This window comes from Solea solea, chromosome 14, assembly GCF_958295425.1.
Source record: "Solea solea chromosome 14, fSolSol10.1, whole genome shotgun sequence".
Lineage (NCBI taxonomy): Eukaryota > Metazoa > Chordata > Actinopteri > Pleuronectiformes > Soleidae > Solea > Solea solea.
This window is the reverse complement of record NC_081147.1, coordinates 6,918,830-7,051,333: the sequence shown is the minus strand read 5'-3', so window position 1 is coordinate 7,051,333 and position 132,504 is coordinate 6,918,830. Positions and strand designations below refer to the sequence as shown.

The 132,504-nt window shown below is 40.5% G+C and overlaps 5 protein-coding genes and 1 long non-coding RNA gene across 7 annotated transcripts; 4 read left to right on the top strand and 2 right to left on the bottom strand.

Annotated features, from left to right (window-relative positions):
- Nucleotides 1-3,525: 3,525 nt before the first annotated feature.
- slbp (stem-loop binding protein) lies at nt 3,526-10,266 on the bottom strand. Its single transcript, XM_058649304.1, has 8 exons — nt 10,088-10,266; nt 8,495-8,617; nt 7,219-7,332; nt 7,054-7,125; nt 6,039-6,161; nt 5,646-5,801; nt 5,464-5,572; nt 3,526-4,239 (listed from the first exon to the last, which is right to left on the bottom strand). The coding sequence occupies exons 1-8, from the start codon at nt 10,144-10,146 to the stop codon at nt 4,168-4,170; spliced, it is 828 nt and encodes a 275-aa protein (XP_058505287.1). The 5' UTR covers nt 10,147-10,266; the 3' UTR covers nt 3,526-4,167.
- Nucleotides 10,267-18,005: 7,739 nt separating this feature from the next.
- On the top strand, nt 18,006-52,253 carry ccdc142 (coiled-coil domain containing 142). Its single transcript, XM_058650549.1, has 17 exons — nt 18,006-18,467; nt 18,535-18,723; nt 29,787-29,823; nt 33,580-33,824; nt 34,935-35,129; nt 35,532-36,703; nt 37,164-37,465; nt 39,042-39,128; nt 39,979-40,173; nt 40,968-41,134; nt 42,405-42,557; nt 44,781-44,895; nt 45,881-46,058; nt 46,157-46,267; nt 50,483-50,583; nt 50,836-51,004; nt 51,422-52,253. The coding sequence occupies exons 1-17, from the start codon at nt 18,006-18,008 to the stop codon at nt 51,528-51,530; spliced, it is 3,987 nt and encodes a 1,328-aa protein (XP_058506532.1). The 3' UTR covers nt 51,531-52,253.
- A 3,824-nt stretch (nt 52,254-56,077) lies between these two features.
- igbp1 (immunoglobulin (CD79A) binding protein 1) lies at nt 56,078-60,857 on the top strand. The gene is made up of 3 exons (XM_058650679.1): nt 56,078-56,586; nt 58,130-58,462; nt 60,326-60,857. Exons 1-3 carry the CDS (start codon nt 56,104-56,106, stop codon nt 60,596-60,598), a joined length of 1,089 nt encoding a protein of 362 aa, XP_058506662.1. The 5' UTR covers nt 56,078-56,103; the 3' UTR covers nt 60,599-60,857.
- A 3,474-nt stretch (nt 60,858-64,331) lies between these two features.
- On the bottom strand, nt 64,332-66,016 carry LOC131472116 (uncharacterized). Its single transcript, XR_009242062.1, has 3 exons — nt 65,889-66,016; nt 64,856-65,010; nt 64,332-64,657 (listed from the first exon to the last, which is right to left on the bottom strand). It is a non-coding gene; the product is annotated as an uncharacterized LOC131472116 (long non-coding RNA).
- Nucleotides 65,914-71,200, top strand: si:dkey-187a12.4 (uncharacterized). 2 transcript variants are annotated; one of them, XM_058648982.1, is made up of 7 exons: nt 65,914-66,035; nt 69,011-69,458; nt 69,570-69,590; nt 69,828-70,027; nt 70,241-70,400; nt 70,490-70,580; nt 70,710-71,200. In XM_058648982.1, exons 2-7 carry the CDS (start codon nt 69,020-69,022, stop codon nt 70,726-70,728), a joined length of 930 nt encoding a protein of 309 aa, XP_058504965.1. In that variant the 5' UTR covers nt 65,914-66,035; nt 69,011-69,019; the 3' UTR covers nt 70,729-71,200. The 2 variants fall into 2 exon arrangements, with proteins under 2 accessions (XP_058504965.1, XP_058504966.1); XM_058648983.1 differs by lacking the exon at nt 69,570-69,590 and having other exon boundaries at nt 65,915-66,035.
- Nucleotides 71,201-71,877: 677 nt separating this feature from the next.
- Nucleotides 71,878-105,109, top strand: abhd18 (abhydrolase domain containing 18). Its single transcript, XM_058648954.1, has 14 exons — nt 71,878-72,165; nt 73,308-73,416; nt 73,620-73,704; nt 73,778-73,878; nt 74,537-74,612; nt 76,002-76,088; nt 77,099-77,124; nt 77,323-77,461; nt 77,855-77,944; nt 98,111-98,212; nt 98,422-98,606; nt 100,040-100,173; nt 100,342-100,504; nt 100,579-105,109. The coding sequence occupies exons 2-14, from the start codon at nt 73,325-73,327 to the stop codon at nt 100,634-100,636; spliced, it is 1,338 nt and encodes a 445-aa protein (XP_058504937.1). The 5' UTR covers nt 71,878-72,165; nt 73,308-73,324; the 3' UTR covers nt 100,637-105,109.
- Nucleotides 105,110-132,504: the final 27,395 nt, after the last annotated feature.

The following is a 132,504-nucleotide window of genomic DNA, read 5'->3' as shown; positions in this document are numbered from 1 at the left end:
GCCTTGAGTCAGGCGTACTGTTTGCCTCGCCAAGTGACTTTTTACTGCAGTTTCATAACTAATCTGCAAGCCTAAACACGTTGGAGAAATATATCTCATACATAATCCAGATTTTGGAAAGTCAGAGCACATCATCAGAGTGTTTTATTTTGGATATACAAAGGGACAGTGACACATTGTTTGCATCGCATACAGGCACTGTTTGTGAGGTACCATAGGATATTATACTATTCACTGAGCGGCACAGCAAGATGCTGCTTTAGCCAGCAGTTTCAGACCATACAAGTTATTACATTTGCCCAAACAATAATGCAAGAGAAAGTTTACATACCAGTTTTATGATACTCCTGATGTGCAGATCAGGGCAGTCTTCTATAACAACAGTTGCCATTTCAGGGTCCCCATTGAACAGCACATGAATTACAGCAGGACTAAATCCTGTGACATGCAACCTGGAAGAGGTTGCTTTCAATAAGCACCTCTGATGCTGCTGGAACAAGATGGTCAGGTTCACCCTCAAATAGCAGTGTTCGGCCCATTCCTCCTGTAAAGTACCAAGAGAGTTCAGGATCAAGTCACAACAATTAACCACTTAAATACTTATATATATTTAAAAAATGACATCATATTAACCTTCAAAATAGTAAGAGACTTACCAAGATCTAGACTGAATCCAAACTGGAGTTTGGATATTATTGTTGTCATAAAGTACCACATCACTCCCTCTCCGACAGCAAAACCGCCTGAAATAACACAGTGGAAAAACAGTGGCTGACTAATACAGGCAACTGGATTAGGTAACTGTGGCAGTGGGGTATGGTTAGAGTGGGCTCAGCCGGTGATCAGACAGCTGGACAGAATCAGGTAATCAGTCAGCTATATAAGCACACTTGTAACCTGGTTCTGATCTCTTGCAGTAGGCTGGGTCCACAGAGAGAAGCGAGGCAGACACAGGCACGCGCTCAGCTGACGGAGTGACGGCGGTGACTTGTGTCAGATTGCTTGGGTGGACGTTTGTGCGACAATGAAGTCTTGTTTTCCACCACCAGCGAACTCTTCCTTCCTTCTCTGAACACGCTGTGGGTGCTGAAGCTCACAGTAACATTTAACAAGCAAGTGAAAAAATAGTCACTATTGTATTGACATATTGTATTGATAGCATCCTTAATATTGACTTCCAGATAACAGGAGAATATTGTGCACTTACATTTTCTGCAATAATGTCTAGTTTTATATGTAGCTCTGGCTGTGAGGGAGTGAGATATACCACCAAAGTGACATATTTATGTTAAGTAAATCCAACTTTCCTATGCAGAGTTATTGGAATGCCTACTACCCCACTCATGGGAGATCATGAAGTAGTGATAATGAAGTCGGTGGCAATATTTGTCTATTTTGTAGTGATGGTGAGATGAAGCCTCATGAGGCATTGAACCACTTGAGCCAACTGGTTCGAGAAAGGGTTCATTTCTCGAAGCTTCATGTGCACACGAAATAATAATAATTTTAATAAATGATCTAATTTCTGACAATTGTATTGATTTATTCTGTGTAACTGAAACTTGGTTACATGCAGGAGATTACGTTAGTATAAATGAGTCAACTCCGCCCACTCATGCTAATACCCATATTCCTAGAAGTCTTAGCTGTGCATTTAACTCGCTGTTGGAATCAATAGGTTTTATTCAACATGTTAATAAACCAACTAATCGCCTTAATCACACCCTTGATCTTGTTTTAACTTATGGTATTGATATTGATAACTTAAACATAGTTCCTCAAAACCCTCTCCTTACTGATCATTATTTACTCACATTTAATTGTATAATCATGAACTACAATAACATAAATAAGAAATACAGCTACAGCCAGTGCCTGTCTGATAATAATATTAATACATTCAAAGAGACAGTGCAACCTTTATTTGACTCGGTGCCATATATCAGTACATCTGAAGGTACCTTTTGGGATTTTACTCCCGCCCTCATAGATAACCTTGTTGATAGTACAGCAGCCTCACTGCGTACTACATTAGATTGCGTTGCCCCTCTGAAAAACAAAGTGGTGAATCAAATGAGACGAGCACCATGGTTTAACTCCAATACTCGTGCTCTTAAACAGGCGTTACGTAGATTAGAAAGAAAATGGCGTTCCAATAACCTAGAGGAATTTTATATAGCCTGGAAAGATGGTTTTGTAGCTTACAAAAAAGCCCTACACAAAGCTAGAGCTGCCTATTATTCTTCTTTAATTGAAGAAAATAAGAATAATCATAGATTTCTTTTCAGCACTGTAGCCAGGCTGACACAGAGCCACAGCTCCACTGAACCATCTATTCCTTTAACACTGAGCAGTGATGACTTTATGAACTTTTTTGTGAATAAAATAACATCAATTAGAGAAAAAATGGATCATCTCCTCCCTCATATTGGGACTGACTCATCTTTCAGCACAAGAGCTTTAGAAGCACCAGGTGCACAGTTAGACAGTTTCTCCCCTATAGATCTCCCTGAGTTAACATCATTAGTTTCATCATCCAAGCCATCAACCTGTCAGTTAGATCCTATCCCCACCAAACTGTTTAAAGATGTGTTTCCTTTAATTAACAGCTCTATATTGACTCAAATTAATCTATCCTTATTAATCTACTTCAAAGAGACATGAACATGCACTTACCAGGATAAATTGCCTGACTTGACCAAGCCGCGCCTTCTTATCCTGGTTTGGCGCTAATGCAACGGACTAAGCCAAGATGAACTTCATAGCATAGGTCAAGACTTGCTGTTCCAGAAATCCTGGATATATTAATTCTACTTTTGTGCAACAGGCCCCAGTTGTTATAATACATCCATGAGTGGAAAACTACTGCTAAACACTTTTCCTTTTCCTCCTCATCTTCTTCTTCCTCTTACAGCAGTCTGAAATAAAAATAAAATAACCTATGGCAGAAGTTTACCAATCATCATTAAATCTCTAAAGGTGTTAAGTTTGTTCATTTAAATTTTGTCAATGATATGGACAAATTAATTCTATCAATATAGTTGACATTCTCAGGTGCTGATTTGGTAGTTCTTAAAACAAATGTTTTACTGTAATTCATAAAGTACATATCATTCTACACACTGTTGTCATATCTATTTGTCATCCACCTGTGAAGCATGTTGAACTGCACTAACCTCAATGACCTAGGGCTGAACAATTTGGTGATAAGTTTTACCATTTTGCTTGATATTGGGATTGGGATTTATTTTGAAAAGGTGATGGCATATTAACAAATGACATGAAAACAGAAGACAGAACAAACTGTAACAATTACAAGTCCAGTCATACTATGAATGCTGCTACACGAAAAAGTATCTGGGATTTGGACTGCTGGTCAGACATGGTGACAAGTGATATTTGCTCCTGGCAAAGTTCTGTGAAAGTGATGAGATCCCAGAGTGCTTCTGTGTCAACCCTTGTTAGTAACAACCTGAACAAACAAGCCACAGTTCTGCTGAAAAAAAACAACAAAAAACTACTCAATCGACTTTGGGTTTTTTATTTTACGTCTTCACCATGAAGGAAACAACAATAAGAAACATACTAACATTGGTATAAAACACAACCTATGTAAAAACAAATACAGCCCAGACCTAATAATGCTTTTTTACAATTTAAAAATTGGACATGAAAGAAAAAGTCTTATGAATCCCTAAAAGAAAAACATTTTTCCTTTGGTGTGCCCATCTTTGAAGTCCTCGGAGAGATCTTTGAGTTCAGTCCATTTCGAATGCTTTCTTGTTTTCTTAGCACCAAGTCCAAGCAGTGTGTTTTGTGCAATTTGACCAGATCAGTGCTAGAAGTGTCTTTTTGTGAAGAACCCTAAACCAGTGACATCGACTCAACATTGAATTGGAAGGTTGAGCTGTGATAGAATGCTCCCTGAGAGCAGGTGAATAACCTGTGAAAGATCCCATGAGTTAACAAGCGCTGGTACAAATGGAAGATGAATACTTAATAAAAATGTTACAGGGCTGGACTAAGAACCAGCTGAGACACAGAAGATTGAGAGGCTTTTCAGATGTGGCATCGCCTTGTTTAGATCAAGAAGCTGGTAAAGCTAGGACAAACTAGAACACTTGAGATGAGTGTGTGCACATGGGTTTGAAGAAGAGCAATGAAGAGCTACACTGAGTCCGGCTGCGCTGAGATTTCAGTCTTCTGAATTTTAACTGGAGTACCCATACAGTCTTCATCCTGTAAGAGAGGAAGCACAAGAAATACAAAGCCTCATTATTTTCCAGCTTTCAATAAAGATCCCAACTTCACCCAATCAAATGAAATGCTAAGACGATGGCAGCATCTTGAATTGATACATGCTCACAGGGAAACTGGAGAACACGTTCTGCAACTCACTTTAAAACGATGACATGATCTCTACCAATCAATCATCTCTGTACCCCAGGAGTCAATTGAATGAACTGAAAACATAATCTAAGGCTGCACCAATTCATTGATCAAATTGAATTTATTCATCAACTACTAATTAAATTGCAAACTATTTATTTACCCAGTGTTTTATTTTTGAATAATAACAAATTCTGTGATTTCAGTTTCTAAAATTATAATTTTCTATTTATATAAAATATGTTTGTATTTAGGGCCACACGGTGGTGTAGTGGTTAGCACTCTCGCCTTGCAGCGAGAAGACCCGGGTTCGAGCCCCAGTTGGAACAAGGGCCTTTCTGCATGGAGTTTGCATGTTCTCCCCGTGTGTGCGTGGGTTCTCTCCGGGTTCTCCGGCTTCCTCCCACAGTCCAAAAACATGCAATGTGGGGATAGGTAAATTGGACACTCCAAATTGACCATAGGAGTGAGTGTGAGAGTGAATGGTTGTTTGTCTCTATCTGTGTGTGGCCCTGCGATGGACTGGCGAACTGTCCAGGGTGTACCCCGCCTATCGCCCGATGTAGCTGAGATTGGCACAGCACCCCCCGCGACCCTCTGGCAGAGGATAAAAAGCGGTAGATGATGACTGATGATGTTTGTATTTATTGCCTAAAATATCATCCTCTTCAATGAACTCAGATATTTAAAAAAAGAACAAGCCAAAGGAAAAATGGGTAAAAAAAGCTGGTCGACTGTGAGGTTGATGCCCAAGTGCAAGACAAGCTTCACAACGAATGCTCGTGTGACGCATGTCTCTGGGGAGTGAACTTTTTGGTAACAAAACTTTCACCTATATTTTTTGTGAGCTGTGCATGTCTCACAGGAAAATCCCCTACATGTCACATATGTCACAAGCACAACACAAAATCATAGCAAAAGCCCTACAGCAGGTGAGCAGGAGACAAACAGTGTGACTATACAAATGCACATGTCAATATCAAATAATGCAATCCTGTATGTATTGTTCCTCTTGTAGTCATGTTTGATGTGCTATGACAGATCTGAATGAACAGGAAACGCTGTCAAACTCACCTCCAGTAAAATGCCGTGTGTGTTGAGAGAAGCTGAGGCACTGTGAGAGTCAGAGAGGGTTGGGAAGTCCAGCTCAATGTCCATTACATCATCGAGGCCCAGCTCTTCACTAAAAGGAAAACATGGACAAGTGTGATCTTATGATCTTATGATGTGATGTACTTGTGTGTTAATCTTCTTACATGTTGTCGAGGACTTTATCTTGGCCATTGTCTGTTGGTGGGTCCCAGGCATGGAGCTTGACCTTCCACAGTTTGATCTGCTGATCCCACGAGCGACGACTGTATTTTTTAAACTTATTGGGAGTCTTTGGATGAACACCGGGCTGACGAAGGTGTCTGGAAAGACAATAGAAACTCGAGGGTTAAAGTTTTAACATGTGAATGATAAAACACATTCATGGTCCCATTTATGTGATTCCATTACATGTACAGAACATGCCTGGGTCAAAAACAGATCCGTCTTTACTGCAACTGCACAATGGAACTATTTGCTGAATTGTATGACATTTTCGTAGCATTATATGCATTTATGGTGGTTTTAGTTCTGCATATATTACACTAGCGTGAACTTACTTTGGAACTTCCTTGGTGTACCGATCGTAGGCCAGCGTATTTTTGCCATAGTTGATCTGTTTCTGTCGCCTTAGCAATACAGCCTCGTCGGTCTCCATGTTGTCTCCCTCTCTGGAGTCGCAGCTGCAGCAGAGACAAATTCAGCCACCATTAACACAGTCACAAAAAATAAACGACAGAACTTTTACAAGATACTGGGACCTAAACGCGTGTAAACATTGCCAAACTATATTTTTTAACCTGGGCAGGGGCAAAAAAAGATATATGCAAAACAAACAAACAAGTACACCCAGTAAGTGCTCATTTTAATTGCCATAAAAAGATAAAAATGACAATTTTTACAGTGATGATTGTTGATTGATGATGCTGATGATTGATACACTGATTAATAGGGATGCAACAATATGCGGTATTTTACCAAACTGTTCAATAAGCCCTGTTCGGTTCAATACACAGCAGCAAACAGTATTTCGCTCCTTTTCGTCACAAAACTTCGTACAGCCGCACAGATCCACTCAGGAGCAGCGCTGCTCAGTGTCATGCTCTGCTCATGCTGCCTTCAGAGACAATCTGAACGTCGCTGAATTTCCCCGGAGCCAATCAACACTCCGCATGCAAATGCTGAGCGCCGTCTTCGTTTAAGTCCACTGTGTGGGATCATTTTGGATTCAGCATAGACTACAATGAGAAATACCCTCTGGTACCTCAGCCATATCTACCAGGAATATGGCTGATGGTAAATCAGCCATATTCCTGGGCAGAGCAGTGCCACTGACTAACAATCAATTAGACGCTCCAACACACACACTTACATACGAGGACGTTGACAGCCTTGTCATGTTCACATTTGATTGTATTTGTAGTTGTAACCGTACCGTTACTGTGTCCCAAAACCGTGATGCATACCAAACCATGGAAAAACTGTACCGTTGCATCCCTACTGATTATACTTCTTTTTTTTTTTTTTTTCAACAAATGGGTTTTAAATGGTGAGAAAGAGAACGGGAGAACATACCTCCCAGAAGAGCCCGAGGAAGTCTTTCTCTCCCTCTGGGAACCTTCTGCAGCCAGTATCCTCCTCCTGTAACTGAACAAAATCCACACACACACACACACACACACTCAGTAAAGACTTAATGACTCATGGAAAAACCTACTGAAACAGAAGCATGTTAGTTACCGCTGCATGTCTTTCTGTACATCCCTCCTCATCTCATCATCCTCCACCTGGCTACCCCAGTCAGTCCGCCTGCCACAACGAGACACTGGCCCTGAGCTCTCTGGAGTGGTGAAGCTGAGCAGGAAACACAAGGGACACATTAAGTAGTCAACTAATAAGAGATGATGTTATATTGCTGAAATCAACTGTGTCCACTATGAGTAAACAGACTGCTTTATCAACAGTCTGTCACTTTTTATCCAAAATTTAGAAGTCTGTTCAAACTTCAGGGAAAAAAGCTTGTCTCGAATAGTTAAGATCAGACCACATGTTCCTTGAATCCACTTTGCAATTATCAGAAAAATTAGATGATGTTTTGTTAGTTTGATGAGAATATGGACGACAATGTATTTTAGGCTCTACGTGTATACAGTACAGAAAAGATGGACGTACTCTTTAGGTTTGATGGAGGAAGCCAACTAGGAAAGGAAGTCTATGGGAAAATGAGTGTTCTTCTTTGATTAACTGGGTTTTGTTCAAGGAGTTAATGGTCTCAATCGCTAGTTTCAATAGTAACGTTCAATAGAAAGTCTGTCCGTTTGGTGTCCGGGTCGATTTGATGTCATGACAACAAATGGTGATATTTTGATGTGTCAGAGTCTTTTAATTAATAATTAATTACTCGGCAATACAAAGAATTATTGCCGATTTCCTTTAGTGACTCATTTTCTAAACAACTACTAAACATCAAAGCTTAATTTTAATCCTATGATATAAAAATGTGACATCATAGATGAAAGGAGCGCAATATCACCTGTCTATTAATTCAAGGAACGTCTGTTAATCATAAAACAGTACCAACGGTTCACTTGACAGGTGAGTTACTCATGGCGCCAGTGTGTGCAGAGTGGTAGAAATGTGACAGGTGGAGGAGCCACTAGAGAGATTACGTAAGGCAATGTGCCATGCACGCGATGCTGAGTCAGTTGAAGTCTGAAATGTGGGTGGTGCCCTAGTAATGTCAGTTCTGTTCCCATGTGCAGGTAAACAGACAAAGCACAGCAATATACGCGTGAAACCACTGTGCATCCAACAGGAGACTTGTCGCAGGTGATGTCTGAACTTCAAACTGAACGAGTCAAATCACAAAACTTGAGGATTCAAAACGGGAGTTCCAATTATTATGGGTGATCACTGTTGGTTGCCATTGGCTTAGTTGTAGACTCCACCCAAGTAAGATGGCTGGGCCGGAGTGTGTGGGAGGGGAGCATCCAAATACTTTCAAAAAATGTTTTACCTGGAATGTCTGCAATCAGAGTGTCTGTACTTTTCCTTCTCAGTTCCCTCTGCATCTCTGTTGGTCCGCAGGCTTCCATCAACCCCCCTCTTCCTGCAGTGGGACCACCGAGATGGGACAGTGCTGCAACAGGAAAAGGCAAGCGAGGGCTGGATTAGAGCAAACCACTGTATACAAGCACATCCCAAGAGAGCCTTACAACTTAAGTCGCTTCAGCTAATAATTTAAGAACTGGTTTGCAAAGAGTATATGGATGTGGCTCAGGAGGTGAGGCCTATTCAATCCCCGGCTCCAATGGACATGGTCAACATGCCAAAACATCCTTTGGCAAGAAACTGGACTCCAAATTCCTGCTGACAGCTGTAAGATAGAAAGTGCTGCACACACACACAGTAGATGGGCTGTTTTGTTTCAGCTGTTGTGCTTTATAAATACATTTAGATTGGACTGTATAAATGGGTGTTAAAACACAACTGTAGAGTGAGTCAGTTTGAGCTGTTAGCAGGCTGACACCAAGGCTTGCAACTAACAGATATCACAATCTATTCATTTGTCCAGTTTAGACCAATTAATTAACTGATGTATGTAAATTGTTGATCAAAGTTTCCCAAACTGCAAAACAGCAACTTCCTTGTCATTTGTCCACAAACCAGGTGGTCCCTTCACTGTCAAAGAGGGGTAAAGATAAAGTTCAGCCCCACAGTTTCTGAATAAAAACAAAGATGGACAATCGTCCAAGAAATCAATAACATAAAAAAAATACATTTAAAAAAATAATGACCTGTGTTTTTTACTAAGAAGGTTTGAAGTTGATGACTAAAGTGCCGTTGAGGTTCGTGGACATATTCAAGACTGGACAAACGGCAGAGAACCCCGTAGTTCTTTACTGAATTACTTATAGAGTCAAAATAACTGTAATACGATTGGCCTTTGAAATGTCAGGCTATTTTATGTGAGTTAGTGTTTTATTACCAATCTGCATTTCAATGCTTTTTTCATTCATGTACAGTTAACTTAGTCATTGATTACGTACAGACAGAGACTCCCGCCATCTGAACACAGTCTACTTCCGATTGTTCCGACCCCGCGTACCAGTGTGTTTCTGGTCTGTGTTTCTTTGGGATGAAGACCATCTGGTGCATATCTGACCTGATCACCAGCGTTGGCCACACAGGTTCACTTGTAACCTGAATAATAAGTACAGCCAGTGAAAGTTGCTTAATAGCTGTGGCCTCTATGTCGTTCTACACACTATCGACTATCTGCGCACATTAAACTACAACACAACGCGTCCTGCCCGACAACGTACCGCTTGTCACAGTTTATTGCCTCCTCTGAACAAAAAAACGATCCTTGTTTCGCCCCTTATCACACACAACAGAGCCTGGTATCTGCTACATGGCTACGAGCTAACCCAGTGTTAGCTTAGGAAGCTAAACGCGCCATTTATCGCGATAGAGTGAAGAAGCAGTGAACAGTCTCTTAAACCCAAAAATGACCTGTATTAAACCAAGCGATAGTGCGGAACCAAACAAAGCCACTGTCCAGTGGAGGGACAGAGAGTGTTTGTCGCGGCTATACATTCAAACGTACCATTCGTCGTGTCGGCTGCTCTGAGCACCACGGCGTCTCTCTTCGGCCCACGCGGACATTTTCTGAAATATTACAGAAAAGTAAGTGTTTCTTAGTACTAGCTTAAGAAGCTTTTTTTGACCCTGTCTTAAACGTCCCTCCGCTCACAAACACCCGCCAACACTGAAAAGCCCCGTATGCCCAGAACTCTCCAGTGGGTCATGTGACCGGAAAAGGCGGATACACATGCAAATTGAATAGAGTCGAGCCGCCGAGGCGGGTTATTTTTTCCCACCTTTTTAAACAGGCTCCTGCCCGATGAATGAACAATAAGACCCATACTTATTGTGCCTCTTTCAGTTTCTTTAACCAATCGCTGTGTATGCCTGAATCCAACCAACCAACCAAGGGACTGGTAATCGACTGGTAGGAATGAAAGAAGTTAAAGGCGGGCAAATTTCTCTTTCAAATTCAAGAGGGCTCATAGGGTGGAACTTAAAAGTTCCCCTGCTTTTAGAATCACCCCCCCCCCCCCCCCCCCCCCATGCAGTCTACTATTGTCAAAACCAGCGGATCACTGTAGTGTACAAAATGAACTACAACCTGCTTTTCAGTAAAAAAAAAGTTTCACAATTTTTACCCAAATTTAAATTTTTTATTTTGTAAAAATTAGAAATTATTTAATTTCTGTGTGACTTCTGTCCAGTGCTGTTAAAGGACCAGTCAAGGTGTTTACATGTATGTTAAAAGTCCGATTTTAGATTTAGACAATAATTTGGTTTTCTTAATGTCATGATAACACATTAGTCCGACCAAAAATTGAGCTAGTCTTAGTCGGGCTGACATACCTGGATAATGCGATTCATAGTCTGATTACTCCTGCATGTATATGTATATGTATATGTCTTTGATCCGAAAGTAGGAGTAGTATAAACTACAGTACTGTCGCTGGAAATCATATGGCAGAGCTATGCTCAAGCTAATTTGTATCACAATTAACATGTACAGCAGGTAAGAAACAAACACAGCATGATCCATCTCACCGTCCATCTGGTCATTGGCTGTTTGTTTTTTCTGTGATGCAAAGGTCAACAGAAAAACTGATTCAATACCCACTAGCTTATAGAGCGATAGAGCACCACCTATGGAGGCAATGTCAGACATACACGTCCAATAAATAGATTATCTCCTCCACATGTATACTCAGACTGTCTGTCAGACAACTTGCGAATTTAAGAGTTAAAATTCTTAAATTCTTAATATTTAGGCAGGTTTATAGGCAGAAAAACATATGTGTTGTGTATAGTCACTTTGAAATATGATAAATAAAAAATGTGCACTATTAAATGGCAATATAAGTTATATTGCCATTTAATAGTGAACATTTTTTCTGAAATCAAGAACATGTCACAAAACACAAGGTGGTTATATAACCCACCTTGTGTTTTGTGACATATTCTTGATTTCAGATTATACTGCGAAGTCATAAAATCACTTATTGTACTAGATGTGTTGTAGAAGTAGACTAATTTTCCCATAGACTTCCATTCAAATTATTATTATTTTTTTTTTAAAGTTATAAAAGTTAGTACTTCGTTCATTTTCATGCAGTACCTTCCTTCGCCACACGATGGCAGGCAGTTGCATAAGCTCAGTCAGCAGAAAAGGAAACAGAAATGATTAGTTCAGGATTCACTCAACTGAGTGTCCGTCCTCAGGTCACGTGACAGCTACCTAGTCACCGTCGTGCCGTTAAACAACAATGGCAGGGAGGATACAGGACACAAGTCATTTTATTGAGGTGTGTATTTGCTTTCCTAGGGTTTCATATGGGTTGAATAGCTTGTGGCATTTTGTTTATTATACTTTACTGTCAGCTGAAGCAAACGATGTTGCGTGTTTGAGAACCGCTGTCTTTTTTACAACGCCCACAAGAGGGTTACAGCGCCACCCGCGGTAAAAATGAACGAAATGAACGAAATGACTCAAAAAAAGATAAGTTCAATTTACTGTCCGAGAGTAAAAGATCAGAGTCAGTAAAAAGAACTTCCCATCACTAGTTCAGAGGCTACTGGGAGGACAAGATAAGCATAACAGTGAGCCGTTTAACCAGCCGATGCAATAGATTTTAACAAGCTAAGCTTAATCAATTACTGTCTATATTAGTATATTTTTGGACTGTAATACCTGTTTTGCCCATGTGGGGTCCTCAGTATGCATGTTTGCCACTCACATGTATGATTTACCATTGTCACTGATTGATTAATTGTGTTCACCTGAGCCTCGTTAACTTACCCTTTAAAAGCCACCTGATTTATGTGCCTTTGCTCAGTCTTGATTTGAAACTAGGTTGTGACAGTATGCGTATGTTGTTTTTCTTGTATACCTGGCTAGTGAGCCTAAGTCTACTTTTATTCCTGTTTAGTTTCAAGTTTGACTCTTTGGATTTCTACGTTTGGATGTACTTTGACCTGGATGTTTGTGAACTATCTTTGATTGCTTCAAGTAAAGAAAGTGACTGAACCTTACTGGATTGTGCCTGTCTCTATCTGCACTGAAGTCCTCCAACTCTCCTGTAGCCTAGGGTTAAGGCTCTTGACTTTCACTCAGGACACCTGAGTTCAAATCCCAGAAATTCTTACGGTTAGCTTTTCATTTAGTTAGCTATATAGCCATAACATAAAACTACACACTAATATCTTAAATTAGCGTTACATGGATCCCAGCTCAAGCACATATTACGCTGCAGTAAGGTTAACTTAAACAAACATACTGTACAACACGTAAACTTACCTGTTGAAATCTCCTGACACAGTGCCGTCAGTACTCTGTACTCGTCATGGATGAAGCGGAGTCTGGTGGTGGTGATTTTACATTTTTAAATTGTGGCTCTGTAACATCCACAGTAGAGCTGTGGTTGAGAGGAGGTGGATGGCTGCGCTCCACTCTTCTCACATCAAACACTAAGCATATTTCTGCTCTGAGGTTGATGCTGTGTGCGTTCGGGTGCTTTGTTAAATTTGTCGTGTTGCCGACCTTAGTGGTGATATCTATTTTACAAATATTGTGCACTATATTAGTATTACTTTTGTTGAAATGGAACCACATTTTCAACCTCGGGAGCGTTTTTAATCCCTTCGTCACGAGTCGCAACACACGTGTAGTTAACAACACAGATACACGTGAACCCGGTCTGTGGGCGCAACTGCATTGTGTTCTTCCTGCACGTCGTTAACACGTGTAACGTTACAGCCAATCGCCGGCAGCATTACCAGATCTTGACCATGTGATTAACTCCATAGGTGCTGAAACTTAGGACCGAAAAACAAGGCATGTTTTGATACCGGGTACTATTGAAGCATTTCGGTTGGTACCATAAAAGAACCAAAGTTCGGTACCCAGCCCTAGAACTGCCTGGATTAAAACCAACAGAAGATGAGAAAAGAAAGATAGAAAAGAAGGCGCTGGTCACTTTCATAGCAGGTGTGATTAATTGCACATATGGGGTCACATCAAAGACGGCTAAGATTCAGCTAGTGGTTAAGACAGCTGTGAGTCATCTGGGAGTAGAGGGGCTGTCTTGGGAGGAGATACAGAGGGACCTACAGGCTGCCTGGGACTCTTGAGGTTATAATGGTGGTTCTCTTACAGTGGAATGCTCGTAGCCTACTGGCTAACGGTCAGGAGTTCAAGCATTTTCTCAGAGAACTGGTTGGAAAACCGGATGTTATTTGTATTCAGGAAACATGGCTGAAGCCTTCACTGAATTTTGTTCTATTTTATAAGGCTCAGTGAATAGTGTTATCCTATGGTAATACCTCACAAACAGTGCCTGTATGTGATGCAAATAATGTGTCACTGTCCCTCTGTATATCCAAAATAAAACACTCTGACGATGTGCTCTGACTTTCCAAAATCTTGATTATGTATGAGATATATTTCTCTAACGTGTTTAGGCTTGCAGATTAGTTATAAAACAGCAGTAAAAAGTCCTGACTCAAGGCCACAAAAAGAAGGAAGAGTTGCATGACACTTCAAAACGAGTCAGAAAAGCCTCCACAAGCGGCAATGTGGGCAGCTGCAGCGGTCATGTTGATGGTCAAAACCGGGTGCGGAAGGAGGCTTGCACCACAACAGCTAGCCGGGTTAACCGACAGCTAGCCAAGCCGGGGCAGGAGGCTGGCACCGTGGCAGCAGCTGGTCAGGTTCACCGCCAGCCGGAGCAGGAGCCAGCTCCAGCGCTAGCAGTCAGCCAGGTGGACCACTAACAGCCGGAGCAACAGGTGGGTACCCTGGCATCAGCTAGTACAACAGCCGGAGCAAGAGGCGGGAACCGCAACATCAAATGGCTTACCACAGGAAGATTCAAAAGGAGAGGAGAGCGCATTGAGCGGACAGGAGTGTGGGATGTCCAGCTACAGGTCAGGGATGGGATGCACAACTGTTTGGACAGCAGCTCAGTTAAAAGTGAAGCAGACTTACTACCCCTGGCTTCTTATGGAAAATTCAGGTTTTGGCTGCACAACGTGTAAGGCGGTGGGGACTTTGGGGGCAGAGAAGACAAGGGGGATGAAACTCTCAAAAGAGTGGGTTTCATGCACAGTAACCTCATCTGCTCCAGATATAAAAAAACAGCAACGCGCACTCAGAAAAAAAGTATTTGAACATGCCCGTACCAAGGCTCACCTAGCAGCAGCAAGCATTCTTGAGAAGGCAAAAGTGGACACTTTAGGACAGTCTATAATTAATAGTCAGTCTGAACAGATGGCCACTACAGCTCGCGTACAAGGAGGCTAAACGCCACCGTCCCGCATATGGCTTCGAACATGAGATTGATTGCCAAGAATTAAATGGACTTGATATGGGGAGAATTTTACATTCCAATGTTGCGTGTGTAAACATACAGAAACATATTTCTGAAGAAATGAAAAGAAAACTGTTTGAAAAAATAGTACAGTGCACTCCCAAACTCAGTTTAATGCTGGATTAGTCGACCAGTTTAAGCAAAAAGAGCTGCTTGATAATATACCTTAGGGCTCAGTTGCCTGATATGGACAAGCCTACAAACATTTTTACTGAACTCGTAGAGCTAGATGATCTAACTGCCCAAGGTATTGTCCACAAATTGTTGTCTGCTCTGGAGCGCCTACATTTGACACAGGATTTTCTCTCTTAAACCCTCATTGGAGTGATGGTGCTTCTGTTATGTTAGGGCGTAAAAGTGGAGTGGCGAGTCGGCTCCAGGTCATTTTCCCCAACATTACTGTGTGGCACTGCTCAGCCCACAGGCTTGAGCTTGCAGTCGCAGACGTAGTGAAAGAGATGGGCGCTATAAATCACTTTAAAATATTGATGGACAAGTTATACGCACTGTATAGCACATCTATCAAAAAACGAATGGAGCTGAGAGAGTCTGCTGAGAGCTTGGATGTCCAGCTATGTAAAATAGGTCGTATTTTAGACACTAGATGGGTGGCATCAAGTTTTAGAACCGTTGAAGCAGTGTGGAAGAACTACCCAGCACTTCACCAGCATTTCAAAACGGCATCAGAAGATCCCTCCCGTGATAGTGTCACAAAGCAAACATACAGTGGGCTAGCTATGCGCATATCTTCGCATGCGTTTGTGAACAACTTAGGCATAATGTGCGATGCATTGCAAGAATTATCCGAGCTCTCAGTCGAGCTTCAAAAACGAGACATTACCATCATTTCAGCACACAAGACAATTTGTCGGGAAATCAGGGTACTTGAGGCCATGTCGGATCGGCCAGGGCGCTTCACTGAACTGAACCAAAGGGAAATTGAGGAAAACTCTTTCCATGGCATCAAGCTGAATGGAGGAAAATCAAGCAACAGAACACTCGACCCCAAGCAGTTTTTCCTAACTGTGGCCAAAAACTTGGAGGATCGTATGTTGTCTCAAGGAGGCTGGGTGCCAGATAAAACTGGATATAATAAGCTCATTGACGAGTTGAAGTTGCTTTAGGCACAGTACTGGCCTATTAACTTGATTTGTACTCCCAACCGTGCCTCTTTGCTTACATCCACCATATCAGCGCTACTCTTCCTAAATCTTGTTGGACCCCACCTGGCTAAATTTAATCCAGTCCTGTACGTGAGGTCGTGGGTGGCCAAAGGACACAGAACTGCCACAGACACACGCAGTAAAAGCCGGAAAAAAGAGGAGGAGGAGAATCCGGACATGCTCGTGATGTGGGGTGTTTTGGACAACTAAATGGTGAGCATACTGTCTATTAATAGGCCGCTGTGCCAATCTTTGAATAATAATAATCGAAGATATGTGTGATTTATTAAAAGCCCATTTTTTTTTTACACATTAGACCTCTTGAGAAATGAATTGCTGACTGTATACTCAGTCCCACTTGTGGTGATGTGGGCATTTGTGTATAGCCTAAAATAATTGTAAATTATCGTCATAACATTTATACCATGGATATTATTTGAAATTGAGGCTTGTAAGTCCCACAGTGTGGCAAGTGGGCATTTTCATGTTGTTTTCAGCACGTTTTCTGTATACGTTCTGGGACCTGTGCCCGTCACGTCATCTCTGAGCTATCATATGTACTTTGCGTTCCGGCACCTTATGATTTACAAATTAAGCACTGGGTATTAGGGTTTGGGGTAGCTGTTCTGGGGAGGGGTGTGGCAGTCAACAGGAGGAGACGCCTGAGACTGTGATTTTTGTTTGTTATTTATGCGACTTTCATCTTTTCTCTTGTGTTAACGTCTCCCGCAACGATAGTCTATGACCGCAGTTTACTTCTGAGTGTTGCAGGGACATCTCCACTCACGATTGCCCAGGGAACTCACGTCGGTCACCATTGTTGCCGTTTACATCCCACCACATGCGGATATGGACACTGCTTTGGCTTCACTTCACGACACAATAAACAAACACCACAACAAGCACCCAGACACTGCCCTCATCGTGATAGGTGATTTCAACAAAGTCAATCTCACAAAAGTTATGCCGAACCTTTTCCAACATGTGACATTCCCGACCAGAGGAGGTAACACGCTGGACCTCTGCTATACCCTTCTCAAGGACAGCTACAAAGCCACAGCACTGCCGGCTTTCGGTAAGGCAGACCACGCTGTCATATTCCTCATGCCGGAGTATAAACAGAAGCTAAGGGCGGTTGCCCCGGCAACGAGGCAGGTCAGACGATGGTCTGCCCAATTAGAGGCCACGCTGCAGCACGCACTGTGCGACGTGGACTGGGACATGTTCCAGGAGTCCTGCGGCGATGACGTCAGTCCGTTTACGGAAGTGGTGACAGACTTCATAAGCTTATAGATGATATCGTCCCCGTGGTAACTGTGCAGGTTTTCCCAAACCAGAAACCGTGGGTCGATGGAACTATTCACGAGGCTCTGAAGGCCCGAACAACGTCCTACAACTACGGACTAATCACCGGTGACATGGTCCCTTACAGAGCGGCGTCCTATGAGCTCCGGAGGAAGGTGAGGGCTGCCAAACGGCAGGGACTTCGGAATATCACGGACTATAGAGGACGTAAAGAATCATCGGGTGCTGTGGATCCTTCGCTAGCAGAGGAATTGAACTCCTTTTTCACACGCTTCGAGACCTCTAGCGTCGCAGCTAGCGCTAACGCGGAGGAGCCCAGCTTAAACACCGGTGATTACCATCCACTGTCCTTCTCAGAGCATGACGTGAGGAGAGCTCTGAGGCGTGTGAACAGCAGGAAGGCTGCCAGCCCTGACAGCATTCCCGGCTGGGTGCTGAAATCATCTGCTGGGCAGAGAGCCCCTGTCTTCACCTCTATTTTTAACCTGTCCCTGGCTCACTCCGTTGTCCCTGCCTGCTTCAAGCGGTCCACCATCATCCCTGTTCCAAAGAAGCCCCGTCCTGCCTGCAACAATGATTACCGCCCAGTAGCACTCACCTCCTAGTGATGAAGTGCTTTGAAAGACTGATCAAGGACTTCATCTGCGCTTCACTGCCCAGCTCACTTGACCCTCTTCAGTTCGCCTATCGCCTTAATAGGAGCACTGATGATGCCATCACCCACGTCCTCCACTCCACCCTCTACCACCTGGACAGCGGAAAGGGGAACTATGTGCGGCTGCTGTTCATTGACTACAGCTCCACATTCAACACCATAGTTCCCCACAGACTGGTGTCAAAGCTCAAGGACCTGGGGCTGAACTCACTCTGCTTCTGGGTCCAGAGCTTCCTGACGGACAGACCACAGGTGGTGAGGATAGAGAACCACACCTCCAGCCCACGCACCCTCAACATCGGAGCCCCCCAAGGCTGCGTCCTGAGCCCTCTGCTCTACTCTCTCTACACCCATGACTGCAGAGCCACTCACCCCTCCAACATCATCGTGAAATTTGCAGACGACACGGTGGTGGTTGGCCTGATCTTGAACAACAGAGGCCTATCTGGAGGAGGTGGATACACTGTCGACATGGTGCCAGAAAAACAACCTGGACCTGAACGTCTCTAAGACCAAGGAGATAGTTGTCGATTTCAGGGGTGAGAAGCAGAGGAGCCATCACACCCCCCTCAGGATCTACGGGACCCCGGTGGAGAGAGTTAGCAGCTACAGGTACCTCGGTGTCCACATCCCCGAGGACCTAACCTGGACCACACACATCTCCACCCTGGTAAAGAGAGCAAGGCAGCACCTGTACCACCTCAGACGAGAAAGAAAATTATTAGAACTATATAATAAAGTCTGGGAGCTGGAAGGAAGCTGTTATAATTCCGATACCTAAACCAGGAAAGAACAAAACTAACCCTGAAAACTATAGGCCCTAACATCCAACATCTGTAAAATAATGGAAATAATGATAAATGAAAGACTAACTTATTATATAGAAAGTAAAGGCTATATAACTAAATACCAGAGTGGCTTTAGGAAAGGAAGATGTATTATGGACCCAGTAATCTGCTTAGAACATGAAATTAGAAAAGCACAGATAAACAAAGAGAGTGTAGTGGCTGTTTTTTTTTTACATAGAGAAGGCATATGATATGATGTGGGGAGAGGGACTTTTAATTAAACTGTCTAAATTAGGGGTCAATGGAAGAATGTATAAATGGATTAAGGATTTTTTGAGAGGAAGAACAATACAGGTTAGAGTAGGGAAAACATTTTCAAGGAAGTATGTGGTAAAAATCGGAGCACCTCAGGGAAGCATAATAAGTCTGTTATTGTTCTCCATCATGATAAATGACATTTATAATGAAATAGAAAAGGATTCTGGATGTTCTTTATTTGCATGGGCAATGATGGGCCAATTTGGAAGAGGGATTAGAAACATAGATTTCATTGTAAAAAAAAAGTCCAAGGGGATATTATGAAAATAGAAGAATGGGCATATAAATGGGGATTCAAATTCTCAGTTAATAAAACAAAGACGATGATATTTACAAATAAAAGAATAGAAGATAGAGTAAAACTGAAACTATACAATCAGGAGTTGCAGAGAGGGAAATTCTTTAAACTATTAGGGATATGGTTTGATGAGAAAGTTACATGGAAGTTACATATTCAAAAATGAATGGACAAATGTAAGAAAATATTGAATATAATGAGATGTTTAGTTGGGCAGATAGGAATGCTTTAAGGCAGGGGTGGGCAATTATTTTTTTAGATTTTAGATTATGGTTGTGTGGTGTATGGATCTGCAGCAAGCACACATCTCAAAAAACTGGATACACTACAGTATCAGGCACTAAGGTTATGCACAGGAGCTTTTAAAACAACCCCGACATCAGCACTCCAAGTAGAAATGGGGGAAATGCCACTAGAATTAAGAAGGATACAGAACTCATTGAACTACTGGACCAGACTAGAAAGAAAACAAAAAAGCTTTGGCTGGACAATCAATCAGACGGCATCAGAGCTTACAGTAGACCAATACAGCGTTAGCCCAACAGTACCACTGTCGACAATAGCACCATGGATTCTTCCAGATGCCACCATAGATCTTACATGGTTAGAGAAGGAAAACAAAGCTATCCAGAGCCAGAACCCACAGTTAATACAAGATTATATAGACAGTTATCATGGATACATCCAAGTATACACAGATGCATCAAAAAACCTATCCCAAAAAACAGGAATAGGAGTCTTCATACCAGAATTTCAAATTAAACAACAGAAATGATTAAGTGATAATGTATCAGTGTACACAGGAGAACTTACTGCTATTATATTAGCAGAAATATAACCACTGAAAACAATCATCTGTTCAGACTCAAGTTCATCACTCATAAGCTTACAATCCAGCCATTCTGAAAGCAGACAAGACCTCATTATAGAAATACAACAAACATTATATAGAATTCAGATGATGGGACTATATGTTTATGGATACCAGCACACATTACACGGGTTAAAGGCAACGAAATAGCAGACAAGGTGGCAAAAGCAGCAACAGGACATAATAATATAGATCTAGCAATAAAATTAAGCAAAACAGAAATAAACAGCATCATTAAACAAAAACTAAAGGAGAGATGGCAAAAACAATAGGAGGAGAGGAAAGGAAGATGGTTTTACAGTATCCAAAGAAAAGTGGGAGTGGCTAGGCGCACAGAAAGAAGCAGGAAAGAGGAAAATATAATATCGAGGATCAGATTTGGCCATATGGAATTAAACAACACATGATTTCTTATCAATAAACACAATACAGACAGATGTGATCACTGTGGGCAGGAGGAATCCATTCATCATATTATTACACAATGTCAAAAATATCAAAGGGAGAGAGAAGTGATGATTAGAAAGCTGAGAGACATTGATGAGGAATGGGAGTTGGTAGAGGTTGTTAGCGAGAACCAAAGTGAGTGCTACAAAATATTACTGCAGTTTGTATATGTATACATACATACTTTATATATATTATTATTATATATTTTTTTCACTTTTAAGTAATAGTTCAGTTGGATTAACATTTCGATCCACACTCCATACCAGATGGTGGCGGTAATGCACTAAATCGTTGTTTGCCAACCGCCATTAAACCTCAGAAAAGAAGATGAAGTAGAAGAAGTAGAAGAAGAAGAAGCCCGGGACGCTGTCTCCTGATTGGCCGCTGCTACATCCTGTGTTTTTGTTTTCAGGTGCTATTTTCAACCTCTCTTTCCAGGAGAGCAGTGGATTGACATGTCAGTCTTGACAAAGTCCTAAGTCAGTGAACACAGTGTGGAGCAGACCTGGGTAACAACAGCAACAAGAACCAGCGCTGCTGATCCGGTTCTTCCGCTCACTCGGACACTGGCCCGGCGCAGCCCGGCACAGCCCGGCACAGCCCGGCCCACGCACACACACTGTGCCCGATGCTGCGGGGATGGACTTGAAGGCTCCATGTCTGATGTTGAGAGAGAGCGAGAGAGAGAGAGGTGTGTTAAAGTGTTAAAGTGTTGCTGCTTCATGAAATGAATGAACGCCGTCATCAGGGGCCTGTTGCACGAAACTGGGATAAGGGATCAAGCCGGGCTATGTTACTTATCCTGGCTGAATTTAGCCTCAGGTCGGTTGCACGAAAGCATGGCGGATAAATTACCATGGCGATTTATTCTTTGCGGTTGGCCTGGGCTAAGCAACAGGATGTGTTAATCCTGGTGCTCAATCCGTCCAGCGAGCTATTAATCTGATTCGAAATAAACGTGTTTTACACGTTATTCACGATCTTTTTGGAGTTGTATTAACCTGCATTACAATATTACAGTGATTACATGTGGTTCAATGTGATTATAATTCCGATTAGTCTTGAATGATTGCATAAAGATCGATGTTCGCGATTAAAACGTTTTTATCGTGATATATGTGTGCAGTTGTTGAGATGATTAGAAACAGCTGAGGTTGTTAAAGTGGTTTCATTCAAGTCAGTGACGAGAGCAATTATATAAAATACTCATTCATTCATCTGTGTTTGTGACACAATGATATTTTAGATGATGAAGCGCTGATACTTACAGGTTTTACAAACGTTCTGACGGGACACGGTTGTTTCAGGACAATTACGTGCATGAGATTATTAGACTGATTAATTATCAGGTGATGGTGTTCAAAATGAATCATCACACAGCACAGAGCCATGACTCACCACCGACATCTGACAGGGATGACATTATTATTATGTTCTTATATTCATATGGACAAGTGGAACATTTAAATAAAGACATGATTTACTATCAGAACTGTATGTGATAAAGTCAGTGATCATGTATTTGTGATTTCTCTGCATATCAATACATGAAACTTTATCTTTCATTTAGCTGGTTTTAATGCAGGTAACGTCTCTTCAGTGACTGTATGCAGAATACCCTATAGCACCTCCTACTGGCCATAAACTGCTATAACACAAATGTCACTATAAGAATATTAATCGGTATTTTCAGAATACATGTTCTTTAAAGTACAGTAGAAAAACTCACGTATTACAGTTTTCTTTCATGTTATTGGTCACTGGGCTGAACACAGATCCACATCAAACGTCCCTCAGGACAAACAAGAAGGACATTTTACACTGCAAAGTGAACAACTTTCTTTTTCTTTTTATTTAATCAAACAGCAAGGTCAACTATTTAAATTGCAAGTATGATGATGACATTTTTATTTACCTCTGCTTTTTTCTTACATGAAATCCTGATGTATCCAACCTCAGTCTACAGTATAGAACCGAATTAAAACGGTTAATTTGCTCAAATAAGCTTTCTAAGTAGTTATATTGGGTTACTTATGCATTCAGTCCATCCACCATTCAGACTTGTCCACTGATCTTATTAAAAGCGACTATCGCATTTTTTACACATCAAGTGTTTCATCTTTGTGTTTATATTAAAAGCTGTTTTTCGCTTGGTGACACACGTCTTCTCCATTTCTGCATCAGTAAATCTGTGATCGGTCTACTTCAAAGAGACTTGAACACACACTTACCAGGATAAATTACACCTGACTTGACCAAGCTGCACCTCCTCATCCTGTTTTGGATGGCCAGGATTTAGCATAGGTTAAGACTTTCTCAGATATCCTGGATATCTTAATTCTACTTTTGTGCAACAGGCCCCATGTTCCTGCTCATCCTCACACATTTTACACATTTATTGTTATTGACTTGCAGCCAATGATCCCCTTCAAGATGAGACTGATTGGATTTATCAAGCAACTTTCTTCAATAGTTGGTTCAAGTCACTGTAAAGAGACATTAAAAAAACAAACACAGATATAATGGAAACAATGCAAAGTTGAGTGGTCATATCTTTTACATTCATTTATCCTGTTAAATTTGCTTTTGTTTGGTCTAATTTATGATGCTGCCTACAAACGTGTTTGTTTTCCATAATGCATACAATACAATGAAATTGTGATTCAGTTATTAAACATACAGTATACAAATACTGTACAAATGTGATTGTAATAATTTGTATTATGGACTTGGTTTGTCAGCCCTAAAAGTAGGTCATTCATATAAAGCCTCTGAAAATCACAGGGCCAACATACAGAGACAAACAAACATTTACAGTCACTCCTGTGGTCAGTTAGAGTCTAAAACTAACCTTAACCCAACATGTGTGTCTTTTGTAATTTCCTCGTTTTGAGAGCCACTGCACTCACGGAAGTATTAAAGCCCTTGTATTTGTCTGTGCTGCCTGTTCACAGCTGAGTTACACTGTATGGGATGGATCACACCAAGCCACATATTTTGAAGCTTCCTGATGAAGAGCCTGGTCTGACGAGGTGATGTTACACACACGCACACACACACACAGAGTATTTCATTCCAGTTAGAAAGAAAGTAAAAAAAATAAAATAATTTTAATAATATTTTGTATTAAATATTTTGAAAACTGTTAAATGTTAATTAAGTTTAGATCAGGGCACCACCCTGAAAACAGGGAAAAGACAATCAATCTATGCCTTTTTAAAATCAGGCTAAATAATCACTGTAAATTGAGTATAATATCAAAGATATCCCAATTGAACAGTATTGAAGGTATGAATCCGAGCACAGACCCTCTTAACCTCCATTTGTCACAGTATTCGTGTACAAAAGACACAGAGCGTTCCTTCAAGTGAATAAAAGTAATAATTTATTAAATCAAATAACAAGAATCAATTAAACAATCAAATTCACTGAAAGTGAAAATTAATGCATAATGAAAATCTATGCAACTATGAGGAAACTCATTCATGAATGAAAGAAAGAGAGAGGGTCGCATTTGAATATAAAGATGTGTTTGAAAGCACAGCATGTTCTGTGAATGAAACAAAAGGATCGCATGCGTGAGAGTTGATGGCAATCTAAACCACACAAACTCGACACAGGCAGAGCCAGGCCAGTCTGTGAATGTTACCGTTTATACAGACATTTTCCCACCACAGGACCTGTCTATGCGCTCACAGCGGGGCGAGACAAGTCGCCACAGTGACTGCATGAGGTGCGCTCCACACTCAGCAGCGGAACAACAAAAATCGAAATTAGAATTAATTTGTTTGGACGATGTTTAAAAAATGAAAATCGATTTTTCCTTAACTTGGGTGAAAACGGTTGTCTACTGCTCTCTCAGCTCCTGTCCCCTCTGCTCCATTCCCCTCCCCCACTTGTTATCAGACAATATCAACATGGCAGCTTGGAAGGAAAACAGCGAGAGTGCTGTCATAGGAAGAGACGTCCAACACCTAAAACGTGGGTTAGTCTCCAACAACTACCAGTGAAATGTCTAAAATCTGAATATTTACCAGAGGAGTCTGGTGTGTCTAGGGACAGCACCGCTGATTGCGAGTGGCGAGGTACCGCTGTATGTGACTAGATCAGACTGAGTCTGTGCTCCGGAGACCTCCGACACAAGGATCAAGCCGAACAGTGCCGAACTGTAGATCATTTGCAGTATGACATTGCACTCCATTATGCTACTCCTTCATTATTGCACTATTTTTTCCCACTGTTGCACATTTTACGTTTTATGTTTATAATATTTGTTGCATTGCTGCTATGTTAAAACAATTTCCCCTTGGGGATGAATAAAGTATTTCTATTCTATTCTATTCTATTCTATTCTATTTAAAAATATTTAACAATCCCAAAAACGTGGGTGAACCAAAGAACAGTCTGTTGTAGTCCTTTGTGACCACATTTTCTACTACTACTACTACTTTTCTACTAATACTTTCTATCATACAGTACCAGTCAAATATTTGGGTTAGTTACAACAATATTCTTCATCTTGCTTGCTAGATGTAAATGATGTTAAAGATGTTGCTGCTAATCATTGGCATATCCCTGACTGTGGTAATTGAAAATTAATAAGGAAAAAAAATCAAACTTTACTTAAGTATATAATGTGTGATATATGTATATATGATATAATATACATAATTACTTTTTGTCATTTATAATGGGAGTTTTGATGTTTAGTAAAAGTGAATCAGTGGTGTGTTCCTCCACCAGAGGGTCGCGGGGGGTGCTGTGCCAATCTCCGCGGACATCGGGCGATAGGTGGGGTACACCCTGGACAGTAAACCAGTCCATCGCAGGGCCACACACACACACACACACACACACACATAGAGACAAACCATTCACTCTCACATTCACGGTCAATTTAGGGTGTCCAATTTACCTAATCCCCATATCACATGTTTTTTGGACTGTGGGAGGAAGCCGGAGAACCCAGAGAAAACCCACGCACACATGGGGAGAACATGCAAACTCCATGCAGAAAGGCCCTTGTTCCAACCGGGGCTCGAACCCGGTTCTTCTTGCTGCTTCTTGCTGCACATTTGGTGTAGCAACAGCTATACCAGCTGTGCAGCTCTTACGGGCATACACTCCTGATCAAAATTTTAAGACCAATTGAAAAATTGCAAGAATTAACATTTTGCACTGTTGGATCTTAAGAAGGTTCTAAGTAGTGCTTCTAAGTAGAGTAAGCAATTTCTTGCAAACAACCATTAAACTGAAATAGGCTGTTCATCAGCTGATCAAAAGTTTAAGACCACAGCCTTTAAAAGCCTAAATCTTTGCAAAAATGTGGATTCATTGCCATTTTCTGTCAGGTATCCACACTGTCATGATCTCCTGATAGATGATGACATGTGACACTTATAGATTGTTGAAATGATCTGTAAATTCAGCTCACACGGATAAGTCATGTGTAAACATACATGTTACACCAGAAAGAAACATGCACAGGATCAATGTTAAGCATCAATATTAATATTAATATGAGAGCAGTCGCTGTGACTATTATTATTATATTTATCACTAATTCCAAAAAAAACAAAACAAAGAAAGTAATATATTTTTACAGATTTATACATCATAAATTTATAATTTCATAATTTATACAGCACTTTCCTCCTTTTTCTTTTATTTCCCTCTTTCTTTGCTGCCTCATTTGTCCTTTTTCTTCAGGAAGAAGGTGTCAGAGATGGCGTTTTAGAGTCATTTGTATATTAATTTGTGGGTGGAACAGGGGCGTGGTGTGTTACTCATTCACCCCTTCAGGTTCACGTTTGATGGGATGTATAAAGAAAAAGTGCGCAGGACTTGGCGTACACACGGTTTTATAAATCTGAGATTTTCTTTGTGTACTTACTTTTCAAATTTTGTGCGTACGCCGTCTTTTAGTATGAAAGCTCCACACTCCTTTATACATGAGGCCCCAGGTCTGTTGTTTTGGGTGTATCAGTAAATGTAATGTGCAACAGGAGCCGTGATGGCCCATCAGCTAAGGAGAAGGTCAAGGGCAGTAAGCTAGATTGTCTCTAGAACAGGCCTGTTCAGGTAATCAAGCCACTGGGTTCAGTACCTTTGGGACTGAACTTCACCATTTAGTTCCCTCAAGCTCAACCTCAGGTTGGTGTTTACTGTGATGTGACAGTTAAAAGGGCATCCATGATTGTGGTCTCCCAGTCTTGTTGATTGGAATCAAGGCGAGTGGAGGCCTAGGTCATCAGCATGCACAGTGGTTCCTGGAGGAACCATTTAAAAAAAACAATCTATTCTGGCAGGTGCACCTTAATAGCTGTGTCATGCCGGTCACGTCATCAGGACACCATCCACTTTACCTGAGTCCTCATGTCTGGTTTCTTGAACAGACATGCTGCCCTGGCACATTTACTCAGATGCAAAAAGTCTGAGACTACACAGATATTTGGTTATTGGGACAAACCCAATGACTATCTTTGGTTTAGGTGCACGGGTTCAGAGTCAGGTATAGTGAGGGATCCTCGTGAAATGCGAGGAGGTGTTTCAGTTCAACAATCAACGTAGAGTACGGATTTCAAGTGACACATGTACTCTAGGTCGATGATTGGAAGGTTCAGTAAAAATCCTATCTCTAACCTGTGGGTTCCGTAGATAGGGATTGCACTGCCAAGACTGTGTGTGCGTTCATATTAGGTATTTTGGCTAGAAAAGTCGAGTCAATTGTTCACCTCCACAACCAAAGTGGTGGTGGAGGTAAGGATCTATTTGACCAGCTCAAGCGGGACTAAATAAGGAGGGTTTTACCGCTACTTTAAGTCACTGACGGGCGAGCTGACTTCTCTTATGAAGTCCTGCACAAGAGTCCTAACTGCACACACAAAAGTTTGTCTTCCAGACCCTCTGACAGAGTCCTTATGACATGCAAAGATATTGAGTGGCGGTTACTCCTGAACAATCAAATAGAATTATTGACCTGGTTTTTGTAAATGGTTAGTGCGTGCTGAAATGGTGGAGGCACACAACCTTGTTAGTGGAAAACGGCTTATGGGCTCAAAAGAAAAAGGAATGGTTGACAAACAAACAATTCACAAACAAACACTTCAGGGCCAGGAATAGAGCAAGAAGATTGAATCGGTGAGGAGCGGCTGGTTTCTTGGCAGCAGCCACTTTGTTATTTGCAACTTAACAAAATGCTGCACTTACTTGTGCCCATAGCAAGACTTGTGAAATTTGAAATCAGTTGGACCATCGGTTCGATAGATATGTGAGTCACAGACAGACAGACAGGAATTTATAGATAGATAAGCAGCTCCACAAATCTCTGGATCGAACATTTGGTTTTGATGTTTCTGTCAAATCGATATGATTTAGAGTAGGCTGGGTGATATCTCGATATTTTAATATATATCGATATATAACGAGATATAACACGGGACAATAGTGCTTGGATTAATATAATTAATTTTGCGTTAAAATAACAATACATGAGCCGCAAGTTCACACCTATTTCTCCTCTCCCTGCGTCACTACACACACACACACACCGGGGCGTCACACCCATTGGTAGGGTTGCCAACTGTCCCGTATTAGCCGGGACGTCCCTTATATTGGGCCTTATTTATTTGTCCTGTACGTGCCCTCTCTTCTCCTGTTTATTGACTGCTACACTGATCTAACCACTGAATGATACAACAACGACAGCAGCAGTGCTGATCCCGACACTTGAGATTCATCGACGACACCTGACGATGTGGGGCTATGAGTCCTGCATCAGTCGCACATGATCAGTATACTGTAAGTAAATGTGCAAATTCATCCAAATTAAACTACAAAGGATAAACCTGCAAACAAGAAGAGACTGTGCAGCTACAACAAATTATGGGAAGTTAAAAAGACGTGGGGTAAGCCCGTCTGTGGTGATTCAACGAAAGCCTTCTGCACTTTATGTCAGGGAATTTTCAGTTGGCCACACACAGATGGTGCACATTCTGAGTCACTGCTATTTTATTCCTCTGCAAAACTGCGTCTATACTGGGTACGTAAATAAACAATCGAAGGACACGAATGGCCGGTGTTGACGCCAACAGCGTCTCACTTTTATTCCACTTCCTTTTTTTTTTCATGTAAAATGACCCTTCTTCCCGGCAACAACAACCGCGCCACTTCCAGTCTACCCTTCACAATAAAACTACACATCAGTTATGAAAAACAATACCTGACAAACTCTAAGAGCTGCCATAATAAAAAAATATCTTACACACTGTATATTCACACAAAACCATACTCGTCACCCTTTGTCCGTTATTTCATAGTGACAAAGTTGGCAACCCTACCCGTGGGGGAGGTGGGTGTTTTAAAACCCACACTTTTCCCGCTGAGAGGGTTCAACGCCCACACTTTTTCTGCAGTTTTTCCTCAGTTTTGCACAAACGCCTCACTACATTTGCCGCTACATCTCAGGCCGCTTCGTTTCTGCGCTCGCTGCAGCTGCCTCCTCTCCCCCCCCTCTCCTGTCGTTGCCTTGTCAGTGTGTGGTTAGTGTTGCATACAATCCTATTTTTCTATGTTTCTGTATTTCTTAATGTGTAGTTTTGTTGTTCTCACCTGACAAGAGTAGATATATATAAGCGTTTTGCCTATAATGTTCAGTATGTCATAAATCTACACTTGTTCATCCTTCTTTATTGTCTCCAAAAGCATGGTTGATTTCAGCTACACCAAATACCCCACTGCACAAACATGCATTTGTGCAAGCAAGAGTGCATATTATATTAGTATTGTTGTTATTGTTATGTCTGTATATTTTGCTTATGACACAACAGTATTTCTGCTATGAGGAAAGGTACCTGTGTCCTTACCCCAAACCCTTCATATTTAGAGTTTGTCACAGCCTTAAATAAAAAAAAAGTTTTACCTACACTACAGTTTTTTCTTACATTACAACTTGACTCTAAAATTATATTTTTTGTAATGTTGTTGTTTTTTTCTCCTTTGTCTTTCAGAGGAGATACCTGGTGACTCAGGGTGTGACTGCGAATGGTAGGCCCCTGCTTTTAACAATACTGATAATAACATATTACATACTCATTACTACAGAATGTACTGATCATCATAACACATAATTGGCAGATGATTCATCACATGTTTGTCTTGTGACTGAGAACTTCACAATGACACAGCCAAATGGATCAAGGATCACCATGCACAATTAGATAGATAGATAGATAGATAGATAGATAGATAGATAGATAGATAGATAGATAGATAGATAGATAGATAGATAGATAGATAGATAGATAGATAGATAGATAGATACTTTATTCATCTCACAGAGAAATTCACAGTTCAGCAGCTCCAGAATATGTTACACGATAGAAACATAAGAGGCATGCAAGTCTATGTACAGTCTAAATATAAACTGAAACATATGTATAAAAAGGAGAAAAGAAAAAATATATAAAAAATATAAAGGCGTTAAAAAGAATGAGATGTACATGTATGTGTCATGTATGATGCAGGTTGAAGAGTCTGATGGCATGGGGGAGGAATGATCTCCTCAGTCTTTCTGTGGAGCAGGACATTGACAGCAGTCTGTCACTGAAGCTGCTCCTCTGTCTGTGTATGGTGCTGTGTAGTGGATGGTGTGGATTGTCTATGATGGACAGGAGCCTGTTGAGTGTACGTCGCTCAGCTATGGATGTCAGACTGTCCAGTTCTGTGCCTACAACAGAGCCTGCCTTCCTTATTAGTTTGTCCAGGCGTGAAGCGTCCTTCTTCTTTAGGCTGCCCCCCCAGCACACCACTGTGTACAGGAGGGCACTCGCTACCACAGACTGGTAGAAGGTCTGTAGCAGCTTCCTGCAGACGTTGAAGGATGCCAGCCTTCTAAGGATGTACAGACGACTCTGTCCTTTCCTGCACAGAGCATCTGTGTTGGTGGTCCAGTCCAGCCTGTCATCCAGCTGTACTCCCAGGTATTTGTAGGTGTGCACCACCACACAGTCCCCCTTGATGAGAACTGGTTCTGGGTGCACCCTGGATCTCCGGAAATCCACAACCATCTCCCTGGTCTTGGTGGTGTTTAGGAGCAGATGATTGTTGTCACACCATTTGACGAAGTCCTGGATGAGCTCCCTGTACTCATCCTCCTTTCCGCTCCTGATACAGCCAACAATGGCTGTGTCGTCCGCAAATTTCTGCACATGGCAGAGCTCTGAGTTGTGCTGAAAGTCAGATGTGTACAGGGTAAACAAGACAGGAGAGAGCACAGTCCCCTGCGGCGCCCCCGTGTTGCTGACCACCGTGTCAGACCTGCATTCCCCCAGTCTCACATACTGGGGTCGGCCGGTCAGGTAGTCACTTATCCAGGCAACTAGGTGTGAACCCACTCCTATCCCAGACAGCTTGTCCCTCAGGAGCAGAGGCTGGATGGTGTTGAAGGCGCTGGAGAAATCCAAGAATGTAATTCTCACAGCACCGCTGCCTCTGTCCAGGTGAGAGAGAGATCGGTGTTGCAGGAAGATGATGGCATCTTCCACTCCCACCTTTTCCCAGAAAGCAAACTGTAGGGGGTCAAGGGCATGGCAGGTCTGTGGCCTGAGGTGATGAAGCACCAGTCGTTCCATGGTCTTCATCACGTGCGACGTCAGGGCCACAGGTCTGAAGTCGTTCATCTCTCCAGGATGGGGTTTCTTTGGGACTGGGATGATGCACGATGTCTTCCACTGCTGGGGAACCTTCCCCAGTCCCAGGCTCAGGTTGAAGATGTGCTGAAGGGGGTGACCCAGTTCCCGCGCGCAGGCCTTCAGTAGTCGAGGTGACACTCCATCTGGACCTGCAGCTTTGTTAGGGCGCAGCCTCCTCAGCTCTCCATAAACCTGAGCTGCTGTGATCGTGGGTGGTGTGGTGGGGGGTTGGGAGTTGTCCTCATCTGTGTTTGTGGAGGTTTGTGTGAGTTGGGGGGTGAGGTGAGGGGTGAGGGCATCAGCATTCAGATGTGTGAATGGGATGGGGTGATCAAACCTGTTAAAGAACTGGTTTAATTGGTTTGCCCTTCCCACATCGCTCTCCATGGGGGGTTTTCTCTTGGAGCTGCAGCCAGTGATTGTCTTCATGCCCTCCCACACCTCCCTCATGTTGTTTTCCTGCATCTTTTGTTCTATCTTCCTCCTGTACTGCTCCTTCGCCTCTCTGAGCTGGACTCTGAGTTCCTTCTGTATCCGCTTGAGCTCCTGGGTGTCACCATCCTTGAAGGCCATCTTTTTCTGGTTCAGAAGACCCTTGATGTTGCTTGTAATCCAGGGCTTGTTGTTGGCAAAGCAGCGTACAGTTCTTACTGGAACAACAACGTCCATACAGAAGTTGATATACTCAGTTGTGCAGTCAACCACCGCCTCAATGTTCTCATTGTGGGATCCATGCAAAGTATCCCAGTCTGTGGTCTCAAAGCAGTCCTGTAGGGCCAGTTCAGCCTCAGGAGACCACTTCCTGAATGAGCGTGTGACTGTAGGCAGCCTCCTCACTCTTTGGATGTAGTGAGGTTTTAACAGGACCAGATTGTGATCAGCTTTCCCCAGTGCAGGCAGAGGGGTGGCTGTGTATGCATCCTTCACGTTTGCATACATCAGATCTAAAGTCCTATTCCCCCTGGTGTTACAGTCCACGTACTGGTGGAAAGCAGTCAGTGTTTTGTCCAGAGTAACATGATTAAAGGTCCAGTGTGTAAAATGTAGCTGAAATTAATTTAATTTGGCTGTAACTGAAGATACAATAAGTGTACAATTACCTGATTGTATGAATTGTTGTTTTTCAGTATCCCAGAATAATAGGCATTTTATATTTATATCAAGAGCTGGGTCAGCTTTACAGAGTCTGCCATTTTGGACCAGCATGTTTTTACAATAGCACACAATCGACAAATTAAATATCTTTTGAGCTTTGATGCTAACTGAAGGCTACATAGGTCCTCCAACACACTTGGAAGGGAAGGGTGAGTTAAATGGGGGGATATTCAGCTGGAACATGCAACTTCACCAATAAATATTCATACATTGTACACACACACTGAACCTTTTAATAAATTTTTCGGTGACTTTTAGTGAGTCCATTATGTCCTTTGGGAGAATATCATCCACCAGTATCACAATCTATAAGTGAATTTCCTCATGCAGTCTGGTTTCAGAACATTTGGTCTCACTGCTTAGAATCAGAATGTAGTGTGGAATCAACTGCATCAAAATATCTTTGACCTTTTTATTACTCTTATATTTCTCATACACCAGTTCAGCTCTATACAGTGGGAGAAAAAGACACCACTTTATTCAGTTGTATAGTATCCATTCACATTTAAAGAAAGTCACTTTTTTCCCCTGCAGGTGCTTCATTAAAAATGCCTAGTCTCATAATCTGACATTTTGTCTCCCTCAGACATGAGGATGTGCATACAAGTGGGAGTGTAGATATATGCAACTGGACTTGCTTAAATGTTCATGACGATGTTTCTCACTTCTCAAACTTAAAGTGAGAGCTGAACAATTTGTCAGTTTCAATTCAAAACCATCATTTGAAACATGCAATAGTATACAGAGTAGTTTTGTTTTGACGGTGATGTGTAGTTACTTTGTAATACATCACATTTTAAATCTATAACACGGCACATTTAGATATTTTCCCCAAAACGTTCTTCCCTAGAACTCCGCTGATATTTAAAACCATTCATTTAACCCTTCTTCCTCTGGCTTGTGTCTCCATTATTTGTCACATGTCTTCATCAGAAAATGTTGGCTGTGTCTTCAGGTTCCTGGTCACAGAGGTTGCAGCGAGCTGAAATTTTACTCAGAAGTACCTTTAATCCCAGTCTGAAGTGGCTGTTCCATGGTCGCAGTCAAGAGGAGGACAATGACACGGAAGACGGAAACTCTGTAATTGCACACAACCTCATGTCCTGGTCCTCTGCACGTCTCCTGCGTCTGCAACAAGCTCTTCTGACTGTGGCACCGCAGTGGCAGATGGTCAGCCAGACGCAGCCGGGCTCTCCACTGGTGAGTTTCAGGGACACGTGTCACTTACTCAGTCAATCAGATTGTCTCATACTATAGGACTTTACATGGCACAACACCTTCTGTCTTTAAAGGGATAGTGCACTTTTCCATTGTTTCATGAAGTACTGGCCACATCTCGTTCATAAAAAATGTCCTCTGGTTTCCTCGGAGAAGTCAGTCAGGAAGGTAAGAGTAATTTTTTGAGAAAGCTACCTGGGCAGTTCTTCTAGGCCACAGGTGTCAAACATACGGCCCAAGGGCCAGAACTGGCCCACCAGAGGGTACAATCTGGCCTGCAAGGTGAATTTGTTATGAATAAGAATCTAATTGTAATGCGAAATGCTATATTTTTCACTTCCAGGTACGTGTGACTAAATGTTTGTGCCTTTATAGATCCACTGTGATCTGTAGGTTGTAATGCACATGTGTAAATGGTAAATTTAGGCATAATATTTATGAAATTTCACTATTTATTTTTCTTAAGAAATGCCATGTTTTGTAAAAAAGATACTTTGTTAAATGTTGTTTTTATTGGTTGTTTGATTGTTGTTTATTGGTTATTATGCGATTATTTTACTGGTCCGGCCCCCTTGAGTTCAAATTGTGCTCTATGTGGCCCCTGAACTGTAATGAGTTTGACACCACTGTTCTAGGCTATTGGTATATGAGAAAATTGCCCTACTTCTCACTTAACTAGTTTTATCAGAACCCACACCACAAATTAGTAAGTGGATTCAACTCATTTGAATTGGTGACACATAAGCTTGTCTCACAAGGCACTGTTGGGATTCAAACCCAGGTTCTTCTGTTTTTTAGATAGGCGCTTTAACTAAGTAAGCCACCATGCCGTTTGAGTCAGTCAAGAGTACAGCATGAAATCAGTAAGTCAGTATGTTTGACAGCTGGTTTGCATGTGGCATTTGTGAACTTCTGGTTGAGCATCAATTTCAACACAGCACCTGTCAGATCACAAATCCTGAGACATCAAAAGTGGAGTTCAGACCCTTATGAGTGATGTCACGACTGGTGCTGACATCCAGACGGACCAGTGTCTGTGTTTGTGATTTGGTATCTTTATAACCACTATCTCCTGTCTCCCTCTCTGGTCAGGTATGTGTGAAAGGGCTGCCAGCAGAGAGTGATGTTCTCCTCCACTCCTCCTGTTCCTTCCTACAGGGACACTACAGAACTCTGTGGAGACTCCTGGAGCAGCGATCTCTGCTGCTCTTCATACACGAGTACACGAGGAGGGCTCGTCTCACAGCAGCGTTCCTATCCAGAGTGAGGCACCTGCTGGAGGAGCAGGTGAAGAAATCCCACCTGTGTCAGGTGGATTTAGGAAGTTTAAGAATTAGAATTAGGTTTTTCTTCACATACACTAATTAGTGACAGTGAATTCAACCCATCTTTATTACATACGAGTAGTGAACACACACAAAAGCCGGACACAGAAGCAGTGAGCAGCACTTCTCTGCCTGGGGAACCAGTTGTCCTCCAGTTACAAGCTCATTGCCTTTCCCCTTGGCCATGGGCTGGTTTTAAAATCCGTTTTTCAGTTAAAAAAAAGCAGTAACGGAATTTGAATTCTGCCAAATCAAATATGTGGAACATCATCTGTGGCAACCCCCAGAGAGGAAGAAGCTGAAAGAAAAAAAAAGACTCTGAAGCACCTTTTACAACCTGATTTACTTATCCTCTCCTTTACAGATCCCATCCACCTGGTCTTCATTCAGGGTCAGTCTTGGGTCACTCAGTCAGGAGCTTCGGGTCCATCTCAACCACTGGCCTTGTCTGTTGTCCAAAATTTATTCTGACCATTATCTGAAATGTGCTTTGGTTCAGCACACCAGGATGCTGCTGGAAATCAAACAGACTATGGACTTACTTGGTCTACAGATACTGGTCTTGATGGAACGTGTTATTTATGTCCTTCTGTCTGCCATAGCCCAAACTGAACTTCATTCTGTACCAAGAGATGTTCTGGAGGATATTTTAGCTGGAACAGATATGTATAATCAGGCAGTGGAGGAACATAGGATGCAACACAGCTCCACCCAGCTGAGAACTGCAGTATTACATCAAGCAGAGCATTCCATACTGCACTCTAGTCTTCCAAACAGCAAGAAGCATCACCCTGCTGCCTTCTCTGTCAAAGAACTGGCAAGGACTTTAGCAGTGCATCATGCAGAAAAGGCAGCAAAGCAGCTGTGCTGGGCCTCAGCTCAGAGCTGTCAGGTCTGTTTGCTCCACAACAACCATGAGAGCCACTTTACACTGAGGTCTGAACAGACCCTGGAACATCTGCAGCACACCAACCTGATGTCATCTCCTCACTTTTCTGTTGATCAAATCCTTTATCTGAAGTCATCAACGCACTGTGCCTGCCATGAAACTCCCCTTTATGTCCCTGATCTTAATCCGGACCACCATCTTTTGTTATCTGAGTTCCCTTCTGTCCAACATAAAACAGCCTGCTCTAACAGAGACCAAACCAGCCAACGCCAAACCCACCTAACCCAGATTGGTAGAGTCCAGACCAGCATGGAAGGTTTAGACTTCATTCAGCCAAAAGCAGGAAGATGGGGGAGCTTAGAGAACAAATCAAACACGACCAATCAGCTGTCGGGCCTGCCTCTGTCTGCTGTGGGTCAATCCTCAGTTGAGTTACTGTTTCAGCTACTGGTTTCCTCACACATGTCTTCACCAGAGGCACCACCTGAACAACTGCTGCCAAACACAAGAACTGATGAGTCATCCCCAAATAGAAAAACTGAGATGAAAAGACTGAGTGCAGAACCAAACAAGGACCAAAACATGGAGAGAAATCCACTGGAATGGACTGAAGTGGAAACTAGAACCAGGCTAGAAGTCAGTGTCAGGTAAGGTCAAAACTAATTTCTTTGTTTTTCAAGTTGAGTTGGTAAAATTAAAGGTTATTTCTATATTTGTAATTTAAACCAAAGCCCTCACGATGCTTTAAATCAGCCATTTCCAAATTTAAGACTGTTTTAAAGTTCCAGTGTAGCCTTGGTCTTTGGAGCTTTAGAACAGGGGTGTCAAACTGAAATGACCTGTGGACCAATGAGCATCTAGTCTGGTCAAGAGGGGGCCAGTTTAGAGAAAACCTAGCCTAACCCTAGAACATTATATTCTATCTTGATATCGCAATAAAGACATTCATCATGATATTGCACAGAATTGCTAAATAAATGTATTAATATCAAAAACGGCCAGAAATAAATCTAAAGTTAAGGAAATGATAATGTGGATAACTGTAATTAAAACACTAAGCAAACCAATATAATTTAATGTTGTACCTGGGCCTTGTGTGTCCTTCAGCTCAGGTGGTGAAATGTCTGTAGACCCAGAGAAAGCAGAGACTTTGCGAGTGGACACAACAACACAGGAGTCGGACAATGTTCTCTGTCCGCACACGGTGCAGTGGTTGGACCATGGTCAGTCACTGGTGTTTGCTGATGTGATTGGACAGTATCGCACGATGCTGTGGGCTCTGTGCTGCAAAGCCTTGTGGCTGCAGATGCATGCTCCACAAGCAGGAAACATGGCAGGAAGCCTCAACCTCCAAGACAAGCACAGGAGTTTGCAGATGCTGCATCTGATCAGCCGAACCTCAGAGACGGGTAAGAGTTCAGTGTGGTAGAGGTTTATGGAATTAGATTTGTGTCAGTATTTTCAAACAAATCATTCCCCAAGTTTTACCCATCAACCTCACAACATCGACAAAAAAAGTGTAAATATATAACGTTTGTCAGATTATAAACATTAGATACTTTATTATTTTTTACTTTATCGGATGTTGACAGGGAACAAGTTCCAGCAGACAGCAACTCCAAGTCCGTGATGAATTTTGGTCCATTGAGCTATCACTCCAAAACTCAGTAGCCAATCAGCATGCACCTTCCTAAGGCCTGCCTGCTGACAAACAAAAAACCACGGTGCAGAGAACAAACCAGGGAGCAAAAACAAATCACAGAGCACAAAGAACAAGTGTATTTTTTTTCAATAAAATACAATATTTTTGATTTGATTTTTTTGCTTCTCAAAAAGTGTTGTTTGAAAATATTGACACAAATCTAATTCCATAGAGGTTACTCTCCGTTAAAGCTTGAGTTGGTAATTTGTCCGTGAAACCCTTTTTTTTAATTATTGTTATTGTTGAAATCCTTTTCACCTTAGAGTTTTGTTTCAAGTTTTCTTTAATTGGCAGTTATTCAGTTAAATAAAAAAATATATTATATTAATTATTATTATTATTATTATTATTATTACAGCATTTGCTGTCATAGACCAAATATCAAGCATATACTTGTTACGACTGGCTCTCAACAAAACATGGGTACAGGCACGTGTGATGTGAAAATAACAAATGTATTTAACAAAATACAAAGTAAAGGTACAATGAAGTGTGGAAGTGAGTGTCAGTGGTGTATGAGGGTGCTTGGGTGCAATGTCCAATATGTGGAGCACGTTTGCAAGTGCAAAACAAAATCACAAGCGGCAGGTTGACGATCCCAGGGGAAAAGAGAGAGTTTGACAATCCAAGCCAGCAGGCTTTTATCAGGTGGGAAGCTGGGCACAGGTACTCCCAATCAGCAATCACCACAGCAACCTGCAACACACACCAACACAGACACAGACAGGACACAGGAAGGGCTGAGGGCCGTAACAATACTTACTTTGGGTTATTCTACATGCCAGTGTGTCCCAATTTGCTCCTGTTGGCCAGCAGCGAGCAGACATGTATGATGTGGGATAGAAAAAATAATGCTGCATATAGATACAATGATAAATGGACATGTGAAAGGGTTTAAATGAATGGGTGAATGGTAAAAACTGTAGTATAAGTGCTTTGAATGGGCAAAAGTGCTGTATAAATAAGAACATTGTTTTTTTTCCCCCTTTTTTGTGGAAATAAATAAATAATCCCTCAACATTATATTTTATGAAAACTTTAACTACATTATGTACATTATGTATTCTCGCACACTAGCACAGAACTATATTGTTTTTTGGGATATTATGTATTTCATTGTGATGATAAAACTTTGCTATTAAAGTGTTTGTTTACATGTTAACTGCTGATGTTCGAGGAGTTGTTTATCACAGGGAGATGAAATGATTCCTTTACTGTATATACAGACACTGTATACGTATACATATACTGTTTACATGTTAACCCTGTTCTGTATGTTGCAGATGTGATTCCAAAGGAGAGCAGAGCCCTTCAGGAAGATTTTAACCTGAATCTCATTGCCAGTACAACATATGCTCACTGGGACTATGGTTAGCACACACACACACACACACACACACACACTTCTACACATCTATACATCCATCCATCTTCTATGGATGGATTTTATCCTCCACCAGAGAGTCACAAGGGGCTCTGTGCCAATCTCAGCTGACATAGTGTGATAGGCGGGGTTCACCCTGGACAGTTTGCCAGTCCATCGCAGGGCCACATATAGAGACAAACAACCACTCAGCCTCACATTCACACCTATGGCCAATTTAGTCCTCACTCCCTATGGCTTATAGGTTTTTTTGATAAACATACAAGAGTGTGTGTAGGTTTCAGAATCAGAATCAGCTTTATTGGCCAAGTATGTGAACACATACAAGGAATTTGACTCCGGTTTTATCAAACACACGCTGTACATGAAACGTAAACATCAACATAACTTAACACATTCACATTCAACAAAAGTGAATAAATAAGGTGTCCAGAGGTCCGGTCTATTTTTAAATGTATATATTTAAGTATATAAACGATAAGGTTCAAAATAGTGTATAAATAAATAAACTGGTCAAGTGTTCAGTAGTGTGACGGCCTGGGGGAAAAAACTGTTCTTGTGTCTAGCAGGGTTCTGTAACGCCTGCCAGAGGGAAGAAGATCAAACAGGTTATTTCCGGGATGTTTGCGTCTTATCTGATGGCAAATCCCAGATAAGAAAAGACTGGTGAATCGGATCCAGTGTTTAACTATGTGGGATCATTGGATTTCATTGGAGTATGAAGTCACTATGACTCAACCTTGATATCATCACAACATTTAACTGTAGGTTTTTTCATTACAGGCATTGTCTCACGCACTGACTGTCTGTCTGTCTGTCTCTCTCTCTGTCGTCAGTGTTTTGCAGAGGTTTAGGGTCGTCTCTGAAAGATAAGTGTCTCACAAATGCAAATCAAGTCAGGTGTTCTGAGACATCGGAATCTAAGCAGGATGGAAGTGTGATGATGTCAGCAACCATGACGCACTTCCTGCTGCTGCTACGCCTGCTGCTCTCCTCTCAGTGCTGCCATTGTTCTGATAGAGAGGTGTCAGGTAAAGAGGCAGGAGCAAGACATACATACCTCCATACCATCTCAAATACATGCCTAACCCTAAGCAAAATGAAACTGTAAACCTCATCCTAAAACCATTTTCTTTATGAAGGGTTTGAACAAATGTTTGTCTTTGCATACTACTGCAGACATCACACACACACACACATGCACGCATGCACACATATACACACACACACGCACACACACACACATTCATGACTTGAGGGGACATTGCATTGACTTACATTCATTTCCTGGAGACTTGCTCTAACCTTAACCACAATTACTACTGGCCTAATCCTAACCCTGACCCTAACCTTAAAACATATGTTCATCTTAAAATGTAATCATTTATGTTGTGGACTTGATTTTTGTCCCCACAAGGAAGACAAGTCCCCATAATGTGACTGTGTAAACATTTTAGGTCCCCACAACATTAGTAATACCCACACACACACACACACACACACACACACACACACACACACACACACACACACAGACACAGACACAGACACAGACACTCACTTGTCGCAGCACAACATTCTGGATTTGTTTTTTCGTTGTTGTCTTTACAAATGCCCCATAGTCCAGGTGTGTGGCTCATGATGAAATATTGAAACAGGTTTCATAGAAAACCATTTGGTCAGGTCACCTCAAACTAGCTCCCTCTCACCTTCACAATCTGTATTTGTCTTTCTTATGCTCTTTGGCAGTTGTGGTGTGTGATCTTGGAAGCTGTTAAGTCAGTGTGGCTGTTCAGCCTGACTCTCTGTCCCTCTCTTTCCCCAGGCTCTTTCACTCTCTTCCCTTCCAGCCTTAGTCTCCAGAGACAGGCTGTTAACCTGGCGTTGGCCACAGTGCAGTTGGCTACAGTCTGGGTCACGTACAAGGCTCAGCACTTCCTCTCCTCGTGGAGCCTCAACAAGTTTCTGCTCATTATACAGGGAGACCTCAAAGTGAGTCACTCAGTTTTAGCAGCCTGTAAACCCCTAATTGGATTTAATGGCGGATAATGTATGGCAATTTCAATTAATGTTTTTATTATTAGTGGCATAACCATTAAATCCTATAATGACCATCTTTGAAGCTTTGTTCTTGTCCATCAGTCCACGATTTACTTGCCTCTTAGCGCACAAATCAGCATCTGTTTCAAAGGGATGTTCTTATATGAGGTACTAACCAGGGTTCCCACAGGTCCTTGAAATCCTTGCAAGTTTGTGAATTTAAAAATAATATGTCAAGGCCCTTGAAAGTTTTTGAAAATCGCTCTAAATCAACAGAAGTTAATGAAAGTGCTTGGCTTTCATGCAAGAAATAAGTTAATATTTAGATAAATGTCTCACGTGTTTGTTCAAACACCACCTACTGTTTCATGTGCCCTGTATTGCTTGATGCATGTAGACTAGGCCGACACAGAACAAATGTCGAGTTGGAAACTGGCCTCACATGTCAACTGGTAAGGAGTTGCAGGGTTTGCAATCCAGTCACAGATAATATGCATTCATCTCCTATTATGTTATGTTATCTGATTCCAGATGTGAAAAAAAGGCAGTAAATGTCTGGGAAATGCAAATCCCAAGATCTTTGGCTCACCAATGAAAAATAAAAAGACTGACCTGATAACTGTCAAAAAGATGTGGACATACTCAGTTGTGATTTATTCAACATGAATACAAATTGACAACTGTGAGAAAAAAATGAATCCAAAGTTATGAATTTATGACTCTGCAGCTGTCACATAACTGTTAAAACTACGTCACATGGGCCCCAGGCACTAAACACGTTTAGAGAAATGTATCTCATACACAATCAAGATTTTGGAAAGTCAGAGCACATCGTCAGAGTGTTTTATTTTGGATATACAGAGGGACAGCGACACATTATTTGCATCGCATACAGGCACTGTTTGTGAGGTATAACCATAGGATAACACTATTCACCGAGCGGCCCAGCAAGGTGCTGCCTCACGACGCGTCTCCTCCCTGTATTTGAACGGACATGCAGAGATTTTGACATTCTTAATTGCAAATGTTTTTTTATTACTGAATTTGTATGGAAAAGGGATTTGTAATACATACTAGGTGACAAATATTAAAATGTATTATATTTCAACTTCTCTTTTTCTTTTCAAGATTGACATGTGAGGCTCTGCCTCCCCTGCCTCCCCTGAGCACACGTCACTGCTTCTTAAAGTGATTTTGTGTGTCTTCTGTCTCTGTCCCTCAGGTCCTGATCGAGTCATCAGAGATGCTACTGCATCAGATTAAGTCTGTTATGACGAATTCAGACAGTGACCATCAATCAGCTTTTCACAACCACAACCATCTCCTGCTGAAGCAGCAACTCAAAGCACTTGACAGGGCCGTCTCTGAGCTGCAAGTGAGTGGTCTTATTGGCCCCCTTTACACCTGGCATTGGATAGCGCTTCACCACATGCATTTACACCTGGTATTAACATGCATCTCAGGTGTCAACGGCAAGATCTGATTGCTATCTGATCACAGTCACCCCCACCCCCTTATGTCAACTCCCCTTTGTGCGCAACATCAACAACAACAACATCATCAACAACAACAACATCATCAACAACAACAACAACAACAACGACGACGTTAGCCGCATGTGAACTCGAGCCATTGTATAGACTCCTTTGCTTTTTTGAAGCAGTCGTCTTTGAAAAGCAGAGCAGACTGCAGTGTTGTCACTGCTGTCATGTAAGCTGTGCTCAGAGCCACCAAGTACCTCCGCTTACGATGTTGTGGGTGGGGTGGAGACGCATCGCATAGGCAGTTCTGTTCAATCTGGGGCCCGTTTCAGAAAGCAGGTTTTGTGAAAACTCTGAGTTAGTTAACCCTGAGATGAGGGAAACTCTGGTTTTTCGGTTTCACAAAGCCAGTTCAGCTTAACTCTGAGTCAGTTACCCCGGCAACATACTCCGTGAACCTAACCTGCTCGCTGGCAGGTTTTCTTCAACAAACCCTGAGTTTCTCTCTGTCACCTCCTCCTCCTGCTGAGCCTGAAGCAGCTGTCTGAGACTCGTCTCATTTCCTCATTCATACAGTCGATATCAAAACACGTATCAGAGCGCATTCACCTGTGAAATTAATGAAATTTCCGTCTTTCAAAACATCGAAATCCCAATCAGATGTTACTTCCAGTGTCAGACTATACCGCGTGTTTCGTGGGGGGGGCTTACGTATATGGGGGTGTGGGGGGGTGCAGGGCGGACACGCACGCGTGCCTCAGAGCGAGGACTTGAGGTGTATTTCCACCGGCTCTATTACATGGCTCTACTCGCCTCGGGACGGCATGACACAACACGACACAGTTTAGGTACATACTCAACTCAACACATCCATTATTACAAGCCTGTACGTTTACTTACCTTAAGTCAGCTCATATCACCACATATCGAATCCAGCCTCCACACACACATCAAATCTTAATCAAATCAATCAAAAAACAATATTTTGCCAATATTTTAGAGACGCCCCCAAAACCTCACAAATCATGTTTCCAGGGGAGCTCATGTCTCATTAATAGTTCACACCAACACTGCACATTTATAAATAATAATAATAATAACTTGGATTTATAAAGCGCGAAATCCTAATGTTTGACAGCATTTCAGTGACTGTACATATTTACACGTGGAAATATAGTCATGAAATAGTGTTGAGCAAAATGTTTTAATGTAAAATAGAGTCAAAAAAATGAGTCAGTTTCAACATTGACTCTTCAGTTGGACTTTATAATTATAGGTCCGTAAGTAAACTATGTTTTCTCAGTTTGATCCATATTCTCATCTTCAGTTTGTGTCTGTGTTACAGCTGAATAAAAATCAAATGTAACATATGGTAGGACTGCAGCATTTTAACATCCATTAATGAAGTTAAAGTCTGTTAAATGTTGTTTACCTGTTGCCATGGTGAATCGTAGTATCAGAGCTCCATTGATGATGGCTTTTTTCATTCCCAACACACACACTTAACTCTGATTCAAGCTGATTGAACTAATGCTGATCAGCTGTTCTGGAACCCAAAACTCAGAGTTGGTCAACCTAGAGTGAAGGTTTTAACTCAGAGTTTGTTGAACCTGCTTTCTGAAACAGGCCCCTGGTCACAATGCAGCTCCGGAAGTGGTTTCACAGATCTGATAACAATCTGCCTTGGTTGTATTTACATCTGTACTTTAGATCAGGCGTTATTCAATTGCAATCTGATGACAGAAAACACATTTTAATGCCAGGTGTAAAGGGGGCCGTTCATTCTGCAAATCTCAGAAAACAAACTCCTCAGTATTTGTAGAAGAAAGCTGCTTGTGTTTGTTTGTTGTAAGGGTAATGCAGTTAATACAACAAGAGAAGCAACATGTCAAATCCTGACCTGCTAAATGAACTCAAACCCTGAGTTAGAATTCATGTCACAATTGACAGGTTGAACATAGAGCTGACAGCTTCTTTCACTGTATACAAAGAAGACATCCTCTTTCAGCTACAGTATCTATGTCTTCCATTCTTCCGTCATTTGAACCAAAGAATGTAATTGTCTCCTGAAGTTGTCTCTCTGTTTCTCTGTTTCTCTGTCTGTCTGTCTCTGTCAGACTTTCTCCTCTCTGGTGCTCAACACATTTTCCAGTGACTGCAAGAGAAAGTCAGGGGAAATCTTTGAACAGACCATGCCATCCTCTGCTCACTGGAGACCCAGCCACAGAATAGGTACTGAAATCATACAGTAAATCACATACAGTGGCGAGAGTTAGTGAACCCAGTGCAGACCCAAGGGTGGAATAAAGCATTATTGCTCCAGCCAAACCAATGCAGGGTTCAGTAGAAGTAGGGCTGGGCGATTAATCGATTTTAAATTGAAATCGGATTTAATTGTTTGGATGATGTTAAAAAAATGAAAATCGATTTTTCTGATTTGTCCTTTTTACTGCGCTCCATTCCTCTCCCCCTCCCTCCACTAGTTCAGTTGTGTGCAGTTAAAAACACTTAGGGACAGCACCGCTGATCGCCAGCGAGACACTCGTTTGTGTGTGTATGTGTGCACGCACGCTTGTGTGTGTGAAGAATGTCATTCATTTGCATAATTATAATAATAAATATAATAATTATTTTGTATTTACTAGTAAAAAAAATCGATTCAAATCAAAAATTGGGTCTGGTATAAAAAAATCGGGGATTTTATTTTTTGGCCATATTGCCCAGCCCTCGTTCAAAGTGTGTTGAGACTTCAATGTCATCTTTTGAATGTAGTCAACATAAATAAAAAAAGAAACATAACAGTTACAATAATGTAATGTAATGTGGGTGCATGCATGCATAGTATATGTGGACATGTTGAATAACAACCCCCACTGACGACTAAGCAGACTAGTCTTTCTTTAAAATTCTTAAATTATGTAGATTTGAGTACAATTTGAATATTTATACATAATGGAGAAAAGACAGAGCTCTGTAGGGAACATTGGGAGGTGTAGCAATGTTGCATGTCTTGTATTATAGTCTGATAAAATAAAAATCAGAGTTTCATGCTTATCCTTAATTCAGTGGTTGTCTGGGACAAATGTATGCATTAAAGACATAAGAGTGCATAGTTGTGTTTTGATTATGTATGTGATATTACTGTATGCGTGATAGATTATTACATATAGTCTGTTTCGCTGTACTGATAACTGTGTTTATCTCTAATGGTGGACAGGTTTCCCCAGCAGTCCCAGTGAGTATGCATCTCTGGCAGCACAGACTGTGATTGGTCAGGTTTTAGAGGGCGTGGCACCATTGCCCAATGATGCCCGTGTCCAAGCTCTGAGTATAACGACGACGGCTTTCCTGGAAGCGTGGATGGAACACATCCTGAAACAGAGGATCAGATTCAAGTATGTTTTCATAGCATCGAACTTTTGCAGTGTACAGTATGTCTCACTGGGAAGCTTGAGCAGCTGAGACACTACGTTATTCTCTTTTTCATCCTCAGTGTGCAGGGTGCCCTCCAGCTGAAACAGGACTTTGACTCTATCAGAGAGCTACTCCAGTCGGAGGAATATGGTCTGTCAGCTGAACTCCACCAGCAACTGCTCAGCCTACGGTATGACAGCCTGTCTTCCACCCTGCCTATTAACTAACCAATGTTTCTTTAAGGACTGTCACATCACATCCACAAGCACTCAGACCTGGATTTGCACTTGGGTCATCAAGAACAGTAGGAAAAACTGGTTTTATTTAAACGGGGGCTAGAACAGAAACTTGAATTTGAATTCCCACACGATGTTGAATTCCCTGCGCATTATGACGGCAGCATGCGCATTTCACTGCGAATGTTACCACCCCACCAGTAAGAGCGGTATTATGTCAACGCGGAGGGACAAGTGTGCTGTTGGTGGCTGCACATTGCAGCACAGTGTTTTACACAAACTTCCAGCCTCAGAGGATTTTATATATGAAGCTAATGTGCCGGATAAAGTCAGCAAACGTGTGTTCGTGTGTTCGCACCACTTCGCATCAGACTGCGGCCAGCGGTCGCTGTATTTAGTCAGCGACCGTATTTCACCGACGTACAAACACATTTTTAAGAAAAGGTCAAATTGAGGTCATAACTGACCATTCTGACACGTCCTAATTAAAAATATTTGTTCAGTACGTCCTCCATGACCGGAGCACAGACTCAGTCTGATACAGTCACATACAGCAGCTGGCGATCAGCGGTGCTGTCCCTAAGTGTTTTTAACTGATTTACAGTTCGGCAGTGTTCGGCTTGATCCTTGTGTCAGACGTCTCTTCCTGTGACGGCACTCTCGCTGTTTTCCGCGCACGCTGCCATGTTGATATTGTCAGAGAACTAGTGGAGGGAGGGGGAGAGGAATGGAGCGGAGGGAACAGGAGCTGAGTGAGCGCTGTGAAAAGGACAAATCAGAAACCCCCTGGAAGAAGTGGGTGTGTGTTTGCCTGTGTCTCATTTGCATATAAAGGGACCATGCACAAAACTGAGTGTTCTGAAAGGGGCGTTTTTGGCAGAGTTATTGAACTGCTATGGTGCTTCATCCTTATGGTATTTTGACCAAAGCATGTCACAGACATGTTCATTAGGACACCAGGGAACTATTTTAACTTGGGGAAATAGGGTATAATATTTGATACCCTTTAAGGACTCTGCTCCTTTCTTCAGACTGAGTTTGGTGCTGTGTCAATCATAATGGATTTCTTGATGACAGAGATAAGTATTTCTAACATTAATTAATTAATTGAGCTAACTACAACAGGACTAAAAGGGAAGTGTGTGCATCTCTGCTCCCAGTTAGCATAATGTTACAGGCTAACAGCTCATTGTGTGTGAAGTATGTTCATTAGCTGACAGTAACATTGGAGCAGATTTCAGAGAGATCATGAAAAGTGAGTCTAGTATATTTAGTTTCTGAAGTAATTATCGGTGCCTTTATGCCTTTTCATGTCAACATTGTCATAAACAAAACAATTAAGTCATTGAAGATACAGTAAACTATTACTAATTTAAATCACGCACCTTATAATCAAGATTCTAGACTCATTGTCATATTCATTGTATAAATACAGCAGCGGTTATATTAAATAGTGATCACACATTTTACTGTGCAAGATGTGGTTAAGAATTTAATTAATGTTCTGCCTCTCAAAGGCCCATCGTCTGCCAGTTTCATAGATTGAAAGATACAAAAATAAATGTTGTCTTTAAAGTAAGGCTTTAACAAAGATAAAAAAAACTTTAGCTTTACTTCAGTGTTTCAGAGGATTATACATTTCTAAACTTACTGGGGAGATGCCCCAGGACCCACCTGAGTCCCTATGCTGTGAAAAAATCCTGGTGAGAACCCCGCATAAACATTAAAATATTGACGGTTAATGTGACATTAATATTTCAAAATTCCGGCCATGAGTATTTAATGCCGGACATACAGTATTCTTAAATAGACACACGTAACAAGAGGGTGAGGTTTTGGCCTGCAGGAGCCATGGAAACATTACAGGACTGTTTCGAGTACACCGACTGGGACATGTTTAAGTCAGCTGCTAAGGACATCCAGGAGTATGCTGGGTCTGTGTCTGGATACATACAGAAATGCATGGAAGATGTCAGAGTGGTCAAAACAAGGTACACGCAAGGCTGAAAGCAAGGAACAACGCTTTCAAGTCTGGTGACATGGTGGCTCTGAAGACAGCTAGAGCCAACCTGAACTGGGCTATAAGATCAGCTAAGTGCTCATGGACAAAAAGCACAGGATTTCTTCAACGACCCCACTAACACCAGATGGATGTAGCAGGGCATCCAAGCCATTACTGACTACAAGGCCACACCCCGTTCCTATGAGAACAACACCAGCTTCCTCAATGAGCTAAACAAGTACTTTGGGAGGTTCGAGGAACTAACCACCACATCAGCAATAAAATCAATTCCTTGCCCAGATTCCTCGCCCTCTGCCTGGACCCAGCTGATGTCCGGAGAACCCTGAGGAAGGAAAGCAGCTGGCCCTGACAACATACCAGGAAAGGTGCTTAAGGAATGTGCTGACCAGCTGGCGGGGTTCTCACAGACAATGGCGACCACCCAGTAGCAGTGCTTCGAGAGGCTGGTAAAGGACCACATTCACACCACCTTCTACAGAGGAACTATAAAGAGCATCCTGACCAACTGCATCTCAGTCTGGTTGGTGGCCAGGACACTGCAAAGACACGCTATTTGACCAGGGCTCAAAACACCATCAGTGACTCCTCCCACCCGCACCATGGACTGTTCTCACTGCTGGCCTCTGGAAGGAGATTCCAGAGCAGAACTGCCAGACTCAACAACAGCCATAAGTTCAACCATTCCCCCTTCTCTCCCCACTCCTCACCCACACACCTGCACAGGACTCTGTCCTAGCTATCTTTTATTAGCGTTTTTTTTTTTTATCTGTCTTTTATACGAAACATACATTTATTATATTTTTCTTAATTGTATTACTGTATATACAAACATTTCTGTGAAAAATATATATTATCTATGTTTTTTTTATATATTTATATATATATAAATAGTGTTTATATTTGGATATTTTATTTTTTGACTGCATACTGACTCTATTCCTGTGCTGTGTGCCATTGCAACATCATTCCATTTTGATGTGAATCCAAATGACAAATAAAGTCTGTCTAAGTCAAGAAACATGCAAACACACATATACACACACGACGTATGAAAACACACGGCTCGGTCCAAATGTCACAATTCTCCATTTACATCTGTTTGCGTTGGGGTTTCTTTGAAGTGAAGTGTTTGGCTGCTTTTGTGAAATCAAAATTGTCCAAGTCTTTGGGATAACTCTCCAATCCTCATCAACCTTTTCACTTTGTTCTTGGTGACGCAGCTTCTTTGGGGCTGATTCAGTTTTGGAGGTATATCTATCTATCACTTTAAAGTCAGTCTTTTCAGACTGACTTTAGTTACTGTTCATTGACAGTAGTTGGTAACACTGTCAAACAATCTCCAAACACAAGACAATGAATGACTGTGCAAGAGAGAACTGGGAATATGACGTCATAGTTTTCCTAAATTGTCGTATACACACGGAAATGGGAGGCAGGCATTTTGAGATTTTCCTGCTCTAGGAAGTGTTTTAAAAAAAAAAAAAAAATACAGTTTCAGGTTCTAAAATGCTGTAAATCTGCTAAACGCTAGACCTACTTGACTGCTAGTATATATATATATATATATATATAAATATATATATATATATATATACATAAAAATAGAAAAAAATAGACCGGACCTCTGGACACCTTATTTATTCACTTTCTATTCCACTCTTTTTAAATTATTGTTCATTGTTGTCCTTGTTCTTTCAAGTTGAATGTATGTTATGTTATGTTGATGTTTATGTATGTTCATGTTTTACGTTTAATGCATAGCGTGTGCTAAGGATAAAACTGGAGTCAAATTCCTTGTCTGTGTTCACATACCTGGCCAATAAAGCTGATTCTGATTTTGGTTCTGAAATAAGAAAACATATGTCTTACCGAGGCTGGACTATGGCTACATCTCAGACAGCCAGATTCAGTGATGAAAAAGATATTAGTCAGCTTGTCCCTGGAGTAGTGAGTACAGTGAAGCACCTTAACTTGAGTTAACCCATGTCGCAGATATAACAGAGTTATATATGCGAGGGGCTGTTTTGCATATTGTAGCTGCATATTGAAGAATACATTTTTGCTGACCTGATCAAATAGAGAAATATCTTTAAACCTGTTAAAACCTGTATTCAGTATTTGGCTAATCCCTCTCTTTTGTCTGCAGTGTTTTTCAGCAGGTGGACTCTGCAATGATGTGTCTGCTCCAGCAGCCACAGGCTAAACCTTACCTGCAGTCCAGAACCTGGGAGCCTTTCACACGCTGCTGTGAGTATCGTATCAGTTTCTGACCCAGAAGCTCAGGAAATGAATCTACTGTTTTAAAATCTGAATTGCACTTTCAAAATCATGAACATTTACAAATAAATAGCAAGGAAGAGCCTGTGTGTGGTATGTTGCCCACCACTTGAAGGATCTAACAAATAATTAAATCATCAAGATGTTATGGTGGAAGCTGTAATTGATGAGTTTGTGAAAAGTAAAAATATGTGGCAGTGACTTTGGTGTGTAACTCCTCAGGTCCAGCTCGCAGCAGCAGTGACAGCATTAATGCAGCAGTGGGAAGCAGTATCACCAACTTGAGATCTATGGAGGGTGAAGAGCTCACTCAGTCTGATCCCTCTGTTGGGACCACTGAGCTCAATCCAGTGAACACATCAGCCCCGGGGGAGCCCTACCTTGCACCAAGGTACATTTCCACAACTTCCTACATGATTCCTACAAGGTTGATGTCAGGGATGTCATCTTTAGCTAACTTCCTGTCTGTTGTTGCCATTCCCCTTCCTCCTGTTGTCGAATACTGAATAGGTTTCATCTGTATTTGTTGTCAGGTCTTTGGCAGGATTCGTGTTGAGGATTCAGGCAATTTTATTTGCACTGACTTTGTATGTCATTGCACAAAAAATGTGCCTCACATTCAGCGTGAATGCATCCGTCCAAACATTGTGGATCAGTGATGGCTGTCAGCATATAGAGCTTTTTAACACATTGTTACTTAATCAGCAGCTATAAAACATCTCATATGTTTCTGTTTTAATGTGTTTGGGGGACAAAAGCAGTGACTGAATATTTTTAAAATGGTGCTGTGTGTATGTTGTGCTTGTAGCCTTGCTCTCGGTGCTGCTCAGCAGGAGTGGTTGGACCTGAGGATCCACAGCAATGTCCGTCGTTGGAGGCTTCCGGGGCTGCAGTGTCTCTCCAAGTCTGAACCCTGATATCTGGTCACGTTCACTGGGCTTCAGTATATGTGTGTATACTGTATATTTTTGTGTGTGTGTGTGTGTGTGTGTGTGTATACAGTATATAAATATATAGCAAACATATTTTTATATTTTTGTTTAAGATACATAGTTATTTTATCATTTGATTTATATTATAATTAATGCTGTAAGCGGAATTGAAATAAATAATCTGGCTGGAAAAATGCACAACTTTTTGAGATCTGTTGGTGAATTAAATAGGAAGGTAGGCAGTATATGTTTCCCATTATTGATCACTAATTCCATATTAACCTTTCAGCGTATTGAAATCAAGTGATTTGTGAGAGAATGACAGTTATACACAGTTCCTCTAGACTTTGTTTTCAACATGGGAGAATCTGGCACATTTGGAGATTTGGATCAATCACTGGGCAGATCAGAGAGAAGGAGAGGACATTCATAATGGCTGTTTGACTAAGCACCTTTACAGGCATAGCCCTTCTGTGGAAATGTTGCCATAATATTAGCCAACTTCAGAAGGGGAAATGGCCACCATGTGAATCTGTCCTCACCTTTTCCAGATAATGCACAGGACAGGATTAAAAATGCCCCTCTCGGCCAACAGAAACGACAACGGAAGTGCTCGTGTCTGTGGGAGTGCTTGTTTTCGTGCAGCTATACAGACCAGCTGTTATGATGCTCAGGGACTACTTAATTGTTACTTTATTAAAAGACCTTTATTAAGAAGTTCGTTTCTCGTTTCTCTGTAGTCAAACTACCTGACGTGAATTTTAACGTCTGAATTACTGAGGGATTTATGGTAAAAAGCCTGCAGTCAAGCTGATTTTTAAGGACATCGACGTCCGGTTTTCAAAATAAAACACTCAGATCACCGTATCTACACTTTTGAAAGCACACCTCCTCGCAGCTATGTGTCAGGGACATATTAATATTAAACGTATCTTCTTTGTTTTTGTTTTGTGAGAGCATTACAATACAACAATTACTTTTGTTTCAAATAACATACAATGGTATTTCTGCCACTTACAATTGAAATCTTTGTATACAAAACAAGAAACAAAATAGAATAGAATAGAATAGAATAGAATAGAAATACTTTATTCATCCCCAAGGGGAAATTGTTTTAACAAAGCAGCAATACAAACAATATTATAAACATAAAATGTAAAATGTGCAACAGTAAGAAAAGAAAAAAGTGCAATAATAAAGGAGTGGCATAATGGAGTGCAATGTCATACTGTAGAAAATGTGCATTGTGCAAATGAGCAGTATTTTTTTTTTTTTTGTTTTGTACTATTACAGAGAGTTATTGTAAGTTTTGATGGCTGATGGCAGGAATGACTTCCTGAATCTGTCCTTGTGACAGCGGAGCTGTCTGAATCTATTGGAGAATGTGCTCTCCTGGGCCTGGAGGATGTGGTGGAGAGGATGATCGGTGTTATCCATGATGGAAAATAGTTTATTCAGCATCCTCCTCTCCACCACCGTTTCCACGGTGTCCTGTTTGCAGCCGATGATGGAGCCGGCCTTCTTTATCAGTTTGTTGAGTTTGTTCGTTTCACCGGCTCCAATGCTGCTCCCCCAGCACACCACAGCAAAGAACAGTGCACTGGCCACAACAGACTGGTAAAATAACTCCAACATCTTGCTGCATACATCAAACGATCGCAACCTCCTCAGAAAGAAGAGCCTGCTCATCCCCTTCCTGTACACAGCACCGGTGTTAGCCTTCCAGTCCAGTCTGTTGTTCAGCCTCACACCAAGGAATTTGTATTCCTCCACCATCTCAATATCCTCCCCCAGTACCCTCAAAGGTTGTGGAGCTGTCCTCTTCCTCCTGAAGTCCACCACCATCTCCTTGGTCTTGGTCACATTCAGAATCAGGTGGTTCTCACTGGCCCACTTCACGAAGTCAGATACCACTGTCCTGTACTCCCCCTCCTGTCCATCCCTCATACACCCCACCACCGCAGAGTCATCAGAGAACTTCTGCAAGTGGCATGACACAGAGTCATATTTGAAGTCTGAGGTGTATATGGTGAACAGGAAGGGGGACAGCACAGTTCCCTGTGGGGCTCCTACATCACTAACCACCACATCAGACAAACCACCACCCAGTCGGACAAACTGTGGTCTGCCTGTCAGGTAGTCAATGATCCAGGAGATGGTGGGCGTGTCCACCCCCACCCCCTGCAACTTCTCTCCCAGTAACAGTGGCTGGATGGTGTTGAAAGCACTGGAGAAATCAAAGAAAGTGATTCTCACAGTTCCTCCAGCACCATCCAGGTGAGACTGAGCTCGATGCAGCAGATAGATGAGGGCGTCATCCACCCCCAGTTTGGGCTGATAAGCAAATTGAAGTGGGTCCAGTGAGGACTTTACCTGCGGTCTAAGGTGAGCTAAGACCAGCCGCTCCAGCACCTTCATCACATGGGACGTCAGAGCCACTGGGCGGTAGTCCCCGGGTTCACGAGATGCTGATGACTACAGAAAGTCAAATGAAAGTATACTTGAGAACTCTTGGGAAATTGGGAAAGAATAAAGAAATGTCCACCAGGGATTTTTTTTTTTTTTTTTTTAAATAAATAAATAAAATAAAACAATACACACTAGTCGTTAGGCCAAATAAAACATTCAATACTTCTGTCTGTTCAAAACTAACATATCTTACCCATTTGGCCCACAATTCGATAAATATGTTTTTCTGTAGGCGAATGGAGAAGGTAATCTGTTCCATGAGGTAAATGTCGCTTACTATACTTATCCACTCCTGTATTGTGGGCGGATCAGGGAGAAGCCAACGCCGTGTCAGTGCTTTTTTACCAGCGGTTATCAAAATATGAAATAAATATTCATCAGCTTGCCTGACCTGTGAATCCGAATTTCCTAAAAATAATGTAGAAAACTGCATAGGAAGATTAGTATTAAACAGGCTGCCTAATACTTTGTGAAGCTCTGTCCAGAAGGATTTAACCACTGGGCATTCCCAAAAGATATGCCAATGATTGGCTTCCCGGTGTCCGCATAGTCTCCAGCACGCAGCTTCGCCTCCAGCAAAATTTGCCTTTTGTTTTGGTGTAATGAAAAAGCGGAACAAACACTTCCAGCCAAACTCCCGCCATACATGAGAGCTGGTCCATTTCCACAGGGATTGGCAAACGCCGAGCCAATCCTCCTCAGATATTTTTAGATTACCCTCTCTCTCCCATTTTTCCTTAACATATCCTGTACTGTGTGTTTTTTTAAGACAGTAGACCCTTATAAATTCTAGAGATGACACCCTTATTCGATTTACTTTGGTAAATTATCGATATCGGGTCATTAAGATCGGTGTCCTTTCTGATATGTTCTAAGCGGTTATGTACCTGAAGGAGTCTAAAAAAATCTGTTCTTTCAAGGTTACAGTCTTCTTCAACTTTTCAAAGTTTTTAAATTTAAGTCCCTTTTCTGTGAGAGAGTAGTATGTCGTTATTCCTTTTTAAATCCATGATTTAAATCCCTTAACTATTGTGTTAGGGCTAAATTCCGGATCATAGGCACACCATTGGATTATCTTTAATTTATTACTTAATTTATACTCGTCTTTTATCATATTCCAGATTTTTAGCTGTGCTTTGATCCATGGGCAGTTGCAAAATGTCATATTAAAAGTCAGATTTGCTCTCTTAATATGAAATTATTATCAACATTGAGATGTGGCATTGAGACGTCAAATTGCAGCACTGATCATAAAAACTGCAGGCTTATAGGAGGATGACAAGGATCAACACTGAATGTTCACAACCACCGCACATTTGATAATGACGCATAGAATTGTGATTAAAGTCCCACACAGAATCTGTCCATGATCTATAAACAACAGGTCCTTCAGGCTATGTCTACATTTGACTACATAAACCACCCCCTTCACATTTTTCCCTTCAGATTCAATCACTGCGGTGCAGTAGGAGTTAAAACTCCTTTGTCCCAGGTGCAGGAGCTCTGCTTAAATTTCACATTATAAACTAGCTTTTTAGATAATGTTTCAGTATTATAGTATGTTTGTCCAATATTTGGCACATACACAGCTTAATGTTAATATAGTCTCCAGCTTTATAGCTTTTAGATATTGTTTTAGCACTATGTGCTATAACATATTTATATAGGTATTTTATTAAATTATTATTAATAATAGTTGTAGTATCGTCTGTCCACCTGTCCTTCCTTTGATCTGTGTGAGTTACCTTGGCAACCATGGTAGTAAATTAAACTTTTTACAACACACAAGCACGGTCAACAGGCTTCAAACTAAGCAGGTGACTTACTAAGGGCACCATTGTGTGAAATGCAGACTTTAACATTGTTTGGATAAGAAATACAGGTACACGATTTATGATTATGATATGATTTTAGGAACAAGATAAAAAGAATTATGATTTTAATTTATTAAAACATACCTAATTATGTTTGAATGTTGTACTTGAATGCAACGATAATGTTCGGCCTGCAGAGGGCGGCAGCTAACATTCAAAACCCTCTGCAGTAAAGATATTAAACGAAGAAGACAGAACCCGGAAAATAATACAAGATGGCGGAATGCGAAAATGGCAGTGACAACAAACAGCCGTCAAATTCGGACGTAGAAAACCCCAAAATATCCGAGCTGCTGGATCGTGGCTGGAAGATATTAGAAGAGGTGGACAGCACTAACGAAGCACTCGGCTCGAACAGCATCCAGGTAAAGGTGAAACGCGGCACCGCGATGTTAGAAGAAGCGTCCAGGATGGTGGCGCAGCTCAGCCTGTTCAGTCCTAATGAGGAGCTGGAGGAGGTAGCCACGGCGGACCTAAAGTACCTGATGCTACCTGCTCTCTTAGGAGCACTGACCATGAAGCAGACGAGCAGAGAGAAGCGACTGGAAATCGTCCAGACAGCACGGGCTTATTTCATTGACTTCCTGAGGCGATGTAAAGAGTATAATGCATCACACTTCGAGCTTCCAACGTCCAGGGAGGAAGACACAAATCATTCAGACGACTCTTCAGAAAGTGGAACGTCTGTCAAAGTTAAGGTAAGCCATTTGAATGCTACATGTGCAGGGGAACAGAGAGAAGAGAGGCCCCTGTCTGCTACTATTCCGGTGTTGCCCCGAAATCTGTGACCGCGGGTGAGGATGTTGCTCATTGCCTGCATGTGCGTGTTCAGCAACAGAATCACAGATTAAGATAGCGGCACTTCCGTCACTGTACCTGCATAAAAATGACTTCAAACCTGAAAATAACTGCTTTCAGCTTTCAATATCACCCTATCTGGACATTGTGATCATCCCAGGCATAGAAACACAGGTTGTGATAGCTGCACCGCCATCAGAATATGTGGCCTCACTGTATCTGTATATTAATGACATAAAATCTCAATGTAACTGTTTTCCCACCTTATAGCTTCCTCTCCAATTAATGTTGACACTTTACTGGGATCATTGTAGAGATAGAAACAAGGAGGTCACATATTCTGATGACAGTTTCATAAAGGGGTGTTTCATAAGCAGTTAGGGTTATATTTTCAGTATCTATCACATATCTTCAATCCAAGTGTTACTAGTCATAATTTTCATTTCAGATATCCTAAAAACTATTGCAGATATCGATATCCAGAATGTAATTTTTACTAGTCATAATACGAATTGTGGATATCTATAATTACATTTTTACTAGTCATCATGTATTTTTGGATAGTCAAAATTACATTCTGGATATCTGAAATGAAAATTATGACTAGTAACAATTGGATTGAAGATATCTAAAATGGGAGTTTGTCCTAGGAATAATTCAATTGTGGATATCTGAAATGACAATTGTGGATAGGAAGAATGTAATTGTGGATATCTTATATGTTCTTTATGACTAGGAAGAATTCAATTAAAGATATCTGTAATACATATCCGGTCTAGCTATCAAATGTTGAAGGTGACATAGACCAGAAGCTCCAATTAACGCTGCGTTTTTGTGTGTATCTGCGTCATTACCTCGTTTATGAAACCCTAAAGTTTCAGAACAAACAGTTCAGCCACTGCTGAGAAAATAGGGTTGTATTGTTTTCCTGGGCTCTGCGAAGCGGATCGACACTTCCTTAATTTGATGTCGTCATCAGAAATCCTCACCACTGTAGCGCCTCCCGGTGCGGGCACTAGTCCGGGCACATCCGGTTGCGTACATTCAACCGCAGAAGAAGAAGAAGAACTAGTCTCGTTGTAGCTGCTGAGATGCAGAGCATCCACCGTGCCAGAGGGGGAGCTGTGTATCTGAGCGCTGGCCTATCTATTACGTCACTTCCAGGTACCTGGCCAATCACAGGACAGTAGGAAAGCTCTCGTTGGCTAGCCAATCACAGCAACTGTTTGGTCTGAAACAGTGCGGCTGACGAGAGCGTCAGTGAGGAGATATTTTGATCGGCTCGTTTGCAGCGATTAGGAGGTTTTTAATCATGAAAACAAGTTAATATATGTAAGTAGACCTCCATAACTAACATATATGTGTGATACAAGCATTCTATGTCGCCTTTAAAACAGCTTGTCATATGTGATTGCCCATACTGTCTGTGATTTGTGCTTCTAGTCTGTACCCCAGTCTTCAGACCTGGTTGCCATGGCAGCACAGAGACAAGCCAAGATTGAGCGGTACCGTCAGAAGAAGGAGCTGGAAACCAGACTGTCAGATGTACGGAGAGCCATGGATAGTGGACAGGCTGATGATGAAGTCAGCAGAGATTTTTATCTTCTCAATGTCCGGAGATGGATCACAGTGTGTTTGGATGAAGTAGAGAGTATTGACCAGGAGATGGAGATTCTGAAGAAGATGGTTTTTCTGAAGGATAGTGCACCCAAGCAGCCAGCTCAACCAGCCAGGCCTCCCATGAAACCATTCATCCTTACCAAGGACGCTGTACAGGTGAGACTCGTCGTTAAGGAAACTGGAAGTGCATGACCGGAGCAAAGTTAGAAAACACTTTGTAGATAGAAGTTACAATTTAGGCTACCCTTACTTGGCACCAAATACCACATTGTCATTTTAAACGAGGTACATTGTCCCTGCTGCATACCTGAGTGTGTTTTTGTGTGTGTGGTGTTTGAGAGTTTTGGCTCCTGATTAGAGTGTCGAGAAACTATGGATAATGTCTGGAGAATTTGCTTGTGACGTCTTTAGAGTTTGCCATTCACATATGATGAATGCTGTTGTAATTTTTGGTCAGTGAAGTCCAAAACTAAAGAGAAAAAATAGGATTACACTTAAATGGTGTGAAACCCATTGTTTATTATGAATAGGTAAACATGACATGTTTTTTTTTTTTTGCTGAGAGCACCAAGGTTTTGAGTTTTCCCTGCACATGTCCAAAAACATGCAGAGGCTAATTGGACACTCTAAATTGCCCGTAGCTGTGAGTATGTGATTGACTGGTTGTTTGTCTGCTGACAGAAATTAAAGCAGCAGCATCCAGAGATTAGACAGATTATACTGGAAACAAGGGTAGAGCAGGTGATGAAGCTGGCATGTCTTTTCATAAAGCTTAACCCTTGTGTGGTGTTAATATTTGGTTAATACATGGTTAATATTTGCCTCTTACCTTTGTTGGATCACATTTATGAATTAAGTTTTACTCGTTTTTTTTATAAAATGTAATCAAAATCAAGAAAAGCAATTATAATCAAGATATGAGTAGACAAAATCAACTAATTTACAAATGAAGCAAGGTTTTTCATAACTATTGATTTTTTATTTATACTTCATTAGAAATTGAACCCATTTAGATCAGTTTACACAGAACAGGCTGACACATTGTCTTTTCATACCAGCCTATACAACACATGAGGGACAGAGTTTCTTGCTTCTTGTATATTGTTTTTCTGTACATCTTGGGTCCACACATGCTTCATTTTGTTGCTGCTGGTCAGGTGGATAGGGCACTAGCATTCCCCAACCGAATCCTCCTCATAACTGATGGAGAGGCTGGGGTCCTTGGAACATGTCTTCTCTGGATTTGAGGTCAGACCAGTGCCTCTCCCATTTCCTCTGGAGCTTCCCTCTTTTCCACTCTGGGTTCAGTTCCATCAACATGACAATTTTGTTGTACGCTGAGATGTCCAATACCTCATAGAATGAGCACAGTGGCTCCTCCATCAGGCTGGGACTGGCTGGTGCTGTGGCTCATCTTCTTGGAACTAGCTGATGCTCAATCCCATCCTCTTCATCAAAGTCACCATCAGACTCTGAATATTCAGAAATGTGATCCTCACATTCAGAAACCTCTACCTCTTGGTTATCATCATCAAAAGCTTATCTCTCTTCCAAAATCAAGTGCAAGGACCTCTGACCATAGAATATTTTGGCCATCTTGATCAATTGTGATAAGGAACCACACTGGCAAAGCTAGATTTATTGTGTCCCACCTCAAAGTTGCAGCTCGGCTAGATTATGACAAAAAAAATACAGCAAGACAAAGGGTAAAATGTGTGGGAGGTGTTGGCGCTTGAGTTATGCTGTGTGTGAGTGTGAGTGTCACTGTGTGTGAGAGAACGGCAGGGGCAGAGAAACTCACACTTGCATTCACTTATTATTATTATTATTATTATTATTACTACAGAAAATTAGCCAAGGCCAATGAGTCTGAAAAAATAATTTATCGTACGATTTTTCTTTTGTTAAAAAAGAAAGGGTCCCACAGACCCGAACACCATACAAGGGTTAATATTTGGCAGGTACCAGATCACTGTTATAAGCTGTAATTTTCATAAAGTGTGATTGTTTTTTTCACAGGCCAGGGTTTTTGGCACTGGTTACCCCAGCCTTCCAACCATGACTGTAGATGAATGGTATGACCAGCACAGGAAACACGGAGCCCTGCCTGACCAGGGGATCCCCAGGAAGGTCCCTGTGGACAAAGACACGGATGCAGAGGAGATGGAAGAAGAGGAAAAAGAGAAAAATGCTGAGCAGGATGATGAGGAGTCTTTGATGAAAGCCAGAAACTGGGATGACTGGAAAGACGATCATCGCAGAGGTTATGGAAACCGCAAGAACATGGGCTAGTTGATCCCAGAACCATCCTGTCTTCTTTTCTTCAGTTAGTCCAGAAGTGGACTCTGCACGATTGTGAGGAGGAAATGTTTCACAGTGTTACCTGAGCAGCCTGTTGACTTCACTGGTTGTGCAAGCAAACACATTTTCATAATTATTCTTTTTTGAGGAGTCGTAATCTACAGTTTGGCTGGACTGAATGGAACAGTGTTGTGATGCCTGTGTACTCCCCCTCACATTGTCATTCGACAATAAAGACTTTTAAAACACATGTATATCAAAACACCGCTTTCTGTTATTTGACATAAACAGCACTTCACCTTACAAATGTCAATTGTCAGCATACACTCCTGATCAAAATTTTAAGACCAGTTGAAAAATTGCAAGAATTTAGATTTTGCACTATTGGATCTTAAGAAGGTTCTAAGTAGTGCTTCAAAATGCAAAAAGAAGAAATGGGAGTGAGACAAAAATTTATTGCAAACAACCATTAAACTGAAATAGGCTGTTCATCAGCTGATCAAAAGTTTAAGAACACAGCCTTTAAAAACCCAAATCTTTGCAAAAATGTGCTATAGGTGCCATTTTCTGTCAGGTATCCACACTGTCATGACCTGATGGCAAAGGCAAAAAAGCTTTCTGTCTTTGAATGTGGTCGGATTGTTGAGCTGCATCAGCAAGGCCTCTCGCAGTGTGCCATTGCTGCTGAGGTTGGATGCAGTAAGACAGTCATTTTAAACTTCTTAAAAATTCCTAAGTGTTATGGAACAACCGGTTTTTTTAATTTTTTGATGCTTAGAGCAAAATCCGTTTTTCAATATTTGGTTCAATACCAAAAAAAAGGAATTTCGTATTTTGGCTTTGTCAGAAATACGGATTATACTTTGGTACCCTGACCATTAATGACATCCCATTAATAGCAATTAAATATTTTAATCGTTTGACACTACTTTGGCACTGTTTGGCTTGATTTGTGTGGTTATTTCTAACTCACATTTTGTAACTTACTTGCAAGATCACCTGAAACACATGATCATAAAATATGTCCCTTCTACATCTCTTAACCAATATGTATTATAAGAACTGGATAGAGCACCGCCCCTTTGGTTCCGTTCATTCCAATGGAGTTGCTCATCCAGTGTCACTACTCGATCATGCTCAAGGCCAACGTCACTCGCACATTTTATGAAAGAACTTCTGCACCGTGACATTCCTTGATATTTGGATGTAAACGAACGTAGGACCAGTGGAAAGATGGATTCGTCCTCACAAATTGAGAGATAGATAGATAGATAGATAGATAGATATACACACACACGCACACACACACACACTGTTAGACCAATTAGAAATGCATTCTTCACTGTAATGTCTGTACATCAAGAAAGCGTTAATATTATTATCACATTAAGACTCAACTGCTTCTCTGATTAAATAAAATCATCCTATATTGCATGGAGGCAGGGAGGACTATACACACACAATGCATTACATTACATGTCATTTAGCAGATGCTTTTATCCAAAGCGACTTACAATAAATATGTATTTACACATTTTGGTACAAATAGGCGCTGGAAATAAATAGGTGCTTCAAATACGCCAAACTATAAAGTGCTACTCATAAGTGAGATGTGCAAATAAATGTAAAATGTGCTACTGTTTTTATTTTTTCCAATTAATGTGGGTTTCATGATTTAGAATACAGAAAAAAAAAAACCAGACCACTGTTTCTTTAAATTATTCATCCTCTACATCTCTATCATCATCATCTCAATTTTTAAAGCCCACAGACCGGAAGCTCCAATTAACGCTGCGTTTGTGTGTGTATCTGCGTCATAACCTCGTTTATGAAACCCTAAATTTTCAGAACAAACAGTTCAGCCACTGCTGAGAAAATAGGGTTGTATTGTTTTCCTGGGGTCTGCGAAGCAGATCGGCACTTCCCTATGCTGATGTCGTCTTCAGAAATCCTCACCACTCCTCTCACCACCGCTCCCGGTGCCGGCACTAGTCCGGGCACATCCGGTTGCGTACATTCAACCGCAGAAGAACTACTCTCGTTGTAGCTGCTGAGATGCAGAGCATCCACCGTGCCAGAGGGAGAGCTGTGTATCTGAGAGCTGGCCTATCTATTACGTCACTTCCAGGTACCTGGCCAATCACAGGACAGTGGGAAAGCTCTTGTTGGCTGGCCAATCACAACACAGTCCACATTCTGGGGGTGTGGTTTTGGTCTGAATCAGCACGGCTGACGAGAGCTTCAGTGAGGAGATATTTTGATCGGCTCATTTGCAGCGATTAGGAGGTTTTTAACCATGAAAACAAGTTAATATATGCAAGTAGACCTCCATAACTAACATACATGTGTGATACAAGCATTCTATGTCACCTTTAATTTCAACATTTTCTTTTGATAAAATTGGAAGATTTTACAATTATAACCACATCAATCATGACAATTATAGCCATTTTATATCTTTTTTTAAGGTTACAGTGGGCAGTCTTTCAGCAAAGATGAGTGTGGTTCGTGTTCATGCTTTGGTTAGTTTCTTTCATGAGAAATACACCGCCAGGCCCCAAAAAAAAAAAAAGGGACCACCTGGATTTACCTAAGCAAACAGGTAAGGGGTAGCTGCAGTTAGTCAGGTCTAGGTTGAGCAACATTATGTGCCCAAAGAATGAGGTCAGCTGACTAACTGAATATAATGAATCCCCAGATTATTCCATCAATGATTTTTTCCTTCCCTGATGACTTGGGCATAATCCAAGATGACAATACCAGGATTCATCGGGCTCAAATTGTGATCGAGTGGAACAAGTGCAGCATCATTTGAACTGTATGCAGCAGTTGACAGGCATTCCAGCTTGTTGCAAACTGCTGGTTGCTTTTGATATCCTAACAGTGTGGATGATAAAAAGATCATAAAGGATTTCATGCAGTGTGAAATTACCACAACCATTTCTCAATACAGCAATAATATGCCAAGTTAAAATTAAAACATTAAAGCTGTGTCATAAGGGTTGGACTGGGGCTTATTTTAAGGTTTCAGATACCTATGCCAACACAAACCAAATACCGATGTCCAAAACATGATCAATTTCAAAATGATGTGCATTGGAATACAAAATTCTCCCGTATGGGGTTTCCATGCTAAGGTGTTAACTGCGTTTAAGAAAGTTCTGTAAAAGTTGGACTTACACTTCACGTCAAATCAGACAATATATTACATACACAAGACTCCCATGTCAATGGCTGTGTTGGACCACTCGGTCTCTGAAGGTCCTCAAAGTGTGTCTGAAGATGGTCATCTCCACACAGACTATGATGGTGAAGCCATGAACTGGCCCAGTTCCTCCTGTGTGACTGGGAACCCACCAAACCTGGTAGTAAGGTTAATTAGTTAAAACGTAAGTGCACTCTTAGAGACTACTTCATTAGGTACATCTGTGCAATATACACACACACACACACACAGTATAAATCTGCCACATATTTCCTTTAGATAAGTGTTTGGTGTGTTTTTTTTTTTTTTAACCAACAATGTCAGAGAGGTATTAAACTGCCGTTTCTTACTGTTGAGGCTGTATAATTTGTTTTATTATGTTATATTATGTGCACCACCTTTACAGACACTATTAGAACAACTCTCAAATGTTAGTTCAGTTTAAAAGCAGCATTCTACAACCTTAACAGTAAGAAGGAAAATGAATAGAGTCAATGCCAACATGATCATTGCAGGATTTTTTAATTTTTTTTAACTGCTTGAAAACTACTTAATTTATTGCATTTCAAGATAATTATTAAATTAAAATGGTAAATGCAAACATTTAGTCTTTAAAAAACAAACCTGCCTCACAGGTTGTACATATCAGTTTTACCAGATAGACATTGTGAGTGTTTAACTGTAATGGTGTGGTTTGGACCCAATAGCAGCACAAAGACAGGCAGGTAACAAAATGTATTTATACATGTGCAGGAAACAATGACAGTTGCCACATGTGCTCATGACTGCCACTGAAGAGATGTTTCTTCCTCAGGTCACTTATCAGGTCCATCCAGAATTGAGACCTGAAAAGAGACATATTAAGGTGGCTGTGATTATTTTGGTGTAATTGATTAAAACATTTTCAAATCAAATCAAATGAATATCATTAAACAGCGAAGATTTGTGAGTCTTTCGAAAAGTATTCCAAGGCCATTTTGAGATGGCCTTGGAAGTGTTCACTAATAATAATGTGAAAATATAAATATGAGTAAAAACCTCACCTCAGTTTTCGGTATGTATGACTGCCGACTTTCAATGCGCTGGTTTGCCATAGAGGAGCCATACATGTGACTGGCAGCCCCAGAACATCTGTCAGTGTGTGATGATCTTAAAGAACACTCAATTGCTGCCATTGTACCATTTTCAGTGCCACAGCCTGAGTGAAGACACATTGGTATGACTCCATATTGTGACACACATAACACATAACATAACACAACACACATAACTCCAGGGTCATTGTTACTTGCTCCACACATTAACCACAGCAAAGAAAAAGACACGTTTGTTCCGTGTAGATGCCTCAAATGGTTAAAACACTAAAAATGGATCAGGCCTATTGCTGAATAAAATAAATAAGTCTTTGAAAGTAAAAAATAATGTACACACTTCAAGGATCTTTGTGAGCCCCAGTCAAGAAGGATCGAGGGGGCTGTACATAGAATCAGACTATCTACCCGCCCCTAAAACACTGAACATCACATTTGACATTCTTGCAACAGCTGAAACAAAAGTTGGTTCATCATTGGACAATATATTCTGTTGAATTAGCTTTGAATTGACATTAGCAGCTGAAAACATATAAATTAAATGTTAAAACGACGTTAGCCCCTGGTTCTCCGAAGGTTAGACACAAACCAAAACTAACATTAGAAACACAGGAAACATTATGCAGAAGCCTAACATTACCTAAACGGGACGGTAACCAAACACTGCAGCGTTCTCCTGACAATGTTCTGACAGAGTTTTGGAATGTGTGTATTTCAACCAGCTTTATTACAAATCAATACAATACAAATCGTTAGGATAACATTATAAATTGTTTACAGTTGCTAGATTCACTTTTAGGTTCAAATTTAAGGTTAGGCTCTTTATCTTACTTTTTCAGACAATTGTATGAACCACATACACTATATATGATATATTTACACCTCACTTTCTCTATTTGTATTTTGAGCTTTATGAAATGTGTAATTTGATAAATATGAAACTCAGTTGCTCAGTTCAACGTTAAAATCCAACCGTTACACTTACACCCCCACACCACTAGAAGGAAGGCTGCATTCCGGTGAACGATTGTCCCGTTCTCACTTCCGCGTCGCTGCGTAGTTACGTGCACTGTTGTCTTTACACACACAGAACCGCAGTCTTTTGGAAACACGTTTCTACACGGACTTTCTGGTAAGTTGTCGCTCGAGATAAATGGGCAGAAAGAAGACATTTATGACAATGAATCACACTTGAGCTCAATATATTTCGAAAAGAGCCCCCGTAGCCAAGTTTTAGCTGGTGTTAGCTTCTAACTTAGCCACCGGGTTAACAACTGTGATATACATTAGTAAAAAAAACTCTGGGTTCTGCCGTTCATTTGTGAGCATGCCATATCTGTCCAACTGATCATGGAGAAACATTGCTATGTCTAGCAGATCTGAATGGGCTTTCCTTCTGAACAACCACAAAGTCCTCAGGTGCCTGCGTAAAGTCGACAAACTAATGGTAAAACATCTATGTGACTGAAGGACTATCTCCCAGTTCTTAAACCCAGAGCAAAGTAAAACTTGATTAAACTAAATAAGCCTCCCATGTTGTTATAAATCGAATTCTCAATAAAGGAATGAATGCGTATATTGTTTCAAATGCTCTCCAAACTCAGAATTACTCCGAAAAACCAACCATGAAAAAAAAATACTCTGAAAAACAGAAAAAAATAAATTACTCTTTTAATATATAAAACAGAATTAATTACTCATAAAAGCAAACCAATTTGTTTTTTTTTAAGTGAATGCAATGCGATTCCTTATATTTCTGATTCATTTGTAAATGCAGCTGAAGAAATTATTTTATTGTGTGCAACATGTGTGTTTGCCTATTAGGTTTTGTGTCATTTCATCAAAGGGATATTCTGAGATGTTTGGAAATGGGCTGATGTGCTTTATTTGCGACCACTTAAAACGGTAAAATCTGACTGTGGTAGATAGCCTTTAATATTACATGGCTGTTGAGTTATATGATTTGTGTCAATATTTTCAAACAACGTTTTTCACGATTCAAACAACACTTATGTTTTCAAACAACACTTTTCACGATTCAAGCAACACCTTTTCAGAAGCAAAAAAAATATTGATTTAATCATAATGCTAAATTGCCGTTCACCTAACAGCGTTAGGCTAACGCTAGTGTTAGCCTTTCTATTAGCCTATATTCTTAAAACCTAAACCAATAACTAACCTTCCGAATTGAACAGAGCTAATGTCTCAAAGATAATCTGACAAACGTTTGATACTTACAATTATTAAGTATCAAATGATGTCGACGATGTCGACGGAGAAGTATGGAATTAGATTTGTGCCAAAAGAAACAAACATAAATAGGAATTTGAGAGAACATAAACTAATTTCATAAATAAAACGTATAACTTGCAATTAAATAATTTGTCAAATAGTGTGAATTATTAACATTATTTTGTTTACGGTTCCCTCTGCCTCTCTCTCTCTAAGCTCAGACTTTTGCGCTCTCTCGGCTTTGCGCTCTCTCGTTTGCGCTCCCTGATTTTTTGTTTGCAGTTTTGGCACAAACCTCTCAGGTGGGCAGGGTTTTTCAGCATAGCGTCCCCATTGGCTAATTAGTTTTTGACTGACACGACTCAGTAGGCTCAGTGTCCCGGAAGTTACATGTGGGTAGCAAACGGCATAGATTTATGGCTTATTTCCACCAGCTCTACTCGCCTCGCCTTAACAATCCTAAAAACATAAGTTAATCAACAACTACCAGGGATACCTCTATATTTAACAGGAGTCTTTTAAAGTGGAGTGGTGTATTTAGGGATATCGCCGGCGATAGCAAGCGGCATCACAGACCTGCCGCTGTAGTCTGTGGAGAAGGAGGCTGTGCTCCGGTACTCTGGAGACGTGTGGACAGAAATCAAGCCGAACAGTGCCGAATTGTAGATCAGTTAAAACCACTTAACAATCTCCAATATATATGCTAAAGATTTAACGTTAGCATACAAACATCAGCAGCAGCTGTCTGGAGTGGACTACAACGTTAACTTTAATTGGATGCAGTTACATAACAAGCAAACTCACCTTTTGGAAAGAAAGCCGTCAACAATTGCTTCCCCTCATTCTGCCTTCTTTCTTTTTCTTTCTGCTCTTCCTTTTTCTGATTTTTGGGCAGCATGATGCAGGTCATTCAATCTGGGCTGTGGGTGGACTAAACCATTTTGTGTCTCCAAAATGGGGCCCCCAGGATGTCCAATATGTTGACTGTAACAGTGACACAAAGTTAATTATCTCAGTTGATGTTATCAATATATTTAAAATAAATTATGACACCAATTAATAGGAGGGCCCAATTCATTCGAAATAAAAACATCGCCAGGATTTTCATGGGCCCTGGGTAGTCAGGTCCCCTTTTCCCACGCTACCACACCCATGGATGATCTTTGAGACCGGACCCCTGCGAGATGTTAATCGGTTTCATGTCTTTGCAAATAAAGCTTACCAGTTTGTCCGTAATAGCATTCTGACGAGCAGTTGTAAACCCTGCGATGTCAAGGGAGGCAAAAAAAGACGTAATTCTTGCCTGCTCGGAAAGTGGTGATCTCCATGAGTGTTTTATCGCCGTCAGCCATTTCTGAACGTGAGATTGTTGTGATTCAGAAAACTTTATTGTTCTGCGAGGGTCGTACTTGAGCAAAGCATTTTGATTTTCACACGGGAAGAGGCAGAGGAAAGATGACCGGGCTTCCATCGCCATGTTTTAACATGTGCATTTTTTTAAATACACATGTTAAAACATGGCGATGGAAGCCCGGTTTGAATAGTAATTACAGCATTCGATTATAATTGATTTTTTAAATATTCTAATTATATTTGACTCCTGAAATACGTTGCAACAGCCCTAATTTATACCTGATTGTGGTCATTCATACAGTGGCAGTAACATGACCACTGCAGGCAGTTCAGTTTACATGGCAATATACAACAGAAAAAACAGACTCATAAAGGCAACCACACAGGCACTCAAGTCTGTTAATCACAGCTGCATACCTGCAGCCTGTTGTGTCCATAATGAATTATGAAGGAATTATATTGATACAGTGATTACATTTGCCACACTTTAGCTCTGATTTGATTTTCTTACATATTTGACAGGTGAGTAGAATGAGTTCAAGGGAAGAACGGCAGGCCTACACAAAGCGATGGAAGAGGGTAAAACGAGAGTTCGCACAACTGGAACAGGCCGAGCAACAACGGGCACATCTACATAAAGAGCAGTTACAACAAGAACAGCCACAACCATCACAGCTACAACTGGCACATGAGTGTGAAGAGGTGTCAGATCTTGTAGCAATGCCAGCAGGTTCTGTGTGCAGCTCTGAGGAGGACAACGGCAGTGTTTATTCTACCACAGACCTGGACATTTGTGATGTGCCCATGGACGGACTTGTATATCAGACAAGTGACTCCTGCAATGATGATCGTAACATAAAGGGCTCACTCAAGTGCTTTTTACAACACTGGGCCTTAAAACATCAGATTCCACACTCTGCTCTTCATGACCTGGTTGTAGGGCTGAAAGCCATTGGACACCCAGGTCAAGGTACAATGGCTTTAAAGTTTTACATTTCCTGTTAAATATAATTACATGACAAGAAAGTTGAGAGTATTTTTTATTTATTTTTTTCCAAACTGGGCTTTTCAAATTTCTCAGCCAATGAGATGGACACGAAGGGTAAGGAGACACACTTGATTTGTTTACATAATGTGAATTCACCTTTTTATACCCAAATTTGAGCCAGCTCACTAGGCTTCTCTGATAAGTCAGTAATTAATCAAGCAAAGGAAAGAGCTGTATTAACATTAAAGAAACATAGAAATGATTACCAGTGCTGTTAATTTAGGTAGTGGTCTTATAAATTTGTTAAGCACTGTGTGTGTATATAGTAACACCATCAAAATTTCTCCATAGCCATGAGAACATACATAGACCGCATTGCACAGAGGGTGGACCAGGTGCAGGGCGGTGTGAATGAGCTGCTCACACGTGTGCGACCACAGTCACCCCGCGCCACTGCAGAGGATGACATATTGCTGTCTCCCTGCAGAAGTGTCACCGAACTGGAGGAGTTGGACCAGAGTCTAAATCAGCAGGAGAGGAGGAACAAAATGGTAAAAACGTTGTCATAACCTTTATTTATATTATATATCTTTATCATAATCTTGTCTTTAGACAATTCATAGGAAAGGAACATTAAATTACACAAATTCAATCTAGATATAACTGAACTGACTTGACTGACTGACAAAATGGGATTGTACAAGCTCTCCACACTGTTCTACATTGCCCAATTATGTGTATTTCTATTTTGGATGTTTTTACAGCAACGTTACCTCTCGACTCTAGGGGGACAGAGCGGAGGCATTGCCATTCGTCGTATGCTACGGCAAGTGGCTACTAATGATGTTCTGTCGCAATATAGCCTGAGGGGAAGAAAGTCGAAAAGGGCCTTCCAAGACCTTTCTATATATAGGATTATAACAGGTAAGTGTTATTTTGTTTTCCACATCATTGTTGGCTGTTGAGGTTTTAATATGATTTGTAACTTCTCTGCACTTTGACCTCTGCTATAGGGGCCTGCCAAAAAAGCTTTCCTTTACTCACTGCAGCAGAAATAGAAGACCTGACTGGGCAAGCACTCAAGTTTGCCCCACACAGACAAAGGTAAGAAATTGAAATGTGACCGCTATTTGTCTGTGTTGGCGAATGTATGTTCATAATAATTAAATGAAGGGGAAATCTAGTAGTCACTTTTAGTGATTACAAACTTGTGTTTCTTGTTCAACTTTTTAGGCCATCTGTCAAAGATTGATGGAGTGGGCCCCTCTGGACAGCCACTGCACATTTTACATTCACCTTTTTTTCCACACACCTACATAGTTTTTTTATATATATATATACAAGTAAACTATTCTATTTATACTTGGGTGATGGTGAATCAGTGGCAGAGCGAGTCGTCTTTCGACTTGAAGGATGTGGATTTGATTCCCAGATCCGCTAGTCTACATGCTGATGTGTCCATGGACAAGACCCCATGTTGCTCCTGCCGGCAGCGTGTGAATGGTTATGAAAGATGAGTGATAGAAAATGTGCTGCACATTGATGTGCTGTATGAAAGTGTGAGTGAATGGGTGAATGGCAAAAACTGTAGTGTAAAGCAGCTTTGAGTGATCATCTAGAAAAGTGCTATATAAATACAAACCATTTACCCTTTGTATTTTTTTTCCATTTTGTATATGTTGAATTAATTTTGTATATGTTGAATTAAAACTTTTTATCCTGTTGATTTTGCCTGTTCATTCATCAATGAATGCTGATGTGCAGACAGTTTAAAATGATTAATATGTACCAAATGCTGTCGTATGTTAATGCAACCAAAAGAGTGCTCTCAGAGGTTCCCTAAACGTTGTGACAACAGTAACGTTAGGAGAATATTGATCGAACCAGAAGAGAAAGTTCTTCAAATGTTGAATGAAAGTTGCGACAAAAGTAACATTAGGTTATGTTAGGAAAACTTTCCAGGACTACACACTGTCAGGAAATGTTCACAGAACCTTTTTGGTAACAAGAATTTTTTACCTGGGAATTAAACATATTCCGTTTCTCTCCATGGTGTTTGCAGTGTCCTGTACTTAATCATTGAATTTAATGGGGTTCTCATAAAGTTTTTTGTGGGCACATGTAAAACAGCCATTCTCGGGCTGTCTTCCCCATTTGTTCTGATGCAAGCATCTTTCAGGCCCTTGAATATAGCCTTTTTTGTGCAATAAAATAGGCAGTCAACATGTCCTTTGATCATAGTTTAAAATGAATGTATCTGCCACGAACACAATACTTTCTAAACCAGTTTCAAAGTAAAAGCACTCCTGAATCCATCCATTCTTTAGTCAACAAGGCTTTTATTGTGAAAAATTTGCAGGACCGGGAAATGCACGTAGAGATCTATGAATTTTTTTTTTCAAAGGCAAACACCGACTGTACTTCTTTACCAGGCGTAATATTTGTGTGGAATGCAAAGAAGAATGAAAGCATATTGTTTGAGTCACTATTATGATTTCAAAATTGGTCAGTAGCAACTAGCATGGTACAGTGAAGACGCTTTTATTGCACTTGTTGCACCGGAAGTGCCATCACGCCGTGTTGAAACAGCTTGACTAACGGACCGTTAGTGACTAGTGAGGGCAACTGATGCTAACAACCGTGCGGACCAGTCCACACCGCGACAAGAGTTGCCCGTGGTCAGCGTGAGGTATTTGAATACCCGAGTGTTTCTGTCCACACCAGTCTGTGTATGTTGTCTGTCTGAAAGCAGCAGTAGGGTTCAATGAATGGCACGAGACTAACTAGATTAGCTAAGGTAACGCTAGCTGAAGTTGAACTTCGGACAGTAGGTCAGTCATTGACAGAGTAATGTCGTGTTTGTCTTCTGTTTGTTATAGTCGCATTTGTCTTCATTGTTCATTGGAAGTCTTTAATGTTTCGGTGCTTATCATTCGCCCTCACTGTCCTCGGGGTTAGTGTAATCACACAGCTAACTGCCCACTGTAAAGGTACTACTACCCATTACTCCTGACCGTCATGTGAGCTTAAACGCGAACTATCCTGCGCCTTCACTCTTGTCACTACGGTACATTATGCTGAGTTTATGTAAGTTTGACACATCACACGTGATGTTTGGAACGTGTTTCATCGTTCTCGGTGGTCAAGACTGCTCCAGCGAGTCCAGCTGTAGTTAACTTCCTGTGAATTCATAATGTTAAGGAGTATTCAGGTCCTCAAAATATCAGTAATATCTTTATTTATGTAACACAACGCTTCACAGAACATAAAACATAACAAATATCATACACAAACAGTACATTTTAGCTTCTTATAAAACGAAGTTGTTAATGGTAGTTATAACTTTATTCCAGCACGTAATTAATGTATTTATGTAGCTATATGTTTATTTTATTTTATTTTTCCACGTTTAACTTCACAATTGTATTTATTCTTGAATTCTGATATGTATTATGTATTTTAAGTATTGATTAGTGGAGCCTGGAGCACTTTTTACTTTTTTATTAACTTAAATAATGTTTTTTTATTTTATATTTCATTATTTTTGCCATGTCATTGGTACAATATAAAGTGACATGACCTGGAGGGTCTCAGCCTTTTGTCAGCCAAAAGCCAAATATAGGCCACTTGTTTGTTACTTATGTCCATGATTCATTCCTAATATGATATTTATTCATAACATTCATAACAGGATGATATTGACAGTTATTTTTGTTGAGGAATCTCCTGGACAGTGGATCTTCTTTCAGCTTTAATATCAGATGATGCTAGATAATTTAGCATTTAGCATAATTTTTCCATTCTCAGTGATAATTTGTCTCTGTGTACTAGATGCCTGGTGCAGGTCCATGGGTGTGAGTCGACTGGATGTATTTTACAGACGGCTGCTCCTCACCAAACTCTTCATCGGAGGTTGGGGGAAGCCGGAAGACCTCAAGAGGTATGGAAAAACAGGGAAAAAACATATTGTGAGAGTTAATTTGATTGATTTGATTAAATTTCTTAAATGTATTTGGCATTGTAATTCCTCTTTGGCAGCATGTGGATGTCATGTTAGTAAACCAAATATAATTTAGAAAGGAGAAAAGAGAGTAGCAGTGTTTTGGTGGCTTGTAGGTTTTTTCTCCATCTTGTGTTTTGCAGAATCTTTGAATTCCGCAAGATCATTGGAGACAGAGAGAGGTGCAAGACTCTTGTGCCCGAGGACTATCCAGTTTACATACACAAGGTACTCCTCAGATTCTTAATTTTTCATCAGTATACATTGACTGTCATGTACAGTGTTTGTTTGTGCTGTGCAGACAGAGGAGCACTCTGACTGTCTCATCCATGATGGATTCTTCATCTCTCCCCTGGAACACTTGGTTCCTGAAATCCTGCCACCAGAGGCTGTCAAAGCCAGGTAAACAAGATTAGATCCCTCTGGGCACCTTTTTAGTTTTCTACTGTTGATGTGTCAGAGAAGATGAGTCCAGTGATCACTGGAAGTTGTAACACACACAGAGATTATGTCTGCTAAAGAAGTGCAGTCGGTGTTTGCCTTTGAAAATTACAATAAATAAAACAATTTTCATAGGTCTCTACATGAATCTAAGACGTGCATTTCCTGGTCCTACGAATATTTCACAATAAATGATTGTAGATGATTACGTACATTTATAACATTCTTTTTTATATACAAAGGTAGATTCAAGGCATCCACAGAGACATTAAAAACAACACAGACATAATTGAGAGAAATCAAAATTTAAATTAAATGAGTTAAACAATTTAAAAAAGGGTAGTACATAAATAAGTAAAACTATATAAATTATAGGATAGTGATGATTATGGCCTCAGGTTTTGTGGGGTAGTTTAGTTAAAATCACTAGAGAATAGAGTATGAATGTAAAAACGGCAATGTCAAAGCTTTTCTAAAATCGGCAGACAGCTAGTTCCAGCTCTATATGCCACTTCTAATTGTTTTTAGATTTAATAGTGTCGTGCATTGTTTCTGTTGCATGGAAAAATATGTAGCTTTGTCTGATGTACTCCCTGTGTTCATGTGTGTGTTATTCCAGATTCCAGTTTATAGTCCCTAAGAAGTGGCAGAAGAACAGACCAGTATGTATCCACTTGGCTGGGACTGGAGACCATGTAAGACCTAGAACCTTTGAAACTGAACATGACTTTAAAGACCAGAGGTGCTGTTCATAGCTGGTATTTACATCCTACTGTCTGAGTGTATCACTTAAACCCGACACTGGCATTTCTCTCCTTTGAGAACTCGTGATCAGACCTCTCCTCCCTGCCCTTTATCAATGCAAGTACTGCCTTTTGGTTATAGGCCTCTGTCAACTTATATAATATCAAACATCTCAGCATGTACACAAGACCAAAACTTAACCTGGGTTCTATCGAACCCCAGGGGTTCGGTGAGTCAGTCTCGGGGGTTCTGTGGAGGTCAAGACACACACCGACTCATATGATTTGCGATGACACGCCCCGCTTGGCCATCATTGGCTGCAGGTGATCACACTACATCACTTGGCCTATTTTTGCCGCAGGGAATTTGGTGCGCTCAGTAGTCGAATTGTGACGTTGTGTGATTTCTTTCTTAATATTTTAATCCCTTCATACTAACTATGTCGAGCAAAAAAAAAGTACAAATGTACAATATGGATATACATGTATAACGGAACGTGATGGGAGTCAGCATCCTATCTGCATGATAGCCCTGGAGATTTTCATACCGTTTGTTACAACATATCTTTGCGAGCAATCCTTTTCGAGGATGCTGGACATAAAAACGAAGAAAAGAAACAGACTTTGTTGCGAAAATGACATGAGAGTGGCACTTGCCAAGGTGAAGCCGCGCATTTCTGAACTGGTCTCTGAAAGGCAACAGCATAACTGATTTGCAGTAAGTTTTCATTATTGTGTTTTTATTTTTGTGTGAAAATCATGTTTTGCTAGTTTTCTTCTTTGAACACAGTGATATTGATGCACGGTTCATTTTGTACACCAGTAAAACATATATATACCTATTTTTTGAATTTGAAAAAAAAAACATATTTTATTTTTCTTATTAAGAAGGGTTCGGTGAATGCGCATATGAAACTGGTGGGGTTCAGTACCTCCAACAAGGTTAAGAACCACTGTTTCAAGTGAATAATAAGGCAAAATTTCCACAAGATTATAAACTGGTGTACACGGAGACTAATTATGTTTGTACCAAGGCTAATCATTACAGGCAGGTCAGCTGTTGGTGCACTTGTCTTTGATAACTCGCTCTCTCTCTCTGCTACTACTGTGCATATGAATCATTTTTATTTTTAATTAATTACACACAGAAGCTCCAGTCATATTTGTTGTTGCACTTTGGAGAATAGAGTTAGTAGATGGATAGCTAAATGTCCCTGTTTGTTCACCAACCACATCCTGCTACATCCTGCTACAACAGCAGCTAACTCTGAACTTCCCGCTTCACCTGCACCTGTTGTATTCTCTGCTACTGAAGTATTTATAATGTTTGTTTGTATACAGTTCTTCTGGCGTCGGCGGACCTTGATGGCCAGACCTATGATCAAAGAGGCAGGAATGGCTTCACTGATTCTGGAGAACCCATATTATATCCTTCGATATTAAAAATAACAACAAAGAGTACAGACTATCTAGACCTCTGGACTGTGTGTGGATAACCGTTGTAGTTGTTTGGGAGCAGTAAGTGCATGTAGTTCACGTGGGTTGAGGCAGAGCAAAGTGCAACTAGGCTGGATGAAGATCAGCGGTGAGATTAATAAATACACTCATTGTCTCATTGCTCTGTAACATCAGAGCCAATCACAGTGAAGCATGATGACAGCAGCTCAGCTTAAATTTGACACCGCAGTTTTTGCAACACCTTATACCTGGCAGTTATCCTTGTCTCATTTGTATGGTCAAACGATTCAGAAGAATAGAAGAAGATGGTAGCCATTCACAAAACTGTTGTTACATTTCTTTGCTTTTCATTTAGTCTGAACTCATTAACATCTTCTTAAATAACACAAGTAATGAGGAACTGTCTGCTGTGGTTACTGATAAACAGCTGCTTGTTATATACTATAGCTGCTGCTAGCTCACTGGTTTGGTTTGATGGGTTAATGTGGTGAGTCCATGTTTAACTTCACTTGTATTCCTATAGGACACACAAGACACACAATGGATTAATAAATGTCAACTATAGAAGTTATATTAATAATTATTTGACATGGTCGTTCTATGTGGACCTACAACATAACCACTGAAGGTCATTTGGCCAATAAAGGCAGGTTGGGTGCATCTACACCTGTACGTTCATGTGGTCAAGCACTGTCCAACTGCAAACCCATCACCAGCTCTTGATACAGGTGTAACTGGGTTTAAAGGAAGATGACTGGCTGTGTGTATTTTTACAGTCAGTGTTGATATATTCCATGTTTTTCATGTTGATGCTCTAGAAACTATGTCTTTAGCAAATGTAAAAAGTACATTAATCAGAAAGTGTATAGGAGATTATGCTCCTGTCTGCAGCAGACATAATGGGACTGACTTTCAACAACCTCTGGTCGTGTTGTTTTGTTATCTTTGCATCTTTTTATTCCTTGACTGACCTTTTACATGGCTACCGAAAACCCAAAGACCAACTGTAAGTTTACTCCCTTTTAATTGCTATTTATTTGAATTATTAGCATTTTGATAAACAGCACACTTTTAATTAATTATGTCCTATTCAAGTAAATTAAAGCAAGTTCAGAGTTTTAGAAATGCAAGAAAAAAAAATATTTCAGTGGTACCACTTCAGTGGAAAGTAAACAAGGAAATTATTTGTCACACTATATTTTAGGCGTTCCTGTCTGAAGAATGTGTCTGACTTGTTTGTAATGGGAGGATCTTTGATCCTGGAGTCGACTGTGCTTCTCCACTGGCTGAAAAGAGAAGGATACTGGCCATTAGGGATGACGGGTATCTCCATGGGAGGATATGTGAGTCCCCATAACAACACACGTTCTGTCATTTCTGTTGTTTCACTAGTATCCCTCAACAACCAATCAACCAACATGCTTGTCATTCTGACAGCTCAAAGTCAATGACATCTTAATGGAGATATGGTTAAACCTCCTCATTGGGGAGTTCTGGCTCCTGATTAGGTTAAATGTTAAGGGATACTGGAAAGGTTTAAAGATTTACTGTCGGGAACTGTGAGACCATGTTACTGAGCAAAGATTTATCTATGAGTGATCGCTGTCAGATTGTAGAGCTATTAAAACTTAGAGTTAAATATTTCATCAACAGCAGCTTTAATTCACCAGTCAGCATACAAAACAAACAGGTCTTATAATGCCTCAAAAAGTTGATATTTTTGTCTTTGTGTCCAGATGGCATCCCTGGCAGTGACTAACTGGCCAAAGCCCATCCCTTTGATCCCCTGTTTGTCCTGGTCCACTGCCTCCAGTGTCTTCACTACGGTAACCGACTTATTGTACCTGACTGATCACTGAGGAAGTTCAACATTTTGAAACCGTATAACCAAATGTTGTAGCAGAAGCAGATGTGCTGTGTTTCCCCTTCTGTCTGGTAGGTGGAGGCTTTGATGATGATCATTCAGAGTGCAACTTGCAGGCTATGTCAGCCCAGTCAGCTCCACTTCAGTCCTCTTGTCAGTTTCATTTAAACTCAGAATAAAAGAATATGTTTATCATTCACTATCATCTTGAGAAAAGATGCATTTGCAGCCCACAACTCTTAAACTACTTAATCTCTACTGTTGCCATTCTTTTGCCTGGAGTCCACTCAAATTACATATTGTATTTTCCACATATTACTCATATTACTAAAGTGCCAAATTGGCTGGTGGTCATGTGACTTTCTCTATATCTTAGTGTGGTAACTCCTGTACAGTGAACTAGTTGATTGAAACTGGTGCAGTGTTATATTGACATCTTTGGACAATTGCCCTGAAAATAAATCATAACCAGTATGGACAGGAGGATCAGTTACTTTCCAGTACATACAGGCATTTGAGTATTGGTTCAGATTAGTCTATAGTTCAGCAATAACAGGGACTGGGGCAGATTAAGACAATATTTCATAAGAATCTTTGATTTGGTGATACAAGCACTAAATATGGCACGAATGATGTTCAGGATATACTTTTTAAGAAAATCCAAGCTGGCAACCTCGTCAAATGCAAAAAAAAAAGTAGGTTTTCAAAGTAGAACTTGAATGAACACGTGTTAATGGTCACTCCGGAGTATAGTTCGCACCAGCCAAAAATGCATAATGAAGAAGAAAAAAACATATATAGGTCGCACTGGACTATAAGTCGCATTTTATTTACATGAAACGGTAACACCAAGAAGGTCCTACCGCAAAGTCAGTTGACCTTGAAGCCTCTCCCGGCAGCACGTTGCTCAAGCACCCTTTTGCGAACTCGTTCCTCTAGCTGTGGCCATCTAGCTTTTTTCCCGCAATTAGCTTTTTTTGTTTTCATCATTGCAGTAAGTGTAACCTCCGCTTTTCGCCAGTCTCTCACAAGTTTCTGGTTCACTCACAAACTTTCTTTCTGAGCAGCAGAAAGAAAGTCAATCGAGCAGCGATTACCGTTTTCGGCTGCATATTTCACTACTTGCAGCTTGTAATCTGCAGAATATGATTTTATTGAATTGAATTTATATGAATTTTTAGTGGTACAGGAGTTGCAGATACCGCTACACATGTATGGTATTTGAAAATACCACACATGTGAAATTATATATTATATTACATACACATATATACATATATATGTCGCACCTGTGTATAGGTCGCAGGACCCGCCAAACAATGAAAAAAAGTGCGATACCCCGGAAAATACGGTACTAGCTTTAGTTGTAGTTTACTAACTGTTGTAGTGGTATACTCACTGTAGTTTGTAGTATACTTAATGTCCCAAATGCTATCTAATAAGCCCCTGTATATGTCTCAACTAGAAGTTTAGTTGGTTAGCCTCCCAAAAGAAGTAGGTGATGAGGTTAACATCACTTGTCAGCCCACCACGCGGGGAAGAAGCGAGGTTTTGAATTTGAAGTGAGCATTTCCTCACTCTTGCCCCTTCTTTGTGATGAGGCCCATTCTGTTGCCACAGTGAGGCATTCCATGAACAAAGTCTATTGCACACCTCAACCCAGACCAGGTTCCCGTGATAAATACAGACCAGCCTATTTATGCTCTTGCCAACAAGTCCAGTGGCACTGGCCTGACCTGTATGTTGAGGACAAATGTGTTGTAATGTTTGGCAGTCTTCACATAGAGATGGTTGCATTCAGATCACTTGGGACCCTGCTTCAGAGTAGTGAGTGGACAGGTGCTCTTGTGGAGGCTGGGGTGGCTTCTTCTGGAACAGCTGACTCCTTTCTTTCTGCCTCAAGTGTCATAGGAAAACGCCACATGCACCAAGTCACAGCGTGCTGTCTCCACATGCTCCAAAAGGAAGTATATGAGTATCATTGTGCAGAGGAGAACGAAGGAGCCCTGAATTTCCTGAAGTGGGTGCCATTGGAGTTACTGAGGATCCATCTGCACTGAGGCAGTGGATGGTGTCTGGACCAGCAGTTAGCCAGTTAGTCAACCAGTAAGTTGGCGTCTCAGGTCAAAGTAGCAAATTTAGTTGTCAGGCATCATGAGCAGACCAGTCAGTCTCAGAAGTCCTTCACTCACAATGTCTAGAAGTTGTTTGGTGTGATGAAAGATGTGGACAATCCTTTCCAGGAAGACTCCAAAGATCTGCTCACATTGGACACAAAAACCAATAGCACATACCAGTGCTGCTGAGCATGTAAGAACTCACTTTGAGAAAGGTCAAGTTGCCTTCAGAGTAGGCCTGCACGATTCCGGGAAAAAATATGAATCCCGATTTTTTTTAGCTTAGAATTGATATCATGATTCTCTGGCACGATTTTTTCCCCTCACGAAGTGTAAAGTTTATTGCACACATGAATCATGACAAAACAAAACAAATTGACAGTACCACTTTCGGATCTCTTGCCTTGAACGGCTTCATCATATTGCACTTCGTGGTGACGTTTGAGGACCTACAACATAACCACTGAAGGTCATTTGGCCAATAAAGGCAGGTTGGGTGCATCTACACCTGTACGTTCATGTGGTCAAGCACTGTCCAACTGCAAACCCATCACCAGCTCTTGATACAGGTGTAACTGGGTTTAAAGGAAGATGACTGGCTGTGTGTATTTTTACAGTCAGTGTTGATATATTCCATGTTTTTCATGTTGATGCTCTAGAAACTATGTCTTTAGCAAATGTAAAAAGTACATTAATCAGAAAGTGTATAGGAGATTATGCTCCTGTCTGCAGCAGACATAATGGGACTGACTTTCAACAACCTCTGGTCGTGTTGTTTTGTTATCTTTGCATCTTTTTATTCCTTGACTGACCTTTTACATGGCTACCGAAAACCCAAAGACCAACTGTATCCATCTCTTCCAGAAAAGGTCGGAGAGGTACTGTACTTGCCTCCAGCGCCTTCTCACATACAGATCATGAGGTTCAAACGCTCCAGGTGGCATAGCTGGTTTACCCCTTAATAGAAGAAGATGGTTAGGTGTTAGAGGTTCCAGGCAGAGCATTGATGCATGCATCGGTGTCCAGTGAAACTGCCACCTCCAGGTGGACAGCCCTACTTGCCATACAAGTAAATATAACACCATATCGCTTGCAGGTTGACCTTCCTCTCCTCACGTCAACTGGACCAAAATAATCCACACCTGTGTTGGTAAATGGTGGAAGATCAGGAAGAATTCTCACCAATGGCAGGTCAGCCATTTTTTGTTCCAATGCTCTTCCATTATATCACCTACAAAAGCTGCAATCACCAATTATTTTCCTGACAGCTGCATTGGCGTTCGTGATCCAAAATCTCTTCCTCACCTTAGACAGTGTGTGAGCCTGCCCACCATGGCCGAGATTCTGGTGCACATATCTGAGGATGAGCATGGAAATGTGCTGATCTTTGGAGACAATGAGTGGATGCTTGGCTTCCTCAGGCATTGCTCCTCTGCTCAGTCTTCCTCCAACTCTCAGGAGCCCATCCTCCAAACTGGGTCCAGCCGGTATATGGGACTCAGTCGACTCACTGACCCTTTCCCAGACAACAAAGCAGACACCTCTTCACCAAACCTCTGTTGCTGACAGAAACGAATTATTGCACCCTCTGCTCCCAGCAAATCATCCAGTGTCAGACTGCCACTCATGAATGTTGACGTGTCTCCCTTTCTTTCAATCCTCCTTGAGTTGCCATGCCCTCTTTTCTCCAGACAATTAGTCACAGGAGCCTCCAACTGCTTCCTCCTGCAACTCTGTGCCAACAACATGACCTTCCACCTTAGGATCCAGGCAACAGCTGTCTTGAGCCTCCTCCAGTCAGAAAAGAAGGCAATGAGCTGGTCCGTAGGACAGGAGATGTCACACACACTGATGGCATTCACCATTACCTCCTTTCTGACCTCTTGGTCATCAGAGTCCACGGAGATGTCCAACACAGTTTTAGGCCAGTCCTCCTCCGGCTTCCAAAGAAATGCAGGACCTTCCGGCCACCTGGTCTTGTTCAGAAAATCAGAGACCCTCATTCCCCTTGAAGCGTCGTCAGCTGGATTATCCTTAGAACCCACATGCCTCCATTGTGAGGGTTCAGATGCTTCTCTGATGGTGGAGATTCTGTTGGCCACGAACGTGTGAAAGCGCCTGTCCTCATTATTAACATACTTCAAAACTGACGTGCTGTCAGTCCAAAAGACTGAATCCTCCACTTGGATATCCAGCTCTGCCTTTAACAATGAGTCCGCTCTGACTGCGAGGACAGCTGCTGTCAGCTCCAGTCGGGGAATAGTCACAGCCTTCAGAGGTGTCACCCTGGCTTTGCCGAGCAGAAAGGTGACCTGGATGTTGTTTTCCTGATTTAACATACGGACGTATGTTACAGTTCCGTATCCACCCACGCTGGCATCGGCAAAGTGATGTGTTTGGGCATATTTGATCCCTCCAAACTCCACTGGCTTGATGCACCTTCTCACTTTGAATGCAGACAGCTGCAACAGGTCCTCCAACCACCTTTTCCAACGAGGCAAGATGTCCTTGGGCAGATCATCATCCCATCCACTACCTCTCCTACAGAGCTCCTGTTGCATCATCTTAGCAGGCAAGGTGACTGGGGCCAGAAAACCCAACGGATCGTACACTGAGCTGGTGACTGACAGCATACCACGTCTGGTGAGAGAATGTTGTTACATCTCCATCTTAAACCTGAAAGAGTCAGTCTCCACACACCACAGTATACCCAGAGCCCTTTCCATTGGCACGTTGTCTCTGTCCAAATCTAACTCCTTCAGGTCCTTGGCCCTTTGCTCCTCCGTGAGGGCTTGTAACACAACACGACTGTTGCTTATCCACTTCTCCAAGATGAAGCTCCCCTTCTGACACAGAGCAGTTAAATCCTTTATCATTCGGATCGCTTCTTCTGCAGTGGCTAAGCTCTTTAAACAGTCATCAACATAGAAATTCTGCTTAACAGACTGAACCACCTCCTCCAAAAACTCAGGCTGATTGTCATCCGCAGTTTTCCTCAGTGCATAACTTGCACAGCTAGACGATGACACGGCGCCGAAACAGATGCACAGTCATCCGATACTCCCTGAGATCCTGAGTGATGTCACCTGATGGAACATGGCTTGAATGTCACCCATGAAGGCTACCACTTCATTCCTGAAACGAAGAAGAACTCCAAGCAATGAGCTGGTGAGGTTGGGACCTGGCAACAATTCACCATTCAAGGATACTCCTTGAATTGTGACTCCACAGTCAAACACCACTCTGAGCGATCCTTTCCTCGGATGGCGGACACCATGGTGAGGGATGTACCACACCTTACCCCTTTCACCATGCAGCTGTTGCTGAGGTACTTGCTCTGCATAGTTTTTACTGATGAGTGTGTTAATGTACTCAGCATACTCCTGATGCAAGTATTTGTTGTTCAGGAATTTCCTCCTCAAACCCTGGATCCTTTGCTTAGCCACTGCAAAGTTATTAGGCAGACAGACCTTTTTGCTCTTATATGGAAGTTTCAAACGGTTCCCTTCTGAAGTACTGCTGAGCGCTCCATGATTTCCAGAAACCTTTGGTCTTCTCTGGACATTTCCTTCTCCTTTATGGTTTTCTCATTAACCTGACAAGGACAGTGATAATACCACCTATATACACCTGAGCTCCCCCTCTGAGAGCACAGCGACCTCACACACACATTGAGTGAATTACACCAAACCTCATAACACAATCAAACACATTCGGCTCCTATAGTAGGAGTCATCAGGGCTGGGCGATATGGACTAAAAGTCATATCTCTATATTTTTTAGCTGAATGGCGATACTCGATATATATCTCGATATTTTTTCTGTGATGTAATTGGGGTTTCCCCCAAAGCATTATAGCATATACGATCAAATGTTTTCCAGAGGCAAAAATTTTATCTGAAAATGAATGCTTAATTGGGTTTGAACAATTTTCTCAATTATTTCACCTAGATATTTAACACAGCTTGTTGATATGATAATTAAATAATGTCTTATGATTAATATTGACAACTTTGGGCTTCCATATGTCCAAAAGTGACTGACAGTAATGGAAAATAAGTCAAAACTCTGTAGTGTGTGAACTATGAACCAGCTATTTCCTGCCTCCTAACCACGAGCTGAACAATAAATCTAATGGCGCGTTTCTACCTGCTCTACTCGCCTCGCCTTGGCACGGCACGGCACGATTAGGTTGCATCTCCACTACAAAAAAGTACCTACTTAACGTGGAAGGAGTCATCACTGCACGGCTGAGTGAAACTGCGGTGACTTGTTTTATACGTGACACACACACACACACACACACACACACACGAGTGACTAGTGACTTTACGCCAGACTTCTGTAGTTTTTTGGAGATTAACCCACGTTAGGATTGTTAAGTAGTTTTACCTTATCTACAATTCGGCACTGTTCGGCTTGATTTCTGTCCACATGTCTCCAGGGTACAGCCTCTTACTCCACAGGCAGCGGTCTGTGATGACGCTTGTGATTGCCGGCGCTGTCCCTAAATACACCACAGCACTTTAAAAGACTCCTGTTAAATATAAAGGGTTTCCCTGGTAGTTGTTGGAGATTAAGCCACGTTGATCTGCAGTTCGCGTTGTTTGGCTTGATTTGTGTGTGGGACGTCTCTTCCTGTGACGGGACTCTGGCCAGTCAGCGGCCGGCAGTCTGACCAATCATTGCATAGTACCTACTACTAGTACGCTTGGAACCTCGCCGGAGCAGGTACTAAAAATAGTACTTGGTACCAGATACTATGCTAGTGGAAACACTACTTAAACAGTGCCGTGGCAAGGCGAGTAGAGCCGGTGGAAATGCGCCATAACACACCAAGAGAGGCGGGACTTAAGGCAGAACAGCCAATCATCAGCTGGTCCAGGCCGGTGTCATGTTTGAGGCAACAACGGGAGGGGGAGAGGAGGCAACTGCAGCGAGTGCAGAAACAAAGTGGCCAGAGAGGTAGCAGCAAATGTAGTGAGGCGTTTGTGCAAAACTGAGGAAAAACTGCAGAAAAAGTTTCGGTGTTGAACCCTCACCTTGAAAAGGGGGGGTTTTAAAACACCCACCTCCCCCACGGGTGCGACGCCCCGGTGTGTCTGTGTATGTGTAGGGATGCAGGGAGAGTGAGAAGAGAAATAGGTGCAAACTTGCGACCCATGTATTGTCATTTTAACACAAAAGGATTTATATCGATACAAGCGATATTATCCCGTATTATATCTCGTTTAGAAATATATCGATATATATTAAAATAACGATATGTCGCCCAGCCCTAGTAGTTGTCCAGTTCAGCTTTAGTGGCATAAAAATATCACTTGTATTGACTTGTATCACTTGTATTGATTGACAAATGTGAAACTCCATGAATGAAACATATAGATTATAAAGCTTATAAATGCTTTTTGGGCCGCATGAGTATTTTTTGTTTCAGTACCACGAGTGGCCACCATGACAAAATGTCTTCAAGGCTGGGGGGGTGATGCTCTAGTTCTCATAGTACATCCATGCCATGGAGTGCATTGTCACTTAAGCTAGATTGTACTTGTAAAATACTGCCACCTGCTGATGAAGGGAGGCATTATTGAGACAAATATAACGTCTCAAAAATCCGTAACTGTGGAAAGAGAGGAATGCGTGTGCTGGCGATCCACAAATGTGGAAGCGCAATTCACAAATACAATTTTCTGTTTTACAAAAATCATTATTTACAAATACACATCCATATTTTTAAAATTCTATATAGGACTTGTATTCAGACAGAACCTGAGACAACACCTTGCTTTGCTCCTACACCCTCCCAATGATTTTTTACCTTGAGCCCCATCTTGTCGGACACTCTGTTATCAGTGAGTGCTCTGGTAAATTTGATTCTTGCTGTGCCTTTTTCGGTGCCATCTTCTTTTTCCAGCTATGAGAATAGACACCAACCATCTGTTTGCAAAGTTGCCCATTTAACTCTTGAATCAGCTTTAACAGAATTTTCGGGACAAAAAAAGAAAAACATAAACATTAAATGAGAATTACAGGCTGAAAATGTAAGGATAGTAATGGTAAACTTTGCATGGTAGATTTTCTAGCAAGAGAACCAAGTAAATCCAAGAAAGCCGTATTACAGACAACAGTAAGGAAAGCATATAACACAGTTTTATCATCTACTTTTGATGATAAATAATCTTATCTGCTCATAATATTAATTATACATTAACTAGGTATTTGTAAGGGCTTCAAAGAAAAACATTAAGAGAAAAACTATACTGAAGACAATACGCACATAAATTAAATCCGTATGAATGAACACATTAAAAAATCGTACACTCTTAAACTCACCAGTTGCAAGATGCAGACAGACACTGTCTTAATCCCAGAGCAATACTCTCTCTGGCGTGGTCAGTGGGAAAATATGCTGCAGGCTGCGACTTTTCAACTCAAAGTTGTCATTTACAAAAATCAAACTAAGATACTGCTTAGTCGTTCTGCTTGACCACATCAGTAGTTGTGGCATAATACTCCACATTTTTCAGCTCTGTTACACTCCATGTACAGCTGTGGGATGGCAACCTGGTTGAAGTTTGTGAGAGAGGGAATCATGTATTTTCTGTCCAGTGTGCGGAGGAGGTTTTTAAATCCGACTCTGGTGACCACATTAACAGACACCATGTCCTTGCCAATGTGTGTTATGGTGGCAGTCGTTATCTACCGGTGTCTTCGGCTGCTCTTATCATATGGAGTTACACTGGCAAAAGATGCTTTTTTGTCATGCACTCGTCATGCAAATGCCCATGGTGATTTTTCAAGTGCTGGTATAAATTGGTTGTGTTTCCGCTGGATGTTGCAACTTTAGCGTGACAGGTTTTGCACAGTACCTGTTTCTGGTGCACATCTATAGCCTTAAACCCGAAATACTCCCAAATGATCGACATGCTGTTTTTCTTGGGGATTAAATCCCCTAACTCCGCTTCTGGTCCAGCTGAAGCCATTTCAGAACTTAAGGAGCAAGTGGAGCAGGTTATACCTATCCACAAGCAGCATGCCACTTCTGATTGGTGAGCTTGGAAGGAAGGGAGATGGCATGTATGTTTAAAATAGTTGACACAACAGATCCTGGGTCAGTCAGGAGCACTGCAAAAAACGTAGCTTTCACGATCACATGATCGCGTTGTCTGAAATTGCAATTTTCTATCAGAAAACGATAAATCGCCCAGCCCTAGTGAATACCCACCTATCATAGACGATGCAGACTTCAACATCCTTGAGAAGTTTGTTGTCACCATGTATGACAAGCACAGTACTACAGGCAAGGTTGATGAGGCACTCCACTGCCACTCCACCGACAGGCACATCCCTCGTTCAGCATGTGAGAAGGTCTGCCTTCCAAGCTGCCTGCACATGGGGTCAGGCAACAGTGTGCAAAATGCACATTGGAAGCCCTGCCAACTGAGGCTGGCAAAAAGATCGTGAGGTCTAGCTAGTTCTCTGGACAACCCTTCCACCCATTGCTCAGACTTGTGAGCACTTGACAAAATGTGGCTGCAAGACTGAATGCAGAGGATGATGCAAATTATATTGTGTACACACTTGCAAATGTGAGGACTAAAAGAAGAACCAATCAAAACTGCACATCAACAGCAAGTCCACTCAAACAACACACAAGTCTATCAGTTTCTTTTGAGTGAAATCCCCATTGAATCATCATAATATTCAGTAATTTTGATTTTCTAAATGCAGATTTTTGATTTCTGACACTCGAAAACATATACACTGCCTAGCCAAAAAAAAAGTTGCCACCTGGATTTAACTAAGCAAATAGGTAAGGGGTTGCTGCAGTTGCTGAATATAATGAATGACCAGATTATTCCATCAATGCATCTTTTTCTTCCCTGATGACTTGGGCGTAATCCAAAATGACAATGCCAGGATTCATCAGGCTCAAATTGTGAAAGAGTGGTTCAGGGAGCATGAGACATCATTTTCACACATGGATTGGCCACCACAGAGTTCATTAACCCCATTGAGAATATTTGGTCAGGCAGTGTATTTTGATGTATAGACCATCAAAATAGGATTATTCAATCAAAATATTTGGCCAGATCATAAATGAGACGACCGGACAAAATTAAATAATTGTGTGGGTTTGTTTGTACTTACAATAAAAAAAGCACAGCATTAAGGTTTTTAATTTTGAGGGTGGAATTTGCAGTTATTTTTATTTTTGATTAAACATCAAAAATAAAGTTCTATTTTTCCTCTTACTTCGTTTCAGGTTTATGAACTTTAACCAGTAATACAAACAACAGTTGCTGGCTAGATAGATTACAGTAAAACATACACACGGACAAAATTGTTGGTACCCTTCGGTTAATGAAAGAAAAACTCACAATGGTCACAGAAATAACGTGAATCTGACAAAAGTAATAATAAATAAAAATTCTATGAAATTTAACCAATGAAAGTCAGGCATTGCTTTTTAACCATGCTTCAACACAATTATTTAAAAAATACCCATGAAACAGGCCTGGACAAAAATGAGGGTACCCCTAGAAAAGACTGAAAATAATGTGACCAAAGGGACATGTTAATTCAAGGTGTCTCCACTAATTAGCACCACAGGTGTCTACAATCTTGTAATCAGTCAGTGGGCCTATATATAGGGCTCCAGGTTGTCACTGTGCTGTTTGGTGACATGGTGTGTACCACACTCAACATGGATCAGAGGAAGCGAAGGAAAGAGTTGTCTCAGGAGATTAGAAAGAAAATTATAGACAAGCATGTTAAAGGTAAAGGCTATAAGACCATCTCCAAGCAGCTTGATGTACCTGTGACTACAGTTGCACATATTATTCAGAGATTTAACCTCCCTGGACGTGGCCACAGGAGGAAAATTGATGACAAATTTAAAGAGACAGATAATACGAACGCTCTATGTTTACACAGGAACAAATGAAGCATATCAAGAAAAGAACACTGTCCCTACTGTGAAACATGTAGGAGGCTATGTTCTGGGTCTGCTTTGCTGCATCTGGCACAGGGTTCTCGTATCTGTGCAGGGTACAATGAAACCTCAAGACTATAAAGGGATTCTAGAGAGAAATGTGCTGGCCAGTGTCAGAAAGCTTGGTCTCAGTCGCAGGTCATGGGTTTTGCAACAGGACAATGACCCAAAATGCACAGCTAAAAACACCCAAGAATGGCTAAAAGGAAAACATTGGACTATTCTAAAGTGGCCTTCTATCAGCCCTGACCTCAATCCTATTGAGCATCTTTGGAAGGAGCTGAAACATGCCGTCTGGAAAAGGCACCCTTCAAACCTGAGACAACTGGAGCAGTTTGCTCATGAGAAGTGGGCCAAAGTACCTGCTGAGAGGTGCAGAAGTCTCATTGACAGTTATAGGAATCATTTGATTGCAGTAATTGCCTCAAAAGGTTGTACAACAAAATATTAAGTTATGGGTACATTTTTGTCCAGGCCTGTTTTGTGAGTTTATTTTTTTAAAGGGGACATATTATACCCTATTTCCCCCATTAAAATAGTTCCCTGGTGTCCTAATGAACATGTCAGTGACATGCCTTGGTCAAAATACCATAAGGATGAAGCATCATAGCAGTTCAATAACCCTGCTAAGCCCGCCCCTTTCAGAACGCTCGGTTTTCGTGCATGGTCCCTTTACATGCAAATGAGACACAGGCAAACACACACCCACTTCTTCCAGGGGGTTTCTGATTTGTCCTCTTTACAGCGCTTTACAGCTCTATTCGTCTCCCCCTCCCTCCACTAGTTCTCTGACAATATCAACATGGCAGCGTGCGCAGAAAACAGCGAGAGTGCCGTCACAGGAAGAGACGTTCTACATAAGGATCGAGCCGAACAGTGCCGAACTGTTAATCAGTTAAAAACACTTAGGAACAGCACCACTGATCGCCAGCGGCGCGCGGCGAGCTGCATAAGCTGGCTCTGTATGTTACTGTATCAGACCGGTGACTATGCTCCGGAGACCTCTCCACCGCTGATCGCCACCGCGGCACGCTGGCGATCAGCGAGCTGCCTAAACGGCCGCTGTATGCGACTGATCATCAGCTCCGGTGCAGACCGGTGACGGTATGCACCGGAGCTGGCGATCAGTCGCATACAGCGGCCGTTTAGGCAGCTTGCCGCTGGCGATCAGCGGTGGCGATCAGCTGATTTTCACAGAGAGTGCAGCACCGCTGCACAGAGAGTGCAGCACCGCTGATCGCCAGTGGCGAGCTGCATAAACGGCCGCTCGCCGCTGTATATGTGATTGTATCAGACTGAGTCTGTGCTCTGGTCATGGAGGACGTACTGAACAAATATTTTTAATTAGGACGTGTCAGAATGGTCAGTTATGAGCTCTATGTGACCTTTTCTTAACAACGTGTGTGTGTTTGTACGTCGGTGAAATACGTCCCCTGACTAAATACGGCGACCGCTGGCCGCAGTCTAGTGCGAACACACGAACACACGTTTGCTGACTTTATCCGGCACATTAGCTTCATATATCAAATCCTCTGTGGAAGTTTGTGTAAAACACTGTGCTCCACTGTGCAGCCACCAACAGCACACTTGTCCCTCCGCGTTGACATAATACCGCTCTTCCTCCCTCGCCTGCACTCTCGCAGGGACAAGGTGGAGCTCTCGAAGTAAACTTACTGGTGGGGCGGTAACATTCGCGGTGAAATGCGCATGCTGCCGTCATAAGCGCAGGGAATTCAACATCGAGTGTTTTATCGCCTATACTTACACTAAGGGGAACCACGAAAACATGACGGAGTATTCTTTTTCCACACTTTGGCGACTGGTAGGGCCTCCAGAGTCCCAAATATAAGTATTAAAATGGTTAAAAAGTTGATTTTGCGTAATATGTCCCCTTTAAATAATTCTGTTGAAGCATGGTTGAAAAGCAATGCCTGACTTTCATTGGTTAAATTTCATAGAATTTTTTTTTAATATTACTTTTGTCAGGTTCAAGTTATTTCTGTGACCATTGTGAGTTTTTCTTAAATTAACCGAAGGGTACCAACAATTTTGTCCACGTGTGTATGTGGATATCTGTAAACAAAATGCATTTTTGTGTTGTCCGTAACCATGGTGCAAGACTGACCGAGGCAGAACAGTGAGTGGAAGAAACGGAGACAGCTAACATCGAGTTAAGGGATGCTCTGCTCGATTCACTGAAACAGCAGACACTACTTTAGGCCAAGGTAACGGACCTTGAAGGAAGATCACGCCGTAATAACATCTGTATATACGGCATTAAAGAAGGCACCGAGGGAAGCTCAATGCTAACATTTATTGACCACTTCATGAAGACGGAGCTGGCGCTTGATGCTAGCACGGATTTACAAATCCAGCAAGCCCACCGGTCTATCGGCCCAAAGCCTCAAGATGAAACCGTTTCAAGGTCCATTCTGGTTAATTTCCAGAGGTATGACATTAAAGACAAAATACTTAAGATGGCCTGGTCAAAGAAAATAACTTGTGAAGGAAAACCGGTCACCTTTGCTCACAACTTTCCCACTGAAATTAATAATAATCTGAAAGAGTACAGGGACATAAAGAAGATCCTGAAGGAGAAACAGATATGTTTCCAAACCCCGTACCCAGCCAGGATGAAGATTTACTTGGAAAACGGACTGTGTCCCCTCAACAACGCAACAGAAGTGTCCGAGGACATGAGAAAGAGAGGCTTCCAGCTCGACCTGAATACAAAATAATGACTTTGACTGGATGGAGATTAAAGAGGAAAAGCACACTTTGTTTTCTGCAAAGAGGGGGCCCCTACACAACGTAGGACTGATTCTCCACCAGCAAATAAGCAGGTTCATGAAGAAGACAGGGCTGTGTAAGACCCTGAGGTTGAAAGTCAATGTTGTATTAGATGTTCATCTTAATGTTATCTGTTATTGTCACAGTACATATGTTCTTGCAGCCGGCACACGTGGATTCAATCATTGTTATGGGGTACAATAATTTGACAGTAGCCTCCTGGAATGTAATAGGCTTAAAAAACCCAGTGAAGAGGAGTAAAGTAATGACAAAAATGAGAAGGGGGAATAACAAAGTTATTTTTTTGATTCTCTGGTGTGATAGTAAATATGAGGCAAAATGGAAGGACATGGAAAGGGAATAATGATTGGAGATTATAAATTAATGACAATTCATCAGGACCATTTGAATCCCCTCATCTCATTTACACTACACATCTGGTTTGATGTTCTGAAACAATTAAATTTGTTGAACCAATTGAAAAAATGTAGATGGGTCAAATATGATTTCAAACCAAATGCTAGATTTAAGTTCTGGACAAATAAAGGAATTATGCCGCGTATTCTTGGACAACAGATTCCACTGACATTCACAATGCTTTACCTTGGTGATCTACCAGAGGGGATAACAGAGAGTGCTAGATACCATTTAAAAATAATGACTGCGGCAGCAAAAAAAGCAATAACTCGTAAATGGTTACAGACCGACCCGCCTATAGTCACTGATTGGCTTGAAATCACAAAAGAGATTCATGAGATGGAAATACTGACCTTTTTACTCAGACTGAGAAAAGACTTGTATTGTGCAAGATGGAAAAAATGAACAATTTTTGTCACTTAAACAATTTGAAAAGGATTTAAAATGTCATTTGCATTTTCATTTTATTTCCATGTGATACTTATTGTACAAAGGGCCATACGGTAGATAGTGGTTAGCACGCTCGCCTTGCAGCGAGAAGACCTAGGTTCAGGTTCCCCGGTTGGAACAAGGGCCTTTCTGCATTGAGTTTGCATGTTCTCTCCGTGTGTGTGGGTTTTCTCCGGGTCCTCCGGCTTCCTCCCACAGTCCAAAAACATGCAATGTGGGGATCGGGTAAATTAGACACCCTAAATTGACCATAGGGGTGAGTGTGAGAGTGAATAGAATAGAATAGAAATACTTTATTCATCCCCAAGGGGAAATTGTTTTAACATAGCAGCAATACAAACAAATATTATAAACAAAAAATGTAAAATGTGCAACAGTGAGAAAAAAAGTGCAATAATAAAGGAGTGGCATAATGGAGTGCAATGTCATACTGTAGAAAATGTGCATTGTGCAAATGAGCAGTATTTTTTTTTGTACTATTACAGAGAGTTATTGTAAGTTTTGATGGCTGATGGCAGGAATGACTTCCTGAATCTGTCCTTGTGACAGCGGAGCTGTCTGAATCTCTTGGAGAATGTGCTCTCCTGGGCCTGGAGGATGTGGTGGAGAGGATGATCGGTGTTATCCATGATGGAAAAAAGTTTATTCAGCATCCTCCTCTCCACCACCGTTTCCACGGTGTCCTGTTTGCAGCCGATGATGGAGCCGGCCTTCTTAGTCAGTTTGTTGAGTTTGTTAGTTTCACCGGCTCCAATGCTGCTCCCCCAGCACACCACAGCAAAGAACAGTGCGCTGGCCACAACAGACTGGTAAAATATCCTCAGAAAGAAGAACCTGCTCATCCCCTTCCTGTACACAGCAACGGTGTTAGCCTTCCAGTCCAGTCTGTTGTTCAGCCTCACACCAAGGAATTTGTATTCCTCCACCATCTCAATGTCCTCCCCCAGTACCCTCAAAGGTTGTGGAGCTGTCCTCTTCCTCCTGAAGTCCAACACCATCTCCTTGGTCTTGGTCACATTCAGAATCAGGTGGTTCTCACTGGCCCACTTCACAAAGTCAGATACCACTGTCCTGTACTCCCCCTCCTGTCCATCCCTCATACACCCCACCACCGCAGAGTCATCAGAGAACTTCTGCAAGTGGCATGACACAGAGTCATATTTAAAGTCTGAGGTGTATATGGTGAACAGGAAGGGGGACAGCACAGTTCCCTGTGGGGCTCCTACATCACTAACCACCACATCAGACAAACCACAACCCAGTCGGACAAACTGTGGTCTGCCTGTCAGGTAGTCAGTGATCCAGGAGATGGTGGGCGTGTCCACCCCCACCACCTGCAACTTCTCTCCCAGTAACAGTGGCTGGATGGTGTTGAAAGCACTGGAGAAATCAAAGAAAGTGATTCTCACAGTGCCTCCAGCACCATCCAGGTGAGACTGAGCTCGATACAGCAGATAGATGAGGGCGTCATCCACCCCCAGGTTGGGCTGATAAGCAAAATGAAGTGGATCCAGTGAGGACTTTACCTGCGGTCTGAGGTGAGCCAAGACCAGCCGCTCCAGCACCTTCATCACATGGGACGTTAGAGCCACTGAGCGGTAGTCCCCGGGTTCACAAGATGCTGATGACTTTGTCTTGGGGACAGGAACCAGGCATGATGTCTTCCACAGCGCTGGGACCATCCCCTGTTGGAGGCTCAGGTTGAAGAGGTGCTGCAGGATCACAGCCAGCTGGGTAGCACAAGCCCTCAGTAGCCTGGGGCTAAGACCGTCCGGGCCTGCAGCGTTGTTCTGCTGCAGTCTCTCCAGCTGTCTTCTGACCTGGGTGGTTGTCACGGAGAGGGGGGGGGAGGTGATACAATGTCCAAGCGGTTCTCCAGGGGGGGCAGAGGGGGGAGAGGTAGAGGCAGGGGGGGAGGGAGGGAGTGTGATGTGTGGGGGAAGCAGCAGGGGGCTGTGTGGAAGACTGTGAGCTGAACCTGTTGAAGAAGAGGTTCAGCTGATTAGCCCTCTCGATAGAGCCCTCTGTCGGTTTCTCCTTCACATTAAATCCAGTGATGGTCTTCATTCCGGACCACACCTCCCACATGTCATTCTGTTGGAGTTTGGACTCCAGCTTCCTCCTGTAGGTGTCTTTGCTCTGCCTCAGCTTCTCTTTAAGGTCACGCTGTACCTTCCGCAGCTCCTCCTGGTCCCCTTGTCTGAAGGCCTCTTTCTTTTTGTTGAGGAGAGTCTTCAGATCTCTGGTAACCCAAGGTTTGTTGTTGGGAAAGCAATGGACAGTCCGGGCAGGGAGAACCGTGTGTTCACAGAACCTAATGTAATCTGTGATGCAGTCTGTCATGGAGTTGATGTCCTCCCCATGTGGCAAGAAGAGCGCATCCCAATCAGTAGACTCAAAGCAGTCCTGCAGGGCCATGTCAGCCTCCTGTGTACTCCTTCTCACTGAGCGGGTGGCAACAGGAAGCCTCTTCACTACAGGGACATACCTGGGAGTCAGCTGGACCAAGTTGTGATCAGACAAGCCAAGGGGGGGAAGGGCAGTGGCTGTGTATGCATCCCTAGCATTTGCATACAAAAGGTCAATTGTTTTATTGTCTCTGGTGGGGCAGTCGACATATTGGTGGAAGGTTGGTAAAACAGAGTACAGGTTGGTGTGGTTAAAATCCCCAGTGATGGTGATAAATGCAGTGTGGTTGTTTGTCTCTATCTGTGTGTGTGTGGCCCTGCGATGGACTGGCGAACTGTCCAGAGTGTACCCCGCCTATCGCCCGATGTAGCTGAAATTGGCAAAGCACCCCCCACGACCCTCTGGTGGAGGATAAAGCGGTAGATGATGACTGACTGACTGACTTATTGTACAAACTAAGTACCACTACAGTCCCTGACAAAGGTCTTGTCACTTATCCATTTTGTAGAAAAAACAGCTCATAACCTAACTTTAAATTAATCCATTGGTTTTAGAAATGGCTCATATGAAAGCTAAAACCTTCCCAAATCATGTTCAATTTACTAAAATAAATTTGCTTCACTGAAGAAAGATTGATCATTTAATGAACACAGAAAGGTCAGATTTTGGCAAGACAAAAGTTTTGTCGCCTACAGAGAGTAATGTGAAAATTTAACAAATAATTTACTTCAAATACAAAAATATGCTGCATAACATCAGTAAATTAAGTAGTGGTGCTGTGAGATCCATATTTAATATCTTGTATGACTTCCATGAGCTTGAAGGACTGCATCCATGCGGTTCGATAATGATTCATACAATTTATTGATGAAGTCATCAGGAATAGCAAAGAAAGCAGTCTTACATGCCTCCCAGAGTTCATCAAGATTCTTTGGTTTCGTCTTCCATGCTTCCTCTTTCATTCTACCCCAGACATGCTCAATGATGTTCATGTCTGGTGACTGGGCTGGCCAGACCTGGAGCACCTTGATCTTCTTCGCCTTGAGGAACTTTGACGTAGAGATGGAAGTATGCGATGGAGCACCATCCTGCTGCAAAATTTGACCCCTTTTATGTTTGGGAATGTAAGAGGTAGCTAATACTTCTTGATATTTTAGGCTATTGATATTGCCTTCCACCCTGCAAATCTCTTGCACACCCCCATACTGGATGTAACCCCAGACCATGATTTTTCCACGACCAAACTTAACTGTTTTCTGGGTGAATCTCGGATCCATGCGGGCTCCAGTAGGTCTCCTGCAATATTTGTGGCAGCTGTGATGTAATTCAACCCAAGATTCATCTGAGAAATCCACCTTCTGCCACTTTTCCAGCGTCCATCCTTTTAGCAGGCTGTGTCCCTTTTAATTGCCTTTTGTTTAGTGCTGGTTTCTGGGCAATGATTGGACCATGGAGGCCATTTCGAGACAGAATTCTACAAACTGTTCTGGTTGACACAGGGACTTGAGGTGACCAGGCCTGGTTGAGCTCTGCTGCAGTGGAAAAGGGGCTTGCCTTGGATTTTCCTTGCAGGGTCTGTCGGACCTGGGCTTGTCAAAAACATCTCCAGTCTCTTCTAATCTTTTTCTTATACTTTGTATTTGACGCTGAGACACATTGAAGGTGTCAGCCACCTCAGCAATGGATCTGCTGAGGTGGCTGACTCTTGATAATCAACGCTTTGGTCTCAGGGTGAATCTTAGGCATGTTGTCAGAGGTCAAGTTGCAGTTGATGTGAAGGTCTGGTGTGATGGGGTTCTTTTTATACACACCCACTAATTGATTGATCAATTATTGATCACAGGGGAGGCTGTAATCTAGGATTGGGTGCATCATATGACAAGGCGACAAGACTTTTGTCTTTGCAAAAACTGACTCAGTGGGCTTTACCAAGCTGTGAACGTTAGAATTCTTCTCAGAAGTTTCATTTGGCACCAAAACATTACTTCAAAAGATGTTGGGATAAAAATGAGCCATTTCTTGTAAAAAAAAAATTATTAGACATATATTTAAGGGGCACTTAATGTCAACTTGTACCTAGGCGACAAGACTTTTGTCAGGGACTGTATGTGGAGACCCTTTTCCAATGCTGATGTGGAAGATCTTAAGTGCCTGGTCATGAAGCCTTTTTTATTGTACTGTGCAGTGCTTTTCTTGTCATAGAAACAAATAAAAATTTAAGTATAAAAAAAAAAAGTATAGTCTGAGAACCTGGCCTCAAACCTGACCCAGTTCAGACTCGGCTTTCTCTCCCCTCTGTGAGGTAGATCACACAAAATAGCAATTTCATAAAATAAACAATGCCTGACGACAGAACGGTCCTAAACAGGATTTTAAATACATATTCACAGCGACTTACACAGCGGCCGTATTGTGTTCGCTCTCAGCACGGAGGGAAAAACACAAACTCACCGATCCTCGACAACAACCAAACAGGTACACTCCCTGGTCACAAATGTCAGCCCCTTAGCTCGACTAGCCTCTCGTCTATGGACTATATCACTTAATATCATTTAATCTCACGGAAGTTAGCCTGACTTACTCGCACAGTGGACATACACACACCACCTTCATTGCTCTTGACGTGTTATTGCTATTTTTGCGGGCAATTCACGTCTTTTGCTATTTCCTTAGTCTCTCGAGTCTCTCTCTACTAGGTGGTTCTTAAAGTGAGCTACTCTCAACTCCCCTATTTTCACCTGGCCACATATAGTTCGAGCACTGTTAAAAACTGCTTCGAATGGTGGCCATCTTGAAAAATGTTCAACTGGATAGCATACTTTTCTAAGGGAGTAGGTTCTGAGGCACTTGTGTGCCAAATATGATGCTCGTACCAAGTGAAAGATTGTTTCAGCAATCTGCCCTACTAAAATGGTTGAGAAGTAAAATTCTGCTGTGTTTTTGTGTGTAGGGTGTGCTGAGTAAAGCAGTGAACTGGACTGAGCTGGAGAAACAATATTCCATTAACTCTGTATATGAAGAGGAGATCATTCAACTGTTGGAGTACTGTGGGGTAAATTGTCCTTCCTACTCAAGATCTACACAACCAGGGGGGTTATGGATTTTGCCTTATTAAATTAATAAATGTAATCACAAATACTTGGAACTGTTGAACAATTAGAATGCTCTTGAACGAAGCTCTCCAAGAGCAGCAACCATAACCTTACCCCAACTCACACCAGCATCAGTAAGAACCTTGTGTCTGTTTTGCTGTGTCATCAGGCAGATTCTTTAAAGATGGTTCCAGACTTTGTGAAAAACATGGACTCTACAGAGCAACTTCTGACTTTTTCTGGAGCTTCAGTAGACCAGTACTCCAAAGCCAGAGGAGGAACTGAGGTTGACAAAGTAGACCACTTATTATCATCTGTGAATAACAGTGGGACAAGCTTGGACTCTGGACCATGGTAAGTAAGTTTTTTAGATATATCTGCATGTGTGACTTTACTGCTTGTCTACGTACTTAAGCTGACACAAAACATATACTTAACTGTGTTAAAGGAGACATATTATACCCTATTTCTCCAAGTTAAAATAGTTCCCTGGTGTCCTAATGAACATGTCTGTGACATGCTTTGGTCAAAATACGGATGAAGCACCATAGCAGTTCAATAACCCTGCCAAAACCGCCCCTTTCAGAACGCTCGGTTTTGTGCCTGGTCCCTTTACATTCAAATGAGACACAGGCAAACACACCCACTTCTTCCAGGGGGTTTCTGATTTGTCCGTTTTACTGCGCTCACTCAGCTCCTGTTCCCTCCGCTCCATTCCTCTCCCCCTCCCTCCACTAGTTCTCTGACAATATCAACATGGCAGCATGCGCAGAAAACAGCGAGAGTGTCGTCACAGGAAGAGACGTCCGACACAAGGATCAAGCCGCACAGTGCCAAACTGTAAATCAGTTAAAAAGACTTAGGTGGCGAGCAACGAGCTGCATAAACTGCCACTGTATGTGACTGTATCAGACTGTATCAGACTGAGTGTGTGCTCCGGTCCTGGAGGACGTACTGAACAAATATTTTTAATTAGGATGTGTCAGAATGGTCAGTTATGAGCTCTATTTGACCATTTCTTAAAAATGTGTGTGTTTGTACGTCGGTGAAATAGGGTCGCTGACTAAATACGGCGACCTCTAGCCGCAGTCTGATGAGAAGTGGTGCGAACACACAAACACACGTTTGCTGACTTTATCCGGCACATTAGCTTCATATATAAAATCCTCTGATGCTGGAAGTTTGTGTAAAACACTGTGCTCCACTGTGCAGCCACCAACAGCACACTTGTCCCTCCGCGTTGACATAATACCGCTCTTCCTCCCTCGTCTGCACTCTCCCATTTTATAGGGACAAGGTGGAGCTAAGGTGGAGCTCTCAAAGTAAACTTACTGGTGGGGCGGTAACATTTGCGGTGAAATGCGCATGCTGCCGTCATAATGCGCAGGGAATTCAACATTGCGTGTTTTAACACCTATACTTACACTAAGGGGGACAATGAAAAAAGGACTGAGTATTCTTTTTCCACACTTTGGCGACTGGTAGGGCCTCCAGAGTCCCAAATATAAGTATTAAAATGATTAAAAAGTTGATTTTGCATAATATGTCCCCTTTAAATGAAAAGATTTGAACATTTGTCACAATGTATTATCCGTCTGATGTCATGTACTTAATTATCTAATTTGTTCGCTCATTGTGATTATGAGTATTGAGTATTGGATAATTGCTGGGACATGGCACTGGTTACTGTGTAGTATTTTTTTGTCTGGTGGTTAACCGGCTTGGTTAAATGTTGCTTGGATTACATTTAATCCTTTTGTTTTCATCTAAAACTTTCTTTATTGAAGCTTTGGTACAAACAGCACACTGCATGGAAAGAAGAAAGATTCGGCCAAATGCCTTCGACCATCATTGCATAAAGAGTCAATAAGCTTCATGAAGGGAGTAATGGATGAATGTACACACATGGCCAACTTCTCTGGTAAGTGTTATGATGATAGAAACATTCATTTAAAAGAAACAGCTCCAGAATTTATGTATATAATTTAGTCTTTAGTCAATGACTCGAGATCTACTGACCATGTCGAGATAGTGTATATATTATGTGTGTCCTTTGGCAAATAAGTGGTATGTGTCTGTTCTGTTGTAGTTCCTGTCGACCCCAGTCTCATCATCGTAGTTCAGGCTAAAGAGGATGCCTATGTGCCTCGCACAGGTGTCCTGAGTCTGCAGGAGATCTGGCCAGGATGTGAAGTCCGCTATCTCAATGGAGGACACATCAGTGCATACCTGTTTAAACAGAACGTCTTCAGGTGAACCACTGGAACATAGGAGCCATTTAAAATGTCAGTCTGTTGAACTGATTGCATGTGTTTTTATTTTCCAGGCGGGCCATATATGACGCATTTAACAGATTCTGCCTGAAGTATCCCAACTTGCACTAGTCTCAGAGGCTGCACCACATCAGGACCTACATGTCCACAGACCAGAGGCCTCAGTGAAATGTTTGGCAGTGAGCATGTTTTCTGCTGAGACTCACTGTGTCTGGCTTCATATACTATCATTACATGAAGGCCAGCTTAGTGTAGTCTCATAGTCTCCCCTGCAGGGGGAGTGGTGTGTGCCATGTGATGGCATGAAAAGTTCCTGTCTGTGTTACTATGTAGAGGAACACTCAGACACACACACATTACTACAGTCCTTGTTCTATTAAAATATTAACTCACTGATGTGCACTTACTATAAAATTTTGATTAATACACATTTTGATTTATTAATGAAAACAAACAGTGTTTTGACTGAGAAATATCATAGGACTATCATAGGAGTTATATTACATAAGAAAGTCCCATGATTGAAACATAGCTCTTATGTAGTTTGCTTTTTTCTGAAATCTGCTGCTGCTGATGATGATGATAATGATAATAATAATGATAGAGACATAGTTGTTGAGAGCACTTGTCGCCATAAAATCAAAACAATGAAATGTTGCACTGTGTATTTTATACACTGGGGGTTCTCAAATCTTTTTAGAGTCAAGGACCCTTTACAGAGAGCCCATTTCCTCAATTATCCCCTTACAGTCCTTACACTGATAAAGCTCCCTCTCTGTCCCTCCTAAGATAAAATCTTACTTTGGGTACATGCTAATGAACGTTACTGCAACCCCTCTCTCATCCCATCATTGCTGCTTTAGATCTGTACAGCTACAAATTTGTCCCACCTAAGTCTCACTTCAGTCATGAAAGCATCCAGAAGTATATATTTTCTCCCCCCTTGTCCTGACCAATACGGCATAAATGAATTAGAGTCAGAGCGCACAAGGTACAAAATTCGTAACTAAACAAACTTGTCTGAGGGCATTTATCATAGCAACGTGAAAAACATGTCAATTTGTGCTAGACCCATCCAAGATAAAATGTTATTGAAATGTTTTACAGATTCAAAAGGGCGTCACAACGGCAGCCTTCGGAATTTTAGCTAATTTCGGCGAGTCATCACAAAACAGGAAGTGCGCTATAACTTTGCGGTACATTGTCCGATCCGTACGCAATTAGTTACATGACACGAGAGACCAACCCTGAACCCGTCTACGAACATGAACTTGAACAAACGTGATGTCGGCCATTTTTAATTCTGCCGCCATTTTGCTGCCAAACAGGAGGTACCCTGTCAATTTGCCACCTATTTCCTGAATCAATTTGATTGCGATTCACAAGGTCTCAATTCAATTCCAATTTAATTTAAAATATTTCAGTTACAATACCACTCTTGATCATGAAAACATTTTTACAGAATTAATACTGTTATTATACAAAGATTCCTCACAGCTGGCATATACATTGAAAAGTGAAAGAAATCTGCTTTTAGCTTATTGAAAGAACAATTTTGAGAAAAGAAAAAATTTAAACTGCACATTAACAAGTTCAAAGCACATAAACATCAAATGATGTGTTTCACGCTGGCATAGATGTTTGGAATAGCCACTTCACTCAAATGTATGCGTGTCGGCAAAATGTAGCACGGTTCCAACAAATTAACAGAGCTTTCAAGTCAGTGTGAGACGCCATTTCAATAAGTTTCCACATGACATTTCTCACACTGAGAAGTGATCAAACTTACTTCACATAAATTAGTAATCGATGATGCAGAGGCAGATTGCTCTGCGTACTTCACTCATATGGCTCTCTTGAATTAGCAACCTATCATCCAATCAGACAATACCATTTGTTGTTGCTGCGTAAAGTCTGAAAATAGGTTTGCGCTGCAAGTACTCATTCCAGGAACAACATCTTCACACGGCCAAACCTTGTCACCGCAGTAAAAGGTTTGTATTAAAAGGTCGGTCATGGGTTTTATGAATCGATTATCATATTATTAAATAGAAGATCGATTTTAATCGTTGAATCGATATTTTGGACCCAGCCCTACCTGTAACTCGCCCATACATTGACAGATTTTGAAAACATCTGCAAGCCATTACCTGCACACAAAAAGTAGATTGTCCAGAAACAGGAAGTGCTCTTTAACTCACCCATACATGGACTGGCTCAAAACATGTGAGACCAAGGGCCTGCCCTGAACACGTCTGCAAAGTATGACCTGCACACAGAAAGTAGGTCATCTAAAACAGGAAGTGCCCTGTAACTTGCCCATACATTGACCAATTGGCTTGAAACTTGATATGTTGTATTTTTTTGGGTTGTTGTTTCGTTGTGGTTTGCTTGTTTTGTTTTAATCAACTCAGTTACTCTGCTGGTCCTTACTAGTTTGGCATTAACTATTTTGAAAGAGGCTATGTTGTTTTGTTGTAAATCTTAACATTATTGTAGGCCTCATGTAACTGTCTTCATTGATAATATGGACATGGATATAATCTAATAAGAACTGATTTTTTGTTGATTTGTATCAGAAAACAATAGTTTCGTTTTTGGTTTGTGAGGCGTGTCTTATGGATATGGTGATTTGACTTCCTGGACTAGCTTGTAGGCTTTCTCAAATGTAATTTCTCGAAATCACTTCGCTTCAAGTGAACCAAATGCAGGAAGTGGACTGCAACGAAGGGCATTGTTGGTAAACAACCAAAACATACGCGCATGTAGAACGATAGCCAGGAGAAATGGCTGAGCTCATTGTTGCAGTGTATATGTGTCGTATGTTCACATATTCAAACAATAGGATTTGATGATCATGTTTTGCTCTTATGTGGAGGAAACAGAAGTTGTACTGCATTAAAACAACAGATGAGCGAGTTTTCTTGTTCGTTGTTGCCTTGTCATCTCCTTTAGTATATCTTGATGCAGCGCTGCCTCAGGTGAAGAGGGGAATACATTCAAAAGGTTTGTTTCCTTTCACTGAAGTGTGGAAGCAAAATCGGACCAGCTGAATGTTGCAGCCCCCAACTTAGCAGAGTACCCAATCGTACCGAGTCTGGCAGACTATTAGGTGTGAAAATGACCATAGTTACTGATCTTAAGGTTGTTTTACACCTAATAGTCCGCTCGATTCGGTTCAATTGGGGGTTGCAACATTAAATGTAAGTGTAATGAACTGAACCCTTTGAACTTGTAACTTGATACAGTTGTGTATCTGCTCCTGGTCTCTCTCTCTCTTCTGTCTCTACCTCATCTCCCTCAACCGGTCGAGGCAGATGACTGCACATCTCAGCCTGGTTCTGTCAGAGATTTCTTCCTGTTAAGAGGGAGTTTTTTTCTCTCCACTGATGCCTAGTGTTTGCTCATTGTGTGAACTGTTGGGGTTCTCTGCTTTCGTTGATGTTGTCTATGTACAGTGCCTTGAGATAATGTATGTTATGATTTGGCGCTATACAAATAAAATTGAATTGAATTGAATTTAAGATATACTTCTGTACCCTCAAAGTTTGATTTTGCAATGATTTCATTGTTTGCATGTGTCTTTTTGTGTGTGCATTACGCTGAACTTGCGAACATGAAGTCTTTTGCACACAGGGTAACCGTCTTAACCACTGAGCTACTCTGCCCCCAATGACACTCGCAATGGATAAGATAAGGATGATTTAATAGCATTTAGTAGAGCCTTGGAGTAACGTATAAAAATGGTAATAAAAATCAAAAAATAGTCTGATAGTCTAGACCAGTGGTCACCAACGTGGTGCCCGCGGGCACTTGGTAGCCCGCGAGCAGCCAGCGAGGTGCCCGTGGGCTCATTTCACTTCACCTCACTTGCATGTATCCAAATGATCACTGAGTAAAATGTCCTGATATTATTTATAAAAACTGTGATAATCATTAGGAGTAAGCACTGGATTTAATGTGTATGCAATTAAATGCATAATATTCATCATTTCAATGGTAAATTGCATAAAATGTTAATATGGTAGCCCTCCATATTATTCTCTACCCTTCAGGTAGCTCTCGGTCTCAAAAAGGTTGGTGACCCCTGGTCTAGACTGTTTAATATACGACACATGACTTATTTTGGCATACAAAGAACCAACTCAAAACCAAAGACTACGCTATTTAAAATGTGAATTAACTTTTATGAGTCACTTTGGTAAGTTTCAATTCATAAATGACATCGATGGAGGGGGGCCCAAAAATACAGTCTGGCTAGTATAGTCCATTTATTTAATCTGGCTCTGCTCACATATACTACTGAAACCTCTCACATAGACTAGTGACACCTCTTGCATAGACTAGTGAAAGCTCTCTGTAAAGAAGGGACTACAGCTGATTCGTGTAGATGAGCCAAGATGGTGTGTCGGTCAGGACACCCTCAGTGTTTCACTTTGCAATGGTTTCATTGTTTGGATGTGTTTTTCTATTGGTGCCTTTTTGTATGTGCATTACGCTGAAAAAGGCTATTTCCTGATTGTTTTCTTTTTTTCTACTGTCCCATAATATAAACCTCACAAATAAAGTGACCATTTACTAAGACTTTCTTGTCTACCCTCAGGGTTTGATTTTGCAATGATTTCTCACTGGTCTTTTGATGTTTCATTGAATTATATTTCAGGGAATCATATAGTTCTGATTGAAATGGCTTAATGTGCTGGTTAGTTTATATAAGAACACAATGAGAAGTTTCTATTTTACGAGAGTCAATCATTTTATTATTTTCATTTTCATTTAATTTCTTGAATTTATTCATTCATTTAATTTCTTCAAGCAAGTGATCTTATTCTTCAACAAACAAGTGCACAATAAAATTCAATGTGAATTCTAAACAGCACATTGTAATTTCTGCAATTATTATCAAAGTATTGATCAGTAATACAGTGAAAATGAGAGGAAATGTGAATATTTGCTTTGTAAGTCAATTTCAGGTGTGCACCCCTAAATGTTCTGCTTGCTCTCCTAAAATGTTCAGTTAGGGGCTACTAACTGCTCCTAGTAAAAAGTTAGTCTGCTGCCCTGCAAACATTGTTCTAAAGGGTTTATGGTCTTAGTTCCTCTTCAGTAGAGCTGCATGTCCACAATGTAAATTTAATTTCACATTTAAAGTCAAATAGATCAGGATACAGAGCATGTGTTGAAGGGCATGGACACTGTGTGTGATTGACAGCTCTGCATTTTATAGTTGCATAGTTGCAGTTATAGGTGGATTTGTAGTGGACAAGCTTTCAGGCTCCACCCCTTCTCTTATAACTATGGTTGTTTCTGGTTTCAAAAACTAACATGGTGTTGCCCTAAATACTAAACTCTAACATTTAAACAGGGGAGTTTACCCATCAGTGACAACCCAGCTAGTTGACACTTCCCAACCTTATGAGAACCTGCCTCCCAAAATGGGTTATGGATTCATATTTTATCTCTGACAAATGGAATGTGAACTATGATGAGGAAGGCTGGGCAATATTATAGCTATATCATGACATGAGACAAGATATGATCTTAGAATTTTGATATTGTCATATCTTAATCGGGTATTTGTGATGAATTTTCCTGGTTTGAGAATTTTGGAGAAAATCAAGCTCAAAAGTCAAGATTTTGACAATTATTTTGCAACAATTCGTGACTTTGCACTGCCCTCTAATGGCCTAATATGATTCCCCATGGAATATGTCACCTGATTTGCATACTACAGCTCCTTATTTTTCCAGTGATCCCCTATATGTCCATATCTATTGTGGACTATAGGAGAAAGTCCATCTCAAATATGAATGCTGACTGAATTCTATTGCAACCATTCCTGAATTTGCACTTCTCCCTACTGGCCGAAACGTGCATTTTTTTAAGGTGGAATCGAAACTTAATGAAAATCTGAGGCGAACCTTCAGCGTCAACATGTTATTGTTCCCTATAGAACAAGTATGCAGGGTTTTTTTTATTTTTTTATATCAAAATAATGTCAATGTAATAATTATATAAATATAAAGATGGTGATAATAACAATAATAATATTAACAACAATAATAATAATAATAATAATAATAATAATAATAATGATATGATTACAATAATAATGTGTGTTGTGAAAGCAACATTTGTTGAAAATAACATTGTAGAAATATTATTTTTAAGTTTGATTATGACAAATAACCATACAGTTAACAGAACAAATGAAGTTTACATCTTATAAGATATACTTCTGTATCCTCAGTGTTTGATTTTGCAATGATTTCACTGTTTGGATGTGTTTTTCTATTGGTGTCTTTTTGTGTGCGCATTCATCTGAGATAATGCGGTTTTTGGATTTTTTTCTTTTTTCTGCTGTCCCATAATATAAAACTCACAAATGAAGTTAACATCTTATAAGATATAGTTATATACCTTCAGTGTTTGATTTTGCAATGATTTCACTGTTTGGATGTGTTTTTCTATTTGTGTCTGTTTTTGTGCGCATTCAGCAGTTTTCAGATTTTTTTTATTTTTCTACTGTCCCATAACATAAACCTCACAAATAAAGTTAAAATCTTATAAGATATAGTTATATACCTTCTTTGTTTGATTTTGCAATGATTTCACTGTTTGGATGTGTTTTTCTATTTGTTGTCTGTTTTTGTGCGCATTCAGCAGGGATACAGCTGTTTTCTGATTTTTTCATTTTTCTACTGTCCCATAACATAAACCTCACAAATAAAGTTATAATCTCATAAGATATAGTTATATACCTTCAGTGTTAAATTTTGTAATGATTTCACTGTTTGGATGTGTTTTTCTATTTGTGTCTGTTTTTGTGCGCATTCAGCAGGGATACGGCTGTTTTCTGATTTTTTTCATTTTTCTACTATCCCATAACATAAACCTCACAAATAAAGTTAAAATCTTATAAGATATAATTATATACCTTCAGTGTTTGATTTTGCAATGATTTCACTGTTTGGATGTGTTTTTCTATTTGTGTCTGTTTTTGTGCACATTCAGCTGGGAACGGCTGTTTTCTGATTTTTTTCATTTTTCTACTGTCCCATAACATAAACCTCACAAATAAAGTTAAAATCTTATAAGATATAGTTATATACCTTCAGTGTTAAATTTTGCAATGATTTCACTGTTTGGATGTGTTGTTCTATTTTTGTCTGTTTTTGTGGGCATTCAGCAGGGATACGGCTGTTTTCTGATTTTTTTCATTTTTCTACTATCCTATAACATAAACCTCACAAATAAAGTTAAAATCTTATAAGATATAATTATATACCTTCAGTGTTTGATTTTGCAATGATTTCACTGTTTGTATGTGTTTTTCTATTTGTTGTCTGTTTTTGTGCGCATTCAGCAGGGATACAGCTGTTTTCTGATTTTTTCATTTTTCTACTGTCCCATAACATAAACCTCACAAATAAAGTTATAATCTCATAAGATATAGTTATATACCTTCAGTGTTAAATTTTGTAATGATTTCACTGTTTGGATGTGTTTTTCTATTTGTGTCTGTTTTTGTGCGCATTCAGCAGGGATACGGCTGTTTTCTGATTTTTTTCATTTTTCTACTATCCCATAACATAAACCTCACAAATAAAGTTAAAATCTTATAAGATATAATTATATACCTTCAGTGTTTGATTTTGCAATGATTTCACTGTTTGGATGTGTTTTTCTATTTGTGTCTGTTTTTGTGCACATTCAGCTGGGAACGGCTGTTTTCTGATTTTTTTCATTTTTCTACTGTCCCATAACATAAACCTCACAAATAAAGTTAAAATCTTATAAGATATAGTTATATACCTTCAGTGTTAAATTTTGCAATGATTTCACTGTTTGGATGTGTTGTTCTATTTTTGTCTGTTTTTGTGGGCATTCAGCAGGGATACGGCTGTTTTCTGATTTTTTTCATTTTTCTACTATCCTATAACATAAACCTCACAAATAAAGTTAAAATCTTATAAGATATAATTATATACCTTCAGTGTTTGATTTTGCAATGATTTCACTGTTTGTATGTGTTTTTCTATTTTTGTCTGTTTTTGTGCGCATTCAGCTGGGAACGCTGTTTTCTGATTTTTTTCATTTTTCTACTGTCCCATAACATAAACCTCACAAATAAAGTTAACATCTTATAACATATACTTCTGTACCCTCAGTGTTTGATTTTGCAATGATTTCACTGTTTGTATGTGTTTTTCTATTTGTGTCTGTTTTTGTGCGCATTCAGCTGGGAACGCTGTTTTCTGATTTTTTTCATTTTTCTACTGTCCCATAACATAAACCTCACAAATAAAGTTAACATCTTATAACATATACTTCTGTACCCTCAGTTTTTGATTTTGCAATGATTTCACTGTTTGGATGTGTTTTTCTATTTGTGTCTGTTTTTGTGCGCATTCAGCTGGGATACGGCTGTTTTCTTTTTTTTTATGATTAACATTTTTTTATTTTTCTCATTTCAACAATACAACAATACAGTAACAACAACCCACCCACTTCCTCCCCCCATCCAAGCCACCTCCATCCATGCAAATTCATTTCCTGGTTATCAACACAACCACTTTGCTCCTTCCTGTTTATCTATCACAGATACAACCACTGCATTAGTGTACACAAAACATAAAATATCTATAACAAAATTAGACACAAAATAAGACTACAAACCAAATCAAAACCACAAATGAAATAAGTGCTCCATTAAAGAGTCAATTCACCAACCAAAAAAAAAAAACAAATAAATAAAAATAAAAAAGGTAATAATAATAAAAAAATACATACACAAACATACATATATACATACTCATATAAACATACGCACATCCACCCATACATAAAAAAATAAAAACATATATAAACAAATATGATTAATAAATAAAGAAATAAATTGATAAAAAAATAAAGGTAGTAATGATAAAATAATAACAACAACAACAACAACAAAACCAACAATAATAATAGAGAAAAAAAAATTCAGGATAAAATTAAGCACTAATAGCTTAATAAAATACAAACCAAGGTAAGCAGCACTGTTCTGTAACAAGAAAAACAAAAAAGAACAAAAAAAACAACAACAAACAGCTTGCATCTTTCCACCATATAACCCCTTTCAGGAGCCCTTTAAAAATGTTAAGTATTTGCCCCACTTTGCTTCATATAGATCCATTCTACCCAATTGTTTATACGACATTTTTTCAAATGCTGCAACTCGAGCCAACTCCACAGCCCACTCTTGAAGGGAAGGGACCCCCTCCATCTTCCATCTCCTGACAAGTATTTGTCAACCAATCATAATACTGGTTTGGATATAACTTATGATATGTGTATCCTGTCCTGTCAGAACTGAACGATCACCCAAAATAAATAACCTATGCTAAATAGCATTTGTATATCTGTAATCTCACACAAATTATCATAGATATTGATCCAATATTGTTGGCCCTTATCACATGACCATAAAACATGACCTAAATTACCTTCCTCAGATTTGCAACGCCAACAATTTGATGAGGGTAATAATCCCAATCTAAATAATCTGGATGGAGTCCAATAAAAACGATGTATAATTTTGAATTGGATAAGACGTACTCTTGCGTCCCTTGAGACTACTTTAACACTTTTACAAATTCTGTTCCAATCTTCATCACTAAATGTCAAATTCAAGTCCCTTTCCCATGTCTTCTGGAGAGCCAATATAGGCCCGTCACCAAGGGTCTGAATCATCATAGAGTAATAAGTAGCTGCCTAATGCCCCTTTCCATACCCCTTAATAATTTTATCTAGGAATTCTGCGTCTTGGGGAACCAATGCAACCGACCCAAAAACCCCCACCAACATATGGCGAAGTTGCAAGTATCTAAAAAAGTGAGATGTAGGAATATTGAACTGTCGCACCAGATCCCCAAAGGACTTCAAGGAACCATCACAATACAGATCCCCCAATGTGATCACACCATTCTCCCGCCATACCTTCCAATAAACAGGAAATTTACCTATCAGTAATTTAGGATTTAACCAGATACTTGAAGAGACATTCAGGAAATCAGTTGCCCCACGTATAGCTGCTACAAGAGGCTCAATAGTCAAGCAGAAGAGCAAGGGAGAAAGGGGTGAGCCCTGCCTGGTTCCTCTACCCAACCTAAAATAATCTGCCCATTAGTCTGCACTGCTGCTTCTGGGGAATTATATAGCACACAAATCCATTTCATAAAAGTAGCACCAAATCCAAACTCTTCCAAAATTTTGAATAGATACCCCCATTCCACCATGTCAAACGCCTTTTCAGCGTCCAAAGAGATTGCTGCCACTGGGGAATGGGCGTCAGCCATCGACCACATAACATCAATAAGGCGTCTAATATTATCTGAGGAGCTACGACCACGAATGAATCCCACTTGATCAGTATGGATCAATGATGTAAGTACACTGTCTAGTCTGTTTGCTAAAATTTTCGAAATTATCTTAACATCTATTTGCATTAATGAGATAGGACGGTAATTCTTACATTCAACCAAATCCTTACCCTTCTTAGGAACTAGACTAATAAGGGCCTGTCTCAGAGTTGGTGGAAATCTGCCCCCCTCCAGCGCCTTTATACACCTCCAGCAAGGGTGAAGCTAGCTCCGTCACAAAGCTCTTAAAATATTCTCCAGTAAAGCCGTCGGGTCCAGGTGCTTTACTTGAAGGTAAAGCCCCAATCACCTCTTTAATCTCTTCAACAGTAATATCCAAATCAAGAAAATCCCTCTGATCATCTGTCAATTTAGGAAGTCCTAATGGTTCCACAAACTTATGAATTTCTTCCTCAGTAGAGGTAGATGTTGAACTATAGAGACTACTATAAAATTCTTTAAAGGCCTGATTAATATCTACAGCTGCAGTAAGCAGGTCCCCAGCCGTCGACCTAACAGCAGGGATAGTGGAAGCCAACTCCCTCTGCTTTATACTATTGGCAAGCAACGTTCCTGCCTTATCTCCAGACTCAAAATATGTTTGTCTAGCCCGAAATAAATTAAATTCAACCTTTTGAGATATTATGTTATTATACTGATATTTTAACTTTGTCAATTTCCTCATACCTTCTTGTGTCATCCGTTGCTTCAACTCTGTTTCAGTCCGTTTAATTATGCTTTCCAAATCTAGCAACTCCCGTGCTTTGACTTTCTTATGGTATGATGTGTGTTGGATAATACGTCCCCTAATCACAGCCTTTAGGGCCTCCCACGCGACACCTGCAGATGATACAGATTGCCAATTAATCTCCAAATAATTATTTATTTCTGTTCTTATCCACCCTACATTTACTGGATCCCGTAGAAGTGAGGAGTTTAAATGCCATCTGTAAGACTTTCTTCTCTCACTCTGGGGCAATAAGTCCAGGCCAACCCAAGCATGGTCAGAAATAAGAATATAATAATAATATATTATTATGTCACAACCGATAGCAGATGAGGTGAGTACCTTAGATATTTTAAAAAAATCTATTCGACTATAGGTTTTGTGAACGGGTGAAAAAAATGTGTAATCCCTACCGGAGGGGTTCATGATCCTCCAGATATCTATTAATCCCAATGACTTGCAATTCTCTGGGTCCATTAAAAGATTAAAATCTCCCCCCAGAACAACAGCATGGTTCCCAATGGCTTGTAACTTTCTTTCAAGATCGATAAAAAAATTCTGATCATCCAAATTAGGTGCGTATATGTTGGCCAAGATTAGCTTCTGCGACTGTATTTCAGCCAGAACAATAATCATCCTACTTGCACCATCTTTAATTTGCTGAAGACATTTAAACTGAAGATATTTACTTACCAAAATGACAACACCCTTGCTCTTGCTAGCCTATACTATAAAAAACATGTCCAACCCATCCTACACAGAGTTTCTCAGACTCCTCTTTTGACATATGAGTTTCTTGAAGAAAAACCCGCGTCATATTTCTTATTCTTAAGCATAGTCATGACCTTTTTTCTCTTGACAGGGTTCGCCATCTCATTTACATTCCAAGTGGAGAGATGCATTAAATCGATTTGTGGAGACATGCCTGCATACACATTAATAACACATAACCATTTAACAAAAACAGTACCTTTATATGGTGGTGGTGGTGGTGGTGGCAACTAAACCCGAACATCCCCATAAAACTAACAAAACAAAAAAGTGCGCAGCTAAACTTGAACTCTGCACAATTCACCCCCCACAGAAGACCCTCCAACGAAGGTCCGCGAGGCTCCACTCGCTGTGATCCCTCAGGCACTGCTACCATGAGAAAGAGACTCCACCAGTGTCTATAAAATAACGTGCATAGGATGAGAATGTAAACAACTCAACCCATCAGTACTCACTGCATAGCGTCTATGAAAGCCTTGGCTTTCCGGGGACAGTCAAACGCCTTCTCACCGTCGCTGGTCTCGATTCTCAGCTTAGCCGGGAATAGCATCCTGAAACTCACCCCCAGCTCATGTAGTTTTTTCTTACACTCCCTGAATTTGTGGCGCTTCATCTGGGTGGCTCTGGAGTAGTCGGGGAAAAGCATAACATTAGAGTTTCCCCAGCTCAGCTTGCCTTGTTTGTTTCTCGCTGCTCACAATACCTCATCCCGGTCTGATAATCTCAAAATCCTGGCCAGTATTGGTCTGGGTCTATCACCTGGCGTGGGACGCTGGCTAGCGACCCGGTGAGCCTGTTCAATCTCTCGTCTCCCCTCTATATCCAGCAAATTTGGCAACAGCTCCTCCAAAAATCTCACCGCGTCTCCTCCCTCTCTGCCCTCCGGAAAGCCGACGAAGCGAAACATTGTTGCTTCTCGAGTGATTTTCCATGTCTTCTAATTTGTCCCATATCTGTCCGACATCCGTCTTGCTAGCCGGTGGGTTAGCTTGCCAATCCTTCTCGGTCATTTCCAAGTGCTCCACTCGCTTCTCAACGTCATCTAACCTCGTGATTAATGTTGAGAGTTTAGCCTCTACCGATGCAGTGGTGCAACTTATTTCTGCCAGCTCCCCTAGATCTCCGGAAATTTTTGTCAGTGTTGAGTAAATGTTACTGATATCCTGAGCTTGTTGCTGCTCGTGCTCGTTAGCTTCGTCTTGATCTTGCATCATGGTGTCGCCCCGTGCCACCGTAGATGTCTTTTAATATCTCCACATGCCGAAGACTTGGACAGTTTCGACATTTTCCGCACCCCTTCAGTTAAAAACAAGTATACTAGACAGAGGTGGGACCAAGTCATTGTTTTGCAAGTCACAAGTTAGTCTCAAGTCTTTGCCTTCAAGTCCCGAGTCAAGTCACAAGTCAAGACCGACAAGTCTCAAGTCGAGTCCAAAGTCCTACTGTTTGATTTTCGAGTCCGAGACAGAGCCGGCCCTGGGCATAGGCAGTATAGGCAAATGCTAGGGGCGCCGTCATCCGCAGGGGGCGCCGAAAACGGAGGAGAAAAAAAAAAATATATATATATATATATATATATATTATAAATACTACTTTTTAAAAAAATTATAAATACTACTACTGTTCAGGTGTTATTTTACAGGTGTCTTTCCTGCATGTATGTCAGTTAAAATGCTTTTAGTTGTCCATCCCCTTTGTAATAGGGTGGTTGTAAGCCTTTGGTTTTATGTGTCACAGTTTATGTTTGTTAAAGTTTACATCAGTGTTAAAGTGCAGTTAAAGTGTATGACTGTTAATATTTCATACCTTAGCTTTCCCATATCATTCATAGGCTATATATACATATATTCATTTCACTGCACTTTACTGGTTTTTGCACTCTGGTTAGACTGAATTGCATTGCAATAACAATAAAGTTGAATGAATCTCATCACATTTTCATTATTAGTCTATATTAGTCTCATGTATAGCACACCAAGTATCTGTGTTTTTATTAAAATGTAACATGCAGTCGTCACATATACTTCTCTTCTCTCTTCAGATGCACTTTTAAAATATTTCAGTACCACCCCCAGTGACACAGCATCAGGTGCTCCTGTCCTTTTTAATTTTATCACTTGTTTCTTTCTTTAGTTTTTATTTGGTGTGATATTTTTTACTCAAAGAAATAAAATCTTGAATACACACATGCAGTTTCTGTGTGATTGTATGAAAGTTACATTACATTACATTACACACAAGTTGATTGTGAAATTGACTGCTGCGATGCAAGGGGGCGCCAGCTAAAATCTTGCCTAGGGCACCAAATTACTCAGGGCCGGCACTGGTCTGAGAAATAATATTTACACGGATCATGTATGCTTTTAAGATTTGTATATATTTATTAAACCTTTTTTTGGAAGAACATTGTTCAAACACTCTTTTTAACTCATTTCAAAACCTAAGTGTAACCTTAACCTTTTCAACCATGTCACCACTTTATAAAAGATAGAAAAAAGTTGCATTGAAGTCAATAGTATTTACCTTTAACTCGTTGTGCCACCTCTGCCTTGATGTCACGATTGACCAGCACATGAGGCTCCACCCACAGCAGAGAAAAGGCTGGATCCAAGGTGGCTGCTTTGAGGTAGACTGGGTCTGAAAATGGGGCAGTGATCCCATCTTGAGTCCTGGCCATTTTCACGTTAACGAAGATCCCAAGAAATCTTTTGTTAAGGGATGCCTGGAGAATTCTGACCAGGCCGCTCAGGAAACAAACTTGAGGCTTCCGTTTCTCAAGGTGGTGATTGAGGGACAAGACGGATGGAACAACTGCACTGATTGTGACAACCTTCTCTCCCTGTGTCAGATCAGTTGCTTCTCCAAACGGCTTCAAGATGTCCACCAACTCCTTCAACAGATTCCACTCTTGTGGCGTGAATGAAGACTCCTTATGCCCAGCCTTTTCTAGAACGGCACAGAGCTTTACATGATTACAGTGGAGAACTGCCTTTACTTGCCTCAGTATTGAGTTCCATCTTGTGTTGACTGCAGCAGGGATGCCTTTCTGTTCCCCAAATTCAATGTCAAACACATCTTTGCCTCCCACCACCAGCTGAAGTGTATGCACAAAACACTGCAGGCGCTGTTTCTTTGCCATAGCAGCATCTACTATTTGCTGTTCTTCCAGGGTTAAGTCACACCAGAGATCAGTGTCATCAAGATGATCTCCGTCATCATCCTCTTGTTCACTGGGGAAGCACACAGTGAATGCCTTTCGCATGTTAGCAGCATTGTCACTAATAATGTAGTCCAATTTATCTTTGATGCAGTATTCATCGCATATTGCCTCAAATTGGTCACAGATTTGTTCAGCTGTGTGTGAGCCTTTGAAGCGATTGCAGGCCAAGAGATTAGTCTTTAGCTGTATCCTCTCTGTCTCTCTCTATCCAGTGGACAGTGATACCAAGGAATCCCCTCATCTTTCGGTCAGACCAAATGTCCACAGTGACTGAAACATGCTCAGTGTTGCTCAATTGAGTTTTTAATCTTGAACGTCTCTCCCCAGCGAGGCTCTCTGTTTTTGATGTCAACGTTCTCCAACACACTGGGCTGTACTTACTGTCAACTACTGTCAGAAAATGCCGAAAACTCTTGTTTTCCCACAATAGACAGGGGAAGGTTGCAATCAATAATCAAGTCGAACAGTATTGCATTAGTGATAGCTTTCTGCTGTGGATGACGCACGCTGTAATGCCCCACACGACTGTCCAAGAATTGTGAGATTGAAGGCTGTTGTGGTTCATCTATGATGCTTTTATTCATCTGGTATTCTTCAAATCTGTAACAGGTAAGCATATAAAACAGATGTCAGAAAATGCTAACATTGTGTTAATTTTATTTTTTTGGTTAATAGTAATTGTATTGTATACTGTAAGAATGTGTGTGTTTTAACATTACATTGATAAAATAAATTTCCTTTTCAAAATTGCTATTTTTATGCAATGCAATTTGGTGTGCTGGAGAGAGTGAGATATACTTAGTTTTCCTATCGAAAAAAAATCGTCTGGCAGCAAGCTAAAATGGTACACATATTCCTAATATAAAGTACATTAAACTGACCTTGATTTGATTAGGCTTGCTTAAGTTTTGCTGCTGGCAGCAGTCTACTGTGTATGATCCACTGACTAAGCTGCTAAGCACATACAATCTCGCTTCAAAAAAAATTCCTAAACTATCCAGTCTCAAGCTTTTGGTTAATTCGGAATCACCCCCATTCATAAAGCGGTCCTTAAATCAACGCTAAACGTTCGTTTTTAAAGATGTGCAACTTACCTTGTGGTTGTGTTCGTTGATGTTCCAAAAGGAGTGTCTTAGCGAAATAGTGAACTTATACATACGTGAACCCACAGGAGATACCGTTTACCCTTTTTGTAAAGTCAAGGTGACGTTAACAGTGAGTTTACAGTCTAATTGATATGTAGATAGCTAAGTTTCTTAGCCAAGAAGCTAGTGTTGGCTTTCATTCAAAACTTACCGTTCTTTGTGTAACTTCAAATGTCGAACGAAGTTCAAGTTGTCACGTCTCCGTCTGTAATTTTCAACCCGCATGTTTTACATTGTGCAATTCATTTTTCGTTGATCACCTCATAATTTTTGTACCCAAACGAAATTACCTTCGGTATCATTTTTGCCTACTGGCCGCTGGCGAGCGCGTTTGTTGTTCCTCTTCATTGGTTGTCTCGTACTTTCATTGGTTGGGTGCTGTCAGATCAAAACCATGTGGATCTAATTTGATTGGATGTCGTGCCACACACACGTCACGCACACCAACATGCACACAGATGCACACAGGAGCAAAGAGCGATAGCGCATCAGTGTCAACATACTTTTTAATCTTTGGGTTCGAGGAAAGTAGCAAGTCTTTTCAAGTCAAAAGGATCAAGTCCAAGTGAAGTCACGAGTCACTGATGTTAAAGTCCAAGTCGAGTTGCAAGTCTTTTTAGATTTAGATTTTGCAATGATTTCACTGTTTCGATGTGTTTTTCTATTTTTGTCTGTTTTTGTGCGCATTCAGCTGGAATACGACTGTTTTCTGATTTTTTTTATTTTTCTACTGTCCCATAACATAAACCACACAAATAAAGTTAATATCTTATAAGATATACTTCTGTACCCTCAGTGTTTGATTTTGCAATGATTTCACTGTTTGAATGTGTTTTTCTATTTGTGTCTGTTTTTGTGCGCATTCAGGAGGGATACGGCTGTTTTCTGATTTTTTTAATTTTTCTACTGTCCCATAACATAAACCTCACAAATAAGGTTAACATCTCATTAGATATAGTTATACACCTTCAGTGTTTGATTTTGCAATGATTTCACTGTTTGGATGTGTTTTTCTATTTGTGTCTGTTTTTGTGCGCATTCAGCTGGAATACGACTGTTTTCTGATTTTTTTTATTTTTCTACTGTCCCATAACATAAACCACACAAATAAAGTTAATATCTTATAAGATATACTTCTGTACCCTCAGTGTTTGATTTTGCAATGATTTCACTGTTTGAATGTGTTTTTCTATTTGTGTCTGTTTTTGTGCGCATTCAGGAGGGATACGGCTGTTTTCTGATTTTTTTCATTTTTCTACTGTCCCATAACATAAACCTCACAAATAAGGTTAACATCTCATTAGATATAGTTATACACCTTCAGTGTTTAATTTTGCAATGATTTCACTGTTTGAATGTGTTTTTCTATTTGTGTCTGTTTTTGTGCGCATTCAGCTGGGATACGGCTGTTTTCTGATTTTTTTCATTTTTCTACTGTCCCATAACATAACACTCACAAATAAAGTTAACATCTTATAAGATATACTTCTGTACCCTTAGTGTTTGATTTTGCAATGATTTCACTGTTTGGATGTGTTTTTCTATTTGTGTCTGTTTTTGTGCGCATTCAGCAGGGATACCGCTGTTTTCTGATTTTTTTCATTTTTCTACTGTCCCATAACATAAACCTCACAAATAAGGTTAACATCTCATTAGATATAGTTATACACCTTCAGTGTTTAATTTTGCAATGATTTCACTGTTTGAATGTGTTTTTCTATTTGTGTCTGTTTTTGTGCGCATTCAGCTGGGATACGGCTGTTTTCTGATTTTTTTCATTTTTCTACTGTCCCATAACATAACACTCACAAATAAAGTTAACATCTTATAAGATATACTTCTGTACCCTTAGTGTTTGATTTTGCAATGATTTCACTGTTTGGATGTGTTTTTCTATTTGTGTCTGTTTTTGTGCGCATTCAGCAGGGATACGGCTGTTTTCTGATTTTTTTCATTTTTCTACTGTCCCATAACATAAACCTCACAAATAAAGTTAACATCTCATTAGATATAGTTATACACCCTCAGTGTTTGATTTTGCAATGATTTCACTGTTTGGATGTGTTTTTCTATTTGTGTCTGTTTTTGTGCGCATTCAGCAGGGATACCGCTGTTTTCTGATTTTTTTCATTTTTTTTCTGTCCCATAACATAAACCTCACAAATAAAGTTAACATCTTATAAGATATACTTCTGTACCCTCAGTGTTTAATTTTGCAATGATTTCACTGTTTGGATGTGTTTTTCTATTTGTGTCTGTTTTTGTGCGCATTCAGCAGGGATACCGCTGTTTTCTGATTTTTTTCATTTTTCAACTGTCCCATAACATAAACCTCACAAATAAAGTTAACATGTCATTAGATATAGTTAAACACCTTCAGTGTTTAATTTTGCAATGATTTCACTGTTTGGATGTGTTTTTCTATTTGTGTGTGTTTTTGTGCGCATTCAGCAGGGATACGGCTGTTTTCTGATTTTTTAAATTTTTCTACTGTCCCATAACATAAATCTCACAAATAAAGTTAACATCGCATTAGATATAATTATATAACTTCATTGTTTGATTTTGCAATGATTTCACTGTTTGGATGTGTTTTTCTATTTGTGTCTGTTTTTGTGCGCATTCAGCAGGGATACGGCTGTTTTCTGATTTTTTTTAATTTTTTTTCCGTCCCATAACATAAACCTCACAAATAAAGTTAACATCTTAAAATATATAGTTCTGTACCCTCAGTGTTTGATTTTGCAATGATTTCACTGTTTGGATGTGTTTTTCTATTTGTGTCTGTTTTTGTGTGCATTCAGCAGGGATACGGCTGTTTTCTGATTTTTTTAATTTTTCTACTGTCCCATAACATAAACCTGACAAATAAAATTAACATCTTATAAGATATAGTTATATACCTTCAGTGATTGAATTCCGCTGAGATAAGGCTATTCCAGGATTTTTTTCCTATTGGTGTCTTTCTGTGTGCACATTACGCTGAGATAAGGCTATTTCCAGATTTTTTCTACTGTCCCATAATATAAACCTCACAAACGGAGTTAACATGTTATAAGATATACTTCTTTACCCTTAGTTTTTGAGTTTGCAATGATTTCATTGTTAGGATTTGTTTTTCTATTGATGTCTTTCTGTGTGTGCATTACACTGAGATAAGGCTATTTCCGGGACGCCGCACGAGACTGGCGTCGTTCCGCTCGTCTTGGGAGCCCAAAGGACAAATGAAATATTCACACTCCTGCGACCTGTAGAAATGTAGTTCCTCCAAAACTTCCACTCTGGCCAAAGTGTCTAAGACTGTATAGAGTCTGACATGACCTGATTTTCAGTTTTTGGACACAGGACTTTGGGCTTTTTTCCCACGGCCAAAAAAAACTGCCAAAAACACAGTCTGTAAAATTCAAACGTAAGAAAGGTGGGAAACTGTCTTTTCTTCAATAATTCCTAAAGGCAATGAGCCCGGATGCTGATTTTTCCGTATGTGTATCAGGGACTAAGGTTAATCTAGGGTCCCGAGTTTCAGACCTGTGTAACCTTCGGAAAGGTCAATGGTCAGCCGTTCGGGTGTGTTTTTTGTAATCATTCCTAAAGGCATTGAGCCAGGAGTCTGATTTTTCCGTGTGTGTATCAGGGATTTAGGCCTATCCCGGGTGCAGAGTTTCAGACCTGTGCAACCTTCGGAAAGGTCAAAGGTCAGCCGTTTAGGTGTGTTTTTTGTAATAATTCCTAAAGGCATTGAGTCAGGAGTCTGATTTTTCCGTATGTGTATCAGGGAATTAGGCTTATCCCGGTTGCCGAGTTTCAGACCCGTGCAACCTTTGGAAAGGTCAAAGGTCAGCCGTTCGGGTGTGTTTTTTGTAATCATTCCTAAAGGCATTGAGCCAGGAGTCTGATTTTTCCGTGTGTGTATCAGGGATTTAGGCCTATCCCGGGTGCAGAGTTTCAGACCTGTGCAACCTTCGGAAAGGTCAAAGGTCAGCCGTTTAGGTGTGTTTTTTGTAATCATTCCTAAAGGCATTGAGCCAGGAGTCTGATTTTTCCGTGTGTGTATCAGGGATTTAGGCCTATCCCGGGTGCAGAGTTTCAGACCTGTGCAACCTTCGGAAAGGTCAAAGGTCAGCCGTTTAGGTGTGTTTTTTGTAATCATTCCTAAAGGCATTGAGCCAGGAGTCTGATTTTTCCGTATGTGTATCAGGGACTAAGGTTAATCTAGGGTCCCGAGTTTCAGACCTGTGTAACCTTCGGAAAGGTCAATGGTCAGCCGTTCGGGTGTGTTTTTTGTAATCATTCCTAAAGGCATTGAGCCAGGAGTCTGATTTTTCCGTGTGTGTATCAGGGATTTAGGCCTATCCCGGGTGCAGAGTTTCAGACCTGTGCAACCTTCGGAAAGGTCAAAGGTCAGCCGTTTAGGTGTGTTTTTTGTAATCATTCCTAAAGGCATTGAGCCAGGAGTCTGATTTTTCCGTATGTGTATCAGGGACTAAGGTTAATCTAGGGTCCCGAGTTTCAGACCTGTGTAACCTTCGGAAAGGTCAATGGTCAGCCGTTCGGGTGTGTTTTTTGTAATCATTCCTAAAGGCATTGAGCCAGGAGTCTGATTTTTCCGTGTGTGTATCAGGGATTTAGGCCTATCCCGGGTGCAGAGTTTCAGACCTGTGCAACCTTCGGAAAGGTCAAAGGTCAGCCGTTTAGGTGTGTTTTTTGTAATAATTCCTAAAGGCATTGAGTCAGGAGTCTGATTTTTCCGTATGTGTATCAGGGAATTAGGCTTATCCCGGTTGCCGAGTTTCAGACCCGTGCAACCTTTGGAAAGGTCAAAGGTCAGCCGTTCGGGTGTGTTTTTTGTAAAAATTCCTAAAGGCATTGAGCCAGGAGTCTGATTTTTCCGTATGTGTATCAGGGAATTAGGCTTATCCCGGGTGCCGAGTTTCAGACCCGTGCAACCTTTGGAAAGGTCAAAGGTCAGCCGTTCGTGTGTGTTTTTTGTAATAATTCCTAAAGGCATTGAGCCAGGAGTCTGATTTTTCCGTATGTGTATCAGGGACTAAGGCTGATCGAGGGTATTTTAATCTTTTTTCTACTGTCCTATAATATGAAGTTAACATCTTATAAGGTATATTGATGTACCCTCAGTGTTTGAATTTATAATGATTTCACTGTTTGGATGTGTTTTTCTATTTGTGTCTGTTTTTGTGCGCATTCAGCAGGGATACGGCTGTTTTCGGATTTTTTTCATTTTTCTACTTTCCCATAATATAAACCTCACAAATGAAGTTAACATCTTCAAAGATTTAGTTCTGTACCCTCAGTGTTTGATTTTGCAATGATTTCACTGTTGGGATGTGTTTATCTATAAGTGTCTGTTTGTGCCCATTGAGCTGAGATAAGGCTGTTTTCGGATTTTTTTCATTTTTCTAATTTCCCATAATATAAACCTCACAAATGAAGTTAACATTTTAAAAGATTTAGTTCTGTACCCTCAGTGTTTGATTTTGCAATGATTTCACTGTTGGGATGTGTTTTTCTATTGGTGTCTGTTTGTGTGCGCATTCAGCTGAGATAAGGCTGTTTCCGGATTTTTTTCATTTTTCTGCTGTCCCATAACATAAACCTCACAAATGAAGTTAACATCTTTAAAAGATTAAGTTCTGTACCCTTCGTGTTTGATTTTGCAAAGCTTTCACTGTTGGGATGTGTTTTTCCATAAGTGTCTGTTTGTGTGCGCATTCAGCTGAGATAAGGCTGTTTTCGGATTTTTTTCATTTTTCTACTTTCCCATAATATAAACCTCACAAATGAAGTTAACATCTTTAAAGATTTAGTTCTGTACCCTCAGTGTTTGATTTTGCAATGATTTCACTGTTGGGATGTGTTTTTCTATTGGTGTCTGTTTGTGTGCGCATTCAGCTGAGATAAGGCTGTTTCCGGATTTTTTTTCATTTTTCTGCTGTCCCATAACATAAACCTCACAAATGAAGTTAACATCTTAAAAGATTTAGTTCTGTACCCTTCGTGTTTGATTTTGCAAAGATTTCACTGTTGGGATGTGTTTTTCTATTGGTGTCTGTTTGTGTGCGCATTCAGCTGAGATAAGGCTGTTTCCGGATTTTTTTCATTTTTCTGCTGTCCCATAACATAAACTTCACAAATGAAGTTAACATCTTGAAAGATTGAGTTCTGTACCCTTCGTGTTTGATTTTGCAAAGCTTTCACTGTTGGGATGTGTTTTTCCATAAGTGTCTGTTTGTGTGCGCATTCAGCTGAGATAAGGCTGTTTTCGGATTTTTTTCATTTTTCTACTTTCCCATAATATAAACCTCACAAATGAAGTTAACATCTTTAAAGATTTAGTTCTGTACCCTCAGTGTTTGATTTTGCAATGATTTCACTGTTGGGATGTGTTTTTCTATTGGTGTCTGTTTGTGTGCGCATTCAGCTGAGATAAGGCTGTTTCCGGATTTTCTTCATTTTTCTACTTTCCCATAATATAAACCTCACAAATGAAGTTAACATCTTTAAAGATTTAGTTCTGTACCCTCAGTGTTTGATTTTGCAATGATTTCACTGTTGGGATGTGTTTTTCTATTGGTGTCTGTTTGTGTGCGCATTCAGCTGAGATAAGGCTGTTTCCGGATTTTCTTCATTTTTCTGCTGTCCCATAACATAAACCTCACAAATGAAGTTAACATCTTTAAAAGATTAAGTTCTGTACCCTTCGTGTTTGATTTTGCAAAGCTTTCACTGTTGGGATGTGTTTTTCCATAAGTGTCTGTTTGTGTGCGCATTCAGCTGAGATAAGGCTGTTTTCGGATTTTTTTCATTTTTCTACTTTCCCATAATATAAACCTCACAAATGAAGTTAACATCTTTAAAGATTTAGTTCTGTACCCTCAGTGTTTGATTTTGCAATGATTTCACTGTTGGGATGTGTTTTTCTATTGGTGTCTGTTTGTGTGCGCATTCAGCTGAGATAAGGCTGTTTCCGGATTTTTTTTCATTTTTCTGCTGTCCCATAACATAAACCTCACAAATGAAGTTAACATCTTAAAAGATTTAGTTCTGTACCCTTCGTGTTTGATTTTGCAAAGATTTCACTGTTGGGATGTGTTTTTCTATTGGTGTCTGTTTGTGTGCGCATTCAGCTGAGATAAGGCTGTTTTCGGATTTTTTTCATTTTTCTACTTTCCCATAATATAAACCTCACAAATGAAGTTAACATCTTTAAAGATTTAGTTCTGTACCCTCAGTGTTTGATTTTGCAATGATTTCACTGTTGGGATGTGTTTTTCTATTGGTGTCTGTTTGTGTGCGCATTCAGCTGAGATAAGGCTGTTTCCGGATTTTTTTCATTTTTCTGCTGTCCCATAACATAAACTTCACAAATGAAGTTAACATCTTAAAAGATTAAGTTCTGTACCCTTCGTGTTTGATTTTGCAAAGCTTTCACTGTTGGGATGTGTTTTTCTATAAGTGTCTGTTTGTGCCCATTGAGCTGAGATAAGGCTGTCTTCGGATTTTTTTTCATTTTTCTACTTTCCTATAATATAAACCTCACAAATGAAGTTAACATCTTAAAAGATTTAGTTCTGTACCCTCAGTGTTTGATTTTGCAATGATTTCACTGTTGTGATGTGTTTATCTATAAGTGTCTGTTTGTGCCCATTGAGCTGAGATAAGGCTGTTTTCGGATTTTTTTCATTTTTCTAATTTCCCATAATATAAACCTCACAAATGAAGTTAACATTTTAAAAGATTTAGTTCTGTACCCTCAGTGTTTGATTTTGCAATGATTTCACTGTTGGGATGTGTTTTTCTATTGGTGTCTGTTTGTGTGCGCATTCAGCTGAGATAAGGCTGTTTCCGGATTTTTTTCATTTTTCTACTTTCCCATAACATAAACCTCACAAATGAAGTTCACATCTTAAAAGATTTAGTTCTGTACCCTTCGTGTTTGATTTTGCAAAGCTTTCACTGTTGGGATGTGTTTTTCTATAAGTGTCTGTTTGTGCCCCATTGAGCTGAGATAAGGCTGTTTCCGGATTTTTTTCATTTTTCTACTTTCCCATAATATAAACCTCACAAATGAAGTTTAACATCTTTAAAAGATTAAGTTCTGTACCCTTCGTGTTTGATTTTGCAAAGCTTTCACTGTTGGGATGTGTTTTTCCATAAGTGTCTGTTTGTGTGCGCATTCAGCTGAGATAAGGCTGTTTCCGGATTTTTTTCATTTTTCTACTTTCCCATAACATAAACCTCACAAATGAAGTTAACATCTTAAAAGATTAAGTTCTGTACCCTTCGTGTTTGATTTTGCAATGATTTCACTGTTGGGATGTGTTTTTCTATTGGTGTCTGTTTGTGTGCGCATTCAGCTGAGATAAGGCTGTTTCCGGATTTTTTTCATTTTTCTGCTGTCCCATAACATAAACTTCACAAATGAAGTTAACATCTTAAAAGATTAAGTTCTGTACCCTTCGTGTTTGATTTTGCAAAGCTTTCACTGTTGGGATGTGTTTTTCTATAAGTGTCTGTTTGTGCCCATTGAGCTGAGATAAGGCTGTCTTCGGATTTTTTTTCATTTTTCTACTTTCCTATAATATAAACCTCACAAATGAAGTTAACATCTTTAAAGATTTAGTTCTGTACCCTCAGTGTTTGATTTTGCAATGATTTCACTGTTGGGATGTGTTTTTCTATTGGTGTCTGTTTGTGTGCGCATTCAGCTGAGATAAGGCTGTTTCCGGATTTTTTTCATTTTTCTACTTTCCCATAACATAAACCTCACAAATGAAGTTAACATCTTAAAAGATTAAGTTCTGTACCCTTCGTGTTTGATTTTGCAATGATTTCACTGTTGGGATGTGTTTTTCTATTGGTGTCTGTTTGTGTGCGCATTCAGCTGAGATAAGGCTGTTTCCGGATTTTTTTCATTTTTCTGCTGTCCCATAACATAAACCTCACAAATGAAGTTAACATCTTTAAAAGATTAAGTTCTGTACCCTTCGTGTTTGATTTTGCAAAGCTTTCACTGTTGGGATGTGTTTTTCCATAAGTGTCTGTTTGTGTGCGCATTCAGCTGAGATAAGGCTGTTTTCGGATTTTTTTCATTTTTCTACTTTCCCATAATATAAACCTCACAAATGAAGTTAACATCTTTAAAGATTTAGTTCTGTACCCTCAGTGTTTGATTTTGCAATGATTTCACTGTTGGGATGTGTTTTTCTATTGGTGTCTGTTTGTGTGCGCATTCAGCTGAGATAAGGCTGTTTCCGGATTTTTTTTCATTTTTCTGCTGTCCCATAACATAAACCTCACAAATGAAGTTAACATCTTAAAAGATTTAGTTCTGTACCCTTCGTGTTTGATTTTGCAAAGATTTCACTGTTGGGATGTGTTTTTCTATTGGTGTCTGTTTGTGTGCGCATTCAGCTGAGATAAGGCTGTTTCCGGATTTTTTTCATTTTTCTGCTGTCCCATAACATAAACTTCACAAATGAAGTTAACATCTTGAAAGATTGAGTTCTGTACCCTTCGTGTTTGATTTTGCAAAGCTTTCACTGTTGGGATGTGTTTTTCCATAAGTGTCTGTTTGTGTGCGCATTCAGCTGAGATAAGGCTGTTTTCGGATTTTTTTCATTTTTCTACTTTCCCATAATATAAACCTCACAAATGAAGTTAACATCTTTAAAGATTTAGTTCTGTACCCTCAGTGTTTGATTTTGCAATGATTTCACTGTTGGGATGTGTTTTTCTATTGGTGTCTGTTTGTGTGCGCATTCAGCTGAGATAAGGCTGTTTCCGGATTTTTTTTCATTTTTCTGCTGTCCCATAACATAAACCTCACAAATGAAGTTAACATCTTAAAAGATTTAGTTCTGTACCCTTCGTGTTTGATTTTGCAAAGATTTCACTGTTGGGATGTGTTTTTCTATTGGTGTCTGTTTGTGTGCGCATTCAGCTGAGATAAGGCTGTTTCCGGATTTTTTTCATTTTTCTGCTGTCCCATAACATAAACTTCACAAATGAAGTTAACATCTTAAAAGATTAAGTTCTGTACCCTTCGTGTTTGATTTTGCAAAGCTTTCACTGTTGGGATGTGTTTTTCCATAAGTGTCTGTTTGTGTGCGCATTCAGCTGAGATAAGGCTGTTTTCGGATTTTTTTCATTTTTCTACTTTCCCATAATATAAACCTCACAAATGAAGTTAACATCTTTAAAGATTTAGTTCTGTACCCTCAGTGTTTGATTTTGCAATGATTTCACTGTTGGGATGTGTTTTTCTATTGGTGTCTGTTTGTGTGCGCATTCAGCTGAGATAAGGCTGTTTCCGGATTTTTTTCATTTTTCTGCTGTCCCATAACATAAACTTCACAAATGAAGTTAACATCTTAAAAGATTAAGTTCTGTACCCTTCGTGTTTGATTTTGCAAAGCTTTCACTGTTGGGATGTGTTTTTCTATAAGTGTCTGTTTGTGCCCATTGAGCTGAGATAAGGCTGTCTTCGGATTTTTTTTCATTTTTCTACTTTCCTATAATATAAACCTCACAAATGAAGTTAACATCTTAAAAGATTTAGTTCTGTACCCTCAGTGTTTGATTTTGCAATGATTTCACTGTTGGGATGTGTTTTTCTATTGGTGTCTGTTTGTGTGCGCATTCAGCTGAGATAAGGCTGTTTCCGGATTTTTTTCATTTTTCTACTTTCCCATAACATAAACCTCACAAATGAAGTTAACATCTTAAAAGATTAAGTTCTGTACCCTTCGTGTTTGATTTTGCAATGATTTCACTGTTGGGATGTGTTTTTCTATTGGTGTCTGTTTGTGTGCGCATTCAGCTGAGATAAGGCTGTTTCCGGATTTTTTTCATTTTTCTGCTGTCCCATAACATAAACTTCACAAATGAAGTTAACATCTTAAAAGATTAAGTTCTGTACCCTTCGTGTTTGATTTTGCAAAGCTTTCACTGTTGGGATGTGTTTTTCCATAAGTGTCTGTTTGTGTGCGCATTCAGCTGAGATAAGGCTGTTTTCGGATTTTTTTCATTTTTCTACTTTCCCATAATATAAACCTCACAAATGAAGTTAACATCTTAAAATATTTAGTTCTGTACCCTCAGTGTTTGATTTTGCAATGATTTCACTGTTGGGATGTGTTTTTCTATTTGTGTCTGTTTGTGTGCGCATTCAGCTGAGATAAGGCTGTTTCCGGATTTTTTTCATTTTTCTGCTGTCCCATAACATAAACCTCACAAATGAAGTTAACCATCTTAAAAGATTTAGTTCTGTACCCTTCGTGTTTGATTTTGCAAAGATTTCACTGTTGGGATGTGTTTTTCTATTGGTGTCTGTTTGTGTGCGCATTCAGCTGAGATAAGGCTGGAAAATGAAAAAAATCCGAAAACAGCCTTATCTCAGCTGAATGCGCACACAAACAGACACCAATAGAAAAACACATCCAAACAGTGAAATCATTGCAAAATCAAACACTGAGAGTACAGAAGTATATCTTATAAGATGTACATTTCATTTGTTCAGTTAACTGTATGGTTATTTGTCATAATCAAACTTCAAAAAAATATTTCTACAATGTTTTTTTCAACAAATGTTGCTTTCACAGCACACATTATTGTTGTAATCATATCATTATTATTAATATTATTATTATTATTGCTGTTAATATTATTATTGTTATCATCACCATCATTATATTTATATCATTAATACATTGACATTATATTAACATAAAAAAACAAAAACTTTCTGCTGTCCCATAACATAAACCTCACAAATGAAGTTAACATCTTTAAAAGATTAAGTTCTGTACCCTTCGTGTTTGATTTTGCAAAGCTTTCACTGTTGGGATGTGTTTTTCCATAAGTGTCTGTTTGTGTGCGCATTCAGCTGAGATAAGGCTGTTTTCGGATTTTTTTAATTTTTCTACTTTCCCATAATATAAACCTCACAAATGAAGTTAACATCTTTAAAGATTTAGTTCTGTACCCTTCGTGTTTGATTTTGCAAAGCTTTCACTGTTGGGATGTGTTTTTCCATAAGTGTCTGTTTGTGTGCGCATTCAGCTGAGATAAGGCTGTTTTCGGATTTTTTTCATTTTTCTACTTTCCCATAATATAAACCTCACAAATGAAGTTAACATCTTTAAAGATTTAGTTCTGTACCCTCAGTGTTTGATTTTGCAATGATTTCACTGTTGGGATGTGTTTTTCTATTGGTGTCTGTTTGTGTGCGCATTCAGCTGAGATAAGGCTGTTTCCGGATTTTTTTTCATTTTTCTGCTGTCCCATAACATAAACCTCACAAATGAAGTTAACATCTTAAAAGATTTAGTTCTGTACCCTTCGTGTTTGATTTTGCAAAGATTTCACTGTTGGGATGTGTTTTTCTATTGGTGTCTGTTTGTGTGCGCATTCAGCTGAGATAAGGCTGTTTCCGGATTTTTTTCATTTTTCTGCTGTCCCATAACATAAACTTCACAAATGAAGTTAACATCTTAAAAGATTAAGTTCTGTACCCTTCGTGTTTGATTTTGCAAAGCTTTCACTGTTGGGATGTGTTTTTCTATAAGTGTCTGTTTGTGCCCATTGAGCTGAGATAAGGCTGTCTTCGGATTTTTTTTCATTTTTCTACTTTCCTATAATATAAACCTCACAAATGAAGTTAACATCTTAAAAGATTTAGTTCTGTACCCTCAGTGTTTGATTTTGCAATGATTTCACTGTTGGGATGTGTTTTTCTATTGGTGTCTGTTTGTGTGCGCATTCAGCTGAGATAAGGCTGTTTCCGGATTTTTTTCATTTTTCTACTTTCCCATAACATAAACCTCACAAATGAAGTTAACATCTTAAAAGATTAAGTTCTGTACCCTTCGTGTTTGATTTTGCAATGATTTCACTGTTGGGATGTGTTTTTCTATTGGTGTCTGTTTGTGTGCGCATTCAGCTGAGATAAGGCTGTTTCCGGATTTTTTTCATTTTTCTGCTGTCCCATAACATAAACTTCACAAATGAAGTTAACATCTTAAAAGATTAAGTTCTGTACCCTTCGTGTTTGATTTTGCAAAGCTTTCACTGTTGGGATGTGTTTTTCCATAAGTGTCTGTTTGTGTGCGCATTCAGCTGAGATAAGGCTGTTTTCGGATTTTTTTCATTTTTCTACTTTCCCATAATATAAACCTCACAAATGAAGTTAACATCTTAAAATATTTAGTTCTGTACCCTCAGTGTTTGATTTTGCAATGATTTCACTGTTGGGATGTGTTTTTCTATTTGTGTCTGTTTGTGTGCGCATTCAGCTGAGATAAGGCTGTTTCCGGATTTTTTTCATTTTTCTGCTGTCCCATAACATAAACCTCACAAATGAAGTTAACATCTTTAAAAGATTAAGTTCTGTACCCTTCGTGTTTGATTTTGCAAAGCTTTCACTGTTGGGATGTGTTTTTCCATAAGTGTCTGTTTGTGTGCGCATTCAGCTGAGATAAGGCTGTTTTCGGATTTTTTTAATTTTTCTACTTTCCCATAATATAAACCTCACAAATGAAGTTAACATCTTTAAAGATTTAGTTCTGTACCCTCAGTGTTTGATTTTGCAAAGATTTCACTGTTGGGATGTGTTTTTCCATAAGTGTCTGTTTGTGCCCCATTGAGCTGAGATAAGGCTGTTTTCGGATTTTTTTCATTTTTCTACTTTCCCATAATATAAACCTCACAAATGAAGTTAACATTTTTAAAGATTTAGTTCTGTACCCTCAGTGTTTGATTTTGCAATGATTTCACTGTTGGGATGTGTTTTTCTATTGGTGTCTGTTTGTGTGCGCATTCAGCTGAGATAAGGCTGTTTCCGGAATTTTTTCATTTTTCTCCTGTCCCATAACATAAACCTCACAAATGAAGTTAACATCTTAAAAGATTTAGTTCTGTACCCTCAGTGTTTGATTTTGCAAAGATTTACTGTTTGGATGTGTTTTTCTATTGGTGTCTGTTTGTGTGCGCATTCAGCTGAGATAAGGCTGGAAAATGAAAAAAATCCGAAAACAGCCTTATCTCAGCTGAATGCGCACACAAACAGACACCAATAGAAAAACACATCCAAACAGTGAAATCATTGCAAAATCAAACACTGAGAGTACAGAAGTATATCTTATAAGATGTACATTTCATTTGTTCAGTTAACTGTATGGTTATTTGTCATAATCAAACTTCAAAAAAATATTTCTACAATGTTTTTTTCAACAAATGTTGCTTTCACAGCACACATTATTGTTGTAATCATATCATTATTATTAATATTATTATTATTATTGCTGTTAATATTATTATTGTTATCATCACCATCATTATATTTATATCATTAATACATTGACATTATATTAACATAAAAAAACAAAAACTCGCGCACTCATTCTATTGGGAACAATGACATGATGATGCTGAAGGTGGCTCCACATTCGCTTCCGATTTTCATTAAGTTTCGATTCCACCTTAAAAAAATGCACGTTTCGGCCAGTAGGGAGAAGTGCAAATTCAGGAATGGTTGCAATAGAATTCAGTCAGCATTCATATTTGAGATGGACTTTCTCCTATAGTCCAAAGTAGATATGGACATATAGGGGATCACTGGAAAAATAAGGAGCTGTAGTATGCAAAGCAGGTGCCATATTTCATGGGAAATCATATTCGGCCACTAGAGGGCAGTGCAAAGTCACAAATTGTTGCAAAATAATTGTCAAAATCTTGACTTTTGAGCTTGATTTTCTCCAAAATTCTCAAACCAGGAAAATTCATCACATATACCCGATCACGATATGACAATATCAAAATTCTAAGATCATATCTTGTCTCATGTCATGATAAAGCTATAATATTGTCATGCCTTCCTCATCATTCCATTTGTCAGAGATAAAATAAGAATCCATAACCCATTTTGAGAGGCAGGTTCTCATAAGGTTGGGAAGTGTCAACTATTTGGGTTGCCACTGATGGGTAGACTCCCCTGTTTAAATGTTGGAGTTTAGTATTTTGGGCAACACCATGTTAGTTTTTGAAACCAGAAACAACCATAGTTATAAGAGAAGGGATGGATACTGATAGCTTGTCCACTACAAATCCACCTATAACTGCAACTTTGCAAACATGAAATGCAGAGCTGTCAATCACACACGGTGGGACTGACAGCTCTGCATTTAAATGTAAAATTAAATTTACATTGTGGACATGCAGCTCTACTGAAGAGGAACTAAGACCATAAACCCTTTAGAACAATGTATGCAGGGCACCAGGCTAACTTTTTACTAGGAGCACAGTAGCCCCCCCTATAACTGAATGTTTTAGGAGAGCAAGCAGAACATTTAGGGGCGCACACCTTAAACATTTCCTCTCATTTTCACTGTATTACTGATCAATACTTCGATAATAATTGAATAAATTGCAATGTGCTGTTTAGAATTCCCAGTGAATTTTTATTGTGCACTTGTTTGTTAAAGAATAAGATCACATAAGAGACATTTAGTGTACATAAAATACCATCACTGTCACTACAGTACAATTATTAACTAGAAGTGGCCCGGTACTGTCCAGTACACAGAACCGACACTTTTATTTGTGTACTGGCACATTTCACAAGATGCCGGTAATCTCTTATCAGTCCACTTGATCATGGTCCAGAGCAATAACGTCTCAGGGTACACTATGTGAGG

Bases quoted from the DNA above. Each gene is read 5' to 3' on its own strand.
- abhd18 (XM_058648954.1), top strand. From the start codon at position 73,325: ATGGGTGTGAGTCGACTGGATGTATTTTACAGACGGCTGCTCCTCACC. The intron at 76,089-77,098 runs ATCCTTCGATAT...GACCTTTTACAT, and splicing joins TTCTGGAGAACCCATATTAT to GGCTACCGAAAACCCAAAGA. The intron at 77,945-98,110 runs GTAACCGACTTA...TTTTGTGTGTAG, and splicing joins CCTCCAGTGTCTTCACTACG to GGTGTGCTGAGTAAAGCAGT.
- igbp1 (XM_058650679.1), top strand. From the start codon at position 56,104: ATGGCGGAATGCGAAAATGGCAGTGACAACAAACAGCCGTCAAATTCG. The intron at 56,587-58,129 runs GTAAGCCATTTG...TTGTGCTTCTAG, and splicing joins GAACGTCTGTCAAAGTTAAG to TCTGTACCCCAGTCTTCAGA. The intron at 58,463-60,325 runs GTGAGACTCGTC...TTTTTTTCACAG, and splicing joins TTACCAAGGACGCTGTACAG to GCCAGGGTTTTTGGCACTGG.
- ccdc142 (XM_058650549.1), top strand. From the start codon at position 18,006: ATGAAGTGCTTTGAAAGACTGATCAAGGACTTCATCTGCGCTTCACTG. The intron at 46,268-50,482 runs GTATGACAGCCT...TTTTGTCTGCAG, and splicing joins CAGCAACTGCTCAGCCTACG to TGTTTTTCAGCAGGTGGACT. The intron at 50,584-50,835 runs GTGAGTATCGTA...GTAACTCCTCAG, and splicing joins GGAGCCTTTCACACGCTGCT to GTCCAGCTCGCAGCAGCAGT.
- si:dkey-187a12.4 (XM_058648982.1), top strand. From the start codon at position 69,020: ATGAGTTCAAGGGAAGAACGGCAGGCCTACACAAAGCGATGGAAGAGG. The intron at 69,459-69,569 runs GTACAATGGCTT...CAAATTTCTCAG, and splicing joins CATTGGACACCCAGGTCAAG to CCAATGAGATGGACACGAAG. The intron at 70,028-70,240 runs GTAAAAACGTTG...ATGTTTTTACAG, and splicing joins AGGAGAGGAGGAACAAAATG to CAACGTTACCTCTCGACTCT.
- slbp (XM_058649304.1), bottom strand. From the start codon at position 10,146: ATGTCCGCGTGGGCCGAAGAGAGACGCCGTGGTGCTCAGAGCAGCCGA. The intron at 8,618-10,087 runs GTACGTTTGAAT...TTCCTGTTGCAG, and splicing joins AGCAGCCGACACGACGAATG to CACTGTCCCATCTCGGTGGT. The intron at 7,126-7,218 runs GTAACTAACATG...GATTTTGTTCAG, and splicing joins GTACAGAAAGACATGCAGCG to TTACAGGAGGAGGATACTGG.